The sequence below is a fragment of the Notechis scutatus genome, chromosome 2 (assembly GCF_049901735.1).
Source record: "Notechis scutatus isolate UNSWTSFEM ecotype Mainland chromosome 2, rNotScu1.2, whole genome shotgun sequence".
NCBI lineage: Eukaryota > Metazoa > Chordata > Lepidosauria > Squamata > Elapidae > Notechis > Notechis scutatus.
Window position 1 is genome coordinate 265,192,831 of NC_142010.1, and position 143,485 is coordinate 265,336,315.

Below are 143,485 nucleotides of genomic sequence, written 5' to 3' on the forward strand. Positions count from 1 at the left end.
AATTGAAATCACCCCCCTCCCACTTTCTCAGGCTATATGGCAACGTGGAATATGGCTTCCAAAGCTGACAGACTGTTTCCTAGTATGATTTGATTGCTTATTTGTACCCTAAGACTATATTAAGTGTTGTACCTTATGGTTCTTGATAAATGTATCTTTTCTTTTTATGTACACTGAGATCATATGCACCAAGACAATTTCCTTATGTGTCTAATCACACTTGGCCAATAAAGAATTCATTCATTCATTCATTCATTCATTCATTCATTCAGGAAGCACAACCTATCAGCACCAAAACTCGTTGTGTTTACCAATTTATTTGTAATTGTGGAGACAATTACATGGGCAGAATTGATAGGTGTTTGGCTCACAGAATAAAGGAGCATCTTCCGAAATGGGTCCAAACAGCCTTGAGTAATAGAATAGAATATAATTCTTTATTGGCCAAGTGTGATTGGACACACAAGGAATTTGTCTTTGGTGCATAAGCTCTCAGTGTGCATAAAGAAAAAGTAAAATACATTTATCAAGACTCATGAGAAATAACACTTAGTGATAGTCATAGGTTACTAATAAGCAATCAAACCATACTAGGAAACAAATAAAACAATATAAATTGTGAAGATACAAGCAACATGGTAATAGTCACAAGTGGGAAGAGATAGGTACTAGGAAGGATGAGAAGAATAATAGAAATACAGTCTTACTAAATAGTATGACAGTGTTGAGGGAATTATTTGTTTAGCAGAGTGATGGCATTCGGGGGAAAAACTCTCCTCGTGTCTAGTTGTTCTGGTGTGCAGTGCTGTATAGTGTCATTTTGAGGGTAGGAGTTGAAACAGTTTATGTCCAGGATGTGAGGGGTCTGTAAATATTTTCACAGCCCTCTTTTTGACTTGTGCTGCATACAGATTCCCGAAAGAAGGCAGGTTGGCAGCAATTGTTTTTTCTGCAGTCCTAATTATCCTCTGAAGTCTGTGTCTGTCTTGTTTGGTTGCAGAGCCAAACCAGACAGTTATAGAGGTGCAGATGACAGACTCAATAACTCCTCTGTAGAACTGAATCAGCAGCTCTTTGGGCAGTTTGAGCTTTCTGACTTGGCACAGAAAGAACGTTATATAAACATTATACACAGAACATTCTTTGTTGTGCTTTTTTGATGACATTTTTGGTGTTAGGTGTCCATTTTTTAAGTCATGACATATGATAGAACCTAGAAACTTAAAGGTCTCTACTGTTGATACCGTGTTGTCTAATATAGCAAGAGGTAGTAGTATAGGGGGGTTTCTCCTAAAATCTACTACCATTTTTTTGAGTGTATTTAGTTCAAGATTGTTCTGATTGTAGCACAAGGCTAGTTGTTGAACCTCCTGTCTGTATGCAGATTCATTGTTGCCTCAAATGAGACCAATCACTGCTGTATCATCTGCAAACTTCAGTACTTTAACAGAAGGATCTTTTGAGATGCAGTCATTGGTATCTAGAGAGAAATGGAGAGAGCGCACAGCCCTGGGAGGGGCTCCTGTGCTAATTGTGCAGGTATCTGATGTGATTTTGCCTAGCTTCACCTGCTGCTTCCTGTCTGTTAGGAAGCTTATGAGCCATTTACAAGTGTGGTTGGGTACAGCTAGCTGATTTAGTTTAGTTAGAAGAATATCTGGAATGATGCTATTGAATGCCAAGCTGAAGTCTACAAAGAGGATCTTGCATAGCTCTTCGGAGATTCAAGATGGTGTAGGATGTAGTGCAGAGTCATATTAACAGCATCATCTGTCGATCTATTTGCTTGGTAGGCAAACTGCATGGGATCTAACGGCGGATCCGTGATGATTTTCAAGTGGGCCAGCACAAGCCTTTCAAAGGTCTTCATAACTACAGATGTTAGAGCAACTGGTCTGAAGTCATTCAGTTCCTTGGTGAAAGGTTTCTTCAGCACTGGGATGATAGTAGAGCATTTGAAGCAAGAAAGAACATAGCACATTTCTAGTGATTTATTAAAGATTCGGGTGAAGATAGGGGCCAATTGGTCAGGACAGACTTTTAAGCAAGAAGGAGTTATCTTGTCTGGCCCTGGGGCTTTTCCTGGGTTTGGTCTGTGTAATAAATAGATCTTGCACTTCTTTTTCTGTGATCACCAGAATTAATTGCTCATTTCTCTCCCTGCTTCATCCAGAAAATGATGGCCAGAAAATGGTCTGGAAAACAGCCCAAAAAAAGGCCTGAAAATGACCCAGAAGAAGGCCCAAAAATGGTCTGGAAAATGGCCTGGAAAATAGCCCCCCAAAAGGCCTGAAAATGCCCCAGAAGGCCCAAAATGGTCTGGAAAATGGCCTGGAAAACAGCCCCCCAAAAGTCTTGAAAATGGCCAAGAAGGCCCGAAAATGGTCTGGAAAACAGCCCCCCAAAAGGCCTGAAAATGGCCCAGAAGAAGGCCCGAAAACGGCCTGAAAACAGCCTGAAAAAAGGACTGAAAATTGCCCAGAAAAAGGCCTAAAAATGGTCTGGAAAACATCCTGAACAACAGCCCCCCAAAAGGCCTGAAAATGGCCCAGAAGAAGGCCCGAAAAGGGCCTGAAAACAGCCTGAAAAAAGGACTGAAAATTGCCCAGAAGAAGGCCTAAAAATGGTCTGGAAAACATCCTGAATAACAGCCCCCAAAAGGCCTGAAAATGGCGCAGAAGACCTGGAAATGGCCTGGAAAACAGCCCCCAAAGGCCTGAAAATGGCGCAGAAGAAGGCCCAAAAATGGTCTGAAAACAGCCCCCCAAAAGGCCTGAAAATGGCACAGAAGAAGGCCCAAAAATGGTCTGAGAACAGCCCCCAAAAAGGCCTGAAAATGGCGCAGAAGAAGGCCCAAAAATGGTCTGAAAACAGCCCCCAAAAAGGCCTGAAAATTGCCCAGAAGAAGGCCTAAAAATGGTCTGGAAAACGGCCTGGAAAACAGCCCCCAAAAGGCCTGAAAATGGTGCAGAAGAAGGCCCAAAAATGGTCTGGAAAGAAGCCCCCAAAAGGCCTGAAAATGGTGCAGAAGAAGGCCCAAAAATGGTCTGGAAAACGGCCTGGAAAACAGCCCCCCCAAAGGCCTGAAAATGGTGCAGAAGAAGGCCCAAAAATGGTCTGAAAACAGCCCCCAAAAAGGCCTGAAAATGGCACAGAAGAAGGCCCCAAAATGGTCTGAAAACAGCCCCAAAAAAGGCCTGAAAATGGCACAGAAGAAGGCCCCAAAATGGTCTGAAAACAGCCCCAAAAAGGCCTGAAAATGGCACAGAAGAAGGCCCGAAAATGGCCTGAAAACAGCCCCAAAAAGGCCTGAAAATGGCGCAGAAGAAGGCCCAAAAATGGTCTGGAAACAGCCCCAAAAAGGCCTGAAAATGGTGCAGAAGAAGGCCTGAAAATGGTTTGAAAAACGGCCTGGAAAACAGCCCTCCCAAAAGCCTGAAAATGTCCAGAAGAAGGCCCAAAAATGGCATGGAAAACAGCCTGAAAATGGACCAGAAAAAGATTCAAAAATGGCCTGAAAACAGCCCCCCCAAAAGCCTGAAAAAACGGCCTGTTTTTTGGCTGCTTTTTTGGAGCCGTTTCCCAGCACTCTGGCACCCGCAAAGACCAGCTGGCCGGTGTGCCAGAAACCAGGGAAGCAGCTGGCAGTGGCATGCGTGCCCACTGAGAGGGCTCTGCGTGGCACATCTGGCACGCGTGGCGTAGGTTCTCTCCATCCGGGGTGCAGAGTCTCCTGCTTGAGCAGCAGTTGGACTGGAAGATCACCCGGTTCCTTTTCAACCCTGGGATGCTATGTTCTGTGGGCTTCTCTGTCATGGCCTCTGCTAGACTCAGAGAAGTGCAGTGACCCTGTTTAATGGCTCCTTTCTCTCCCTGCTTCATCCAGACTAAGGTTTTGCGGGGGATTATACAACCTGTCATCAACTGTGACAGCCATCCAGATAAGAGTTTTGCCAACGAAGCTCTGAGGACGCTTCAATTTGTCTTCCAACACCTGGATGTGGAAACGTATGGATACCAGGCCATCTGTCTGAATCCCACACCTAGTGAAGTATTTTCCTGATGTAAGTCAACTAAATCACGACAAACTGCTCTTGTTCTCCCATCAAGATGGCCTGGGTACCACCTGCCGAAGTCTAACTTGGTCAAAAATGCTTAGAAATAGTTCAGCCACAACAGGTTATGGTGATAGAAAACAGTGTGTAGGCTTGCAGATGATCCTTGAGCCCTTCTAGAGACAGCTGGAGAAGTTCCAGATGAGTGGAGGAGAATGAAGGTTGCCACTCTCTTCAGCTTCACCAAACCATGTGCCAGGCTAGAAAATCTAGAACACCAGGCACCCTATCTAGAAAGAAAAACCCCAGTCGCTCTGCACATCTCTAGTGATTTACTAAAGATCTTAGTGAAGATGAGGGCACAAGATTTTAAAGCAAGAGTTGTCTTGTCTGGGCCTGGTGCTTTTCCTGGCTGTTGTCTGCGAAATAGACCTTGCACCTCGTTCTCTGTAATCACCAGATGTGGTGGGCCCAATGGGATTGGGTAAATTGTTGGAGGCTTGGCTGTTGTTCGTGTGTCTGAGATGGGGATTGTGAAGATGGGTGGCAGTAGTTTTCTCTCAAATCTATAGTAAAACACATTCAGGTCATATGCCAGTTGTAGATTTCCTTCAGCATGGGAAGGAGGTTTTGCTGTAACCAGTGATATTTTTAAGAATTTTCCATATGTTCGCTAGTTCATTTGTTCAGAACTGATTCCTTAGCTTTTCAGAGTAGCTTCTTTTTTGCTGCTCTGATCTCCCTTGTTAATATGTTTCTGGCCTGATTGTACAGCATTTTATCACCTTTTCTGTAGGCTTCCTCTTTGGTACGACGTAGCTGCTTAAGTTGAGCTGTGAACCAAGGTTTGTTGTCACTGTATATTCTCAGGTTTCTGGTCGGCACACATAGGTCTTCACAAAAAGTGACATATGATGTTACAGTATCTGTGAGTTCGTCCAAGTCTGCAGAGGTATGTTTGAAAACATTCCAATCAGTGCAGTCAAGGCAAGCCTGTAGCTTTAGCTTTGCCTCCTCAGTCCAAGTCTTCACTGATTTAATTGTTGGTTTCATGTTTTTAAGTCTTTCTCTGTAAGCAGGTACAGCACAAAAAAATTAAGGTGTCGAGTCACCACCAAATCATGGCCATAAAATGCCTTCTTCGGCAAGACACTTACTATCTGTGGGTCACCAGGTGGATCAAACTTCTGCATTTAAAGTTCTACTATGCCAACGGAACTCTGGTTTGCTGAGGCAGTTGGCATTAACCCTTTGAAGCCCACCTTGTGGTTGCAGAAATGGCTTTCTGTCAATCTATGCCATGGGTGTAAGGCTTGCCATTGGTTGCTTTCCTGCATACATTATAGGTTTAATTAATTAGGTACTGATGAGTCAATATCAAATGCTTGCATCTGCCTCTATTTGTCTTTTGACTGTATTGTTTAAATTATTCAAAGGGACTATTTTAAATTTAATATAATATAATTAATGATATGATGTGATGTGATGTGATGTGATGATAAAATAAATTAAAAACAAGACAAGCTCAATAGGAGACCCCTGGCCCCCTCCACATCCTGTCCCCATTATCTTGGGAAGTAAGAGGTCCCTTGGGTCATGACATCAGCTGTCTGTCCCCCAAGGCTCCCAGAATTCCTGAGCTAACATGACTGGAGGAGGAATTCTGGGAGTTGAAGTCCACAAGTCTTAAAGCTGTCAAGTTTGAAGACCCCTGGCATAAACAATTCTGTGATGTCATGGCCCCTGGGGCAGAGATATCAAGACAAAACTGAGGAGAGGAGAGTTGTGGAGAGTTACGTTGAGTGGAGTGGAGTGGAGTAGAGCAGAGCGTAGGAGAGCAGAGGAGAACCGAGTGGAGTGGAGTGGAGTGGAATGGAATGGAGGAGAGTGGAGTAGAACGGAGCAAAATAGAGTGGAATGGAGTAGAAGAGAGGAGAGAGGAGTGGAGAATAGCATAGGAGAATGGAGTAGAGTGGAGTGCAATGGATCAGAGCAGAACGGAGTGGAGTGGAGAAGAGGAGGATCTTTTTTATGAGTATGGAAATCCAACGAGCGAAGAGTAGATGCTTGCAAAGTTTGGAATATTAGAATATCAGGTAAGACTGCACCTTGATTCTGCAGAATGGGATGGGATGGGATGGGATAGAATAGAATAATAAATTAATAATAGAATAGAATAGAATAGAATAGAATAGAATAGAATAGAATAGAATAGAATAGAATAGAATAGAATAGAATAGAATAGCCATGTCCAGTTCCTGCAACTGTTCTTCATACGTTTTAATCTCTAGTCCAATAATCATCCTGGTTGCTCTTCTCTGCATTCTTTCTAGAGTCTCAACGAAAACTGGATGTAGGATTCCAAGTGTGGCCTTACTAAGGTTTTATAGAGTGATAGTAGTATCTCACGTGATCTTGATTGTATCCCTCTGTTAATGCAATCTAAGATTGCATTGGCTGCTGCCGCACACTCCTGGCTCATATTTAAATGACTGTCCACTAAGTCTCCAAGATCCCTCTTCCAGTTATTGCTATTAATCCAGGTTTCACTCAATCTATATGTGTACTTTTGGTTCTTCTTGCCAACGTGTGAGACTTTACTTTTCTCTACATTGAATTTCATTTTGTTAGATAGGGCCCAGTGTTCAAGTCTGTCAAGATCCATCTGGATCTTGAGCCTATATTGGCCAGAATAGCCAACATCTAGGGTGTTGGTTATTTGTGTCACCTTAGTATCATCTGCAAATTTGGTAAGTTCCCCTTCTATTCCCTCATCTAAGACATTTATGAAGAGTACTGGGCCTAAGACAGAACCTTGTGGTACCCCACTGCTTATTCCCCCTTCATGTACACACAGTCCCACTAAGGACTATTCATTGAGTACGGTTTGTCAGCCAGTTACAAATCCATCTGGTGGTGATGCTATTTATCCCAGTTGCTTCTAGCTTACCAAGAAGTAGGTTGTGGTCTACTTTGTCAAATACCTTGCTGAAGTCTAAGTAAACCATGCCCACAGTCACTAGGTTGGAAAATGAAATAAGATTCGTTTGGTCTGATCGGTTTTTAACAAATCCATGCTGGCTTCTAGCTATAACTTTATTGTTTCTAGATGTTGGTAGATCTGGGTTTTTTCCACCCCCCAGTATCTTCCCAGGTATTGATGCTAGGCTGATTGGTCTGTTAGTTTCCTAAGTCTGATTTTTGTTTTCCTTTTTTGGAGATGGGAACCACATCATCTCTTTTCCAATCCTCTCATAGTTTCCCGATGCTCCAAGATTTTTGAAAGATATGGTACAGTGGTTCCGAGATAATATCTGCCAGCTCCTTTAAAACTATGGGATGTAATCTGTCAGGTTCTAATGCTTTATATTCCTCAACATCAGACAGATGTTCATTTATTTATTTTTTTGCTTATTTTAACTTTTATTTCTAGTCTGTCTTTTACAGTTATGTTTTTGCTAGGTTGGGCTATGGTCTCTTTTTGCGTGAAGACCAATGGAAAGGATGAGTTAAGCGGCTCTGCTTTCTCTCTGCCGTCTTGTTACTTCCTTGTCGTCTTCTCTCTTTAGTGTACTTTTAGTTTGGTTGCTGTGCCAAACTAGAAAGTTATAGAGGTACAGATGACAGACTCAATAATTCCTCTGTGGAACTGGATCAGCAGCTCCTTGGGCAGCCTGAGCTTTCTGAGTTGACACAGGAAGAACATGTGTTAAATAGATATGAGATAGATAGATGATAAACCAAGGGTCTTCAAACTTGGAAAGTTTAAGACTTGTGGATTTCAACTCCCAGAATTCCTGAGCTGACATGACTGAAAAAGGAATTCTGGGATTTGAAGTCCACATGTCTTAAAGCTGTCAAGTTTGAAGACCCCTGTGATAGACGATAGATAGATAGATAGATAGATAGATAGATAGATAGATAGACAGACAGACAGACAGACAGACAGACAGACAGACAGACAGACAGACAGGAGCACCAAGAACCCCTTATTTCCACCTGGAGTTACAAACATTCTCCTTTATTGATAGGATCTCCTTCCAGTTCTAGAGGTCCCTCACTCTTCACAGCACAATGAGTAATATGTTGAAAAAGCTGCCATTCCTAAAGAAGAAGGACAGCAATGGACAGTCCAATCCACAGATCAATAGTAATGACCCACGGCGGTCAATCAACCAGGAAGCCCACTTCTCTGGATCCCAGCCATCCAGTTCCTCACCCCCTCAGCGAGCCTCGCAGGTCCTGCCTTCGCTTGTGATTTCCCCAGCTCCGATGGAGGTCAGGAAGAAGGTTCAGCCTCCAGCGCCGGTGCCTCCTGATTTGGCACAGAGAAAATCTTCCAGGACCCCTCCGAGGGCTCCTCAGGTGGAGATCAAGCAAGACTTGAAAGATCCCACTCCCTTGACAAGGGCGCCCGAGAGGGAAAGGGCTCAGACGAGCAACATAGCCCAGGCGAGAAAACGTTCTCCAGACGCCATCCTGCCTTTTTATCCAGGTATACACGCTACAGGGCTGGGCTACCTATGGAACCAGCCTTGTCCTATGACATCAGTCCACCCTGCACTATCAATCAATCAATCAGAACAGAGCCAGAAGGGACCTTGGAGGTCTTCTAGTCCAACCCCCTGCTCAAGCGGGAGACCCTATACCGTATCAGACAATTGGCTGTCCAGTCTCTTCTCGAAAGCCTCCAGTGATGGAGAACCCATGACTTGTGAAGACAAGCTATTCCACTGGTTGATTGTTCTCACTGTTAGGAAGTGGCTCCTTCATCCCAGATTGCTTCTCTCCTTGATTAGTTTCCATGGGTTGCTTCTCTTCCTGCCCTCTGGTGCTTTGGAAAAGAAGTTGACCCCCCCTCCTCTTTGTGGAAGCCCCTCAAATACTGGAAGACTGCTATCAGGTCTCCCCCCACCCCCCACCCCCCCCACACACACATATCCCGTCCTTCTTTTCTCTAGACTAGCCAAACCCAAATCCTGCAGCCATCCTTCATCAGGCAGGGAAGTTACGGTGCAGACCCCATCAGTCGAAGAGTTTTGAGTGGTGGGGTTGGGAAGAGCATCTTCTCCCTTGCCCTCAGAGGTGAGGAAAGACCCCTCTCTCTTAGCCTTTTTTCAAAGGAGGTGTATAAATTGTAAGAATACAACATTGTGAAATTTCAAAGCAATAAAAAAATCCCATTAGAAGATCTTCAATGACCCTTCTAGCTCTATCCTATTCAAAGCCCTTGGCATTTTTTTTACTGCTTTGAAATATCACAATGTTTTAATCTCACCATTTTTTAAAAAAAATTGTTCATCCTAAATTAATCTTAATATTTAATGGCTAATTTTATAGGCTGTTTTATATGTTGATTGCAATGGAGTTCAGAGTTCTTCCTCAAGTTGGTTGTGGAAGAACGTGGGGATCAGGGACTCGAGACTTATGGCACGTTTGACCCCTTCCTCAGGCTCAGCCTGATCGCACACCACTTTTCTCCCTTCACTTTGAGAAGGCTTGTCCCATCGAATTGCCCATCCATCTCCGTCTGTCTCTTCTTCTCAGAACTCTCCGACGAATGCTTCCGAAAATTGTGGGAGAGCAAGAAGCCGCTAAGAGGCAGACCCGTCAAAGAAACCTTGGACTTGATGGGCGAGAGAGAAATATTAGACACCCTCTTGGAACACCTTCGTCCTTTACGGGTAAGCAGGGTGGTTTGTGTCACGGTGGGCCTGGAGGTCCATCGTGGAGAAGTTTCAGAAACAAGGTCTGCCTTGGTGGAGATAATTTATCCCAAAAGTAGACATATGTGCTTATTGAGAATTTGCTGAACTATGGGGCCCTTGGTGGAATGTTCATGGGGCTTCGCTAGCAACGGTGACTCTTCCATCCCAAGGACTGGCTCATAGATTTCCACTGCTCTCCTCTCTTCTGCTTTCTGTGCATCCGCGTGTCAGGCTGAGCTTTTCCTCCTCTTCTTCATCAGCCACCTCCAGACCTGGGGGCTGGCTCCCCCCCCCTCTTCCTCCCTCCCTCCCCCCCCTCTCTCCCCCTCGCAGCTCCAGGTTGACTTGATTAAAACCCTGACTCCCACACCTCCTACTCATCTGATTCGGCTGCTGGAGGGGCCGGTGGCCGATAGGCCACAATAATAGATGGTGAAGAACTACCAACATCTGGAGATGGGTTGTTTACTTGCCGTTCCAGACAGAGGAAGAAAATCTATGCTCTTCTTCTGGACAACCTTTCTCACAATTCGTGGCAGAGATTTTCCAACCGTTCATCTCCAAAGCTATCCCAGCTCCAGCTGATACCATCTCGATGGTCCTTCTTGTGTGCTTCCTGTCTGTCCCAGCTAGAAAAGTCAAACAAATTACAGAAGGGAAACCCACCCTCCCCTTGGAAGCCTCCTAAAAGCTGTTCCTTCCTCTACTCCTCCACTGGGTCACATCTTTTTTGTTCTTGTTGTTGTTGCCAAAGGAGATTCCTGCAGACCACAAACTGCCCAGGAGCAAAATAAGTGGATATGCGTCCACCAGCCATAAGCCTGCAAAACAAGAAAGCACTTCCCAGTCCTTGTCTAAAGAGAAGGTAAATATGCTCAGTTTTACACTTTCAGTTGTCTTAGACACAATGTCAGAAGAGGACAACTTGCCGTGGCCAACTTACCACTGCCCACAAGCTACGACAATCACCATTTGTCTCATATTTCCTGTTCCTGGACAATTGGTGGAGCTCCCTAGGACTCACAGGCTCTTCTTCCAACTTTCAGATTTCCCTTTACAAATACTATGGGATGAAACTGAGGAATTCGAGACAGAAGGATCTGATCAAAGAACAGCTGAAGACGCTTCTAAGTTTTTCATGTGAAGAAGAAACAGACAGAGAGGTGAGTGGGAGTGGGGTGCCTGCAGGGAATGAGCCCTCCATCTTTGTGGGGTCCTCGATGCTCTCTGAGCTTGGTGGTTTTCTTGAGAGATGTTTCAAGACCCAACTAGGTCACATCGTCAGTGCTAGAAGGGAACACGTTTTACAGAGTGGAGGTGAAGGGAGGAGGAGGAGGTGGGAGGAGAGGACGATGGGAAGGAGGACAACTGTGAGGTCTTTGGTTGTTTTCTTGTAGATGGTTCATTACCCAGGTAGGTAACATCAGCAGTGCTAGAACTGTATGGGGGTTACAGAGAGGAGGAGGAGGACTGTGGGGTCCTTGTTGCTCTCTGTGCTTGGTTGTTTTGTTGTAGACATTTCATTACCCAGATAGGTAATTTCATCAGTGCTAGAAGGGCCTGGGGTTTGCAGAGAGGAGGAGGAGGAGGAGGAGGAGGAGGAGGAGGGAGTAAGAGTAAGTTAAAGAAAAAGAAAATGTACCAATGTCCTAATTCACAAGCTTCACTTTGCCTAGGGAATCTCTGAAACCATTGGCATGGTTGCATTTTGCCACCTCCCTGAAATCCTGGTGGTCCTGAGAGATGTTGGTCACTTCATGCACACAAGGAGACCTTCTCTGCTAGAAGCCCCCTTTCAGGTGAGACCAGGGATGGGGTTGCAGAAACTCAGGACAGAAGAAGGCTGGGGGATTCTGGGAAGGAACGTCCATAGTGTTTAGGAGGACCTGTGCTCCAGGCTCTCCGGTCTCCCCTGACTGGTCATAGATCTCAAAGACCCAAGACTGAGATTGTAGGTATTTATTTTTTATTTTATTTATTTATTTTTGTCAATTGCTTACAAGATAATAGGTATAAGTAAAAACATAGTTATGAATACATGGGTACATATAAGAAAAAATAAAAAATAAAATAAAAGAAACAACAGGACAGGGACGGTAGGCACATTTGTGCACTTATGCACGCCCCCTACAGACCTCTTAGGAAAGGGGTGAGGTCAATAGTAGACAGTCTGAGGTTAAAGTTTTTGGGGTTTGGGGAAGAAACCACAGAGTCAGGTAGAGTATTCCAGACGTTGACCACTCTGTTGCTGAAGTCGTATTTCCTGCAATCAAGTTTGGTGCGGTTAACCTTGAGTTTGTATCTATTGTTTGCTCTTGTGTTGTTATGGCTGAAGCTGAAGTATTCATTGACAGGTAGGACATTGCAATGTATGATTTTATATACTATACTTAGATCGGACCGAAGGCGGCGTAATTCTAGGTTTTCTAGGTCTAGAATTTCAGGTAGAAGTGCTGGAAATTCTCCATCTCCATCTCCTGGACAAGCATTTTATAATGCTAGAGAAGATAATGAGTTGCCCCAACAAACATCTCAAGTAGACCAAAAAGGTGCTTTTTCCAGAGGCAACTGGACTTTGTTTTTCCCTGAAGACATTTCACTTCTCACCCAAGAAGCTTCTTCTGTTTGGACCAAAGTCAGACCCGAAGAAGCTTCAGCCAGAACTGAAGAAGCTTCTTTCGGATGAGGAGCGAAACGTCTTCAAGGAAAAGCAACCGTTGGGACAACCATGACCTGGATGGCCAAGAATCTCCCTCAGTTTCCATCCATTGCTTCCTGTCTGGTCTCCTGGTGCTTTGGGAAACAGTTTGACCCTCCTCTCGTCTTTGTACTGACAGGATTCACAGAACCTCTCGGAGAGACAGATTCGCACAGCCTTGATCCTGTGCTATGGCCAAGCGGCCATGGGAGCCCAACCAGAGGAGATGATTCCTTTAATGGAACACATTGTTTCCGAGATTCTGGTCCAGTATTCGACTAGGAATAAGGTAAGCCGGTTTCCACTCTATGCTTCTCTTAATGCTGACTTCCCCTCTTCTCGGAAAGGGAGGAGTCACAGGTCTCCCTTCTGAATTAAAATGAAAAAAAAAATATGATGATTTTTCCAGCATCGCCTTTCGTAATCTCCCTTTTTAATTATGAGAACAATGACAATCCGGAGTCCTTAGCTTGGCTGCTTTCTTGCAGACATTTCACGACTGGTATGTTGTGGGAGAGGAGGAGAGGGGAGAAGGAGCAGGAGGAGGAGGGGCAGGAGGAGGACGGCGGAGCCCTTTACGGTCTCTGAGCTTGGTTATTTTCTTACAGACATTTCATGACCCAACTAGGTAACGTCATCAGTACTACAAGGGAAGTAGATTTACAGAGTGGAAGAGAATAAGAGGAGGAAGGGAGGAGGAAAGAGGAGGGAGGCGGATGTGATGAGGACTGTGGGGTCCTTGGTGCTCTCTGACCTTGATTGTGGCATACATGCATTATACTCTTCCTTCTTTTCCACACAACGACCCTGTGATTTGTGTTGCATTGGGAGAGAAGACCTGGGCCAAGCTCACCCAGCTGCCTCTCATGCCTAAGGCGGAACTAGAACTCACCGTCTCCTGGTGATTGTCCCAAAGTCACCGAGGTGGCTTTCATGCCTAAGGCAGGACTAGAACCCAGAATGTCCAGTGATATAACACTGTATATCAGACATTAATACAATTGAGCGAGTCCAGAAGTATTTCACGAGAAGAGTACTACACTCCTCTGCTCACAGCCGAATACCCTATATCACCAGGCTTGAGATTTTGGGCTTGGACAACCTTGAACTATGCCGCCTATGGTTAGACTTAAGTGTAGCACACAAAATTATCTGCTACAATGTCCTACCAGTCAATGACTACTTCAACTTCAACCACAACAGTACAAGAGTACACACCAGACACAATCTCAATGTAAACCTCTCCAAACTTGATTGCAGAAAGTATGACTTCAGCAACAGAGTGGTCAATGCCTGGAATGCACTACCTGACTCTGTTGTTACATCCTCCAACCCCCCACTCCTTTAACCTCAAACTATCCACTGTTGACTTCACCCCGTTCCTAAGAGGTCTGCAAGGGACATGCATAAGTGCGCCATCGTGCCTCCTGTCCCTGTTCTATTATCCCCATTTATTCGTACCTATTTCCTGTATTCATACTCATGCTTATTCTTATACCTATCATCTTATAAGCAACTGACAAATCAAATCAATAAATAAAATAAAAAAATAAAAGAAGGAAGGAAGAGAGGGAAGGAGGGATGAAGGAAGGAAAGGAAGGCAGACAATACCCATTCCTAAGAGGTCTGTAAGGGGCGTGCATAAGTGCAATATCGTGCCTCCCGTCCCTGTCCTATTGTCCCCATATAATCGTACCTATTTTCTGTATTCTTACTCATGTTTATACTTATACCTATTATTTTGTAAGCAATTGGCAAATCAAATCAAATAAATAAATAAATATTTTGATTGGGAGCCCCCCCGGAGTTCAACCGAAGACGGTCGACTACGTAAAGGTTTAAATAAATAAATACTTCCTCTTCCTTCTGGTTTCTTCTCACCCCACCTGTTCTCCCTTGGGTTTTCCAGGACGAAGTCCTGAAGAAAGCCTTCATGAGGTCCGTGATCATGATCACCAAAGCTGTTGCCCACAGCAGGAGACAAGGCGTCCATTTACCCCATAAACCGGAACTGGTCATAAACATCATTGTAAGTAGGGGGGGAGCAGGTGCTCCTGGGCAATGTTTATTTTTGAACTCAATGGAGCCCAAAATGTTTTTGTTGTTAAGTGGGACATCTGTTAAGTGAATCCTGCCCCATGGTACGACCTGGCTTGCCACCGTTGTTAGCTGAATCATTTTTGTTAAATTATTTGCACAGTTTTTAAGTGAATCTGGCTTCCTCATTTTATGTGTATACATATACATATACACACACACACACACACACACACAGAGAGAGAGAGAGAGAGAGAGATTGATGATGTGTGTGTGTCTGAAGGAGAGATAGACAGACAGACAGACAGACAGACATCCAATTAAAAGCATAATACAACTCACGCATCATCACAAAATCTCCAGAACCATAAAACCTACAAACTTGATATTTAGCACATAGGTTCCCCTTGGCTTCTAGGTGCTCACTAAGAAAGGATTTTTCAAAATTACCATCAGAGCATTTAGAATATTTCCTATATTATTATTATTATTATTAACACGCTCTGATGCTAAGGAGTTCGACTCCCCCTCCCCACCTGAAAAGAAATATCTTCCAAATGCAAAACACGAGCGGAGGAGAGGAGTTTCCATTTCAGTTTTAGTTCCACAGCACCAAGCAGCTTTACTACAGAACAGTTGAGCTAAGGCAAGCCCAGGCTCCTTGCCGACTCATCCTTGCTCACACAGCAAATACTATTTCAGTTTCCAAACAGCCCTCAATTCTCTCACACACTGACAGGATGCTAACCTGATGAATACCAATAGATGCTGGTAGGCAGAGGCAGAATTTTTTCCCCTTATTTTCTTCCCCCAAAACTAAGCCTGACCACATAGTTTCATAGTGAAACATGGGCATCGAGCTAGTTTAATAATAATATATAAAGAAAAATAGATCATGCAGGAGACCCTATACCATTTCAGACAAGCGACTGTCCAGTCTCTTCTTAAAGACCTCCAGTGACTGAGCACCTACAATTTCTGGAGGCAAGTTGTTCCACTGGTTAATTGTTCTCACCATTAGGAAGTTTCTCCTTAATTCTAGGTTGCTTCTCTCCTTGATTAGTTTCCATCCATTGTTTCTTCTCCTGCCCTCCGGTGCTTTGGAAAATATTTGTGTGTTATGTTTAACGGGGCACTCGTCCGACTCAAAAACAGTGAGGTTCCAGTGGGACCACTTAATGCCAGATGCTGTGGCTGCTCCATCACTGGAGGTTTTCAAGACGAAACTACACAGCCAAGGTCCAGAATGGTGTAGAGCAACAATTGTCAAACCTTGGCAACTTTAAGAGCTGTGGATTCAACTCCCAGAATTCTCCAGCCAGCATGGCTGTCTCAGGAATTCTGGGAGTTGAAGTTCACAGGTCATAGACAGACCATAGTTACCCATCCCTGACTTAAAAACCATGTTCACAGGGTTCTGCAAAGTGCCATAAAGGCCGACTGCTTGCCAAATGACCAAAATATGAGCATAGGATCGCTGACGAAGGGACGCCTTTACGGAACTTCAAATCTGGGCCATAAGTAGTCCTGGAGAAATCTGTCACAGACTTTAAACGGTGGCTAAGCCACTAGTTGTAAGTTGAGGGATTCCTGTATCAACCAGAACAAGTGTAGGGGTGGGAATAGTGCCGGCTGGATGGTGGCCATATCTCAGGAGCTTTCTTAGATGTGTTTCCTTCTCCTTTCAGGAAATCATTGAAGATGAGCCCGCGAGTTCCTTGTCTGTTGTAATCCTCCATCAAGCGATCATCACCATCACCTGCATGACGTACGTACCTGCTCCGCCCTCATCTTCTTACCAGCTAGGTGGGAACTTGGAGTTGGACCCAGGGATGGGATTTTCAGGCCAAGTCGCCACGCTCTAGGGGTATCCAACTCAATTTCATTGAGGGATGCATCAGGGCTGTAGTTGATTTAGAGGTGTGTGTGGCTGACTGGGTGTGTGTGGCCAATAGGGTGGGTAGACCAGAATAGCCCCACGGGCCAGACATGACCACACTGCAGGCTGGATTTGGCCCGCGTGCCTTGATTGGACACCCCTGCTGTAGAGCATGCATTGAGTTAGTTAGTAGGTCAGCCCCAGAATTTGGAAGGGGGAAGAATTTTCACGCTGGCCATCTGGGCAGTTCAGATCTGGGAAACTATTTGAGTATGCTTATTTAGATGTGAGGGGTCCTTGGTTTTCTCTCAGCATGGTGATTTTCTTGCAGACGTTTCACGAGCCAACTAGGTAACATCATCAGTGCTAGAAGGAAGTGGGGTTTGCTTTTTTTTTAATACACTATTAGTGCCTAACGTTGTCAGGATAGGTAGGATTGTTTCTGGTGGTCTGGTCTGGTAGATTAGATAGATAGATAGATAGATAGATAGATAGATAGATAGATAGATAGATAGATAGATAGATAGATAGATGGAGATAGATAGATGGAGGGAGAGGAGGAGGGGGAGGGAGGGAGGAGGGAGGGGAGAGAGAGATAGGGATAGCAAGATAGAAATAGATGATAGATAGATAGAGATATAGAGATATAGATGGATGGATGGACAGATGGACGGAGGGAGAGAGGGATAGCAATAGATAGCAATAGATGATAGATAGAAATAGAGATAGAAAGATGATAGATAGATGATAGATAGATAGATAGATAGATAGATAGATAGATAGATAGATAGATAGATAGATAGATAGATAGATAGATAGATAGATAGATAGATAGATAGATAGATAGATAGATAGATAGATAGATAGATAGATAGATAGATAGATAGATAGATAGATAGATAGATAGATAGACAGATAAATAGACAGACAGATAGAGATGATAGATAATAAATAGATAGAAGTGGGTAGGTGGATAGATGGATGGATGAAGAGAGAGAGAAAGAGAAAGGTGGATCGGTGAATGGATGGATGGATGGATGGATGGATGGATGGATGAAGATAGACAGAGAGAGAGAGAGAGGTGGGTAGGTGGATGGATTGACGGACAGGCAGACAGATGATACCTATTAATACATAGACCCTGGAAAGAGGGCAGAGAAGAGCAATAAAGATGATTAGGGGACTGGAGGCAAAAACATGCGAAGAGCAGTGGAAGGAATTGGGTAGGTCTACTTTAATGAAGGAAGGACTAGGGCAGTGGTGGGATTCAAATAATTTTAACAACCGGTTCTCTTCCCTAATGACCAGCTGGGTAGGAATGGCTGGGTAGTCATGTGACTAGGTGGGCGTGGCCAACTCGACGCCAGTCACGTTCGAGGGGCACTTCGCCTCACCCAGCCTCTCGTGATCATGAGGATGCGGCAAAGGTCATAAGTATGAAAAATGGTCATAAGTCACTTTTTTCAGTGCCATTGTAAATTTGGTCACTAAATGAACTATTTTTTAACTCAAAGATCGCCTGTACAGGAATACAAAGAGCTTCTTTGTTTGCAAAAAGCTGCCCTAAATACCAATCGTTAGATTAGAAATGGGGGAATACAGACTGAAGGTCAACGACAGTCACAGCCATCATGGAAACCTAAACCGTTCTGTCTGAATAGCCTCCTTTCCATCAGCAATACCTGCACCCCATAGTTACAAATCAGGCAGGGTGCCGGAGCACCTTGCAGAATTAAAACAGTTAACAACTGGTTCTCCCAACTGCTCAGAATGTTAACAAATGGTTGTACCGAATAAATGTGAACCGGCTAAATCCCACCACAGGACCAGGGGTAGCATGATAGGAGTCTTCCAGTATTTGAGGGGATGTCACAGGGGGTCTAACCTACTCTGCAAAGTATCTGAGAGCAAGATAAGAAGTGTTGTATGGAAGCTAACCTAGGAGAAATTTCCTTACACCGAGAACAATCAATCCGTGGAATGGGTTGCCTACAGAAGTAGGGAGACAACCATATGACTGGGATGGTGTAAGAGCCATCGAGCAAGGGTTGGAGTAGAAGACCTCCAAGATCTTAGCCCTATGAGCCTATGATCTTATCAATGCCCCTTCTCTTTTCTTGTCTTTCATCAGACGCTTGAAGCCCTCACTGAACCCAGAGATGAGGTTTAACGTGGTGGGCAAAAGCATCCAGAAGGTGTTTTCGCTACCAGCTCTTAAGATGACCACACTGAAAGCAGATAGCCCATCCCAATCAACTCAAACTCAGGTGAGCAATCCAGGTAAAGCAAAGAAATGTAAGATCCACCTGGAAACAAGGATGTGGTGAACACGATTAAAGAGCTCCTCAAAAGCTCTTAGATCCATCCGTCGAGCCAAATGGACACCTTGGCCTGTCCCTTCATCTTTGGCCTTGAAAGTATGCTTCCGCTTCTCATTGTACGTTTTTATCTATCTATCTATCTATCTATCTATCTATCTATCTATCTATCTATTTATTTGTCAAGCGATTATAAGATAACAGGTATAAGTATAAACATAGTTATGAGTACATGAAATGGATACATATAAGAAAAAAATAAAAAGAAACAATAGGACAGGGATGATAAGCACGTTGGTGCGCTTATGCACGCCCCCTACAGACCTCTTAGAAAAGGGGTGAGGTCAATAGTAGACAGTCTAAGGTTAAAGTGTTTGGGGAAGAAACCACAGAGTCAGGTAGAGTATTCCAAACATTGACCACTCTGTTGCTGAAGTCGTATTTTCTGCAGTCAAGTTTGGTGTGATTAACCTTGAGTTTGTATCTATTGTTTGCTCTTCTGTTGTTATGGTTGAAGCTGAAGTATTCATTGACAGGTAGGACATTGCAATGTATGATTTTATATACTATACTTAGATAAGACCGTAGTTCTAGGTTTTCTAGGTCTAGAATTTCGAGTCTGGTGGCATAAGGTATTCTGCAATGAGTAGAGGAGTGGAGAACTCTTCTTGTGGAATATTTTTGGACTTTCTCAACTGTGTTAATATCAGATACGTAATGTGGGTTCCAGACTGATGAGCTGTATTCGAGTATTGGTCTAGCAAATGTTTTGTATGCTCTGGTTAGTAGTGTGATATTACCAGAGAAAAAGCTACGTAGGATTAGGTTAACAACTCTTAATGCCTTTTTGGCTATGTAGTCCTGAATAGCTCTGAATAGGACTACCTATTTTTAAGTGTTAAACATATCTATGTGATTTTCCTCACCCTCTTTTCTCTCTTCCTCCACTTCTCTTTTATGTTTATTTTATTTTATTTTATTTTATTTTATTATTTTATTTTATTTTATTTTATTTTATTTTATTTTATTATTTTATTTTATTTTATTTTATTATTTTATTTTATTATTTTATTTTATTTTATTTTATTTTATTTTATTTTATTTTATTTTATTTTATTTTATTATTTTATTTTATTTTATTTTATTTTATTTTATTTTATTTTATTTTATTTTATTTTATTTTATTTTATTTTATTTTATTTTATTTTATTTTATTTTATTTTATTTTATTTTATTTTATTTTATTTTATTTGGTTTGTCAATTGCTTACAAGATAATAGGTATAAGTAAAAACATAGTTATGAATACATAGATGCATATAAGAAAAATAAAAGAAACAATAGGACAGAGACGGTAGGCACGTTGGTGCAGTTATGTTCTCAAGACCAACTACCCAAGTTGGTAGTTGGTAGTTCTGCACCATGGTGCAGAATAACCATGTTCTGCACGCACTAGCTATGATTTCTAGGTAGTCTCAGATAACTCTCAAAATTCAGATGCTTAGTAACTAGTTCAGATTCACAATGGTCGCACCAGCCAATGGGACCAACTTAACATGTTACCAACTTAACAACTGCAGTGATTCACTTAATCACTGTGGCAAGAAAGGTCATAAAACGTGTTGTGGGCCACCAGCAGCTGACAGAACTGGCAGCAGAGTCGGACTGTATTGATGAGGTTGGGGAGGAACCTGGGCCGGGTCTGGAGGCTGAGGAAGATCCTGAGGAGAGCTCTGCATCAAAGGCAGAGATGGGACCAGGGCAGGCTGGCAGGCAGGCAGCTGCCTTAAGGTTCGGACAACAGTGATGCGGGGGAGCTTCTGGAACTGCTTCCCAGCCTGCGCGTGCGCAGAGCTAGTGGACGATGTTAGGAATAACAAGGTTACCTAACGTAGTTTGGGTAAAATAATATATATAAACTATGATAGTAAGTTTAAGTGTGTGTCACTTTAAACTGCAAAGCATGTAATTTTGGGTGCGGTTGTAAAACCGCCATAAGAGGGAGCAAGAGAACCTGCTGGATTTGCTGACTATGCTGGATTGATGGTTTGCTAAATGCGTGTTCCCTGCTGCTGAGTTTTTTGAGCGTCGAAGGAAGAAAGGAGGTTTGACTTCTTTATATCTCTACTGCGAGGAGATATATTACTGGACTGATATTTGTAAGTTTACTAACCTCTTTTTCGACACTGGACTTTGCAACTGAATAATCCCCGAACGGACTGAACTAGTGAATGATATATGGACTGTTTGACTATGAAAAAAGTCTTACTGGAATAAACTATTTAACTAGCACAGTGTATCTGTTTTACTGAGTGTAAGCTACAAAAACGTTTATCTCACATATTTGCCTGCCTGATTGACTGCCGTGCAAATTCTGCTAGGGTGTATCCCTAACACACGACAAGAACAATTGAGAAAGCAGGGTCGACTCAGGAGTAAGGCAACACCTCAGAGATGATTGGTTCCTCCCATAGGACATTAAAGAGGAGCAAACGGGACGTGAGCTTTTGCAGGAAGCAATTAGTTCGTCTAGTCAATTTGAAAAGTTCTGTTTGACTCTATATGTCAAGTTTGGCCTTGCCCTACGTCTGGCAATTAGTTCTCTGGCTGCGTTCCAAGTGTGATAAGGTGGGTGTTTATAAACATTCCCCTTAAAGACTGTTTGTGAAGTCTGGCCAGCTGTGAATGAACATAATTCACAGCTGTGGAAATAAGAGAAGTTTTGCTGAGGTTAAGATTGTGTTCTATGCTTTCTAAGGAAGCCTAGGTCTGAACAAAATAGGGGCAAAATTCACCTCACTAATGTCTCACTTGGCGACAGACATTTCAGACTCAATTGCGGTCATAAGGTGAGGACTGCCTATATTTGAATATCCCAGAATATTAAGGAAGACATCCAACTTCTTAGTCATTCTTTTCTGAACGACAACAGGAAGAAAGTCCTTTTGTTCCTCGTGTTCAGCAGAGAAAAACATTTCTTCCAACTCTGGAGGACAAACCAACTCTGCAAGGTTGGCCACTCTGTTTATTGCAGACTTGTGGACTTCAGCTCCTAGAATTCCACGGATGGCTCAAGGAATTATGGGAGTGACTGTGCACAAGTCCTCCAAGGGCCAACGTTCCCCCGCCCCTGGTTTTCTCCCTCTTTCAGGGCCCGTTCCTTCCTTCACGCCACTTCTCCCTTCTGATATTTTTTTTCTTCTTTTAGGATTTTTACCAGCAGACTGTGACAGCCTGCAACGGCATGCTCACCGGATTGCTCTCTGAGGATCCCAATTTGAATTCCCTGCAGGATATCTTGAGGGTAAAGATTTATTCTTTTCTGGGGTTGGTCGTACTGTCAGCCAGATGTTCAGGCTGGATTTGGCACTTCTGTCCACCTGTCAAGTCCTTCCCAAGGACCTGGGATAGGCAAATGTTGCTGTTTGGTGGGAATGGTATCATCGCAGTGGCCAAATGCGATAACTCGTCACGGCCAACTCCCCACCGGACAACTTGCTGTGGGACGATGGACTGCATTATGACCACATTATTCATTTAAGGACCGCAGGGATTCATTTAATCCCTGGCAGAAAAAAGGTCATGAGGCCAAGTACAAGTCACTTAAAATCCACTTTGCTAAGCTCCACAAATCCTGGTCATAAGTCGAGGACTACCTATACAGTCAGCCTTCAACTTACCGCTGTTTATTTCGTGACAATGATGCTGAGCCTCTTGTTAGAAGGTTGCAAAAGGTGATCCCACGACCCTGGGATACAGCAACCGTCATAAAGATGAGCCATTTGCCAAGTGTTCAAATTCTGATCACGTGAGCATGGGGATGCTACAAATGATCATAAGTGTGAAGAACGGCCATAAGTCCCTTTTTCAGGGCCATTATAACCTTGAACAGTCACTTAGACTTATTATACCGCTTCCCTGTACTTTGCAGTACTCTTTACATGAGGATACAGATTGTTGTCCCCAACTATCTGGTTTTATCCTGATTTTACTTGTAAAGATGGAAGACTGAATGAACCTGGAGCCAGTGAGAATCAAACTGCCAAACTGCAGGCAGGCAGCAGAATTTGCCTGCAATACTGCATTCTAACCACTGTGCCATCACTGCTCTAAATGAACTGTTGAAAGAGTAGCTGTATAGAATAGAATAGAATAGAATAGAATAGAATAGAATAGAATAGAATAGAATACTTTATTGGCCAAGTGTGATTGGACACACAAGGAATTTGTCGGTGTAAATACTCTCAGTATACATAAAGAAAAGGTACATTCGTTAAGAATCAAGTATCATAACATACAACACTTAATGATAGTCATAGGGTGCAATCAACAATCAAATCATACTAGGAAACAATCAATATAAATCGAAAGGATGCAAGCAACAAAGTTACAGTCATACAGTCACAAGTGGGAGGGGATGGGTGATAAGGAGTGATGAGAAGATTAACAGTAATAGTAGTGTACACTTTGTAAATAGTTGGACAGTGTTGAGGGAATTATTTGTTTAGCAGAGTGATGGCTTTTGGGGAAAAACTGTCCTTGTGTCTAGTTGTTCTGGTGTGCAGGGCTCTATAGCATTGTTTTGAGGGAAGGAGTTGAAACAGTTTATGTCTGGGATGTGAGGGGTCTGTAAATATTTTCACAGCCCTCTTTTTGACTCGTGCAGGATACGGGTCCTCGATGGAAGGCAGGTTAGTAGCCATTGTTTTTTCTGCAGTCCTAATTATCCTCTGAAGTCTGTGTCTGTCCTGTTGGGTTGCAGAAACAAGCCAGACAGTTATAGAGGTGCAGATGACAGACTCAATCGTTCCTCTGCAGAACTGGATCAGCAGCTCCTTGGGCAGTTTGAGCTTTCTGAGTTGGCGCAGAAAGAGCATTCTTTGTATTCCACAAATCTTCCATTACTACTCTAGTTTTGATTCTATAATAGACCAAAACTGACAAACGTCACAAATTTCTTTAGTTCTTTAGATATTCTCCCCAGTCCTGGAAAATTCTGTGGCTCTTCAAACTGGGAATCACAAATTCTTCCTTTCCTCCTTCTCCTTTGCTTTTCCTGGCAGGACACAAACCCCTGGATTGAATCCTACAAAACTCACGAGAGAGAGAGGGCCCTTCAGTGCACCAGGCAACTCCTAAAGTTTGCTTCTGAAAACGTAAATTTTGATGTAAGTCACAGTTTGGGATGAGAAATGAAATGTTTTCAAAGGGAAAAAGAAACCCAGAAAGTCCAGTTGCCTTTTGGAAAAAGCACCTTTGGGATGTGACCAGGATGATATAAGGAGTGTTAGGTGTGCGTGTGTTAGATGCTTGAGCATTTGGTGCACTTGCACACGCTCGTGATCACCGAACCAGTAGTGGAAAAGGTAGGATCACACTGGTGCTTGCAGCAACTGTGGTTCTGTGATTCTGAGTTCTATCATTCTGGGATTCTCATGTTCTATGATGCTATAATTCTAAGATTCAATGATTGAAAGATTCTATGATTCAGATTCTATGATTCAAAGATGCAAAGATTCTGTGATTCAAAACTTCTATGCCTCAAAGATTCAAAGATTCTAGGATTCAGAGATTCTATGATTCTAAGATTCTAAGATTATGATTCAAAGATGCTGTGATGCTATGATTCTATGCTTTGAAGAACCGAAGATTCAAAGATTCAAATATTCTGTTCTTCAAGGATTCTATGATTCTATGATCATGATTCTAAGATTCTATTATTCTAAGATGACTATGATGCTATGATTCTGAGATTCTATGATTATGGTTCTATGATTCAAAGATTTTGTTATTCAAAATCCAATGATTCTATTATTCAAAGATTATGATTCAAAGATTATGATTCGGAGATTCTATAATTCAAAGATTCAAATATTCAATAATACTATGATTCTATGATTCCAAAATATATGATTCTAAGATTTTATGGTTCTATGGTACATATTCTCTGATTTCAGCTGGCTGACAAGTTCATGGGCCCCTTCCCAACTTTATTTTATTGTTTTATTTATTTTATTTGGTTTGTCAATTGCTTACAAGATAATAGGCATAAGTAAAAACATAGTTATGAATACATGGATACATATAAGAAAAATGAAAGAAACAATAGGACAGGGATGGTAGGCACGTTGGTGCGCTTATGCACGCCCCCTACAGACCTCTTAGGAAAGGGGTGAGATCAATAGTAGACAGTCTAAGGTTAAAGTTTTTGGAGTTTGGGGAAGAAACCACAGAGTCAGGTAGAGTATTCCAGACATTGACCACTCTGTTGCTGAAGTCGTATTTCCTGCAATCAAGTTTGGTGTGGTTAACCTTGAGTTTGTATCTATTGTGTGCTCTTGTGTTGTTATGGTTGAAGCTGAAGTATTCATTGACAGGTAGGACATTGCAATGTATGATTTTATATACTATATTTAGATCGGACCGAAGGCAGCGTAGTTCTAGGTTTTCTAGATCTGGTGGCATAAGGTATTCTGCAATGAGTAGAGGAGTGGAGAACTCTTCTTGTGAAATATTTCTGGACTTTCTCAACTGTGTTAATATCAGATACATAATGTGGGTTCCAGACTGATGAGCTGTATTCGAGTATTGGTCCAGCAAATGTTTTGTATGCTCTAGTTAGTATTGTGATATTATCAGAGAAAAAGCTACGTAGGATTAGGTTAACAACTCTTAATGCCTTTTTGGCTATGTAGTTATGGTGGGCTCTAGCACTTATCTTTCTCCTTTTATTATCCTTTTTTTAAAAATCTTTCTCCTCCTTTTTTCCTCCTTTCATTAGACCACAGCTGACTTTTTTTTGCTGGGACAGCTGGTGGCTTTGCTGGCCCTGCACATTGGCGACAGCAGCAAAGAAGTTGCCCAGATGTCTGCAGAGGCCGCCTACCACCTCCACCACCTCATCATGAGCAAAATGGGTGAGAAATTGGGACTCCAAGGGAAGACATGCTACAAGGAGCCCAGGGATGTGCACTGCCCAGGAGAGCATTTGGTGGCACAGCCTGTGTGGTGTGGCCAAGACACTGGTTATTGAGCTGGGCAGAAATGCCTGGAATTTGCAGTTGATATTGGCACCTTTCAGGGCCATGGGTCACTTCTCATGTTAAGTGGGTCAGTTAGACTAAGCATCTGCAATCATCCAGTCTTGGCACATTGATTGTTTCTTAGCGTGTTTTGCAAAGCCACATTGTAGTCATTGGATAGCTGGGTGTATTGCGGGAAGTGACAAAATGGCTTAACATAGTTACTGGTGGTCTGAGCAGTGTTAAGGGAAGAGCTAAAGAGTGCTTATCATAAATTATATGTTTGTTTTATAGTTTGTTAGATTTTGCAGCAGAAATTCAAATCCAGAAAGCACACACAAATGACTGATTCGGCAGGATCCATTAACTTCTTTATATACATAATAACATTTGAAGTAAAGTTTACAATACCAATAGTAGATTCTTCCAACGTAACACAAGCAAAACACAAGGAGCAGCTTCAGAGTTCAGAGCAGAGAGTAGAGATAAGCCACGGCCAGACACTCTCTTTAAGTTTCAGTTTCTTATTCAGCTCCCATTGGCTGACCTTGTTAACCATGTCTCTGCCAGTTCATGAATATTCTGACATAGTTTCAACCCCATTTTGTGTGTCCTCTAATTTTTAATTGGGAGCCGTCTACAATCGGTTGAAAGATGGGCAGTTATATAAATGCTTCACATAAAGTCAAGCATAGGATAAATTTGGCTAGTTGAAAGCTTTACCCAGTGGCAACTTTAAGACATGTGGATTTCAACTCCCAGTATTCCCCAGGCAGCATGAAATCAATTCCGAATCCAGTGCTTCATTTGCACATCAGGCAAATGTAGTCTGGTTTAAATCTGGTTAGATTCATTCATTCATTCATTCATTCATTCATTCATGTAATTTGTTTCTTATGTAACCCTATTTTTTTCCTCTATTTAATGTCCAACCTATTGTGTTAACCAAGAAAAGGGATTATGATAATCTTTGTCTTACAACAATTCATTTAGTGACTGTTCAATGTTACAACAGCATGGAAAAAAGTGATTTAAGATTGTTTTACACACTTACAAACATTGCAGCATCCCCGTGGTCATGTGATCACCATTTGGGTGTTTAGCAACTGACTCATATTTATGACAGTCGCAATGAACAACCGTGTTGCTAACTTAACAACTGCGATGAATTACTTAACCACAGAGGCAATAAAAAAAATTGTGACGTGGGGCTAAAGTCACTTAACAAGTGTCTCACTTAGCAACATGAATTTTGAGCTTGATTGTGGTCGTAATTCGAGGACTACCAGTAATTGGGCCACTAAAGTAGTCATTGTTACTGTTTCGTTCCTGATCAGTTAGAGAAGGGAAAGGAATAGCAGTGGATGATCAAAAAAATTATGTTGGCGGTAGTGATGGAGCCATTGAAGCTCTGCCTGATTTTTTTGATATTCATCACACTGTGGTAGCCACCAAACAGAAGCATACTTTGTGGGCATACCTAAATGTAAGTGCCCTGATGCCTTGTAAAGTGTTGTGTGTGTGTGTGGGAGAGAGAGAGGGAGTGAAGAAAGAGAGAAAGAAAGAGATGGGGGGAGGGAGAGAGAGAAAGAGAGATATAATGAGAAAGAGACAGGGGGGAATGAAGGGAGAGAGAGAGAGAAAGAGAGGGAGGGAGAGAAAGAGAGAAAGAGAATGAGAGAGAGAGAGAGGAAAGAGGGAAAGAGAGAGAAAGAAAGAGAAAAAAGAGAGAGAGGGAGGGGGAGGGAGGGAGAGAAAGAAACCATGCCAGGTTTAGCATTTCTTTTCTAGCAAGAGTTTTTGTCACTCTTCACAGCAAGGCTGAGTCCAGCCTGCCATTTTTTCCTTTGCAAATGTTCCTTTAGCAAAGCCATCAGATCAACATGGTATGTCCATGAACCATTCGCGCACGCGCGCACACACACCACTGGGTCTTATGATGGTGCCAGGTAATGGGAGGTGGGTGAGGTTCTTAGTGCTCTCTGAGCTTGGCTGATTGCTTGCAGATGTTTCATTACCCAGCTAGGTATCTGTACCTGTCAATAGTGGTGTCCCCCAAGGCGGTGTTCTAGGACCAACTCTTTTCATACTCTACATAAATGACCTCTGTGATCATATTAAGAGCAATTGCGTTCTTTTCGCTGATGATGTAAAGCTGTTCAATACCACAGACAATACTGCTACCCTTCAAAAAGATCTTGACTATGTATCAGAATGGTCAAACAAATGGCAACTTCAAATCTCAACAAATAAATGCTCCGTCTTACATATTGGCAAAAAAAATCAGAAAATAAAATACAAGCTGAATAGTCAAGATCTTGTTGATGATCCAAGCTCTGTAAAGGACCTTGGAATACTCATCTCTAATGATCTAAGTGCTAGAGCCCACTGTAACTACATAGCCAAAAAGGCATTAAGAGTTGTTAACCTAATCCTACATAGCTTTTTCTCTGGTAATATCACACTACTAACTAGAGCATACAAAACATTTGCTAGACCAATACTTGAATACAGCTCATCAATCTGGAACCCACATTACGTATCTGATATTAACACAGTTGAGAAAGTCCAGAAATATTTCACAAGAAGAGTTCTCCACTCCTCTACTCATTGTAGAATACCTTATGCCACCAGACTTGAAATTCTAGACCTAGAAAACCTTGAATTACGCCGTCTTCGGTCCGATCTAAGTATAGTATATAAAATCATCCATTGCAATGTCCTACCTGTCAATGAATACTTCAGCTTCAACCATAACAATACAAGAGCAAACAGTAGATACAAACTCAAGGTTAACTGCACCGACTTCAGCAACAGAGTAGTCAATGTCTGGAATACTCTACCTGACTGTGGTTTCTTCCCCAAACCCCCAAAACTTTAACCTTAGACTCTCTACTATTGACCTCACCCCTTTCCTAAGAGGTCTGTAGTGGGCGTGCATAAGTGCACCAATCGTGCCTTCCGTCCCTGTCCTATTGTTTCTTTTTCTTTTTCTTATATGTACCCATTTCATGTATTCATAGCTATGTATATACTTATACCTATTATCTTGTAAGCGATTGACAAATCAAATAAATAAATAAAAAATAAATAAAATAAATAGGTAACATCAGTGCTAGAAGGGCATGGGGTTTATAGATAGGAGGAGCAGAAGGAGTAGGAGGATAGAGAGGGGGAGAGAGAAAGAGGGAGGAAGTGGAGGTGGGCCGATGGGAGAGAAAGAGGGAGAGAAGGAGGAGGAGGAGGACTGTGGAGTCCTTGTTGCTCTCTGAGCTTTGTTGTTTTCTTGAGGACTTTTCATGACCCAACTAGATAACATCATCAGCACTAGAAGGGAGGGAGCTTTTCTCTCTCTTTCTATACAAGGGTTTTTGCCCTGTCAGTATTGATGGTCATTATCACTGATGATGTTACCTAGTTGGGCAATGAAACCTTTGCACGAAAACCACCAAGCTCAGAGAGCACCAAGGACCCCCTCCGGTCAACCCTGAGCTACAAATCTTCTATTCTATTGGAACTACTAAACCAGCAGGTGGAGGAAGGATGTTCAGAAGTTCAGAATGCCAAAATCCGACCTTGTGTTCTTTTCCTCCCTACAAAGCTAAAGAAATGGACATGAAGAGAAAAAACAAGAAGGGAAACATCGTGAAGTGGCTGAGGGAGGACTTCATTTCGGGACCAGCAATATTTTATGACATCTCCAAAATGGCGAAGGTATGTTTAGTTCAGCCTTTTGCCTCGCTTCTTGTTGACCTTCCTTTCAGTCCTCCTCATGGCCTGGAGATACTCAAAAAAGTCAACGTAACAGTGAGGACGGCATGCTCCAAAGGCTGCAGTTTGGATGTCCATCCCCCACAATCTCCAGGAGCAGGCATGTGCAGCTGCCATGTTGGCTTCTTTGACCCACCTCCTAATTTCACATGATGGATGACATGAAATAAGGCCCTCTACAGGGTGGGCTATCCCCAAACCTGGGTCAAAGCCTCTGGCTTGTCAAGAGAAAGGAGTCAAAACCCTGATGCATCTCTGCATGGTCTTCTTTCCTTCTTTCCGACAGGCCTTTGGTGAGCATCTCACCCCCTCCCAGTTAACGGATGTGATCCTGAAAGCCCTCGAGGCTGTCAAAAGTATCAACAAGAATCTTTCACAAGCTGCCGGGTTGCTCTTGAATTCCTTGATGGAGGAATGTGGAATGGAGATGGAGGAAGTAAGAAAATTGCAGGGTTTGGACTGAAAGGGATGTAGGAGATTTTGTGGTAAACAAGGAGGAGAATGGGCGAGACCTTGTGTTTCGAGTCCCACTTGGTGACACAACTTTGGCTGGTTTTAAGAAGGCTAGGGGTAGATGGCAGACCACCAAGTGACCTCAGGGCTGTCAATAAAGTTGGGTAAACCTTCCAAAAGAAGGTTAGCAAGAGGCATTTTGGGTTCAATGGTGGTCATAAGTTGAGGACTACCTAAATACGTTGGATAGTGTGTTTTGGGGGCCGGCAGTCACAATTTGGTGATGATATTTGGCCCCATTTATAGAGAGTGTCTGCCCATCTATCATGGCCGGTGCAAATTCGGTTCAGTGCTGTCCATATCACACGAGGCTGGACAAATCAGGTGTTTTTTCAAAAATGTCAGGCAAACTTTGACATTGTGGGAGCCAATTTTTCCCCAATGGGTGGGAATTATCACCTCTACTGCAACTCCAGTGGACACCAATGATGGATCTCATCCTTCTAATCTCTGTTTTGCTGTAGCTACCGATGATCCTAAGGGAAATGTACATGTGTCTCCCAAATATTTTGGACTCTGCCGCCAAGGAAGATGTCATAAAAGCAGTGTGCCACCTGGCTTCGAAAAGGCCAAACCGAGTGGTGGATACCATCCTGGAGGTCTCGGTGGAGTGTGATGGGTGAGAAGAACCTCAAGGAGAGGTGCCTCCTGTTCTCTGTACTCTACGGAGGTTCTCAATCCTTTGTGATTGGGGAAAATACCTGTAGCTCGGGTGGAGGATGAGGGTGGAGGTTGGTTAACAGATTTAACAGATAATCAGAGTTGTAAGGGACCTTGTAGGACATCTAGTCCAACCCCCCGCCCAAGCGGGAGACCCTATACCATTTCTGACAAATGGCAGTCCAATCTCTTCTTGAAAGTCTCAAGTGATGGCGCTTCCACAACTTCCGAGGGCAACTTCTGTTCCATCGGTTGATTGTTCTCCTTGTCAGAAAGTTTCTCCTTATTTCCAGGTTAAATCTCTCCTTGATCAGTTTCCATCCATTATTCCTTGTCTGGCCTACAGGAGCTTTAGAAAATAGCTTGACCCCTTCCTCCTCTCTGGGGCAGCCCCTCAAATATTGGAAGACTGTTATCCTGTCTCCCCTGGTCCTTCTCTTTACTAGACTAGCCAAGCCCAGTTCCTGCAACCGTTTGTTGTATGTTTTAGCCTCCAGTCCCCTAATCATCCTGGTTCCTCTTCTCTGTACTTTTTCTAGAGTCTCAGCATAGAGTACTGGATGCAGTACTCTAGGTGTGGTCTTACTAAGGCTTTAGAGTGGTATTAGTACTTCCCTTGATCTTGATTGTATCCCTCTGTTAATACAATTTAGGACTGCATCAGCTTTTTTCACTGCTGCTGCACACTGCTGGCTCATATTTAGCTGGTTGTCCACTAAGACTCCAAGATCCCTCTCACAGTTCCTACTATTGAGCCTGGTTTCACCAAGTCTATATGTGTACTTTTGGGTTTTCTTGCCTAAGTGTAGGACTTTACTTTTCTCTACATTGAATTTCATTTTGTTAGATACGGCCCAGTGTTCTAGTCTGTCAAGATCCATGTGGATCTTGAGCCTATCTTCTTGGGTGTTAGCTATTCCTGCCAGCTTAGTATCATCTGCAAATTTGCTAAGTTCCCCTTCTATTCCCTCATCTAAGTTGTTAATGAAGATATTGAAGAGTCCTGGGCTTAAGACGGAACCTTGTGGCACCCCACTGCTTACTTCCCTCCATGTAGACTTAGACCCATTAAGGATTACTCCTTGAGTACAGTTTGCCAGCCAGTTGCGAGTCCATCTAGTGGTGGTGCTATCTATTCCACTTTTTTCTAGTTTACTAAGAAGTAGGTTGTGGTCTACTTTGTCCAATGCCTTGCTGAAATCTAAATATATTATGTCCACAGTATTTTGCTGGTCTACTAATTTAGTCACTGTGTTGAAGAATGAAATAAGATTGATTTGGCATGATCTGTTCTTACCAAACCCGCGCTGACTGCTCGTTATTACTTTACTTGTTTCTAGACATTGGCAGATCTGTTTTTTTATTATCTTTTCCAGTATCTTCCCGGGTATTGATGTTAGGCTGATTGGTCTATAGTTTCCTGGGTCTGTTTTTTTTTTCTTTTTTGAAGATGGGAACCACATCAGCTCTTTTCCAGTCCTCCGGTAGTTCCCCGGTGCTCCAGGATTTTTGAAAGATATGGTGCAGTGGTTCTGAGATGACCTCTGCCAGCTCCTTTAAAACTCTGGGATGTAATCCATCAGGCCCCAGTGATTTGTTTTCATCAAGATCAGACAGGTGTTCTCTTACTATTATTTTTTTTTGCTTATTTTAACTTTTATTTCTGGTCTGTCTTTTACAGTTATGTTTTTCCTGGGTTGAGCTATAGTTACTTTTTGCGTGAAGACGGATGCAAAGAATGAGTTAAGCAGTTCTGGTTTCTCTCTATTGCCTGTTGCTTCCTTGCCATCTTCTCTCTTTAGTGGACCGACTGTTTCCTTGATTTTTTTTCTTGTTGTTTATATGTTGGAAGAAACTTTTTTTTTATTATCTTTGACTTTTGTTGCAAGTCTTTGTTCGTTCTGAGCCTTTGCTATCCTGGCTTCGTCTTTGCAGATTCTAGCTATCTGCTGATATTCTGCCTTAGTTGTATGTCCTTATTTCCATTTTTTGTACTTGTCCTTTTTTTCTTTCAATTTGCCAGAGAGATCTTTGTGCAGCCATGCTGGTTTCTTCTTGGATTTCTTGTTTTTCTTTCTCAGTGGTATTGTGCTAGTCTGGGCTTCTATGATCATACTTTTTAGAGTTTCCCAAGATTCTTGAGTTGTTTTCCCCTTTAGGATTTTCATCCATGGAATCTTTCCCAAGTTCTCTCTGAGTTTATTGAAATCAGCTCTTTTAAAGTCCAAGACTCTGGTGTCATTATGTTCTGTTGCTTGTGTTTGTATTATATTGAATTCTAGTATGACATGGTCACTCTCACCCAAGGTTCCTGCAGTTTCAACTCCCTCTATCACTTCTTCTCTGTTTGTAAGAATTAAGTCCAGTATGGCTGTCCCTCTAGTTTCACCTTCTACCTTTTGGACAACAAAGTTGTCAGCTAGGTTGGTTAGGAACTTATTTGATTTCTCACTTGGTGCAGAATTAGTTTTCCAATTGATATCAGGATAATTGAAGTCTCCCATTACTATTGTTGTGTGTTTCCTGCATATGTTTGTTACTTGGCTGGCAAGTAATTGATTGGGTGGCCTATAAAATACACCTATGGCCATGTCATTCTTTTTTTTCTTTTATATTGACCCATATGCATTCTAGGAGGTTTTCATTTTATTTATTCATTTATTTATTTGATTTGTCAATCACTTACAAAATAATAGGTATAAGTATATACATAGTTATGAGTACATGAAATGGGTACATATGAGAAAAATAAAAGAAACAATAGGACAGGGACGGTAGGCACATTGGTGCGCTTATGGACACCCCCTACAGACCTGTTAGGAAAGGGGTGAGGTCAATAGTAGACAGTCTAAGGTTAAAGTTTTTGGGGTTTTGGGAAGAAACCACAGAGTCAGGTAGAGTATTACAGACATTGACCACTCTGTTGCTGAAGTCGTATTTCCTGCAATCAAGTTTGGTGCGGTTAACCTTGAGTTTGTATCTATTGTTTGCTCTTGTGTTGTTATGGTTGAAGCTGAAGTATTTATTGACAGGTAGGACATTGTAATGTATGATTTTATATACCATACTTAGATCAGACCGAAGACGGTGTAGTTCTAGGTTTTCTAGTTCTAGAATTTCAAGTCTGGTGGCATAAGGTATTCTACAACAAGTAGAGGAGTGGAGAACTCTTCTTGTGAAATATTTCTGGACTTTCTCAACTGTGTTAATATCAGATATGTAATGTGGGTTCCAGACTGATGAGCTGTATTCGAGTATTGGTCCAGCAAATGTTTTGTATGCTCTAGTTAGTAGTGTGATATTACCAGAGAAAAAGCTACGTAGGATTAGGTTAACAACTCTTAATGCCTTTTTGGCTATGTAGTTACAGTGGGCTCTAGCACTTAGGTCATTAGAGATGAGTACTCCAAGGTCCTTTACAGAGTTTGGATCATCAACAAGGTCTTGACTATTCAGCTTGTATTTTATTGCCAATATGTAAGACAGAGCATTTATTTGTTGTGATTTGAAGTTGCCATTTGTTTGACCATTCTGATATATAGTAAAGATCTTTTTGAAGGGTAGCAGTATTGTCTGTGGTATTGAACAGCTTTACATCATCAGCGAAAAGAACAGTTGCTCTTAATATGATCACAGAGGTCATTTATGTAGAGTATGAAGAGAGTTGGTCCTAGAACACTGCCTTGGGGGACACCACTATTGACAGGTACAGAATTTGATAGGACACTCCCAATTTTGACCATTTGTTGTCTGTTTGACAGGAATGCTTCTATCCAGTTATTCAGTTATCCAGAGATACCATAGGATTTTATTTTTAGGAGTAGTTTGTCGTGTACCACTGAATCAAAGGCTTTACAGAAGTCTATGTAGATTGCGTCTATTGCTTTGCCCTGATCGAGTTTTGCAGTCCATATGTTTTTGCAGTGTAAGAGTTGCAGATTACAGGATAGTTTTTTTCTGAAACCAAATTGTTTATTGGAGAGTAGGTTGTTTGTCTCTAAGTGGAGGATGATGGATTGATTAATAATTGATTCCATGACTTTACAGGTGACGCAGCATAAGGAGATTGGTCTGTAATTTTCAACTAGGCTTGGGTCTCCCTTTTTGAAGATGGGGATGACTGTGGCTTGTGACCATAGGTTAGGCAAGGAGCTGGTCCTGAAAGATTTTTCAAAGATTATGCTTAGAGGTTCGGCTATGGCAGTGGGTAGCTTTTTTAAGAAGTAGGCACATATTCCATCCGGTCCAATAGATAGAGATGGTTTTAGATTGCGTAGTGCTTTTTCAACATTGTCTTCGGTAAAATCGATATGTATTAGATCATTGTAGTTGTCTGTGGTTCGGCTAGGAAATACTGGGCAAGATCCATTGCTGTTTACAAATACTGAGCCGAAGAATGTGTTAAAGATGTTGGCTTTAATGGTGTCGTTGTTGCAGTCTTTACCATTAGGTCCTATCAGGGGCGGGATGGACCTTGAGTCTTTTAGTTTGTTGTTTACAAAATTGTAAAAAGCGCGGGTGGAATTGGGGCATAGAAGGTTTTCCTCTTGTTTAATGTGATAATTGGTGCATTCAGTCTTTATCTGGTGGCATAAATTTTTGTATCGGCTTTTGAAATTGGCAACGTGACCAGATTTGTTTTTCCGCCAGAGTGATCTCTTCTTGGATTGAAGTTTCCTTATTGTTATGGGTAATCTGTTTTTTTGTTTTTGTTTTGGGAGTTGTTGTTGGTACATATAGTTTGATGGCTCTTTTGACTTCAAGTAAAAATATGTTGTAATGGTCTTCAACAATATTGCATCCAGTGAATAGAGATTGCCAATCAAGGGATGATAGATCGTTGATTATAAGATCATAGTTGCCTTTTTTGAAGTTATAACTGGGGATTATGTCATTGTGATGATTTTTGTGTGGACGTATGTTGAGACAAAAGTCAATCATAGTGTGGTCACTGCTGGAAAAGGGTTCTTTATTTTGTCTTCCGTAAATTAAATTCAAACTATTGCAGAAGATGAGATCGAGGCAGTTGTTTAGTCTAGTGTTGTTGGTTACTAGTTGTTCCAGTCCCAGATTTGTAACAGCATTGTAGAAGGTTGCATGTGTGGGTTCAGTTGTACATTCGTTTAGGGTCCAGTTAATATGAGGTAGATTGAAGTCACCAAAAAAGATAAAAGCGTGTGGGCAGGATGCTGCCCATGTTAGTAGTGTATTTAGCTTGTTTACATGTTCGATGTCATAATCAGATGCTCTGTAACATAGTAAGAATCGAAATGTGATATTTAAGGATAGTTCACAGATGATGGTCTCAGGAAGAGCAAGCTCCTGGGTAACTTGGATGTTTTTTAGATGTAAGGACTTTTTATAGACGATAGCAACACCACCTCCTTTATGAATTTCACGATCTGATCGGTAAACATGATAGTCTCTTACTGTGGTAATGGAGTCAGGGAGAGATGCGTTGAGCCATGTTTCACACACAAATATGATGTCGAATTTAGCCATATTTAGTAAGAGGAGAAATTCAGAAATTATTCACAAGGCTTCTTGCATTGAGTAGCTTGCATTTAAGGCCAGCAGTAGTTGGAATTGAAGTAGTTAGGGGCGTGCGTGCCTAGTCTTGGGTGATGGTGGATTGGTTGAGGTAGGGTTGTGGTTGAAGGTTAAAGCTGAGTTGTGGGTTGTGGGACTTACTTTTGATACAGTCAGCATGGTAGTCAATGTACATGTCAGTTGGTGCTCCATTCAAAATCCAAGAAAGAAATACTTAGACTCCTTTAATCAGATTTATCTTTTACTGGAAATCAAGTGGTAGCAACAAAAGAATTCTGAATCTGAGAAAATGGGCACGTAAATCACTTATACAAAGTAATGGCAATGTTCCCACCCCCAATAGTTCAATTGGCTCATCCAATTAAAAGTTGTGTATATCATCATGTGGGCATCTCCAGGTGGTGATGAGGCTTCTGTCCGTTGACCTTGATATAGTTTGATAAAGGGTTGCAGCTTGCGCATAGCATAGGATAGAAACCTAAGCAAGAATGTACCCCTCCCCAGTTTATACAGTTCTGGTTTGTAACACCTCCAGCTCACTTCCCATAACCATTCCCCCCTTTTACTTATGACAGCCGAAAGATGCAAAGCAAAGGGAGAAAATCTTGAAGGCTGACAGTACAGGTCCTTCTCTCCATTGTCTAGACATTTTTTGAGTTCAGCGCGGAGTACACAGGAGCGGGCACGTTGCTGTATGGTTAGGTCAGGGCGACAACGGAGGTTCTTATGGTTGGTGTTGGTTTTGGCGAGTGAATTTATAGTGTAAATGAATTTATGTTTGCTTGATTCATTTTTGCAAATGACCCTGCAGAAGCGTGGGGCCACAGAGCCGTCTCTGTTTTTGAGCTCTCTGCCAATGCAGGAAATGTCAAGTATTTCATCAGGGGAGATGGTTGATGCTTGATAATCACTGATGATGTTTCGGACAGTTGTGATGTCATCATTATCATTGATGTCCTCTAAACCAAATAAGATGGTGTTTGGACGTTTCCGTTCACGCTCAACAGCTTCTCTGATAAGGATTGGGATATCATTATTTGTCTGGCTTATGTTTTGTTGTGGATTGGGTTGTGGATTGGGTTGTGGTTGTTGGGTAGAGATGTGGTTTGTAGCTATTGGATGTGCAGGTTTTTGCGTTGTGTCTTTTTTTTCAAGGTTGGATAATCTTTCTTTTAAGGTGTCCAGGGATGCTACTATGGTGTTAAGGGATGTTATCAATGGTTTCAATGGTATCAACTCTTTTAGACAGATCCAGTTTGGGTCTGCATGATTTGCAGAGATATGGAAACTCATTGGATGATTCTAGGTATTGAATCATTTGCAGTCATGATGAGCGTATTTGTTACATAGAGAATATTTGATGGAGTTTTCATTATCCTTTAGAGTTTTGTAGCATTTAAGGCATGTGCAGGAGTCTTGTGGTTCATTGATGGGGATTACTTTCTCTTTAGGTTGTGGTTTGGCACTGGATTTTTTTTCTTGGCATGGTAGGTTTGTTAAGATGGTACGTTGATTAAATTAATTAGTGGAACAATTTTGGGTAATCAATATAGCCAATATCACACCAATCAATCAATTGCAGTAATCTCTCTAGTCAAATAATTTTCCTAAGCAACAATCAGCCTAATCAATTAATTACACTAATCATTAATCACACTGTTCAATTAAATTGAATTCATCTTTGGTTTCATGCATTTCTGTAGCAATATAGTGGTCCTTTACATACAGTGCAACTCCACCTCCTCTTTTATGGGGTCTGGGTTTTTTTTTTTTTTTTTGAATAGTTTGTATCCTTCTACCAGTATGTTCCAGTCATGGGTTTCATCCCACCAAGTTTCTGTTATTCTAACTATATAATGTTTACCTTCATGTATTCGTAGTTTGAGTTCACCCTGTTTGTTCCCCAGACTTTGTGCATTTGTATATAGGCACTTGAGATCTTTATGTCTGACACTGTGTTTACTGTCTACATAACCTGTGTTGTGCCTGCCTGCCCCTACTTTCTTGCCACCTGTTTGATTAGTGCACATGGTATGGCACTCACTATTAAATGCTTGGTTTTGGTTGGCATCAAGGATGATAATCTTACCTGCACAAACCTCTATTTTGCATGCACTGGTATCCTTATTAGTTTTAGGTTGCTGGGGACAGAAATGTTCTGAATCCATTAATTCTCTGTCCCCGCTGTTCAGTTTAAATGTTTATCCAGGAAGTCTGTGAATTTAATGCCAAGTAACTCAGTCCCTTTCTTTCATGGATGCAAACCATCTCTTTTGTACAGTTTTTCATTGGACCAGCTGCAGACATCATGACTAATAAAACCAAAGCCTTCCCTTTTACACCACTCCTTTAGCCACACATTAAACTCTGCTACACGCTGCCCTTTCCCTTTTTGTTCCTTGTGTACTGGTAGAACCTCTGAAAAGATAAGCCTACAGCCCATATTACTAAGTTCATACCCCAAGCTCTGGAAGTCTTTCTGAACAGAAAGTACATCCTTCTGGGATAGATCATTTGTACCAAGATGTATAATAGCATCAACATCACAATCCTTGCTGGCATTCTTGACTATCTTAAGAATACGCTTCTTGTCTCTGCTGACAGTAGCACCTGGTGGACACCTGACCTCTTTCAAAACCTCCGTATCCTTTCCTAAATTTACATCCCTTACAATTGAGTCCCCAACCAGAAGGTGGCTTCTCTTTTTGGATGTCTTGCTCTTCTTGTGTGACTGGTGTGTAATACCTGATTCACACTTTCTCCTTTCCAAAGTAACTTCTTCTTCTAGGACCATGATCCCCAGCTTACTTCAGTTATCATTATCACAACTACCTTGACCTGTCACTTTAGTGTCCCAATTAAGGTCAGCAAGGGCACTCTATCTGTTATGCTGGGACGCAGCAAAAGCTTTGTGTTTATGGTCCACAGCTCTCACCCTGCCAGATCCCATGGTTGTCCATACTGCCCTTTTCCTGTAGGATCTTTGTGATCTTTGTGGTAGTGGGGCTGGTAGCACAGCAGCTCAATAGATGGCTGGATTGGACACCTAATTTCTGCTTGGAGAGCACAGATTAGAGATTCTAGATAGATAATCTGTCCATGTAGACTGGTAATTTTTTTACAAAGAGGACAGTATCCAAGTTTGAAAAGAGTACTGCGAAAGACACCGGTAAAACAAGTATTACACTGAACTAAGCCGGTCATTTTGAAATAAAATAAAATCACAATCTCAAGCGCATTTACCCTAAATGTCTTATTGGTATTCTTGGTTTATAGTTATATGATTCGCGCATTGTTAGGCGCACTGGCAGCTATATTTCTCCTTTCTACTCACCCTCTGCTTCTTTCACAAGCAGCCAGCAGCTCCTCCCACAACCTCTGGGAATCTGAAATGCAATGGAAGCAATTCAAACTGCCTCTCTCTTTTCTACTCACCCTCTGCTTCCTTCACAAGCAGCCAGCACCTCCTCCCACAACCTCTGGGATTCTCAAAACTTGTTGGTTAGTTTCCAAATGTTTCATTACCAGGCTAGGTGACATCTTCAGTAGCGTTTAGGAAAGGCCAATGTTGGTGTTCTTCGGCTTGTAAGGGCTTTGTGTGGCCAGTAGGTCTTGTGATGGAGAGGTCACACCACTTTTTTCAGTGCCGTTGTCACTTTGAGTGGTTACGAGGCAAACTGTTGTAAGCCAAGAACTACCTGTATAGTGTACGTCTGTGTAGTGTTCGTCCAGACGAACACTGTATAGAGTTCGTCCAGACGAACACCATACAGAAGCCTGATGATGGCAGATGAGATTCGGCCGAAAAGTTGCTACAACTTTAAAAGCACAGCTATAACGATGTGGGAAAATACCCGAACAAAGCTGAATACCATATATATACATATACATATGTATATGTGTATGTTGAACACTTCAACAACAGAATAATCAGAGAAGCCATAGAGATAGAAAAACGCCCACACAGCATGAATAAATGAGATGACACCTCCCGCCTACCAGCCATTTGGAAACCCGCCCTCACGAACAGACGAGTACCTAACATGAAGAATGACACCAGACCCACACCCACGAGGGCCACACAAGATGCTACCACTTCCACGTAGAAAGCAGACTTACACCCACACAGAAGATGAGACACGACCACGGACCAGAAGCCGCACTGCAGCTGCATCACTACCCACTTCAAACCCCTCCGAGCCATACATGAAGCGAACTGACCCCCACCATGAAGATGTGGCACGACCACGAACTCGAAGCCAAACAGCAAGATCACAGCTCACCAGCTCAAATCCCCAGCAACTAAGACTAACCTGAGCACAACCAAGCCCCCACCTGAACAGAACACACCTCCAGCCAATCAGAACACGGCCAACCCCAACCAATCAGAACACAGCCCCCCAACCAATGAGAACACACCCCCACCCAATCAGAACACAGCCAAGCCCCCACCCAATCAAGTCACACCCCCACTAGCAGTTAAAAGGAAGAAGCAGCTGCAAGCTCACATTACTCTGAGAAGCACAGAGCTGAAGACAGAAGCCTGAAGATGATGAATGAGACTTCATCGAAACGTTACCTAGATACTTCCAATCTTACGCGGGAGAAAACCCGAATAACCAAAGATCCACCATACAAATACCCGCGAGAACCTCAGAAAATATATATATATATATATTTGTTTTCTTAAGTTTTCGCGGTACTTACATGTACGGATATTTTCCCACGTCATTGTAGTTCTTTTAAAGTTGTAGCAACGTTTCAGCAGAATCTCATCTGCCATCATCAGGCTTCTGTATTGTTCCGTCATATGTATAATGTATATATGTATATATGTATATATGTATATATGTATATATGTATATATGTATATATGTATGTATGTATGTATGTATGTATGTATGTATGTATGTATGTTGTGACTCCGGGATTTGAATCTGTTCCGTTGGCAGATGTGAGCTCAAGTGAAGAGGATCTGGCAGTGAGATTTGAGCCTGCATTGCTGAGTGATTTTGAGGGTAGCCAGGATGAAGAAGTGGACTTGGCTATGAGAGACGAACCTAATTTATTGGAGCTGTCAGAGTCTTCTACCTCCCCCGAGTCTCCATCTCTGATTACGCAGCAGCTGGTGGCAGATAATCAGGAAAACGTGCGAGAGGTTTCAGGAGAGGAGGAGAACTTTGATGTGAGAAATAGACGGAGATTGAGACGTCAATCTCAATTGGGAAAGAGGCGTTGAGCCAATGATTAATTAATGAGACTAACACGCCCCCTTAGGGGATAAAAGGAAACGGATTGGCTTGAGAAATTTGCCAGAAGCAAAGTGTCTTGTTAGAGCGAAAGTCCTGTGAAGATTCTCTGAAGGATTGTGATTTATAAGCACTTCAGTTTTGCTAAACAGATATCGGAATTACTGCTGAGGACTGGAAAAACTTCAGCAGTTATCTTGGTTGGGGTTTGTTTTTGGTTGCTTATATTTTTGGAACTTCAGAATTGTGATTGCTCACCTGTGGATACAGGTGAGGCATAATACACACACACACACACACACACACACACACACATGCCATCGGTTTTCTAATTCTTTCTTCCATTGTGGGGGCAGTTAATATATCTGGACTTTTCCAAAATGGGGAAAGAGGCTGATTTTTTCCCCCCAATCTATTTTTCCGCCTCCACAGAACCGCAAGAGAGCTATGGAGGGCTCTGGTGGCAGATCCATACGCCAACCTGAGGGTCATGAAACCCCTCCTCAAAAGGCTCCAGGATGAAGACCCCACCACAGAAATGAGCGGAAGGAGAAATAGCAAATCCATCATGCCCATTGCGGTAAGCCATCGACCAGCGGCTCTGTTTTCATTTTATCTAGATGTGGGGCAGGCCTTGAGGGAAGCGGGAAGGGGCTGAAGAGGAGAGTCACCTCTCAGGGGCCTCCCTATTAAGATCAGGTGGGAGGGAGGGAGTGGGCAAAGAGGTGGGGGCCTGAAATTGGAGCAAAGTTTTCTCCTGGTTGGCCCACATCAAAGGAGTTCCACTTTTGGTACTCTGTAAGCTAAGTAATCTGGTTCCCCTCACAATCAGGAGGCTGTGTGTTGGATTCTAAAGAGAGGCAGATACTTTTCTCTCTGGGCACTCTATTCTCTCTCTCTCTATGGTAATGTATCTGCTGAACAAAACTCTGCATTGGTGACAGGAAGGGCATCTGGCCAGTAAACATCCAACTCCATTCAGTTGCTCAGACTCCACCCCTCAAGGGATTATGGGGTCATTTAAAGAAGATGATGATGATGATGAATCTAAATTACCTGGTGACTCTCCTTTCATCCCGTTTCTAGGCCACCAATGCCCTGTCTTTCATCCTCTCGTTACCTGATGCAACGGACGCTATCCAAAACAAATTCCCTCAGCTGCTCATCGCGCTGGTGACGCAGATTTATTTTCTCCTTGGAGCCGGCAAACGAGGGTCAAGACGACCAAGCCAAATAATGGATAATTCCCAACAAGTCAACTTCTTGGAGTAAGGAATCTCCTCGGCCCAATCGGGATACTTTAATAACAGATAACAGTTCATCAAGGTTGGAAGGGACCTTGTAGGTCATCTAGTCCAACCCCCTGCCCAAGCATGAGACCCTACACCATTTCTAACAGATGGCAGTCCAATCTCTTCTTGAAAGCTTCCAGGGATGAAGCTCCCACAACTTCTGAAGGCAACTTCTGTTCTGTTGGTTGATTGTTCTCACTGTCAGAAAGTTTCTCCTTATTTCCAGGTTGAAAAATCTCTCCTTGTTCAGTTTCCATCCATTATTCCTTGTCTGGCCTTCGGGTGCTTTAGAAAATAGCTTGACCCTCTCCTCTCTGTGGCAGCATCTCAAACATTGGAAGACTCCTATCCTGTCTCCCCTGGTCCTTCTCTTCCCTAGACTAGCCAGGCCCAGTTCCTGTAATCGTTCATCGTATGTTTTAGCCTCCAGTCCCCTCATCATCCTGGTTGCTCTTCTCTGTACTTTTTCTAGAGCCTCAACATCTTTTTTTGTAATGTGGTGAACAAAACTGGATGCAGGACTCTAGGTGTGGTCTTACTAAGGCTTTACAGAGTGGTATTAGTACCTCCCTTGATCTTTCTCCACAATTGTGTTGGTTAAGCTAGTCCCATGGTTGTTAAATGAATCCGGCTTCCCCAGCGACTTGGCTTGTCAGAAGGTTGCAAAAGGGGATAGTGTGACTCCTAAAGCGTGACTCATGAACCGTCATAAATATGAGCCAGTTGCCGATGGTCTGGATTCTGATCACATGGCCATAGGGATGCTACAACGGTCGTAAGGGGTGAAAAACGGTCATAAGTCACATTTTTCTGGGGTGTTGTGACTTTGTACGGTCACTAAACGAACTGCTGTAAGTCATCGTAATTAAGTTCAGGCACCATCCACCCCTGGTTGGCCCATAGACACTGCCAACCATCATGGCTTGGTTCAATCATGGCTATCAGGAGGCAGATTGGCATCCGGGGCTTTGCTGGGGGGCGAGGAGGTCGTCTGAATGGTTGGCACTGACTCTTGTTCCTGTGTTTGTTTAGCACTGCCGTGCAAGCGGTCCAGAACTTGATTGTGCGTGCTGGATACACGGAGGAATACAACACTTTGGGGATGCTGGGATGCTGGGAAATGCTATTGACCCCAGACAGTGTTTTTGAAGCGATTTTCCACCTGGTCCGGTGAGAAGTTAAAAGTCAAAAGAGCTTGGCTACAAGTTGCAGTGGTTGAGAGAGAGAGAGAGACGGGAGGGGAGAGGAAAAAGAGAGAGAGAAAGAGAGGCAGAGGGAGGGTGAAAGGGAGAGGAGTAAGAGTGAGGGAAGGGGAGAGGCAGACAGAGAGAGAGAAAGGGAGGGAGAGGGAGGGAAGAGGGAGGGAAGGGGAGAGGCAGAGAGAGGGGGGAGAGAGAAGAGGGAGAGGGAGAGGAAGAAGAAGGGAGAGGAAGAAGAAGAAGAGGGAGAGGAAGAAGAGGCAGAGTGGCAGAGGGAGGGTGAATGGGGGAGTGGGAAGAGGGAGGGAAGGGGAGAGGCAGAGAGGGAGAGAGGGAGAGGGAGAGGGAGGGAAGAGGGAGGGAAGGGGAGAGGCAGAGAGAGAGGGGGAGAGGGAGAGGGGAGAGGGAGAAGAGGGAGAGGAAGAAGAAGAGGAGAGGAAGAAGAAGAGGGAGAAGGAGAGGAGAGGAGAGGAAGAAGAGGCAGAGAGTCAGAGAGGAGGGGAATGGGAAGTGGGAAGAGGGGAGGGAAGGGAGAGGCAGAGAGAGGAGGGAGAGGGAGGGGGAGGGAGAGGAGAAGAGGAGGAGAGGAAGAAGAAAGGGAGAGGAAGAAGAAGAAGGGAGAGGAAGAAGAGGCGAGAGAGAGAAAGAGAGGCAGAGGGAGGGTGAAAGGGAGAGTGGGAAGAGGGGGAAGGGGAGAGGAAAAAGAGAGAGAGAAAGAGAGGCAGAGGGAGGGGGAAAGGGAGAGGAGGAAGAGGGAGGGAAGGGGAGAGGCAGAGAGACAGAGAGAGAAAAGAGGGGGAGAGGGAGGAGGGAAGAGGGAAGGAAGGGGAGGGGCAGAGGGAGGGGGAGAGGGAGGGGAGAGGGAGAAGAAGAAGGAAGAAGAAGAAGGGAGAGGAAGAAGAAGAAGGGAGGAGGAAGAAGAGGCAGAGAGGCAGAGGGAGGGTGAATGGGGGAGGGAAGAGGGAGGGAAGGGGAGAGGAGAGAGAGAGGGGGAGAGGGAGGGGGAGAGGGAGAAGAGGGAGAGGAAGAAGAAGGAAGAAGAAGAAGGAGAGGAAGAAGAAGAGGGAGAGGAAGAAGAGGCAGAGAGAGAAAGAGAGGCAGAGGGAGGGTGAAAGGGAGAGGAGTAAGAGTGAGGGAAGGGGAGAGGCAGAGAGAGAGAGAGAGGGAGAGGGAGAGGGAGGGAAGAGGGAAGGAAGGAGGAGGGGCAGAGAGAGGAGGGAGAGGAGAGGGAGAGGGAGAAGAGGGAGAGGAAGAGGAAGAAGAAGGGAGAGGAAGAAGAAGAAGAGGCAGAGGAGAGAAGAGGCAGAGAGGCAGAGGGAGGGTGAATGGGGAGGGGAAGAGGGAGGGAAGGGGAGAGGCAGAGAGAGAGAGAGAGGGAGAGGGAGAGGGAGGGAAGAGGGAGGGAAGGGAGAGGCAGAGAGAGGGGAGAGGGAGGGAGAGAGAGGGAGAGGGAGAGGAAGAAGAAGAGGGAGAGGAAGAAGAGGCAGAGAGAGAAAGAGAGGCAGAGGGAGGGTGAATGGGGGGAGTGGGGAAGAGGGAGGGAAGGGAGAGAGGCAGAGAGGGAGAGGAGGGAGAGGGAGAGGGAGGGAAGAAGGAGGGAATGGGAGAGGCAGAGAGGGGGAGAGGGAGAGGGAGGGAAGAAGGAGGGGAATGGGAGAGGCAGAGAGGGAGAGAGGGAGAGGGAGAGGGAGGGAAGAAAGGAGGGAAGGGGAGAGGCAGAGAGAGGGGAGAGGGAGGAGGGAGAGGGAGAAGAGGGAGAGGAAGAAGAAGAGGGAGAGGAAGAAGAGGCAGAGAGAGAGAAAGAGAGGCAGAGGGAGAGTGAAAGGGAGAGTGGGAAGAGGGAGGGAAGGGGAGAGGCAGAGGGAAGAGGGAGGGAAGGGGAGAGGCAGAGAGAGGGGGAGAGGGAGAAGGGGGAGAGGGAGAAGAGGGAGAGGAAAGAAGAGAGGAGAGGAAGAAGAAGAGGGAGAGGAAGAAGAGGCAGAGAGAGAAAGAGAGGCAGAGGGAGAGTGAAAGGGAGAGTGGGAAGAGGGAGGGAAGGGGAGAGGCAGAGAGGGAGAGAGGGAGAGGGAGAGGGAAGAAGGAGGAGGGAGGGGAGAGGCAGAGAGAGGGGGAGAGGGAGGGGGAGAGGGAGAAGAGGAAGAAGAGGCAGAGAGAGAAAGAGAGGCAGAGGGAGAGTGAAAGGGAGAGTGGGAAGAGGGAGGGAAGGGGAGAGGCAGAGACAGAGAGAAAGAGAGGGTGGGGGAGGGTGAGAGGGAGAGGGAGGGAAGAGGGAGGGAAGAGGAGAGGCAGAAAGGGAGAGAGAAAGAAAGGGACAGGGGGGGAGAGGGAGAAGAGGGAGGGAAGGGGAGAGGGAGAGAGAAACGGGAACAGGGAGGGAGGAAGAGGAAAGGAAGAGGAAAGATAAAGGGGGAGAGAGTAAGAGAGGCAGGGAGGGAAACAGAGGGGGAAAGAAAGAGAGAGGGAAGGTGAGATAGTGAGGAGGAGAGGGATAGAAAGAAAGAGGGTGGGTGAGAGAGAGGAAGGAGAGGAACAGAAGGGGGAGAGGGAGAGACAGACAGAGAGAAAAGGGAGAGAGGGGGAGGGAGGGAGGGAGAGAAACGTAGGGAGGGAGGGAAACAGAGTGGGAAAGAGAGAAAGGAAGGTGAGATAGAGGGGAGGACAGGGAGGGAAGGGTAAAGAGATAAGAGAGAGAGGGAGGGAGAGGAAAAGCAGATGGAGAGGGAGAGATAAAGGGAGAGAGGGTAAAAGTGTGAGAGAGGGAGGGGAGATAAAGGGGAGGAGAGGGAGGGAGGGGGAGAGAGAGGGAGAAGAACAGGAGGGGAGCGGGAGAGAGAGAAAGAGAGGGAGGGGGAGAAATTCTGTAAATGGAGTATTTCATTCCATCTCTTTGTTGACCGTTCAGATCATGATATCTGTAGCTTGGTTGTTCTGACCTTTCCACATCGGATCTTTTAGGAACTTGTTCTCATTCTCTAAAGTGGAGCTCAAGGCGATGTTCAGACAGGCCAACATATACCTGCGCCATCCAGACATAAGGGAGAAGACCATCGGGATGGTTTTCTTCTCGGAGGTGAGAAGACATTGGGATGCACCCCAACATCCTGGAGGTCGAGGGAAAGCTTGCCCTGGGTTCACAAGAACTTTCTGGTTAGAAACTTAGAAAGTTGTGGGCGCTCCATCCCTGGAGGCCTCGAAGGAGAGGCAGGGGCGGGAGTCCAAAATCCCAGGAACCGGTTGACTTCCTGGTTGCTGGCTGGGTGTGGCCATGGTGGGCGTGGCCTACTAGAACTCCTGGGAGGGGCTTCTTTCGCCTTCCCCAGAGTCCGGAGGCTTCCCTTGCGCCTCTGGGAGGGCGAAAACAGCCTCCCCCGGGGTCCACAGGTCCTCCGGAAGCCGGAAACAGGCCCATTTCCAGAACTTCTGGTTTGGTCCATTTCCCCCCCCCTCCCCGAGCCTCCACGTGGACCCTGCGCTTACCTGCATCCAAAAGGGGCCATGTGGAGACTCCTGGGAGGGGGGGGCAGGGCGGGGCCAGCCAATCGGTTCAAGTACTGGTTTGGCGAATTAGATGTCAATTTAACAACCGGTTCTCTCAAACCGGTCCGAAACCGGCTGAATCCCACCCCGGGTAGCGGGTCTCCTGCTTGAGCCGGGGTTGAGCTAGAAGACCTCCAAGGTCTTCTGTTATTCTGTTAATTGGTGGAATGGCTTGCCTCCAGACGTTGTGGGAGGGAGGGAGAGAAGGAAAGAGAGATGAAAGCAGGGAGGAGGGGAGGAAGGGGGAGGAAGGGAACAAAGGGGGGAGAGAGGGAGGAAGAAAGGAAGGAGAGGGAAGGTTCAGAGGGAAGGAAGGGAGGGAGGGAGGGGGAGGGAGGGAGGGAGGAAGGAAGGAAGGAAGGAAGGAAGGAAGGAAGGAAGGAAGGAAGGAAGGAAGGAAGGAAGGAAGGAAGGAAGGAGAGGGAAGGATCAGAGGGAAGGAAGGAAGGAAGGAAGGAAGGAAGGAAGGAAGGAAGGAAGGAAGGAAGGAAGGAGAGGGAAGGATCAGAAGGAAGGAAGGAAGGAAGGAAGGAAGGAAGGAAGGAAGGAAGGAAGGAAGGAAGGAAGGAAGGAAGGAAGGAGAGGGAAGGTTCAGAGGGGAAGGAAGGGAGGGAGGAGGAGGAGGGAGGAAGGAGAAGGAGGGAAGGAAGGAAGGAAGGAAGGAAGGAAGGAAGGAGGGAGGAAGGGAGGGAGGGAGGGAGAGACACGTTGCTCATCAGAAAATCACAAAAGGGGATCCTATGACACTGGGACATTGTGACTGTCATAAATATTAATCTGCAAGTACCCAAATTTTGGTCGCATGACGGTGTGGATGGTACAATGCTCATAAGTCTGAAAAATGGGCGTGTCCCTTTTGTCAGTGCCGTTGCAACATTCAGTGGTCACTAAATGAGGACTATTTTCTATTTCCTTCCTCTTAATGGACGAATGTGGCATCTCCTAGTAGAGGCTCTTAGGAAATTTCCCTTCCTTTGCTTTGCTAATGCTCAGTATCTCAACTCTTCCTCCTCAGCTGCTGTACCACCCGGAGGTTGGGCAATATTTTATGATGCAGGACATTCTGGATGTTCTTCACAAATGGATGAGCCAATCGTATCTTCTCCTACAAATATTTAGTGTTCGTGGACTGGGATACCTACTTCAGCACCCCTTGGAGGTAAGAGAGGAGGTGCAGGAAGCGACTGATTTTCCAGGGAGTAGCAGGTGTGACCTCACTTTCTGGGAAGTCCACAAGGCTGGGAGGGATAGAAGAAGGAGAAGGAGACAACCGCCAGAAAGAGGAAGGACTCAGCTAGAGTGGTGTCTCTTCTACAAAGATGGGGGCATCCCTGGAAGATCTGAAGGATAAACTTGAGGACAGATCCTCTTGGAGAGCGTCAGAAAGCAGAACGAGTAGCAAGGGATGGGAACTAACCAAGGAGAGAACCAACCTGTGATGACCCAGAGTGTTAACACAAACGTCACAAAATCCAAAACGTAAATAAATGTCCTTTAACGCCTCCAACTTGGCCCCACTGTTCAATAATATTCAGTTGGAGATAAAACGTACTCAAAAATAGTCTTCAAAAGAAAGCAAAACAGTCCGAACTTAATGACCAGACAGAGGTGAAATTTAAAAAAAACCCAAACAAATGATGACATTTCCACAACGGAACAGGAGAAGTATTTACCAAATTCAAGGAGATAACAAGGCACAGTCTGTTGGAAAGACGCCAACCAACATAACTTCAGACCAAAATAAAACAGCTTTTGCCAGTACGCAGGTCCAAACTCTTATTCAGTTATCACAGCTGTAGCCCATGAAGAGGATCAAGGCCCTCCCTTATCCTCTCCTCCCTGCGTGCCCTAGGATGGAGAAGGGATGGGCCTGGGTCCTCCTCTGACTGCCCAGCCGGCCTCTGCCCTTCCCCAGCCTCCTCCACAACCTCCGGAGCCACACTTCCACTCCCTGTCGGATGTTCCTCCTCTCCCTCAGAGTCAGTCTCCACCAGGGTCATAATACGACCCAGATCTAAGGAGAAATTTCCTGACACTGGGAATGATTAATCATTGGAACGACTTCCTCCAGAAGAGACTAGACGGCCATTTGTCCAGAGTGATATAGGATCTCCTGCTTGACCAGCAGGTTGGACTAGAACATCACCCAGTTCCTTTGCAACCCTGTGATTCTATGTTCTGTGGGCTTCTATGCAGTGGTGGGATTCAAATTTTTTTACTACCAGTTCTGTGGGTGTGGCTCGGTGGACGTGGCTTGGTGGGGTGTGGCAGGGGAAGGATACTGCAAAATCCCCATTCCCTCCCCACCCCACTAACCTGCTTTCCAGCTCCATTTTCCTGTTAAGGACAACCAAAGAAGACCCAGCGGGAGTCAGAGGAGAGATGACAGCAAGGCCAATCAGAGGTGGTATTTTCCGGTTCTCTGAGCTACTCAAAATTTCCACTTCCGGTTCTCCAGAACTGGTCAGAACCTGCTGAACACCACCTCTGCTTCTTTGTGTTTGTCATGACCTCTGCTAGCCTTAGAAAATTCCAGGGACCCTGTTTAATTGCTCATTTCTCTCCCTGCTTCATCCAGAACAAGATTTTGCAGCCGCTTCTACTACCTGTCATCAACTGTGTCAGCCATCCAGATAAGAGCTTAGCCAACGAAGCTCTAAGGACGCTTCAATATGTCTTCCGACACTTGGATGTGGAAACGTATGGATACGAGGCTGTCTGTCTGATCCCACACCTAGTGAAGTATTTTGCTAATGTAAGTCAGACAAATCAACTATTCTCTCTCTTTCGCTCTTTTTCTCCCATCAAGATGGCCTGGGTACCACCTGCACAAGTGTAACTTGATTGAAAATGCTTAGAAATAGTTCAGCCACAACAGGTTATGGTGATATAAAACAGTGTGTAGGCTTGCAGATGATCCTTGAGCCCCGCTAGAGACAGCTGGAGAAGTTTATTTATTTATTTATTATTTATTTATTTGTTTGTTTTTGACAATTGTTTACAAGGTATAAGTAAAAACATAGTTATTAATACATGCATACATATAAGAAAAATAAAACAAAATATAAAGGAAACAATAGGACAGGGACGGTAGGCACGTTGGTGCGCTTATGCACGCCCCCTACAGACCTCTTAGGAAAGGGTTGAGGTCAATAGTAGACAGTCTGAGGTTAAAGTTTTTGGGGTTTGGGGAAGAAACTACAGAGTCGGGTAGAGTATTCCAGACATTGACCACTCTATTGCTGAAGTCGTATTTCCTGCAATCAAGTTTGGTGCGGTTAACCTTGAGTTTGTATCTATTGTTTGCTCTTGTATTGTTATGGTTGAAGCTGGTATTCATTGACAGGTAGAACATTGCAATGTATGATTTTATATACTATACTTAGATCAGACCGAAGGTGGCGTAGTTCTAGGTTTTCTAGGTCTAGAATTTTGAGTCTGGTGGCATAAGGTATTCTACAACGAGTAGAGGAGTGGAGAACTCTTCTTGTGAAATATTTCTGGACTTTCTCAACTGTGCTAATATCAGATACATAATGTGGGTTCCAGACTGATGAGCTATATTCGAGTATTGGTCTAGCAAATGTTTTGTATGCTCTAGTTAGTAGTGTGATATTACCAGAGAAAAAGCTATGTAGGATTAGGTTAACAACTCTTAATGCCTTTTTGGCTATGTAGTTACAGTGGGCTCTAGCACTTAGATCATTAGAAATGAGTATGCCAAGATCCTTGACAGAGTTTGGATCATCAACAAGGTCTTGACTATTCAGCTTGTATTTTATTTTCTGATTATTATTTTTTTGCCAATATGTAGGACAGAGCATTTATTTGTTGAGATTTGAAGTTGCCATCGGTTTGACCATTCTGATACATAGTCGAGGTCTTTTGGAAGGGTAGCAGTATTGTCTGTAGTGTTGAATAGCTTTACATCGTCAGCAAAGAGAACGCAGTTGCTCTTAATATGATCACAGAGGTCATTTATGTAGAGTATGAAGAGAGTTGGTCCTAAAACACTGCCTTGGGGAACACCACTGTTGACAGGTACAGAATTTGATAGGACGCTCCCAATTTTGACCATTTGTTGTCTGTTTGAATGCTTCTATCCAGTTATGCAGGTGTCCAGAGATACCATAAGATTTTAGTTTTAGGAGTAGTTTGTCGTGTACCACTGAATCAAAGGCTTTACAGAAGCCTATGTAGATTGCATCTATTGCTTTGCCCTGATTGAGTTGTGTAGTCCATATGTTTTTACAGTGTAAGAGTTGCAGATTGCAGGATAGTTTTTTTTCTGAAACCAAATTGTTTATTTAGAGAGTAGTTGTGACAAATGACAACTGATAAATGACATTAAACTGGCAGGAATAACCCCAGAAGATGAGCTCAGGATCCAAAGAGATCTTGACAGACTTGGACAATGGGCCCTCTCCAACATCATGAAATTTCATGTGGAGAAGAGCAAGGTTTTAAGCTAGGTAGGGCTCAAAACCAGTAACTGGGAGAGGGACCCTGGAATCCTAGTGGACGATCACTCAAACATGAGCCAGCCCAGTGTGGCAGCAGCCAAAAAAGCCAATATATTCCTTGATTGTATAAACAGGCAACGAATCAAAATCAGATATTAATATTAGTGTTAGTGTCAGTGTTGGTATTAGTACCGCTTTGTAAAACCTTAAGTACTGCCACACCTGGAATACTGAATCCAATTTTGGTCCCCACATTACAAATAAGCGATTAGGACTTTGGAAAAAATGCAAAGAAGAGCAACTAAGATGATTAAAGGCCTGGAGACTCAATCATAATAAAAATGGTTGCAGGATTTGGGCTTGGCTTGTCTAGAGAAAAGAAGGACTAGGGGGGACATGATAGCAGCATTCCAGGATTTGACGGACTGCCAGGATACCAAGAGGGAGAAAGTCAAAACCTCTTGGGTCCTTGGTATGCTCTGAACTTGTGTGTTCTTCTCTTGCAAACTTAAAGGTCCTTCTGCATGGCCGCCACTAACCACACCAAGAACCCAACAGTTGAGCACTGAGCTACATCGATTTTCAGCTATTTATTTATTTATTTATTTATTTATTTGATTTGCCAATTGTTTACAAGATAATAAGTATAAGTGTATACATAGTTGTGAATACATGAAATGGGTACATATAAGAAAAATAAAAGAAGAATAAGAGAAACAATAGGACAGGGACGGTAGGCACATTGGTGCGCTTATGCACGCCCCCTACAGACCTCTTAGGAAAGGGGTGAGGTCAATAGTAGATAGTCTAAGGTTAAAGTTTTTGGGGTTTGGGGAAGAAACTACAGAGTCAGGTAGAGTATTCCAGACATTGACCACTCTATTGCTGAACTCATATTTCCTGCAATCAAGTTTGGTGCGGTTAACTTTGAGTTTGTATCTATTGTTTGCTCTTGTGTTGTTATGGTTGAAGCTGAAATATTCATTGACAGGTAGGACATTGCAATGTATGATTTTATATACCATGCTTAAATCAGACCGAAGACGGCGTAATTCAAGGTTTTCAAGTTCTAGAATTTCAAGTCTGGTGGCATAAGGTATTCTACAGCGAGTAGAGGAGTGGAGAACTCTTCTTGTGAAATATTTCTGGACTTTCTCAATTGTGCTAATATCAGATGCGTAATGTGGGTTCCAGACTGATGAACTGTATTCGAGTATTGGTCTAGCAAATGTTTTGTATGCTCTGGTTAGTAGTGTGATATTACCAGAGAAAAAGCTACGTAGGATTAGGTTAACAACTCTTAATGCCTTTTTGGCTATGTAGTTGCAGTGGGCTCTAGCACTTAGATCATTAGAAATGAGTATTCCAAGGTCCTTTACAGAGCTTGGGTCATCAACAAGATCTTGACTATTCAGCTATTGGAGGGACTCACCTGTTTCTCTTCCTTCGTAGGAAGACACCGAGCTGCGGGTTAATTCCATCTCTCTTTTCGGCATGCTCTTGAAAGGGGTGAAGGAGATCCAGGACAGAAATGTGACAGAAAATATTATGCAGAGCCTTGTACCATTATTGATCCAACTTTCAGATGGTCGGACCAAAGAAGTGAGTTGAAAAGCTGGGTAGAACTGTGGGGGTCTCTAAGCTTGGTTATTTTTCTTATAGACCTTTCTTTACCCAACTGGGAAACATCATCAATGGTAGCATGGAGTGGGGTTTGTGGAGGGAGGAGGAGGAGGAGGAGGAGGGAGAAGAGGAGGACTGTGGGATCCTTGGTGCTCTCTGGGCTTGGTTATTTTCTTGCAGACATTTTATGACCCAACTAGGTAACATCAGCAGTTCTAGAAGAAATGGCTGGCCATTTCAGTGTTGGTGGGAGTGTTGTTTTCTGCCTGTTAGTTATTTCCCTTAGTAGGCACTTATGTATAAACAGGCTCACGTGAGCCCCGTTTGCGACCTTCTGACAACCAAAACCCCAGGGGAGCCAGATTCCCTTACCAACCCTGCTACTAGCTTAACCCCTGCGGAGATTCCCTCAACAATGGTGGGAAGAAAGATCGTAAAACGGGGCAAAACTCACTTAATGACTGCCTCGCTTAATAATAGACATTTGGGGCTCCGCTGTAACTGTAAGTCGAGGACTACCTGTAGAGAGATGGGGCACCTGGTTAGCTTGTCCATCACCCTGTTGGAGATTGTTGGGAGGGGTCTCCTTTCAGGACGGAGTCGCTTTGGTCATCCCTGCCCCTTTTGCCCGGCCATCTCTGAGCCCTGGGAAAGTCCTTCTCCACTTTCCCATCTCCCGAGCAAGGAGAAGGCTGGGATTTTCTCTGCAGAACACGGACAAAATCAGAAGCGGGTTACCTGACGCCATTTTCCCCCCTTGGCCCAGGTCTCCAGGAACGCTCTCAGTGCCTGCGTCACGTTCATGGACTGGAAGGAGGTTCCCAGTGACTTGTTCAACTATGAAATGTACAGCAGTCCCCATAGCATGTACAAGGACATCTGCGCCATCGTCGTAAGTCTGAGCCAAGCTGGCTTGTTTTGTTCCAGATGGTTGTATGCTGACCGTTTAATTTTATTTTATTTTCGTCCCACCTTTGTTTATAAATAAGTCGAGATGGTGGACATCCCTAATACTTTTTTCTTCTCCTCCGATTTCCTTCACAACAACCCTGTGAGGTGGGTTGCGCTGAAAGAGAGGGACCGCAACCAAAGTCACCCAGCTGGCTGTGATGACTAAGGAGGGACTAGAGCTCTCCATCTCCTGGTGATTGACCCAAAATCACCCATCCAGCTTTCATACCTAAGGGGGGACTAGAACTCCCAAATCACCCAGCTGGCTATGAAGACTGAGGCAAGACTAGAACTCTCCATTTCCTAGTGCAGGGGTGTCAAACTCAATTTCATTGCAGGCTGCATCAGGGCTGTGGTTGACCTCAGGAATGGCCGACTGGGTGGGCGTGGCCAGCTCAACTCCACTCCCCAAACTGCATGCATGTTTCATCTTTGCATTGGGTAGACCGAGTCAGTGCCTGGCTGGCCCTCTTTCCTGTTATCCTTGGGTAGATCGGGCTGGAAGGTAGGCTGCCCTGATCCAGGGGTGTGAAATATAAGGGCCAAGGGCCAAATGGGACCCACGGGATGCTCAGATCCATCCTGCGGGGCCCTCCTGGTCTCCCCAATGCGAAGAGGAAAGAGATTGGCCTACAACCTATTTATTATTGTCTTTAATAACATAAATGTATTTGTACATATACCATACTATATAATGTAATAATGTTACATTGTATTGCATTGCATTGTATTGTACTGTAGAATAGGATAGTACATTCCATTATAGTAAAATAATATCATGTAGTATAATAAAATATAGTATAGTATAATAATATTCTAGTTTAGGATCGTACAGTATGAGGCAATACAATATAATGCAACATAATATGTCATTGAAGACTTTGTTATTGAGGGCATGAGGACTAGAAACCTGACCAAGAAAGAGGCCCCTTTGTGGAAAAAAAGGAAGCTATAGAGTTCATTGGCTTCTTTCTTGCCTTCTTTTCCCCAGATGAATAAATGCAAGCAAAACATCTCCCAAATGTTGGACCAAATGCTGGATTTCCTGCGGAACAGAAAGCCTCTTTATCGAGAGGCAGCTGCCCAATTAATTGGTAAGCACAAATGCAAAACTTGGAAGAAGGGGATGGAAAAGCAAGACAGACAGGCAGCTTAAATCCATGCACGCTGATCACTATCTCACACACACACACACACACACACACACACACAGACCCTGCAGAATTAAGGACTATTGCACCAGGCTGGAAGTTGCTGTTACACCGTGTGGCTTCTCCGTAACTGTTACAATTTTTTGAGTTTCAGAAGCCTTCTTCCTTGCTATGATTTCCACTCCCTGTCTCCTTCCCAGCCCCCATTGGCCCAATTTATCAAAAAGGGATAAATTGTTAAGAGGTCTTCTAGTCCAACCTTCTCTTCAAGCACGAGCCCCTATACCACTCCAGACAAGTGGCTGGCCAATCTCTTCTTAAAAGCCTCCAGTGGGGAACACCCAAAAGTTAGACCTAGAGAGACTTTGAATAACTTTATTGTCCCTTTAAATGTACACTAATCGGCATACATTAAAATGAAATTTCATTGCATGCAGCCCTCAAAAACCACTAGAAGGAAGCCGTTGCCCTGATTAATTATCCTCACTTGTTAGAAAATTTCTCCTTCATTCCAGGTTGCTTTTTTTCCTTAATCAGTTTCCATCCATGGATTCTTGCCCTGCCTTCTGGTGCTTTGGAAAATAGGTTGAACACACACACCCCTTCCTTGCGGCTGCCCCCTCAAATACAAATTACAAAGCTAATACAATCACTGCTTGTAGAAACAGAGGCATAGAATCAAAATCAGGTGATGTATTACTACCGCTTCATAACGCCTTAGTAAGGCCACACCTGGAATGCTGCATCCAGTTTTGGTCAACACATTACAAAAAAAGATGTGGAGACTTTGGAAAAAGGCTAAAGAAGGCCAAATAGGATAATGAAAGGCCTAAACCACATGAAGAATGGTTGGAGGACGTCTCTGTTGAGTGAACAGCGTGATTACAGGTTTCACATACACATACAAATATGACCATGATTACATATTCAATTTTTATATCCAATTCCTTATCTTAACAGTGCTTTTATATACATTTTCTATTTTATTGTATTATTCCAAATATTTATCTCATTATTTAATTCACTTATGATAACTTCATAATCTTTATGCTTTAGTACTATTAACTGTCACATTTGTCTATTTCATCTTAAATTCTAATTTAAAAAAAAAAAAGACACTTCTTCTATAAATTGGTTTCCCCCCTGAAATCTCAATATAAGTGCGCCACCTCTAAGTTATAAATTCATTTATTTTCGCCCCTTTTAAATCTCGTTAAAACATTTAACGTTATTACTTCAAACGTTAAACTTAATAATCCCTTTAAAACTACATCGCATATATAAATCAGATCAGTGCATGATTTTTCTCCTTTTAAATTTCATTAAATTTCCCCCCCCCCAAAAAAAAAGAGAAATGTTAAAATATGGAAAACTGAATAAAACTTCTTTAAAAACAAAAAAAGAATGGTTGGGGGAATTGGGTATGGCCAGTCTAGAGAAAATAAGGACCGGACATGATAGCAGTCTTCCAGTAGTTGAGGGGTTGCCCTGAAGAAGAGGGGGTCAACCTATTTTCCAAAGCATCAGAAGGCAAGACAAGAAACAAGGGATGGAAACTAACCAAGGAGAGAAGCAATTGGAATTAAGAACAATTCACCAGTGGACCAGTTTGCCTCCAGAAGTTATGGCTACTCCATCACTGGAGGCTTTTAAGAAGAGACTTGGACAGCTCCTTGTCTGAAATGCTAGTATAGCATCTTCTGCTTGAGGAAGGGGTTAGACTAGAAGACCTCCATGGTCCCTTCCAGTTCTATTCGGATTGGTTGGTTGGTTGAAATATTGAAAGACTGCTATCATGTCACCCCAGTCCTTCTTTTCATTAGACCACTAGACATACCCAATTCCTGTAACCATCCCATAAGGTTCCCAAAGCGACTGTCCCAAGTAGAAACAGATGAATGGTGATTTTTTTTTTTCCTTTAATCAAAGCAGTCGATTTAGCCATCTCTGCCAACTCCATCAACGTTTTCTATTTATGTGTCTAGCCTGCTGCGCACCGTATTTAACACAGGATGTGGTTCCCTCCAGTCAACTAGAAGCAGTTTACCTCGGTGAGTTTAAAAGTTCCCTAGCTTGAAGCAGTAACTTTTTCTCCAGAAGCCCTGTCGCTGATAAGGGTTGGTCCTCCAGGTTGTTCCGGGAAATAATTTGCTTTTTGGATTCGTTTCAGCTCTCCGGGATCTGGAAGGCGATTGTGAACCCTCAGTGGCTCAGGTGGCAGCTGCATCATTAGAAGAACTATTTCGACAATGTGGCCACCGAGTAAACCCCGATCTAGTTAGTAGCCAGCTCCTCGCCAAAGTCATTGGAAGCATCTCCATACAGCCCCCTAAGACCCCGCAATAAATCATTTAAAGAATTTAATGGTTTACTTTATTGTCATTGCACCTCATACGACGAAATTAAATGCCATCTTCAGTGTGTATATCTATATCTATATCTATATCTATATCTATATCTATATCTATATCTATATCTATATCTATATCTATATCTATATCTATATCTATCCATTCGTCTGTGTGTGCGCGCGTGTGTGTGTTTTCTTTTCGCGGGTATTTATATGTACCGTATATACTCGAGTATAAGTCGACCCGAATATAAGCCGAGGCACCTAATTTTACACAAAAAAACTGGGAAAACTTATTGACTCGAGTATAAGCCGAGGGTGGGAAATGCAGCAGCTACTGGTAAATTTCAAAAATAAAAATAATTAATTTGGGAAACGATCTCACTATCATGAAAGGTTTAATTGATTCACTAACCCAAAAGAAGAAGATGATGATGACAGCGGGAGGCAGGAGTCACTCTCTTCCCCTCCCTCGGAGGCCCCCTGAGTCAGGAGTCACTACCGCCGGCGCGCCCCAGTCCCGCCGCCTCGAGAAGGGAAAGGCAAAGCGCTTTTGCCTTTCCCTTCCCGGCTGGGGCTGTTGGGAGTCGCTGCCGCCGGAGGCCGCGACTCCACACCATTTTTTTTCAGAGGGAATCTGACTCGAGTATAAGCCGAGGGGGATTTTTTCAGCACAAAAAATGGGCTGAAAAACTAGGCTTATACTCGAGTATATACAGTATGTGTCATGCTTCTGGTGGATTCTGACTCTGAGGAAGAGGAGGAACAGCCGACAGGGAGTGGGAGTGTGGCTCCAGAGGTGGTGGAGGAGGCTGGGGAAGGGCAGAGGCCGTCTGAGCAATCAGAGGAGGATCCAGGCCTATCCCCTATCCATCCTAGGTCACGCAGGGAGGAGAGGATCAGGGAAAAGCGAGGTCTACTCAGGAGGAGATTACCATGATCCTCCTCGTGGCTTGCAGGTGGGAGCTATGTATATAAGTTTGCAACTGCACAGTTAGAATTGCTGAAGTCAATTAGTGTTCATTTTGAAAGAGGCTTATCTTTGCTGGCATTCTTCCCATGGACTTTTCTCGGTTATTTTCCTGGAGTTTATAATTAGTTATCTTGGCTTGCTTTGGAACTCTCATCACTGTGGTTTGTTTTGGTTTTCTGTTTGCCTCATTATTTACTTTTGTGACTTTAAACTGTGCCTAATAAAACAGTGAAGTTAAGTTGAAGGCTTTACTGGACTTTAATATATGTTTTGGGTTTTGGGTTATTTTGAGAGACTACGGGTCATCACAGTATGGTTTTCAGCTCTGTTTGGGTATTTTCCCACGTCATTGTAGTTGTGCTTTTAAAGTTGTAGCGACGTTTCGGCAGAATCTCATCTGCCATCATCAGGCTTGTGTATTGTGTTCATCTGTGAGTCAGGCTTTCACAGCCGTTTCTGATTTAAATTTGGTGCTAGCCTACTGCTGTGTTAGAATGGTTTTTTTCTTCATCCTGATTGGTTGGGAGTCTTGGTCTGTGTTTACAAACGCCAAGACTAATAAACATAGACCAAGACTCCCAACCAATCAGGATGAAGAAAAAACCATTCTAACACAGCACAGTCGCTACAACTTTAAAAACACAACTATAATGACGTGGGAAAATACCCGAACAAAGCTGAATACCATACGTACATACATAAACATAGATACATAAATACATACATACATGTGTGTTATGTCTCACCTGTGCCAACGAAGTGAGAAGTCCAAGTTTCCAAAGGAATATACACAAGCAGACAAGACCAGTAATGACAGGGTTAAATTCCTTTGGCCAGGCAAGTCCTTGGCAGTCTCACACAAGCTGTCTGCCAAGTCCGATAATAAAGCAAGAACATAAATCACAGGCTATCGCCATACACACAGAATCCCTCGGAGCTGCTAACACGTCCCGAACAAATTCTCAGAGCGAACACACCCACTTTTATTCTCTGTGGGGCGTGTCAGTCCCTCATCTCAGTCTCTAATTCGTCCTTTCCTTTTACGTTGCAACTTACACTTTTGCCTGCGCCGTTGCCTCGCATCAAGCCAGCATTCCTCGGCTTGATCCTCAGTCAGAGGCTCTGATACGTTCTCCTGATTATCTGCCGACACCTGAGGCACAATCAGGGGGAAGATCCTGCCGAGGAGGAAAGCCCTGGGGCGGAAGGCAATTCCAAATCCTCTAACAAAGCAGGCTCAAACCTCAGAGCCAATTCCTCCTCTTCCTCATTTACCAAGTCCTCGACCTCTGACAAAGCAGGCTCAAACCTCCGAGCCACAACACGTGTGTGTGGGTGTGTGTGGGTGTGTGTGTGTGTGTGTTCCAGCATAACTCTGGAATGCCTGGGCCGCTGAAATGTAAAGGAATGAATTATATCTATAGTGTCAAATCACAGTACCTTTGACAGTGAGAGTGTGCATTTTGGATTCAAGTTCTGTTAAGGTACAGCCTGTTGCGCCTTAAAATGGGTTCTACTATACAGGACTGTGGAGTTGCCATGGTAACGGCTTCACGGTACTCCACAAGGGGGCTCCCTCTGGTAAGGGGGATTAGTTTTTTCAAAAACCAAGGGGGCTCCCTCTGGTAAGGGGCCCTCAACTTCAAGCACAGAGGGCAAGTCGTCAGGGGAGGTGCCTGCTAATGCAAACAATCACCTCAAAGCAGTGGTGGGATTTCGAAGTGGTTTAGCACTGGTTCGGTGGGCGTGGCTTGGTGGGCACGCTTTGCATGTGCCAAACTCGTGCTTTGCGCACGCGCAGAAGTTTTCCTACTCACCTGCAATCCTGCACTCTCCCTGTGTCTTGAACAGCTGTTGCACAGCAATATGTTGTGCCGCGCAAAGCAGCTGCGCTCCAAAAGCAGGAAATAGCGGTTAGTATGGGAGCCCAGCCGGGCGGGTGGGCCCAACATTTTTTGTATAAAAATACAAGAGCAAACAATAGATACAAACTCAAGGTTAATCGTACCAAACTTGATGGCAGAAAATACGACTTCAGCAACAGAGTGGTCAATGTCTGGAATCCTCTACCTGACTCTGTGGTTTCTTCCCCAAACCCAAAAAACTTTAACCTTAGACTGTCTACTATTGACCTCACTCACCCCTTTCCTAAGAGGTCTGTAGGGGGCGTGCATAAGCGCACCAACATGCCTACCGTCCCTGTCCTATTGTTTCTTTTTATTTTACTTATATGTACCCATTTCATGTATTCATAGCTATGTTTATACTTTTACCTGTTATCTTATAATCGCTTGACAAAAAGAAATAAATAAATAAAAATGCCATCTTCGGTGTACATTATAGATAAACAAACCTATAAAAATAAAACAAAGACACTTATGAACACTCCCCTTATGGACCTCTTAAATAGGAAGTGAGGTCCACAGAAGTGAATTTGTCACTAAAACTGTGAACATTTGTAGCTGAGACAACTGAATCAGATAGAGCGTTCCAAACTTTGACCACTCTATTACAACAATTGTATTTTTTACAATGCTGAGACATTGCAACTGTCATAAGTACATGTGTTCTGACCAAGGCTTCGGAGACCGTAATTACGCACATGCTTATTTTAAAAACAAGTCTTGTTTTATTGCAACGCTGGGAATTGTTTTCATTCCTAGCCGGTAATGAATCTCAAACAGTCCCTCGAGATAAGCACCCACCTTTCTTTCCTGTGAAGTGCTACCAATAACAGAAGTGTCAAATGAACTAGGAAAAAAAAACAACAACCGAAGTACAAAGAATCTGAACCAATCAAACTACTTTGCTTCCTGCAAAGGTTTCTTCACCTTTGCCTGTCCTTTATCCCTTATGGGAGGGGCAATCACCTCCCAGCCTTACTCCCAAGTCGCCCCTTTTGTTTCAGCTGTTCTCGCCTTCTAGCAGCTCTACGCACACGTGCACTGGGAACAGGCTCCCCCTGGTCCTCTTCCTCGCTGCTGCCAGATTCCGGAGACTCCGGAGTCAGCAATAACTCCCAGATGGTCCTGGCCCCATCTCTGCATCAGATGCAGGACCCTCGTCCGAGTCATCTCCAGACTCCTGGACTGGTCCCCCTTTCTTCCCCACTGTCCGATTCTGCTGCCGGCAAATCACAACAACATGCCAGTTGCCAAGCCTCTGAGTTTTGATTGCCTGACCATGGGAATATTTCAACGGTCATAAGTGTGAAAAAAGGTCTTAAGGTACTGTTTTCACTGTTTTAACCTCAAAGCATCACTAAATGAATGGTTGTAAGTCAAGAACTACCTGATATTTAATCCAGGTAGTCCTCCACTTACGACCATAATGGAGCCCAACATTTCTGCAACTGACACATTTGTTAAGTGAATTTTGCCTCATTTTACGACCTTTCCAGCCATAGTCGTTAAATGAATTGGGACACTGCAACCATCATAAATATGAATCAGTTGCCAGGCATCCAAATTTTGATTATGTGACCATGGGAATGCTGCAACGGTTGTAAGTGTGAAAAACAGTTATATAAGTCATAAGTTAGTTGTTAAATTAGTCACACGGTCATTAAGCAAATCCAGCTGCCCCATTGACTTGGCTTGTCAGAAAGTCACAAAAGTTGATTGCAGGACCTCGGGACACTACGATCGTCGTAAATGTGAATCTGTAGCCAAACCTTTGAATTTTGATCACGTGACCCTGAGAATGCTGTAAAAATCGGTCCTAAGTCCCTTTTTTCAGTGCCATTGTAAGTTTGAACGGTCACTCAATGAAATGGTGTAAGTCAATGACTACCTTATTACATGCTGGCCTGAGTTTTCTTTTCTTTTCGTTCTTCGCTTTCTGTCAAGTCTTTCCAAATTCTTCCAGCAGATGGTAGCAGCACTCAAACTTACGAGTTTTCCTTCAGACAAAGTTCTGTAAATATATATGTATGTATGTATGTATGTATGTATGTATGTATGTATGTATGTATGAATGTATGTATGTATGTATGTATGTATGTATGTATGTATGTATGGTATTCAGCTTTGTTCGGGTATTTTCCCACGTCATAGTAGTGGTGCTTTTAAAGTTGTAGCAACGTTTCAGCAGAATCTCATCTGCCATCATCAGGCTTCTGTATTGTGTTCGTCTGTGAGTCAGGCTTTTATAGTGGTTTCAGATTTGAATTTGGGGCAGCCTATTGCTGTGGCAGAATGGTTTTTTCTTCATCCTGATTGGTTGAGAGTCTTGGTCTGTGTTTATTGGTCTTGGAGTTTGCTGTGTTCTGCTTCTAATATCTTCTGTCTGTTTTTTTGGCTCTTTTTGTATCTTGATTGGCTGGCAACATTGTGTTACTTTATTGGAGGCCTTTAGTGCAACTTGGCTTCGGGTAAATGGACGGCTATCATTAGTTAGGAAGCTGGGTTTCATCTGAGTGCCTGGTTGGGGTGTGTTTGAGCTGGAGGTATCAAGGGAGATCTGTTTGTGCCCAGGTGTTTGGCTGGCTTGTGGTTTGGAGATTTTTTTGTTTGTAAGTGCAGATATATATATATATATATCTCAGAATTTGATTTTGCAATTGTGGAATTTCCAGATGCATACGGTATTCCTTCCGAGGTGGGTAAAATGAGGACCCAGATTGTTGGGAGCAAGAGGCTGACTATAAAACTAGCAGTACCTGAACACACTTGTAAGTGGATCATAAGCTTCCTAACAGACAGGAAGCAGCAGGTGACGCTAGGCGGAATCACATCAGATACCTGTACAATCAGCACAGGGGGGCCCCAAGGCTGTGTGCTTTCTCTACTTCTCTTCTCCCTATATACCAATGACTGCATCTCAAACGATCCATCTGTTAAAATACTGAAGTTTGCTGATGACACAACAGTGATTGGTCTCATTCGAGACAACGACGAATCCGCATACAGACAGGAGGTTATAAAACTTGCCTCGTGGTGTAACCGGAACAATCTGGAACTGAACACACTCAAAACTGTAGAAATGGTTGTAGACTTTAGAAGACACCCTCCCATACTACCACCTCTTACAATGCTAGACAACACAGTACAAGCAGTAGAGACCTTTAAATTTCTAGGTTCTACTATACCACATGACCTAAAATGGACACCTAACATCAAAAACGTCATCAAAAAAGCACAACAAAGAATGTTCTTTCTGCGCCAACTCAGGAAGCTCAAACTGCCCAAGGAGCTGCTGATCCAGTTCTACAGAGGAATGATTGAGTCTGTCATCTGCACCTCTATAACTGTCTGGTTTAGTTCTGCAACCCAACAGGACAGACACAGAATTCAAAGCATAATTAGGACTGCAGAAAAAACAATGGCTACCAACCTGCCTTCAATCGAGGACCTGTAAACTGCACGAGTCAAAAAGAGGGCTGTGAAAATGTTTACAGACCCCTCACATCCTGGACATAAACTGTTTCAACTCCTTCCCTCAAAATGACGCTATAGAGCCCTGCACACCAGGACAACTAGATACAAGGATAGTTTTTCCCCAAACACCATCACTCTGCTAAACAAATAATTCCCTCAACACTGTTCAGCTATTTACAAAGTGTACACTACTATTACTGTTAATCTTCTCATCACTCCTTATCACCCATCCCCTCCCACTTGTGATTGTAGGACTGTAACTTTGTTGCTTGCATCCTTTCGATTTATATCGACTGTTTCCTAGTATGATTTGATTGTTGATTGTACCCTATGACTATCATTAAGTGTTGTACCTTATGATTCTTGATTCTTAACAAATGTATCTTTTCTTTATGTATACTGAGAGTCTTTACACCAAGACAAATTCCTTGTGTGTCCAATCACACTTGGCCAATAAAGTATTCTATTCTATTTTAAATTGCTTTCTGACAGTGAGAACAATCAACCCATGAAACATCTTGCCCTCAGAAGTTGTGGGAGTGCCATCACTTGAGACTTTCAAGAAGAGATTGGACTGCCATCTGTCAGAAATGGTGTAGGGTCTCCCGCTTGGGCGGGGGGTTGGACTAGATGACCTACAAGGTCCCTTCCAACTCTGATTATCTGTTATCTGTTATCTGCTTAGAGAGGGCTGGAAAGCACTGTGAAGTTGTATTTAAGTCTAAGTGCTCTCTCTGTCTATCATCCATCCACCACCACCCCCATCATCCATCTATCTATCTCTTTGTCTGTCTATCCATCCAGCTATCTAACTAATCTATCTATCTATCTATCTATCATCTACCCACCCACCCATCCATCCAGCTAGCTAATCTATCTATTTCTATCCATCCAGCTATCTATCCATCCAGCTATCTAGCTAATCTAGCTACCTATATGGTGCTAATCTAGCTAATCTAGCTACTTGACGGTGAGAACAATCAACCAACAGCTTGCTCTCGGAAGTTGTGGGAGCGCCATCACTTGAGACTTTCAAGAAGAGATTGGACTGCCATTTGTCAGAAATGGTGTAGGGTCTCCCTCTTGGGTGGGGGAGTTGGACTAGATGACCTACAAGGTCCCTTCCAACTCTGATTATCTGTTATCTGTTAAATCTATACACATCATCCATCTCTCTAGTCCTGTCTTTCTCTTTATATACAGTATCTATCTCTATCTATCTTAGCTATATCTGTCTTCTATCTATTCATCCAGCTATCTAACTAAACTAGCTATCTATACATATCATCTATCTACCTACCTATCTACCTACCTATCTATCATCTATCCATTCATCCATCCAGCTATCTATCTAATCTATCTATTTCTTTCCATCCATCCAGCTATCTATTGTCAGAAAGTTTCTCCTTATTTCCAGGTTAAATCTCTCCTTGTTCAGTTTCCATCCATTATTGCTTGTCTGGCCTTCAAGTGCTTTGGAAAATAGCTTGAACCTCCTCCTCTCTGGGGCAGCCCCTCAAATATTGGAAGACCGCTATCATGTCTCCCCTGGTCCTTCTCTTCCCTAGACTAGCCAAGCCCAGTTCCTGCAACCGTTCATTGTATGTTTTAGTCTCCAGTCCCCTCATCATCCTGGTTGCTCTTCTCTGCACTCTTTCTAGAGTCTCAACATCTTTTTTATAGTGTGGTGACCAAAACTGGATGCAGTATTTCAAGTGTGGTCTCACCAAGGCTTTATAGAGTGGTATTAGTACTTCCCTTGATCTTGATTGCAGGTTAGTGAATGCAGATTGCATCTCTGTGAATGCAGCTTAGGATTGGATTGGCTTTTTTGGCTGCCGCTGCACACTGCTGGCTGTGAACGTAGCCATGTGAATGTGTGTGAATGCAGCCACAAGTCCTCGTGTTCTGTCCCATTCCCCCCCACCGCTGTGTGTGCGATCGTCCCGATGCAATGGCTACACCCTTTTGCCAAAGAAGTTGTAATGTTTTGTCCCAGCATCTCTGCAAGATGCAACTCGTCCAGCAACAGCTGCAGGGCGCATTCCAGAATTCACTGGTTGATGAGTTATTTATGGGTTCCTCTAGGGAAACAACCAGATGAAACCAAATCTTCTTTTTTGACTTTTTTTTTTGTTTTTTTTTGCACTTGCCTTCTTGCCTGCAATTTTTTTTTTTTTTTTTTTTTGCTGGAGGGGATTCTTTGGAAGTGCCTCTCCCCACGTCATGAAAATCAAAAGTCCCATTTCCAATGCCTCATCTGAAACACGCCTATGTTGGGTGCTGTTGGCTTCTACCCTTTGGTTTAGTTTAGTTTAGTTTAGTTTAGTTTAGTTTAGTTTATTGTCATTGCACCTCGTACAATGAAATCAAAGACCATCTTCAGTGCACATCATGACCATTAAAATAAACACAAACACACATCCTTCACACTCCAGACATTGAACCGGGAAACCCCCGACACCACACCAACACTGCACTATACAGCAGAATTCAAAAGAGCTCCTGCCCTGGGATAGAAGCTGTTTTTCAGCCTATTTGTCCTTGTTTTTATTATCCTGTACTGTCTGCCAGATGGTAATAGTTCAAAAAAGGGTTCCCAAGATGAGATGGATCTTTGAGAATATTTTGAACTTTCTTAAGGCAGCCGGAGCTATAAAGCTCTTCCAAAGAGGGGAGAGAGCAACCAATGATCTTCTGGGCAATGACGTTAACCCTCTGGAGTGCTTTCCTATCTGCCACTGTGCAATTGGCAAACCCTACAGAGGTGCAGTAAATTAAAATACTCTCTATGGTGTGGCGGTAGAAGGTCACCAGCAGTTTTTCATTTAGTTGTTGTTTTCTGAGAAGCCTCAGGTAGTATAATCTCTGCTGGGCCCTTCTGACCAGGGCTGCAATGTGAGCACCCCAGGTCAGGTCCTCTTTTAGGGTAACACCCAGAAACTTAAAACTGGCCACTTGCTCCACTTGGTCTCCCTTGATAAGCAGGGGCTGGATGTCTGATCTGTTCCTTCTATAGTCCATATAAGCTCCTTGGTCTTATTGGTGTTGAGGACCAAGTTATTGTCTCCACACTTCCATGGAGAGAAGGGGCTGTCACAGAAAGGAAGCTATTTTCCAAGGCATCTGAAGGCCAGACAAGGAATAATGGATGGAAACTGATCAAGGAGAGATTCAATTTAAAAATAAGGAGGAATTTCCTGACAGTGAGAGCTATCAACCCATGGAACAGAAGTTTCCTTCAGAAGTTGTGGGAGCTGCATCACTGAAGGCTTTCAAGAAGAAACTGGACTGCTATCTGTCAGCAATGGATTGTGGTCTCCTGCTTGGGCTTGGGGTTGGACTAGATGACCTATAAGGTCCCTTCCAACTCTGTTAATCTGTTAAAGGCTAAGACCTTGTGATGAGTCAATTCTCTCCCGATGGAGACAGCGCCAAAAATCTAGTTGACCTTTCCAAGCTGCGTATCATTTGGCAATCCAAGAGACATTGCTTGGACCTCTTCCTGCTCCTGTCCCAAGTCGGAAATGGCTGGAAGCAAGTTGAGATGAGAGGCTGCTGAAGGACCCAGAAGTTGGGTGGGGAGGATTTACAGAAGGAAATTCCAGGTGCCCCAGCATGGTCAAGCTGGGTCACCACCAGTCATTTAATAGAACAACAGAGTTGGAAGGGACCTTGGAGGTCTTCTAGTCCACTCCCTGCTCAGGCAGGAAACCCTGTACTATTTCAGACAAATGTTGCGCAATCTTTTCTTGAGAACCTCCAGTGATGAAGCACCCACAACTTCTGGTGGCAAGCTGTTCCACTGGTTAATTGTCCTCACTCTTAGGAAGCTTCGCTCCAGGTTGCTTCTCTCCTTGATTAGTTTTCATCCATTGCTTCTTGTCCTTCTGGTGCTTTGGAGAATAGCTTGACCCCCTCTTCTTTGTAGCAGTCCTTCAAATATTGGAAGACTGCTACCATATCACCCCTGGTCCTTCTTTTCATTGGACTAGACATACCCAATTCCTGCAGCCATACTATATATGTTTTAGCCTCCAGGCTCCTAAGAAATAGTTCTTGAGGACTGGTGTGCATTTCTGTGTGTTTCAGAGGTGGTATTCAGCACGTTCTGACCAGTTCTGGAGAACCGGTAGCGGTAATTTTGACTAGTTCGGAGAACCGGCAAATCCCACCTCTGACTGGCCCCACCCCATCTCTTCTCTGCCTCCCATTGAGTCCCATCTGATCATCTGGGTCTTCTTTGGTTGCCCTGCCCAGGAGAACGGAGCTGGAAAGCAGGTTAGTGGGGCGGAGAGGGAATGGGGATTTTGCAGTATCTTGTGCAGTGACAACGTTTTTGTGACTTGAAGGAGGTTAATGCAATCACAATTGAAGAAATACTACAGTAGTAGGGCAGGGGGGACGTGATTTAGAATGGAAAGATGGACACCCACCACCGTCCTTAAGGGTTTGAAGTCATTTTTGGAATTGTCATCATGTCAGTCTTCCAGCAACCCTCCATTCCACCCAATAACTCCGAGACAGACATCTTCTCAACGGTTCCTTTTTATTTGGATAGTAACTGGCACAACGAGGGAATCCTGAATATAAAAGTCCTGGGCTTCCTTACAATAAGTAAAAACTACAAAATCCGTCCCCTACACCCATCATCATGTCACATGACCCAATCCCCATCTATCCCAAGTTAAGACTTCCTCTCACTTAGGTGCAAAACAACCTGACCTTGAATCAGAAAAAGAATGTTATTGTGTCTAACTAGCTATACTCCAAAAAATTTCCTCCTCCCATTTTCCCAGGCTCAAATGTGGCAGTGTGGAAGCATCTGATCTCAATGTGGCTTTCAAAGCTGACATATTGGATGCTTTAAGTCTGTAGAGCAGGGGGTCAAACTCAGGGATGGGATTCTACCAGTTCAGCCTGGTTCGAGGGAACCGGTAGCTCCGAAGATCGGCTGGGAGTGAACCAGTTCGCTCTGAAGATCAAGGTATTTCCTTTTCCCCCCCAACGATCAGCTGTTTCCGAAGGTAAGCTGTGCTGCACGATTTAGATTAGCTAGAAAACAGGAAATTGTCGGATTTCTTGCTTTCTAACTAATCTAAATCGCACGGCACAGCTGATCCCTCCCTCCCTCCCTGTTGTACTGCTTTGCCCAGGAGGCTTCCCTGAGGCCCAGGAGACAGAAGAAAGATACAGATACAGGTAAAGATAATCAGAGTTGGAAGGGACCTTGTAGGTCATCTAGTCCAACCACTCACCCAAGTGGGAGACCCTACACCATTTCTGACAAATGGCAGTCCAATCTCTTCTTGAAAGTCTCCAGTGATGAAGCTCCAACAACTTCTGAAGGCAACTTCTGTTCCATGGGTTGATTGTTCTCACTGTCAGAAAGTTTCTCCTTATTTCCAGGTTGAATCTCTCCTTGCTCAGTTTCCATCCATTACACCTTGTCTGGACTTCAGGTGCTTTAGAAAATAGCTTGACCCACCCCTTCCTCTCTGTGGCAGCCCCTCAAATATTGGAAGACCTCTATCATGTCTCCCCTGGTCCTTCTCTTCCCTAGACTAGCCAAGCCCAGTTCCTGCAACCGTTCTTCATAAGTTTTAGCCTCCAGTCCTCTAATCCTCCTGGTTGTTCTTCTCTGTACTTTTTCTAGAGTCTCAACATCTTTTTTATAATGTGGTGACCAAAGCTGGATGCAGTACTCTAGGTGTGGTCTAAAAAATGGGGTATGGGAGAGGTCGCTGCGTGACCCCACCTCCAGGCCCCGTTTTTGCTCCCTGGAGGCTTCCCTGAGGCCCATTAGGCAAACAAAAAACAAAAAACCACCCCCACCCAGTCACATGCCCACCTGGACAGGCCCACCTAGCCACACCCACAGAATGGGTTGTCAGGATTCCGGCAGTTCCCTCCATTTAAATCACGAGCCTCGAGCCAAACTTCCAAAACTTCAAAAGGATTTATTGGGAGTTAACATGCCGGCACTGCCTGGGTGTAGCCGACTCTGAGACACATAATTCATTGTCACCCTTGACCCGGGTTTTCCCTCCAGCCCCCTGGGTGTATCGTAATTCATATTCTCCAATGGGACACATCCATAGCCAAGAGTCAGTGTTAGGGATATACACCCTAGCAGAATGTGCAACGGTAGTCAGGCAGGCAGGCAGATATGTGAGATAAACGTTGTGTAGCTTACACTCAGTAAAACAGATACACTGTGCCAGTTAAATAGTTTTTATTCCAGTCAGAGTTATAGCATAGTCAAACAGTCCATATATCATACACTAGTTCAGTCCATCCGGGATTAATCAGTTGCAAAGTCCAGTGTCGAAAAAGAGGTCAGTAAACTTACAAATAATCAGTCCAGTAATTTTGCAGTTAGAGATATGAAGAAAATCAAACCTCTTTTCTTCTCTCAGCAATAGCAGGGAAAACACGCAGTTATCACCATCAATCCATCATTGTCAGCAATCCAGTAAAAGCCAGCATTGGGCTCTCCAGTTAGATATTTGCAGAGCAGAAACTTCAGTCTCCTAGTTACTATCTTTGAAAACTATTTATGGAATGCATTTTCGGTTTATAACCTGCCACACTGCTCCCCCCTCTCTTTCTTTCTTTCTTTTTTTTTTTTGAAAACAATTTTATTAGTTTTTAAAGACAAACAAAACAAACAAAACATAAAAACATCCAGCTTTCTTTCATAAATATACAAACAGTGTGTCGGTTGGTTTACCAGTTTTTGTGCATTCATTTCGTAGTCTCAATTACAGTTACATTACATAATAACTCATATTATCAATCAAAAATTATATACCCTAGTATCACTATTAAACAATCATTTGACTATGATTTTATTCATTCATACTTTGCGAGATAACTATAATTTACTTAATTTATTTTATAACAAATCATATAATCATACCAAATCTATCCTGAAGACATTTTATAAATGTGATATCAAATAAAAAAGAAAAAAAAATCTCTTTATATATTCATTATTATCTAAAATTCTAAATATTCTATTATTGTATTTGTATTATTGTATTTGTATTTGTATTGTATCCCCCCTCTCTTTCTGTTGGCAACCGGTAGTTAAAAAAATTGCATCCCATCCCTGGTCAAACTTGATTTAATCGAGGGCCGCATCAGGGTTGTGTTTGACCTTGGGGACCAAGGTGCGCAGGGCCAGGGTGCGCAGGGCCAGGGTGCGCAGGGCCAGCTCGACATCATTCATGTGGGAGGTGCTTGTGGTGGCCCTAGTGCTCCGCCAGTGAAAACGGGCTCCGGGGCTTTGTTTTCAGCTCCGACAGCTTCCTGCAACCGTCTATCAGCGGAAACAGAGCTTGGCAGGGCTGCCCGCGGCCTTCCTGAACGCCATTTTCTGCTGCGATGTCCTCCTGCAACCCTCTGCCAATGAAAATTGAGTTCCACTTTTGCTGGCAGACGCCCTGAAGAAAAATTCTTTGCTGTTTCCAGGGATGCCCTGCAGGCCAGATCTAAGCACCCCGTGGCTGGATTCGGCCCCCAGGCCTTGAGTTTGACACCCCTGCGGTAGAGATTCTCTGTCCTCCAGGTCATGGTTGTCCCAAAGGTGCTTGTTCTGGAGGCAAGTGGACTTGCCCAACATTTCTGTTACTAAGCAAGACAGTTGTTAAGTGGGTGTCAGAGTTACCCATCAGTAACTCTGAGACAAACATATCTCAAAAGTACCTTTATTATGGTAGAATCTGAAAGTTTCCGGCCTTCCTACAATTTCCCAAACTACAAATCCATCCCGCCTTGGCCGTCATCGCATCACGTGGCCCAATCACCATCCGTCCAAAAGTAAGATCCTTATTTCATCCTGCGCCACACTCAATGGCCTTGAACTGAGAAAAGAATTTTATTTTGTCTACTTAGAGCTACTCAATTGAAATCGCCCCCCTTCCACTCTCCCAGGCTATGTGGCAGCGTGGAACATGGCCTCCAAAGCTGACAGTGGGGTTTGCCCTATTTGACGACGTTTCTTACTACAGTTAAGTCAATCACTGCAGTTGTTAAGTTGATCACACCGTTGTTAAGTGTGATGACCCAGGGTGGGATACAAAATAAACACAAAAAAGCAGGTGAAGCCCCTTTTATTCCTTCACTTTGCTTCCAAGCTCCGAATATCCTTGACTGGAGACAAAAAAAGACTCCCCCACAAGCAGTTACAAGAAGGAGGAAATGCCGTTTAAATTATAAAGAGTAAAAAACAACACAAACCAGGCAAGATAAGGGCTGAAAGACGTCCACAGATATCAGAACCCCCTCTGGAAATGATGCCAAACTCTGAGAGGAACAATAAACTAGAGATATTCCCATGCTTTGTTTCCAGCATTGACCCGTACACATGTCTGTCCCTCTTATTCAGTTGTCACAGCTGCAGCTCATGAAGGGGACCAAGGCCCTCTCCTCCCCAATAGACCTTGTCTCTCCCTTATCCTCTCCTCCCTGTATGCCCTAGGATGAAGAGGGGATGGGCCTGGGTACTCCACTGACTGCCCAGCCAGCCTCTGCCCTTCCCCAGCCTCCTCCACAACCTCCGGAGCCACACTTCCACTCCCTGTCGGCTGTTCCTCCTCTCCCTCTCCACCAGGGGCATGACATTAAGTGAATCTGGTTTCCCTGTTGAGTTTGCTTGTCGGAAGGTTGCTAAAGGGGATCACGTAACCCCAGGACACTGCGACCGTCATAAGTATGAGTCAGTGGCCAGGTGTCCGAATTTTGATCACGTGACCATGGGGAGGAGGCAACAGCCGTAAGTGCGAAAAACACTCAGAAGCCACTCTTTTCAGTGCCGTTGTAACTTTGAATGGTCACTAAATGAACTCGATAGATAATCCTCGGCTTACGGGTGTAATCCGTTACAATGTCCGTCATAAGTCGGAGGCAGAACAGATGGGGGGGGGAAGTGTGAGAAATGCTGCCAAAACGAGGCTGAGGAGCCAGTCCCTGGGATGGAAGGAGGCAAAGAAGACTTCCTCCATCTTGGAAGCCTTTCAGAACCAGGAATGCTCCTCCTTCTGGGCTGAGCTACTATGCCCATCATCCCCAGCCAGTATAGACCTCAGAGAAGGTTGCTGGGGCAACCATGTCCTTTTCTCGGTTTTGTTTGCTGTGGGATTTTAATGTGTTTTCCCAGAAGGGCAGCTCCCTGGCAACATGGGCACGCCTGCCAATTTATGAGTTTGCCTGGTGGCCTTAAGCAGCCAGGGGGTGGGCCAGAGGGCGAGGGAGGGGTGGGAGGCCAAGGAGGGGCAGGAGAGGCATTTCTACTGGGGAGGGAGGGGTCTCCTGTATAACCCCCACCCCCTCCCTTAGGGCTTCAAGGGGTCTGTCAGGGCGAGTTTTGCTTTTTAAGAATTCCTTGCCCTTGGAAAACTGGTTGGTTGAGGAGAAATCTAGCCCAACTTTCTGTCTTTTCTGCAGTGGGAAACTCAGTTGCACGACTCCTGTCCAGGAACCTTCCCTTTGCAGCTAGGATGGGGGGTTTATTGGAGGGAGGGAGGAGATGGGAATGAGAGAAGGAAGAAAGGGAGGGAGGGAGGGAGGAAAGATATGAGAATGAGAAAAGAAAGGAAAGAGATGAGGATGACAGGAGGGAGGGAGGGAGGGGAGGAGATGGGAATGAGAGAAGGAAGAAAGGGAGGGAGGGAGGGAAGGAGGAAAGAAAGAGATGGGAATGAGAGAAGGAAGGAAGGAGGTGAGGATGAGAGAAGGAGGAAAGGGAGGGAGGGAAGGAGGAAGGAAAGAGATGAGGATGACAGAAGGGAGGGAGGGAGGAGATGGGAATGAGAGAAGGAAGGAAAGAGATGAGGATGAAAGAAGGAGGAAAGGGAGGGAGGGAAGGAGGGAAGGAGGAAGGTAAGAGGTGGGAATGAGAGAAGGAAGGGAGGAGATGGGAATGAGAGAAGGAAGAAAGGGAGGGAGGAAGGAAAGAGATGAGAATGAGAAAAGGAAGGAAGGAAAGAGACGAGGATGAGAGAAGGAAGGGAGGGAGGGAGGAGATGGGAATGAGAGAAGGAAGAAAAGAGATGAGGATGAGAGAAGGAGGAAAGGGAGGGAGGGAAGGAGGAAGGAAAGAGATGGGAATGAGAGAAGGAAGGAAAGAGATGAGGATGAGAGAAGGAGGAAAAAGGAGGGAGGGAAGGAGGGAAGGAGGAAGGTAAGAGATGGGAATGAGAGAAGGAAGAAAGGGAGGGAGGAAGAAAAGAGATGAGGATGAGAGAAGGAGGAAAGGGAGGGAGGGAAGGAGGAAGGAAAGAGATGGGAATGAGAGAAGGAAGGAAGGAGATGAGGATGAGAGAAGGAAAAAGGAGGGAGGGAGGAGGGGAAGGAAGGAAAGATATGAGAATGAGAAAAGGAAGAAAAGAGATGAGGTTGAGAGAAGGGAGGGAGGGAGGGAGGATATGGGAATGAGAGAAGGAAGGAAAGAGGTGGGAATGAGAGAAGGAAGAAGGAGGGAGGGAGGAAGAAAGAAAGGAAGAGAGGAAGGAATGGGCATGACAGAAGGGAGGAAGGAGATAGGGAGGGAGGGAGGGAGGGAGGGAGGAGGAAGGAGATGGAAATGACCTTTTTATGATATTTTACAACTTTTCTTATCACGTTTGCTAAGTGAATCCCTGCAATTGTCATCTTAGTAACATGGTCACTTCAACCGTCATAAATAGGAACCACTTGTCAAGCATCTGAACATAAATCAGGCAACCCCGGGGATTCTGCGAGGGTCGTAAGTGTGAAAAACGGTCATCTGTCCCTTTTGTCAGTGCCGCTGTACCTTACTGTCGTACGTTGAGGACTCCCTGTGTTCAGTGGATGGCGTGGCAATCCTAGGCCAGGGCTTGGGAGGGCCGGAGGGAGTAACAGCACGTTGTCGAGACTGACAAGTGTTCTTGGAAGGAATGGACACGCCACTCATAGGCTGGACTGGAGGGCTTGCGATGGTGTAAGACAGAGAACGCCTCTGTTTATGTCCAGAGGGAAAACACAGGCAGAGGTTGGGTGAACATCTGGCCAGGGGTGCACTGAGGACAACTTGACATGCTTTTGCCTTCCAGGGGCTGGTGCTTGTTACAGCTCTACCCTCTGACACAACTGTTCTGGGGAAAAAAGTTGTGTATCTTTAAGAAAGGACTACACACTGCCAAGAATCCATGGAAGGCTTCCAGGAGAGTCAAGTTGAACAAGTTCATTTGAATTACTTTTATACGGTTTCATGTCCTATCTAGAATATATGTTTACTGGATTGCACAATGCACAGAGAGAGAGGAGTTTCTTTTACAGGCTGGTATAAAAGTATAGCAAACACATCACTTGCTTTTTCAATCTGCTGAAATTCTTAAAACGCAAATCTGTTGTTGGCGAATGACATGGATTTTTTTTCAAAGTTACACGGGATAGAGGTTCAGAGATGCAACAAGGAGCAAGGGGTCGAGGAAATTGCCTACAGGGCAGAGAACTGTCAAAAAAGTTAAGATGGCAACTACAGATGTGGTCCTGTCACCCCGGCAAAAGGGTGAGAGTTGTGATAATGAGGTTACTGCTACAATCTTGACTCTGGTGTAGAAATTAATTTATCAATAGCTCTGCATAAATGTACAGTTTTCCTCAACCTTGGGCAGTTGAAGTCCTCTGGTCTTCAATTCCCAAAATTTGGGGAGTCCCCAAATTTGGGAATTTGGGGAGTCGAGGTCCATGGATGCTGGCTGGGGAATTCTGGGAGCTGAACTCCCCAGATGTTGGCTGGAGAATTCTGGGAGTCCATGGATGCTGGCTGGGGAACTCTGTGTTGGCAAAGCTTTTCGCCACTGAGTGCCAAAACGGGAAAGGGTGAGCAGGCGGGGGACAGCACTAGAAACCGGAAAAGTAGCTCCCCAGCGCATGGCAGCACCAGAAACTGGAAGAGCGGGGGGGCTGGCCACATGCATGCGCTGGGAAGCTGAGCTTCCTGTTTCCGGCATGCACTCCAGCCACCTGGTCTTCCGGTTTCTGGCTCAGCTTCCTGGCACGCGCTTGCACACCGGGGGGGAGCTGTTCTTCCAGTTTTTGGTGCTCCCGCGTGTGTGAAGATGGGCTGCCAGAAACCGGAAAACCAGGTGACCAGCGCTGATTTCTGGCATTCCCGCATGCACAGAGGCACACCAGTCACCTGGTTTTCCACTTTCTGGTGTGCATGCACAAAGAGCAGCTGGCTGGCACACATGTGCACACCGGAAACTGGAAGCTCAGTATTAACAAGCTCCTGGAAGAACAACAGGCGATGGCTGGCATGCCCGGAGAGATGAGTCTGCGCGCCACTTCCGGCACGCATGCCATAGGTTTGCCATCACGGGACTAGACAGTCTCTTGTCTGAAATAACATAGGGCAGTGGTGGCTAGCCTTTTTGGGCTCCTGTGCCAAAAATTGTGCACGCATGCATGCACATGCACTCTGCAAGGCTTTTCAGGACAAATAATAGGCCCATTTTCCCAGTATTATAGGAAGTGATGAAACAGGCCTATTATTCATCCTGAAAAGCCTTGCAGAGGCTTTTTTCAAGCCTCTGGGAGGCCAAAAAAGGCCTCAAACCAGCCAAAAAATCAGCTGTGAGGCACGCACATGCGCAGTGAGGTAAGTTTACCTGTGGCTCGTGTGTCAGCACAGATGGCCCTGCATGCCACTTGTGGCACATGTGCCATAGGTTCACCATCATGGGCATAGGGTCTCCTGTTATTGAGCAGGGGGCTGGACTAGAAGACCTCCAAGGTCCCTTCCAGCTTATTCTATTCTGATTCTAATTCTTTCCACAGGCATTTCCCATTTCACTGCAACCGCAGAAAATCTCTTAGAATCAGAGAGTCCTAGAGCTGGAAGGGACCTTGGAGGTCTTCTAGTCCAACCCCTTGCCCAAGCGGGAAACTCCATACCAAGGGCCCCCAAACTTGGCAACTTTAAGACTTGTGGACTTCAACTTCCAGTCGAAGTCCACAAGTCTTAAAATTGCCAAGTTTGGAGACCTCTGGTCCATCCCACCCCAAACAAACGGTTGTCCAGACTTGGAGGCAAGGTGGTCCACGGATTAATTAACTAGTCTAACCTCAAGCAGGAGAATCTATATATACCATTTTGGACAGGTGGTCTCTTCTTGAAAACCTCCAGCGATGGAGCACCCACAACCTATAGAGACAAGTCATTGCTCTGATTAATTGTTTTCCCTTTCAGAACACTTTTCCTTAGTTCTATGCTGGGTCTTTCTTTAACGGTTCTACTTTCTGCTTCTAATTGAGGGCCTGGTCAGTAGCCTTCCAAATCCACAGCGAGATCATTTAACAGATTAACAGAGTTGGAAAGGACCTTGTAGGTCATCTAATCAAACCCCACCACCAACCCATCCAAGCAGGAGACCCTACACCAGGGGTGTCCAACCTTGGCAACTTTAAGACTTGTGGACTTCAACTCCCAGAATTCCTCAGCCAGCAAAGCTGGCTGAGGAATTCTAGGAGTTTAAGTCCACAAGTCTTAAAGTTGCCAAGGCTGGACACCCTGCCCTACACCATTTCTGACAAACAACCATCCAGTTGTGTATTTGCATGTAGCAAATACTTCATTTTATTATGTTACATTTTTCTGTTTATCTACAAAAAGTATCTTGACTCACGGAAGCACCCAAACCTCACCTGGCTGTCCCAAGGCAAAAAACCAAAAAACCTACCTTCCTTCGACCATAGGGCTGAGCCCAGGGGCTGTCTTGTCCCAACATCAACAGGCATAGAGAGATAAAGAACATCTACATGCCATTCAAAAGAGATAATCAAAAAGGCAAAAGGGGATTTTTTTAAAGAAAGACCAAAACAGCTCCTTGCCAGCAGCAAGTGAGCAGATGAGCAGCCCAATACATAAATAAATAAACCAGAGGTGGTCTTCAGCAGGTTCTGACTGGTTCTGGAGAACCGGTAGAGGAAATTTTGAGTAGTTCGGAGAACTGGCAAATCCCACCTCTGACTGGACCCACCAACCCCATCTCTTCTCCGCCTCCCATCGAGTCCCAGCTGATCGGCTGGGTCTCCTTTGGTTGCCCTGCATGGGAGAACGGAGCTGGAAAGCAGGTTAGTGGGGTGGGGAGGGAATGGGATTTTGCAGTATCTTCCCCTCCCACACCTACCAAGCCACGCCCACAGAACTGGTAGTTAAAAAAAAAAAAATTGAACCCCACCACTGAAATAAACCCTAATTTGCAGAGATAAAACACCAAGTTTGATACTGGACCAACCATCGAGAAGTAAATAATTCTTTCTTTTCTGCGGTGCGAAACTCAATTGCACAACTCCTGTCCAGAAACCGTCCCTTTGGCAGCTAAGATTCATAGTTTAATGGAGGGAGGGATTGATGGAGGGATCAGTCAAAGAACTACCAACTCAGACAGACAAACAAACGGTCAGCAACAGCTGAATCAAAGAACTACTAAGAAGAAAACCACACTCCCACCAATACTAACAGGGCAAGTCACTACAATGTAAATTGAGTGCAAACCCCACTCCCTTGTAGTGCTGATGATGTTACCTAGTTGGGTCATGAAATGTCTGCAAGGAAACAACCAAGCTCAGAGAGCACCCAGGACCCCACTGTCCTCCTCCTCCTCTTCTTTCTCCTCCTCTTCTTTCTCCTCCTCCTCCTCTGCAAATCCCACTCCCTTGTAGCGCTGCTGATGTTTCCTTTTGGGTATTGACCAATCTTCAAACTCAGAGAGCACCAAGGATCCCACAGTCCTTCACTATCACCTCCTCCTCCTCCTCCATTCAACACACCCCACTCCCTTCTAACACTGAGGATGTTACCTAGTTGGGTCATGAAATGTCTGCAAGAAAATAATCAAGATCAGAGAGCACCAAGGACCCCACAAATCTGAAAGCATACCTTATCTATCTATCTATCTATCTATCTATCTATCTATCTATCTATCTATCTATCTATCTATCTATCTATCTATCTATCTATCTATCTATCTACCGTGTTTCTCATATAATAAGGCTGGGTCTTATTTTTTTTTGAGCCCTGAAAAAATGGCTAGGCCGTCTTTTCGGGGGTGACTTAATTCCCCCCACTTGCATCTTTGGTGGGCGGGCGGCGACGGCTTGGATGTTGACCTCGGTGTTGGTGGGGCACTTCGTATCGGGGTCAACGCAGGCAGCACCATATCCGGGTGTGCAACAAAAGTACTTCCTAATGGCAAGCCCCCCCCCACCATTTCCCCCCCATTTCGCATGTTTTAATACAGGCCTTAATTTGGGGGGGAGGGACTTAATTTCATTTCATGCCTATAAAACATGCTGGGACTTCCTATTGGGGGAGGCCGTATTGTTGGAGAAACAGGGTATCTATCTATCTATTCTCTCTCTCTCTCTCTCCCCCCACAGAGAGAGAGAGGAGAGAGAGAAAGAGCGAGAGATGGAGAGAAACCATTAGCAATTAATGTAGCCATTAATATAATTGGTGAGCTCCATTTTTGCATGCACTGTTGATTTTGGATAAAGCTAAGCAAGATTGAAACTACCTAGAACTTGGGTTGAGAGATAACCAGGATCTCCCAGGCTTGTTGTCCTAGCAGAGACGCATAAAAATATTCAGGAAGAAGGAACAAAATTGTGTTGTAACACTGCCAAGAATCCATGGAAGGCTTCCAGGAGAGTCAAGCTGAACAAGTTCATTTGAATTACTTTTATACGGTTTCATGTCGTACCTAGAATATATGTTTACTGGATTGCACAATGCACACAGAGAGAGGAGTTCCTTTTACAGGCTGGTATAAAAGTATAGCAAACACATCACTTGCTTTTTCAATCTGCTGAAATTCTTAAAACACAAATCTGTTGTTGGCGAATGACATGGATTTTTTTTTCAAAGTTACACGGCATAGAGGTTCGGAGGTGCAAGGAGGAGCAAGGGGTCGAGGAAATTGCCTACAGGGCAGAGAACGGTCAAAAAAGTCAAGATGGCAACTACAGATGTGGTCCTGTCACCCCTGCAAAAGGGTGAGAGTTGTGATAAGGAGGTTACTGCTACAATCTTGACTCTGGTGTAGAAATTAATTTATCAATAGCTCTGCATAAATGTACGGTTTTCCTCAACCTTGGGAAGTTGATGTCCTCTGGTCTTCAATTCCCAAAATTTGGGGAGTCCCCAAATTTGGGAATTTGGGGAGTCAAAGTCCACGGAAGCTGGCTGGGGAATTCTGGGAGTTGGTCCATAGATGCTGGCTGGGGAATTCTGAAGTCCATGGATGCTGGCTGGGAATTCTGGGAGTCAAAGTCCATGGATGCTGGCTGGGAATTCTGGGAGTCAAAGTCCATGGATGCTGGCTTGGGAATTCTGGGAGTTAGTCCATAGATGCTGGCTGGGGAATTCTGGGAGCTGAATTCCACAGATGTTGGCTGGGGACTTCTGGGAGTCCTTGGATGCTGGCTATGGAAATCTGGAGTCGAAGTGCATGGATGCTGGCTGGGAATTCTGGGAGTCAAAGTTCATGAATGCTGGCTTGGGAATTCTGGGAGTTGGTCCATAGATGTTGGCTGGGGACTTCTGGGAGTCCATGGAAGCTGGCTAGGGAAATCTGGAGTCGAAGTCCATGGATGCTGGCTGGGAATTCTGGGAGTTGAAGTCCACCGGTCCACACACATAAGGCTGAGAAACAGTGCTCTAGTACCTCAAACATAAATCAACCCTTCTACAGTCTGTTCTGGTCCAAGACCATAATTAGGCTGACATTGGTATCTTAAAAGGTGTCAACATGTCCTCTCCTAGCCCTCCGCCCCTCTTGACAGCCTGTATATATTTATTTTACATATTAATCAAATGGATAGAGCCGCCCGAGTCACGGTACATGCCTCTGGGCAGTGTCCAGTGATTACTGGTCTCAAAACATCCATCACATTCAGTTTGCCCTATTTCCAAACCGATTCCAAGCAAGCCTGATCTTGCAAAACACCTCCTGAGAGTGTGAGAGATGACCATGAAGGAGCTGTTCCACCACATGAATGTTCATGCTGTCCGGTTGCTCTCGAGGTCAGGCCAATTGGACAAGGGAGGAGCAGAAGGAGGCACTTGGATAGTCTAGGGAAGGGAAGGACCAGGGGAGACGGAGGAGCAGTCTTCCAGTATTTGAGGGGCTGCCACAGAGAGGAAGAGGAAGGGGTCAAGCTATTCTCCAAGACAGCTGATGGCCAGACAAGGAATAATGGGTGGAAACTGATCAAGGTGAGATTCAACCTGGAAATAAGGAGAAACTTTCTGACAGGGAGAACAATCCACCAATGGAACAGAAGTTGCCCTCGGAAGTTGTGGGAGCTTCATCCCTGGAGGTTTTCAAGAAGAGATTGGACTGCCATCTGTCAGAAATGGTGTAGGGTCTCCTGCTTGGGCAGGGGGTTGGACTAGATGACCTACAAGGTCCCTCCCAACTCTGTTATTCTGTTATTCACTTTCCCAGTATTGGAAGAATTGTGTTGGTCCAACGCAAAAGATGTTCAGATACTAACTACTGGTAACAGTAGTACATCTTAGATAGCCATCATTAAGCTGACTTCTTGGGCTATATGAACAGGCCGTTATCTCCTGTGGGCCGGGATATTAATACAGGTAGTCCTCATCTTACAATCATTCATTTAGTGACCATTCAAAATTACAATGGATTTGAAAAAAAATGACATTTTTCATATTTACAACTGTTGCATATGTATGGATCCAACCCCCACAACTTGGTGTCTTCCTCCAGATGGATAAACTTTCTCCATCCCGAGCCATCACTGCCATTAATAGACCCTGAAAATTGTAATCCAACATTGTTAGTAGGAAGTTTCCAGTTCAGGAACACTCAAGAGGGAGAAAGGGAGGGAGGGAGGAAAGGAGAGAAGGAAGGAAGGAAGGAAGGAAGGAGGAAAGGAAGGAAGGAAGGAAGGAAGGAAGGAAGGAAGGAAGGAAGGAAGGAAGGAAGGAAGGAAGGAAAGGAGAGTCGAAGGGAGGGAGATGAGAAGGAGGGAGGGGGAAAGGAGGGAGAAAGATAAGAGGGAGGGAGAAGAGGAGGAAGGAAGGAGGGATAGGGAGGAAGGAAGAAGGAAGGAAGGAGGGAGGGAAGGAAGGAGGGAGATAGAATAAAATAGAATAGGAATAGACCACCTCCAATATACACTACATGAATATGATAAGAAAGAAAGAAAGAAAGAAAGAAAGAAAGAAAGAAAGAAAGAAAGAAAGAAAGAAAGAAAGAAAGAAAGAAAGAAAGAAAGAAAGAAAGAAAGAAAGAAAGAAAGAAAGAATATATATATACCCACATATATTATACGACACAGGGAAACCACCCAGTCTAGGATCTCTTTGTGGTGTGGCTTCTACTTCCTTTCCTCCTTCCTTCTTGCCCCCTCCTGTTCTGGTCACTCCTTCCCTCCAGCCCATGGCTGAAGGTGTGAGGCAAGAGGGAGCCAGAGAGGGAGAGAGAGACCTGTTGAGCTTGAAGGCCCCTCGCTCATTTCTTTGCTCATGGTTGAGGACATCTGATCTCCACCACACAGCAGCACAATAGCTGGACATTCCCTTCCCATAAGAGTCCAGGATCAAAGGAAGCTGTAGAATTGACCTCTGCTAGCAAAAATAATCTTGTCCTGACCCGAAGAGGATCAGTTCATCCCCGTTGGCTATGAAAACTATGGAAGGGTGAGCCCGTTCCAGATGGCTGGTTTCTTTTCTGCCTTTTGATTTATATCATTATAGGAACTCAATGAGTTGTTTACAGCACACTCCTTCTCCAGCATTTTCCCACAAGGGCAAGCCCTCTACGGTGGAAGAACTGAGTTAGTCCGGGGTCAGAACGGGTCAGCTCTTGCCATCGTCAACTCACCACTGGTCAACTTGCTGCAGGGCAATTGAACAATTGATTTTTTTAACAGATAACAGATAATCAGAGTTGGAAGGGACCTTGTAGGTCATCTAGTCCAAGCCCCTGCCCAAGCAGGAGACCCTACACCATTTCTGTCCAGTCTCTTCTTGAAAGCTTCCAGTGATGAAGCTCCCACAACTTCTGAAGGCAACTTCTGTTCCAGGGGTTGATTGTTCTCACTGTCAAAAAATTCCTCCTTATTTCCAGGTTGAATCTCTCCTGGATGAGTTTCCATCCATTATTCCTTGTCTGGCCTTCATGCGCTTTAGAAAATAGATTGACCCCCTTCTCCTCTCTGTGGAAGCCCCTCAAATACTGGAAGACTGCTTTCCTGTCTCCCCTGGTCCTTCTCTTCACTAGACTAGCCAGGCCCAGTTCCTGCAACCGTTCTTCGTCTGTTTTAGTCTCCAGTCCCCTAATCCTCCTGGTTGCTCTTCTCTGTACTTTTTCTAGAGTCTCAACATCTTTTTTATAGTGTGGTGACCAAAGGTGGCATCCAACAGGTTCTGACAAGTTCTGGAGAAGCGGTAGTGGAAATTTTAAGTAGTTCGGAGAACAGGCAAATACCACCTCCGACTGGAGATTTTACAGTATCCTCCCCCTGCCACACCCACCAAGCCAAGTAAATTTTTTTGAATCCCACTACTTGTGGTGACCAAAACTGAATGCAGTACTCTAGGTGTGGTGGTACTAAGGCTTTATAGAGAGGTATTAGTAGCTCCCTTGATCTTGATTGTATCCCTCTATTAATGCAATTTAGGATTGCATTAGCTTTTCTTGACTGCTGCTGCACACTGCTGGCTCCTATTTAGCTGGTTGTCCACTAAGACTCCAAGATCCCTCTCCCAGTTCCTGCTATTGAGCCTGGTTTCACCCAGTCTATATGTGTATTTTGGGTTTTTCTTGCCTAAGTGTAGGACTTTACTTTTCTCTACATTGAATTTCATTTTGTTAGATACGGCCCAGTGTTCTAGTCTGTCAAGATCCATGTGGATCTTGAGCCTATCTTCTTGGGTATTAGCTATTCCTGCCAGCTATGCCATTAATGAAGGTATTGAAAAGTCATTTTCCAAAGTCTCAACCTCTTTTTTTGTAACACAGTGACCAAAAGTGGGTGCGGAATTCCAGATGAGGCCTTACTAAGGCTTTATCCAGCGGTACTAATACTTGATGTGATTTTGATTCCATGCCTCTCATGGGCTGCCACAAAAGAGGAGACAGTCAAGCTATTCTCCAAAGCACCTGAGAAAAGGACAAGAAGCAACAGATGGAAACTAACCAAGGGGAAGAGCAACTTAAAACTAAGGAGAAATTTCCTAACAGTGAGGACAATTAATCAGCAGAACAACTTGCCTCCAAAAGTTGTGAATGCTCCAACACTGGAAGTTTTTAAAAATAGAATAGAATTCTTTATTGGCCACGTATTATTGGACACACAAGGAATTTGTCTTTGGTGCATATGCTCTCAGTGTACATAAAAGAAAAGATACATACGTCAAGAGTCAAGAATCATCAGGGACAACACTTAATAATAGTCATAGGGTGTATATTGGATAACCATTTGTTTGAAGTGGTGTAGGGTTTCCTGCCTAAGAAGGGGATTGGACTAGAAGACCTCCAAGGTCCCTTCCAACTCTATTCTATTCCTCTGCTTATACAACTTCTTCTTTTTGTGCCATATCCGTCATCAGACGATGATCATAGCATCATGTTGGCGATGCTATTTTGTTTGACAGCCACACGAAAAAGGATTGCTGAGTTTTGTCCAAACCAGTCCCTTAGATTTTGAAGCCATGATGTTTATTTTATTTTATTTTAGTTTATTGTCATTGCACCTTGTGCAATGAAATTAAATGCCATCTTCAGTGTACATTATAACTATAAAAATAAAACTCAAACCCACGTCCTTCACGTTCTGTACAACTGAATTGAAAACCCCTGATATTGCATGAATATTGCACTCTACAGTAGAATTCAAAAGAGCTACTGCCCTGGGATAGAAGCTGTTTTTCAGTCTACTTGTCCTTGTTTTTATTATCCTGTACCGTCTGTCAGATGGTCATAGTTTTTAAAAAAAGGGTTCCCAGGAAGAGATGGATCTTTTGAGAATGTTTTGAACTTTCTTAAGGCAGCGGGAGCTATGAAGCTCTTCCAAAGAGGGGAGAGGGCAACCCATGATCCTCTGGGCAATGATGTTCTTCTTCTGCCTAGGACCTCACTTGCCTTCAATCTTTCCCTGGAGGATTCAGTGAAGGATGCCGTATTTTTCTGGGTGTCGCATCCCATGTCTGAAATATTCTAACATCCGCCTTTGAATGGTTTTGATGATTTCCCTCAGCTTTCCCAGGCAGCTTATCACCTCCTCGTTTCTGATTATATCAACCCAACTCATACATAATAGCTGTCTGTAAATCCACAATTCAAATGCTTCTATAGTCTCTTCAAGTGTCTTTTTTGTCAGAGACCAACTCTCCACTCCATAGAGCAGGAGAGAAAAGAGTGCAGGATTGTGGGAGAAGGCTAGAAGCAAGCCCTCTGTGCATGCATGCCCACAGAACCAGTGGTAAAAAAAATTTGAAACCCACCACTGCTTCGAATCCTCCTCCAGGGGGAAGGAACAGAAACACACCATGAAATGGGTATGTGTAGTCTCTAACAAGGCTTAGAGTTCTAAGCACATAGTACTTATAAGCAGCCTGAATAGCAGGAAGCAAGCTTCCTATAAACTTCTCCACTGTCCTCACCACTCTCTGTAGGGACTTTCTATCTGAGGCACTGCCGCCACCAAAAAGTGATGCTGTTTGTTAAAACGGTCTTGATCGGGCCTCTGTAAAAAGTGGCCAAGACAGAAGGATTAAAATGTGCTCTCCTCATTGTAGGATGGGGCAAAAGTCACATAAGAATTGTTTCACTTAGCAATGGGAATTTTGGACTCCATGGGGCGTCATAAGTTGAGAACTACCTGTATGTGTGAAAGCTTTGCTTGATCAAATTCGGAATGGGCAGGGTGGAGATCAGTACCAATGACCTCATTTGGTGATATTTCATAGCAAATTAAAAACTGCAACTTGGAATTTAAGAGGTGTAAAGGGTGAAGGGTGTGAAGGAAGGCATGGAAGAAAAAACAAAGAAAAGTAGATAAGAAAAAAAGGAAAGTAGTGACAGGTGTAAAAGAATGTAATAAATCATTAAATGGGGTGGCCTGATCTCGTGGAGCAGAGCTCATGAATACCTGAAGGGAGGTAGAGCTGTAGATACAGTTTGGAATGACAGAGCTAAAATGCATGTTGGGAAATAAGAATTGTTACCTTCAAGGTAGCTTTCGGTATGAATGAACGAAGGAACTATGGGGTCCTTGGTGCTCTCTGAGCTGGGTTGTTTCCTTGCAGACATTTCGTGACCCAAGTAGTTAACATCTTCAGTGGTAGAAAGGAGTGAGGTTTCCAGAGTGGAGAAGATGGGGGGAGGAAGAGGAGGAGGAAGAGGAGGAGGACTGTGTAATCCTTGTGTAGACATTTCACGACCCAATTGGATAACATCTTCAGTACAAGAAGGAAGTAGGATTTGAAGAGCTTATTTTCTTGCAGACGTTTCGTTACCCAACTAGGCAATTTCATCAATGCTAGAAAGGAGAGAGGTTTCTGGGATGGAGGAGGAAAAAGAGGAGGAGGAGGAGGAGGAGGAGGAGGAGGAGGAGGAGGAGGAGGAGGAGGAGGAGGAGGAGGAGGAGGAGGAGGAGGAGGAGGAGGAAGAAGAAGAAGACTGTGAGTGCTCTCCAAACTTGGTCATTTTCTTGCAGGTGTTTCATGACCCAACCATGTAATGCTATCAGTGCTGGAAGGAAGTGAGGTTTGCATCTGCTTATATAGAAATGGCTTGCCTTCTCATTGTTGGTGAGAATGGTCTTGGTAGTTCTTTGAATGGGATGTTATTTATTTATTTCTGGATTGTTTGTCTCTAGAACGAATCTTGGTGTTCATCGGTGCTTATCTGGGTGCTATTTGATGGTGAGGACGTGTTTAGATCTTTTAGCTTTTTGGATGGGCTTTTTCGAATGGCATGTAGACGTTGCATATCTCAATTTGCCTGTCAATAGCCAATCTGTCAGAGTGCCAGGCTTCCAGGAATCCTCTGGCATGTTTGGACTTGGCTGGGTCTAGGATGCTCTCAGTTTCCCAGTTGAAACTATGGTGAAGTCTGTCCTTGTGTTGTGAAATTGAAGAGGTTTCATCATGGCTTCTGGCTGCTAGCTGATGTTCGTGGGTGGGTGTTTTGTTTCCACCCAGAGAAAAGGTCAATTCCCTTAGCAGGTCAAGTATATTGTGGAAAAACAGCCAGCATTGTTGACTCAGAAGTAGGGAAAAGCAAAGCCAGCCACCCGTCTGTTGAGTTGCAAAGTTGTGCTTAATAAATGGGGTCCTTGTTGCTCACTGAGCTTGGTGGTTTTCCTGCAGACCTTTTCTTATTAAACTGGATAGCTGGATTAGTGCACTGATAAAGTTACCTGGTGGGGTAATGAAATGTCTGTAGGAAAAAAACACAAAGGGCCCCATAGTCGTCCTCCTCCTCTATCTCCTCCCCTTCCTCCTCCCTCCTTCCACCTTCCTTGTCTCTCCTCCTCCTTCTCTTCTTCTTCCCCTTCCCCTTCTCCTTCTTCATCTTCTTCACAAGCCCCTCCCTTCTATCACTGATGATATTACCTAGCTGGTTGATGAAATGTTTGCAAGAAATCCCCCAAGCTTGGAAAGCACCAAGGACCCCACAGTCCTCCTCCTCCTCATAATAGCCCTTCTTCTTCTTCTTCTTCTTCTTCTTCTTCTTCTTCTTCTTCTTCTTCTTCTTCTTCTTCTTCTTCTTCTTCTTCTTCTTCTTCTTCTTCTTCTTCTTCTTCTTCTTCTTCTTCTTCTTCTTCTTCTCCTCCTCCTCCTCCTCCTCCTCCTCCTCCTCCTCCGCTTCCTCTCCTCCTCCTCCCTCCTCTTCCCTTCTCTTCCCTTCCCTTTCCCCTTCTCTTCCCCTCCCCCTTCTTCTCCCCCACAAACCCCACTTCCTTGTAGCATTGATGATATTACCTAGCTTTTTCATGAAATGTTTGCAAGGAAACCACCAAGCTTGGAGAGCACCAAGGACCCCACAGTTCTCCTTCTCTTCCTAATAACCCCTCTTCTTCTTCTTCTCCTTCTCCTTTTCCATCTCCTTCTTCTCCTCCTCCTTCTCCTCCTCCTCCTTCTTCTCTTCTCTTCCCTTCCCCCTTCTCTTCTTCTTCCTCTTCCCCTTCTCTTCTTCTCCTTCTTCTCCACAAACCCCACTTCCTTTTAACACTGATGATATTACCTAGCTTGGTCACAAAATGTTTGCAAGAAACACCCCCCCAGGCTCAAGGCCACAAAGGACTCCACAAAAATAGAAATACAAAGGATTCCATTTAATTCATTCGTATCAAACAGTGGCATTTGCAATGCCAGCCTTATTTATTACAGCCCTGTTTACAAATACTGCCAAACAATGACAGCAATTATACAAGAGGTGTATTAATTTCATTTTTTTAAAAAAAACAAATACCTGGAAATACAGTACAGATGTTAAACTTTACAGATCGTTTGGGAAATCCATAATTTAAGGAAGCTTGTATCCCACTGGCAATATAAAATTTTCTCCGTGTGTCTGTGTGTGTCTTACATGGCTTCAGTGGAAGTGCTTTTTTTTTTTTTTGAAAGGATGGATCCAGATAAATTTTTATTGATTTCATTTGTATTCTGCCTGTATTATATTAACAAATAATTCCAGTTAGCGAATATATCTAATACTCCTTCCTCCTCCTCCTCCTCCTCCTCCTCCTCCTCCTCCTCCTCCTCCTCCTCCTCCTCCTCCTCCTCCTCCTCCTCCTCCTTTCCCCACAACAACCAACCTGTGAATGACTGGCCCAAGGTCATTCAACCAGCTTTTGTGCCTAAAGTAGAAACTAGAACTCACAGCCCCCTGGTGATTGGCCCAGAGTCACCCAGCTGGCTTTCATAGCTAAGGCAGAACTAAAATTCATCATCTCCTGGTTTTTAGCCTGTTGCCTTAACCACTAGAATAAACTGGCTCTCAAATAACTGGAGGTATTGCATGATGTTACTAATCTGTGCGTGGTTTTCTTCCCAGCTCTGATTGCACTATCCATTTGGAATTAAAAATAGCCCTATGTAAAAGACCTGGGCCAAAATTCAACACTCAATCTTGCCCCACCATAGTCTGCTTATGACCTCAGTCTCTTGGGTGTGAACGACACAGGGTAGCAGTCATTATGTGAAGATCTTTTCATAAATGCACGTTTAAAACAATGAACAAAAACAAGTTGAAGCAAGAATTAAATGTACACGGTTTCTCAGAAAGCAAAAGACTAAACAATTGGGATGAAGGTTATTTGTCTGGAATAATCAAGACAAATTTCTAGTTGTCTAGAAAGACATACAGTAATGATCCAACCCAACCCAACCCAAGGTCCCTTCCAACTGTCTTATTCTGTATCGTTGACTTTCACCCAAAACGTCTTGCAGAAAATCCAGCCCTTATAAATGAGTGGATTGAGACTATCTAGCTGTTCACAGCAGCTGTAATAGCTTTCTCCCCCCCCATCCTTCTCTCAAACCGCAGCCCCAAATGTATTTACAAAGATGAACCCATACCTTCCAAACCCATCTCATGCCAAAAGAAGCAGAAGCAACAGAGAAGACCAAAAGAGCAAACTTGTTAGGAATGACATAGTAAAAGAGGAGCCCCCAAGTAGCCAAAATATCCCACCTGGAAGCAGAACTATTGGTCAGGTGGGTCCTTCAAAACAAGCCAAGATAGATCATAATCCCCCAACAAGATACATGCATATTCACAGGCAGTTTCCTCCACCTGGTGATCTCCAGGTCTGCTGGGATTGCAATTCTCATTCTTCCCAGCCAACATGGTCAGCTCCAAGAGAAACCTGGGAAATTCTAGTTCTGAAACATCTGAAGGGAACTTGATGGGAGAAAGCTACCTTAATAGAAACATCAACATTCACAGGCAAACTCCAGATAACCTCCAAATCTGCAATTCCCATTTTCCAACATGATCAAAAAGGAACTGGGAATTCTAGTTCCAGAAAGAACTTGAGTGGGAGAAAGCTGCCTTAACAAAGGTAGACATGGACATTCCCCTGCAGTTCCCTCCACCTGGTGACCTCCAGATTGGATGGGCCTCCAATCCCCATCCTTCCCAGCTAGCATGTTGAAAGAGGAACCTGGGAATTCTAGTTCCAAAACACCTGAAGGTAACCTGATGGGAGAAAGCTGCCTTAACAACAACAACAAAAAAAAAACACACATCAAGGGTAGACAAAGAAGTAAGCATGAAGAAGACTCCAAAATCCTATTGGGTGAACATTTGACTTTCTTCTTTGGTTCTTTTCAGTTTTTTTTAAATTTTTATCATATATTTTTTTAAAAAAAAATTGTCCAGGGAGCAAGCGCGTAGCTTCAGACGTTGTCCCTCTGCTTCACATTGGACAGCTTGACGCTCTCCTCATCGTTGGATTCGGGAGGGGGTTCATCATGGCAACCTATCATCAGCTGGTAGACCAAAACACCTGCGATGGCACCCAGGAAGGGAGCAACAATAGGGATCCACCACCAGTGTCCAGAAGTCCTGTAAGAGATACAAGCAGAAGAAACGGTGAGAGGACATGCAGTTGGCTGGGTCAAGAGGAGACAATAGGGCTGAACTGTAAGGTCCTGGGTACTCTCTGAGCTGGATGGCCTTTCTGCAGATGTTTCATGACCCAACTAGGTAACATCATCAGGGCTAGAAGGGAGTGGAGTTTGTGGAGAGGAGGAGGGAGGAATTGTGGGGTCCTTGGTGCTCTCTGAGCTTGGTTGCTTCTTTGCAGATATTTCATGACCCAACTAGGTAACAGCATCAGTGCTGGAAGGGAGTGGGGTTTGTGGGAAGGAGGAGGAGAGGGAGGGAGGGAGGGAGGGAGGGAGGGGAGAAGAAGGAGGACTGTGAGGTCCTTAGTGCTCTCCAAACTTGGTTGTTTTCTTGCAGACATTTCATGACCCAACTAGGTACCATCATCAGTGCTAGAAGGGAGTGGAGTTTGTGGAAAGGAGGAGGAGAGGGAGGGAGAGGAAGGGAGGGGAGGAGGAGGAGGACTGTGAGATCCTTGGTGCTCTCCGAGTTTGGTTGTTTTCTTGCAGACATTTCATGACCCAACTAGGTCACATCATCAGTGCTACCAGTATCAGTAGTACCACTATCAGTAGCACTGAAGACGTGACCTAGTTGGGTCATGAAACCTCTGCCAACAAACAACCAAGCTCAGAGAGCACCGAGGACCCCACAGTTTCCCTCCTCTTCCTCCTCCTCCTTCCATAACCACGAAGGTCAGAGAGTACCAAGGAATTCACATTTGTATCTCCTCTCTACGCACCTCCCTCAATGACTTATTTCTCTTCATGCTTTTTAAAGTCATAGGAGGTCAGTTTTCCTCCCCCCCCCCGGCCCCCGACTTTGAACTATCTCCTCTTTCCACCAAATTGTACAACCAAACGTGAATTTTAGGATCCCTGCCTATCCACTTTTGGCCAGGATCCAGCAAAATGGTAGCATCTATGATTCGTTGGGCAATCATTAACAATGGAATTGTTCCTCGATTCCACACCCTGTCTCCATCGACTGTGCCTTCTAGAGATTTTCCTTGACACCGAACTTTGATCAATTGACATCCATCAATCAGAATAGAACTGGAAGGAACCTTGGAGGTCTTCTAGTCCAGCCCCCTGCTCAAGCAGAATACCTTATACCTTTTTTGGGCCTAACCTTTTTTTGGTCTCCTGTGCGCGCGTTTTCACGCTTGCGCTGCGTGCCAGCGCCCAGAAGGCAATGCGTGCCCCCTACACCCCCTACGCATGCGTGCTCACCCACCTACCCTTACCTGCACTGTGCCTCACCGCTGATTTTGGGCTGGTTTGAGGCCTTTTTCGGCTTCCCAGAGGCTTGAGGAAGGCTTCTGCAGGCTTTGCAGACCGAAAACTAAGCCCATTTAGTCACTTCCGGTATTTTTGGAGAAACAGGAAGTGATGAAACAGGGCTAGTTTTCAGCCTGCGAAGCCTGCAGAAGCCTTCCTCAAGCCTCTGGGAGGCCTAAAAGGCCTCAAACCCGCTGAAAATCAGCTGTGAGGCGCGCACATGCGCAGTAAGGTAAGTTTGCCTGCAGCTCACGTGCTGGCACAAATGGCTCTGCATGCCGCCTGTGGCACGTGTGCCATAGGTTTGCTATCACGGCCCTACACCATTTCAGACAAATGGCTGTCCAGTTTCTTCTTAAAAACTTCCAGTGATGAAGCACCCACAACTTCTGGATGACAAGTTGTCCCACTAATTAATTGTTGATTGTCAGGAAGTTCCTCCTTAGTTCTAGATGGCTTCTCTCCTTGGTTAGTTTCCACCCATTGTTTTTTCTCCTGCCTTCTGGTGCTTTGGAGAATAGTTTGACTCCCTCTTCTTTGTGGCAGCCCCTCAAATACTGGAACCCTGCTCTTATGTCCCCCCTATTCATTAGGTTCGCCAAACCCAACTCCTGCAACGGTTCTTCATATCTTTTAATGAAAGGACAGAAGGATAGAAGAGTTGAAAATGGACCTTGGAGGTCTTCTAGTCCAACCTCCTTCTCAAAGTTCAGTCCAGCCGCAAAAGCCACTTACGTGAAAACTTCGGTACCCCAGCCAGCAATGGCGGTGAAGAGACGGGGGCCAAAGTCTCGGGCCGGGTTGACGGCATAACCGGAATTGAAACCCATGGAGGTCCCAATGACCAGGATGACGAAGCCAACTGTGAAGGCCTCCAGACCTCTAGGCACAGGGTTGTTGAACGGGTCCACAATGGCCAGGACGCAAACGATCAACGCCGCAGTGCCAATGAACTGAGAAGAAAGAAGATTAAAAAGTGGGTGCCTCAAGGAAATAGGAATTCTTCTGTCTTCACAACTCCTGTGAGTGCCTTGACAATGACACCAAAGCAGTTTGCCATTCCCATACCTGTCTATCCTGCAGCCCTGGAATTTCCCCTCAAAATTTGCTGAAAAGACCTGACCGAGTTTAACTTCACATCCCAGGAAGCTACTGATGAGACATGGAATCATAGGGTTGGAAGGGACCAGGGGTGGTATTCTACCGGTTCAGACCGGTTTGGGAGAACTGGTTGTTACATTTGCATCTGGTTCACTAAATCGGTATTTGAACTGACCGGCTGGTCCCGCCCACCCCACCCCACCTCTCCCAGGAGTCTCCACATGGCCTATTTTCAATGCAGGTAAGTCAGAGTTCACGTGAAGGTTCTAGAAGCAGGGAAAACAGGCTTTCCAGAAGTACCAGAAGTCAGGAAGCCTCCAGACTCTGAGGAAGGTGAAAAACGGCCCTCCAAGAAGTTCTGGTAGGCCATACCCACCATAGCCACGTCCACCCAACAACCGGGCAGTGAACCATTTGCTGGGATTTTTGAATCTCACCCCTGGAAGGAACCTTGAAGGTCTTCTAGTCCAACCTACTATCCAAGGCAGAAGACCTTATACCACACACTTAGACCTTCTCCAGAAGGATCTGCCCCCAACCTGCCTTTTCAGGTGTCCCATCTATCGCCATCTATCCACCATGATGCTGTGTGTCTTCTTCTACTCTTACTTTCTACCTGTCCCAACATTACGGTCATCTCAGGAGGCTTAACAGAATGACAGAGTTGGAAGGGACCTTGGAGGTCTTCTAGTCCAATCCCCTGCTCAGGCAGGAAATCTTATACCCATGAGGGTGGTTCATTCTCCGAGCTTGTGGGTTGGTTTTTGAATGCTTCATTTCCAAGTTGGGAACATCTTCAGCGAAGTTTAGGGGAGTTTAAGTTTCTCCTAAACTCTGATGAAGATATTACCTAGCTTCAGGGGTGGGATTCTACAGGTTCGCACCTATTCGCTAGAACCGGTTGTTAACATTCTAAGCAGTTCGGAGAACCGGTTGTTAGAGGAAATTACTGGCCTAATCCTGTAAGGAAGGCAGGAAGGAAACATTCTGGTGTTGCTTACAGAAACTGCCTCTCCGTTAACCCTTATTACATTCTTGGCAGGACTAGACTTCCTGTCTCAGGAACTTCTCTGGAGTTATTTTTCCCTCCTTTGCTGGTCCTTTGCTTGTGTGGAGTGACCATTCAAAGTTACAATGGCACTGAAAAAAGTGACTTATGACCATTTTTCACACTTGCGACTGTTTCAGCATCCCCACAGTCATGAGAAGCCAGGCGAGGAGATGCATGCCTCGATGTGAGTGATATTGAGTTGGCCACGCCCAGCCAATAACATGGCCACCAAGCCACGTCCACCACCTAAGCCACACCCACCACCTAAGCCACGCCCACAGAACCGGTTGTTAAAAAATTTGAATCCCACCCCTGCCTAGCCTGGTAATGAAAATTTTGGAAACCAACCCACAAGCTCAGAGAACAAACCTTTACCCTCATCCTACACCCGAGCTACACCATTGCACACTTGTACCCTTTAGACAAAGGGTGTCCAATCTGAAAAACAACCTGTCAACTCATGAAATCCTGACACATCCAGTGTTGGAGCACCTACAACTTCTGAAGGAAAGCCAGAAACCCTCTACCATTCCAGGCAAATGGTTGCCCAACCTCATCTTAAAGACCTCCAGTGATGGGTTAATTGTTCCCACCAACAGGAAATTTCTCCTTAATTCTAGGTTGCTTCTCTCCTTGATTAGTTACCACCTGTTGCTTCTTGTCCTGCCTTCAGGGGCTTTGGAGAATAGCTTGACTCCCTCTTCTTTGGGGCAGCCCCGTAGATGTTGGAACACCCCTATCATGTCACCCCCCTAGTTCTTCTTTTCATTAAACTAGGCTTTGCTTAATGGGCCCTAAATATGACATTTGTGCCTTACCTGGTCAAAAAACCCATTGACGGAATTCAAGTGTTCCGAAGGATAGGTGGCAAAGATGCCCGCTGTCCCGTTGGGGCCCACTACGAAGAGTTGGTTTTCACCGAATGCCCAGATGGCATCTGGAAAAAGGGATCAAAATAGAGAATTGAACCACCCAGAATTCCTTCACCCATCACTGCAAAAGAAGCTTCCTTTTTATGACCTTTTGAGAGCTATATGCGATGAACTTCCAGTTTAATATACGCACATTTTAAAGTGACAATAAAGTTATTCTAAGTCTTTTTACGTGTGTGCAACCCAGGTAAAAATGAGACAGCTCTTGGATACGCGCAGACGTAATCCTCATGTTTTTTGACTATCAGACACGCCTGGGCAGAGAATACCCATGAAGATAATTCAGCCTTTTTTTGACTCTTCCTATCACAATGAGAAGTTTTGAACCTTGCCCTGCTAAACAAAGGTGTCTTGTCATGTCCACAAGGATCAATAAAACTGATAGGGCCACGAGAGTTGACACAAGCAGCTTAGATGCTTTGCAGTCCAATATGAATTCAACATTTCTTTCGCCTAGCCCACGCAGGTAAGATAGGGACTTTGCAAATCAAAAATGTTCTTGTTTCAATGGAAAGAAACGTTTGTAGCTCAGGGTTAAACTGTGGAGTCCTTGGTGCTCCCTGAGGTTGGTTGTTTTCTTGCAGACATTTTATGACTCAACTAGGGAACATCATCAGTGCTAGAAGGGAGTGGGGTTTATGGAGAGGAGGTGGAGGAGGTGGAAGAGGAGGAGGAGGAGGAGGATTGTGGGGTCTTTAATGCGCTCTAATCTTTGTTGTTTTCTTGCAGACATTTCATGGCCCAACTAAGTAACATCATCAGTGCTAGAAGGGAGTGGAATTTGTTCTCTGTTTATGTATTTGTTTATTTGAATTTTTTCAGCTCATCTGGATCTGATGCTCATTTGTCAGTAGATCCCACCAGCAGGAGAAAGGGACTGAAACCAGGAATCAATTCAGGATTATTGCAGACATGCTGCAGAATGCTAGCTCTCCATTTCTATGCATGGGGAGATGTATCTCATTAAGATAGACCTCCTAGCCTTTGGATGATGACATGAACTACCTAGATAGTTTTCAGGAATTTGGAGGCAAGTTCCTCAGGGTTCCTCTGTGATTTCAGGGTTACCTGAGTACTACAAATGGTTTCCGTACTCTGAAATCTTTCTGGAAATCGGTTCTGGAAATGACTACAGAAACCATTTGCACCACTCAGGTAACCCTGAGGACACAGATAAACCTCCAAGTGGCCTCAACAACCCTCTAAAAAGGATGCAAATGACCAGCTGTCTGCAAGGAGTATAAAATCCTTCCCTTCCCCACCATCCAGTCAGAGCTGAAGAAGCTTCTGGGATGAGAAGTGAAATGTCTTTAGAGAAAAACCAGAAAGTCCAGTTGCCTCTTGGGAAAAAAGCACCTTTGGGACAACCATGACTTGAGAATCTTTATAGACCTTTGGAAGAAAGGAAATTGGGGCCACCTTGCAGAAGATGGAGGCCGAAGGAGAAGGATGCCGGCCCATGAACCGACAAAGAAAGAAGTCCTTGAATTGACTCACCAAAATATAAGCCGAACACGATGCCCGCTCCGAGAAATGCTCCAATGGTTTGCGCGAGGGCGTAAACCGGAAGTTTGATCCAAGGTTCCCGAGCCATGAAGCACATCGCAAAAGTGACCGCCGGGTTCAAATGACCACCTATGAAAAATATCCCACGGTTATGTCAAAAAGTAAAACATACGTGGTTTTAGATCTAAAACCAGAAATGTTTTTTTGTTAGGTATAGCACCAGAAAATTATAACAAAGGGAATACATATTTAATAGTGTTGACAGCGGCGAGAATTGTATTTGCACAATATTGAAAGAATGAGGATACTCCTACACATGAGAACATAATCAAAAAGAGATTAGACTGTGCAGGGATGGATAGATTGATGCTAAAAATAAAGGACAAGGAAGACACAGAATATTTCTCAACATGGGATTTGTTTGATCAGTGGTTAGAAAATAGAAGTAGAAATTAGAAGATAAAACATTTTTATTATTATATATGTACCGGTAAACAATATATTATTATTGCTATTATTATCTTTATCATTATTAATATTAATATTAGCTTCCACTTAGCAATGGAAATTGTGGCCTCCATTGTGGCCATAAATCAAGTACTAACTGTAAAACCACGGGCAGCACCCACAGTCACATAATCCTTTTTTTTTTTTAATACAGTGTATCGTCAGGGCATCTCATTTACAGAAAAGCAAAGAAAGAACAAAAAGGAATATTAACATATAGTAATAGTGTAACAGAATAGTTTTAACTAGATTTCTCTTTATCTTAGCTTATTTGTAGTTCTGCTGGTTATATTGGCATACTAGCTCGATACCCGTGCTTTGCCACGAAACTATGTGGTCGGGCTTAGTTTTGGCGGGAGGAAAATAAGGGGGAGAAAATTCTGCCTCTGTCTACCAGCATCCATTGGTATTCACCTGGCTAGTGTCCTGTCAGTGTGTGAGAGAGTTGAGGGCTGTTTGGAAAGTGAAACAGTATTTGCTGTGTGAGCATGAAGGAGACAGTAAGGAGCCTGGACATGGCTTAGCTCAACTGTTCTGGACTAAAGCTGCTTGGTGCTGTAAAAACAAAACTGAAACTGAGACTCCTCTCCTCTGCTTGTGTTTTGCATTTGGAAGAGATTTCTTTTCAGGTGGGGAGGGGGGAGTAGAACTCCTTAGCATCAGAGCGTGTTAATAATAATATAGGAAATACTCTAAATGCTCTGATGGTCATTTAGAAAAATCCTTTCTTAGGGAGCCCCTAGAAGCCAAGAGGAACATAACGTGCCAAATTTCAAGTTTGTAGGCTTTACAGTTCTGGAGATTTTGTGATGATGCGTGAGGGACATTTCACTTTTATATATATAGATTTATAATTATAAACCTTCTTTATATTTAGTTCATACATAGCAATCACCTTTCTTCATCTAATTTTCTCCTCTTATCTCTAACCACTCATAAAATCTATTCCGTGTTAAGTAATATTCTGTATCTTCTTTGTCCTTTGTTTTTAATGTCAATCTATCCATCTCGGCACAGTCCAATATTTTCCGAACTACATCCTCCTCTGATGGAGTGCCACAATCACATAATCCTGACTGACAACATTTTTGCCGAAAACGACATTGACTTCTGGTTTTAAAATGCTCCGTACCAACCACGGACTGTGATGTTCAGTGAACAAGTACAGCATGCATTCTATGACATCCGTGTTTGCTGAATGGCTGTTGCCCTTAAAGGATCATAAAATCAAGTCGATCACGTGGTAAAGCCACTTTGCAATTGTCATGACTTACAACCGTAATGGGCAAAGACTCCGTTAAGGTCATAATTTGAGGACTACTGAACTCAGGTGAGACTCTGGGATACAAGGGTGTAACGCGGGCCTTTGCATAATCCTTGCCTGCGTGTTTTGTGGTTCAGGCTGGTTTGCCGTGAATGCCAAGATACGGCCCAATTGAGCCGTCCAAGCAAAACAGGCAACAAGGAACTTTATTTTATCTTGAACTGGATTAGTGAATGAACCCATTGTCTGGATGCTCTCAAGCCTCCCCTTTGCCAACCCCGCGCTTTCTCTGCCTGCTAAAAGGAGAAGTTTGTCTGAACCCTCCCCTTGCAAACCAGGCTAAGAATGGGGTTCAAAAGGATTAGGCATGGACGAGCAGTTAATACATCGCTCGTTTTTAATCGTTGCATTTTAAACCAGGCGCCATTTCTGCATTGCCTGTGGAAGAAGAGGGAACAAGAAATGATGGAAGGAAAGAAGAGAGGGAGGGAAAGGATGGAGAGGGGAGGAGAGGGGAGGAGAAGAGAAGGGTATGGTAAGGAAAGGAAAGGAAAGGAAAGGAAAGGAAAGGAAAGGAAAGGAAAGGAAAGGAAAGGAAAGGAAAGGAAGGAGGAAAGGAGAGGGGGAAGGGAAGGGAGGGAAGGGAAGAGAAGAAGGAATGGAGAGGAGGGAAGGAAGGGAAGGGGAAGGGAAGGGAAGGGAAGGGAAGGGAAGGAAGGGAAGGAAGGAAGGAAGGAAGGAAGGAAGGAAGGAAGGAAGGAAGGAAGGAAGGAAGGAAGGGAGGGAGGGAGGAAGGGAGGAAGGAAGGAAGGAAGGAAGGAAGGAAGGAAGGAAGGAAGGAAGGAAGGAAGGAAGGAAGGAAGGAAGGAAGGAAGGAAGGAAGGAAGGAAGGAAGGAAAGGAAAGGAAAGGAAGGGAAGGGAAGGAAGGAAAGGGAAGGAAAAGAAGGGAAGAAGGAAAGGAGAGGAGGGAAGGGAAGGGAGGGAAGGGAAGAGAAGAGGGAATGGAGAGGAGGGAAGGGAAGGGAAGGAAGAAAGGAAAGGAAAGGAAAGGAAGATAGAAGGAAAAAGGGAAGGGAAGAGATGGGAAGGAAAGGAAGATAGAAGGAAGAAGGGGAGAGAAGGGAAGGGAAGAGAAGGGGATGACAGGGAAGAGAAGGGAAGGGAAAGAAAAGAAAGAAAGATAGAAGGAAGAAGGGGAGAGAAGGGAAGGGAAGAGAAGGGGATGGGAGGGAAGAGAAGGAAAGGAAGATCGAAAGAAGAAGGGAAGGAAACAGAAGGGAAGGGAAGGGAAAAAGGAAAATCTGCACTGCTGAGGATGGGAGCTGCCAGTCTTGTGGTACATAAAGTGGCTGACCATAGGTGTCTGTGAGATCCATCAGGGCGTCATACCTGAGATTTGTCCAGCAATCAGAATTCCAAGCGTCACGGCAAACCCGAAGGCCAAGTTGACTGTCAGGAAGCGGGCGTGACTCCCTTTGCTGAGCACGAGTTGGGCCACCGAACCACAGCCGAACATCTGAAAAGAAGGAAGAAACTCGGTGATGTCCAGATTTGAAGCCTCAGGAAAGCAAGGGCTAGACTAGAAGACCTCCAAGGTCCCAGCTCTATGCAATCCTAACTATGTAATTTATGTAATTTTTGTGCAAGTTCTTATTGCAAAAGGTGACACCTAGGTTCCTACAGGTGGTCCTTGGGTTACGACCAATTCCCCCAGCGACCATTCAAACTTACAATGGACCCTCCCCTCCAACAGTACTTATGATCCGAAGTTATGACAGCTGCCTTCCCCGTGGTCATGTGACCAAATTACCACTGAATTAGAACTGTTTGCAGAGTCCTGTTGTCACAGGACCTCAAGTTACAACGTTTTCCCCCCTGAAAACTGGCCAAAACTCCCCATGGTAAACAATGGGGCTCATTTAACGACTGCCAATTCACTTAAGGACTGTGGTGATTCACTTAATGACCGGTGTAAAAAAAAAGGTTGTAAAATCAGAGGTCAGTAGAATGGGTGACCTGCTTCACGATGGTCGTGACTTACAACCGTATGAAGCAGGCTCCCTTATGGTCATAAGTCGAGGATTACCTGAGGTTGAAACACAAGGCAATAACAGCTGAATTTTTGTCCCCAGATCAGAGCATTGTATATTGCTTGCTCTAGCATATTCTTACATAGTGCAAATATTATATATATAAAAGCAAAATACCCCTCACGCATCATCACAAAATCTCCAGAACCATAAAGCCTACAAACTTGAAATTTGGCCCGTAGGTTCCTCTTGGCTTCTAGGGGCTCCCTAAGAAAGGATTTTTCCAAATGACCATCAGAGCATTAGTATTTCCTATATTATTATCAACACGCTCTGATGCTAAGGAGTTCTACTCCCCCTCCCCACCTGAAAATAAATCTCTTCCAAAGGCAAAACACAAGCAGAGGAGAGGAGGTTCAGTTTCACTTTCACAGCAGCACCAAGCAGCTTTAGTACAGAACAGTTGAGCTAAGCCACGCCCAGGCTCCTTGCTGTCTCCTTGCTCACACAGCAAATACTCTTTCAGTTTCCAAACAGCCCTCAACTCTCTCACACACTGACAGGATGCTAGCCAAATAAATACCAATGGATGCTGGTAGGCAGAGGCACCCCTTTATTTTCCTTCCCAAAAACTAAGTCCGACCACTTGGTTTCGTAGCGAAGCACGGATATCGAGCTAGAATCTGATATTTTTTTTAAAGCAAGCAATAGAATGTATGTAGATAGTCCTTGACTTACAACACTTAATTTAGTGACCATTCAAAAATACAATGGCTGCCAGGATTCCAGCAGTTACCCCCATTTAAATCCTGAGTCTCGAGCCAAACGTCCAAAGGATTTATTGGGAGTTAACATGTCCAGCACTGCCTGGGTGTAGCCGACTCTGAGACACATTATGCATTTGTCACCCTTGACCCTGGTTTTCCCTCCAGCCCTCTGGGTATATCGTAATTCATATTCTCCAATGGGACACGTCCATAGCCCAGAGTCATCAATCATGCTCTCCAGTTAGAATTTTTCGGGGCAGAAACTTCAGTCACCTAGTTACTTTGAAAACATTTATGGAATGCACTTTTGATTTCCAAGCTGCCGCACTGCTCCCCCCTCCCTTTCTGTTGGCAAGTCTTAAAAAAACCATAGAAATATTTTATGAGTTGACATTGGCACTGAAAAAGTGACTCATGACCGGGTTTTTTTGCCCTTATGCTATTTCCAGCATCCCCATGGTGACGTGATCAACATTTCTGATACTTGGCAACTGACTCATGTTTATGACGGTCACGGGATCCCCCTTTTACGACCGTCTGAGGAGCCAAGTTCAATGCGTACGACGGATTCATGTAACAACTGTGTGGTTCATTGAACAGCTGCATTGATTCACTAAACAACGGTGACCAGGAAGGGTCATACAATGGAGCCAAATTCACTGACCCAGCATCTCAGTTAGCCACAGAACTATATTGTGCTCCATTGTAGTCAAAAGGTCTACCCACAAAGGATTTACGGAGAGTTTTTAACCAAGAAAGCGGGGGGGGGGGGGAGTTTCCATTTTATTTCAGGTTCTTATGCAATCAAAGTCTTGTTTCCTCTCAGGTTACTTTCTTCCTCCTCCTTCTGACCAGGAGATTAAATTTCACTCCTTGTAGCAGAGGATTTTAAAAAATAGCTGTTTGTCCTTGAGCTTTAAACAAAAAAAAAAAAAAGGACTTTGAATCATATTCTTTTTGCCATTTATTATGTCAGACGATAATCTTATTTGAAAGAAAATAAGATTATCGTCTGACATAATACATAGCAAAAAGAATGTGATAAAGGACTTTCTTGTACAAGGTGTGGACAGGATAAGATTTCCCGTGGGCGCCCTTCCATACGTTTGACTTTGGTACAACAGCGATGACAACAAGGCCCAGTTGGGCTGGACGGAAAGCTGCCAAAGAAGTTGAGTTAATCAAAGCTGTCATGTTTCAGGCTGTCAAAAAACAATGGCTGTGCAATCTGAGAAAGGCTAAAGAAGAATGGCGTGCACAATTGAGCAATAAATCAAAGGTGGGTGCAAACTTGAAATCTGGAAGAGGGCCGAGTGAAATCGTACAGAGCTGAATAACGAGAGCTGGAAGGGACCTTGGAGGTCTTCTAGTCCAACCCAATGCTCAGGCAGGAAACCCTATACCCGTGAGGGTGAACCTAGGTGGCACGCAGAGCCATTTGTGTGGGCACGTGAGCTCCAGCCAAACTTAACTGCACATCACATGCATGCGCTTCTCAGCTGATTTTCGGCCCGCTTGAGGCCGTTTTTGTCCTCCCGGAGGCTCGAGGGAAGCCTCTGCAGCCTCAGGAGGCCGAAAAACGGGCCTTCTGGAAATACTGGAAGTGTCAAAACGGGGCCGTTTTTCGGCCTCCTGAGGCTGCAGAGGCTTCCTTTGAGTCTCAGGGAGGCCAAAAAAGGCCTCAAACAGGCCCAAGATCAGCTGGGAGGCATGCGCAGTGCAGGTAAGAGGGTGTGGAGGGGGTATTGCGCGTGCATGCGCAGGGGGGGGGGCAGGACACATTGCATTGTGGGTGCCGGCATGCGCACACATGCTATCACGCGCACAGACACTTTCGGCACGCCGCAACAAAAAGATTCGCCATCGCTGGCCTATATCATTTCAGACAAAGGGCTGTCCAATCTGTTCTTTAAAATCTGTACTGTTGAACAGTAGCGGGATTCCAAATGGCGCACTACCAGTTCTGCACTCAAAGATCGCCTTCCGTGAGGGGAGCTGTTTTTTTTAGCTCCGCTGAGGCAAATCAACTCAGCTAAAAATCAATAGAATATAGGATGAGAAAGGGAGGCTGCGGGGCCAGTCAGAGGTGGGTTTTGCTGGTTCTCCAAACTGGTCCAAATTTCTGCTACCAGTATGTCAGAACCAGTCCGAACCAGCTGAATATCACCTCTGGTGTTGAAGCACCCACAACTTCTGGTGGCAAGCAGTTCCACTGGTTGATTATCCTCACTGTCACAGCTCTAGGTTGCTTCTCTCTCCTTGATTAGTTTCCATTTGTTGTCTTCTTGTCCTGCCTTCAGGCGCTTTGGATAATAGGTTGACCCCCTCTTCTTTGGGGCAGCCCTCAAATATCGGCAAACTGCTATCATGTCACCCCTAATCTTTCTCTTTGTTAGGCTAGTCAGATCGTGCAACCGTTCTTCATATATTTTAGCCTTCAGCCCCCTAATCATCTCAGTTGCTCTTTTCTGCACTTTCCCCCCCCCCCTCCGAAGTCTTAACTTCTTTTTTATAATATGGTAACCAAAACTGGATGCAGTTTTCCAGGTGTGGCCTTACTATCTATCTTCTATCTAGGTTCTATCTTGGCCTATAATTCATTCCTCCCTGTCCTAATGAATTCACTGCCTTCCTCTTGATCTACTGCTTTACAAAATGCATATCAATGCACCAAGTCCTGCATTGCGAGTAGGTTTTGCCCAAGCGCATGGGAAGTTAGTCTCTTCCCTTTTTCTGTGCCATCTTCACTTGGAAATCTTTTCAGGACCTTTTTACAACATAAGAAAGAGAATCTCCTTGGGAAGCCATTGCTACGTTCAACGCTCTGATTTTGCATTGTTAAATGGGCCAAAGCAGAGGTGGTATTCAGCAGGTTCTGACCAGTTCTGGAGAACAGGTAGCGGAAATTTTGAGTAGTTCGGAGAACCGGCAAATCCCACCTCTGACTGGCCCCGCCTCATCTATTCACCACCTCCCGAGTCCCAGTTGATTGGCTGGGTCTTTGGTTGCCCTGAACAGGAGAATGGAGCTGGAAAGCAGGTTAGTGGAGAGGGAATGGGATTTTGCAGTAACCTTCCCCTACCACGCCCACCAAGCCACGCCCTGGTAGTAAACAATTTTGAATCCCACCACTGGGCCAAAGGTTTTTGTTTTTTTTAAATAGTTGGCCTGTGGCAGGAAAATTAAAATCTGTCCTGCTTCTTCAGGTCACAACTCCGTGTTAGTTTTATGCTCAGGTAGTCTTTAGAGACCAATTAAAAGAACGTGTCGATCCTGGGTTCAAACAAAGTTATACTATATCCATTTACCCAGCTCCCTGGAAAAGGCTAGGAAAGAATGTCATTTCTGCACTCCTCAGCGGCTCGTGCCTTTTTTGACTCCAATTTCTTCGTCTCCCAGGATGCAAACTTTCATAGTATCCACCATCTGAGACAGCCAGGGGTGGGATTCTACAGGTTTGCACCTATTCGCTAGAACCGGTTGTTAACATTCTAAGCAGTTTGGAGAACCAGTTGTTAGAAGAAATTACTGGTCTAATCCTGTAAGGAAGGCAGGAAGGAAACATTCTGGTGTTGCTTACAGAAACTGCCTCTCCGTTAACCCTTATTACGTTCTTGGCAGGACTAGACTTCCTGTCTCAGGAATGTCTCTGGAGTTGTTTTTCCCCTCCTTTGCTGGTACTTTGCTTGTGTGGAGAGACCATTCAAAGTTACAATGGCACTGAAAAAAGTGACTTATGACCATTTTTCACACTTATGACTATTGCAGCATCCCCACAGTCACGAGAGGCCAGGCGAGGAGATGCGTGCCACGATGTGAGTGATATTGAGTTGGCCACGCCCAGCAATAACATGACCACCAAGCCATGCCCACCAACTAAGCCACGCCCACAGAACCGGTTGTTAAAAAATTTGGATCCCACCCCTGGAGACAGCCATCTTTGTTTGGGAGACTTCCTCTCAACCCACCTACCCCAAAGACCTTGATTTTTTGTAGTGTACCACACTGGTTCAACATCTCCAAGATTGGCCATGCTGTGTGGGGCATTATTATTGTGGACAACACCTGTGTGACTTTTCACACAGAGCTGCCCTGTTTGAAAGCTGACAAAATCCACTGCACTGGACACAACCACTTCATGGTTTAAGCTAGTGATTCTCAACTTCAACAACAAGATATGTGGACCAACTGTGTGGAATTATCCAACCAGCATGCTGGCTTCATGTCCTTCAAACACTCCTATTCCAAACTGTTTTGCTTCTGAACTTCACTAAGCAGTCCATGACCCTGGGATCTTCTGAAGACAGAAGTCCTGATCAACTCAAACTTCCTTGGTTTCTTAAGATGAGCTAGCTTTGGAGTTCTAGTTGCAAGTTCCTGAAGTTATCCTTCGGTCCTTCATCTCAAGAAGGCATCTAGTTTAACCTTCCAACTTTCCACCTCAAGGGACGTACCCTCAATATGTTATAATGTATGCAAAACAGTTCTAGAAAAGGGAGATTCAAAGTCAAGATCGCAGCAGATACCTCTGTAGAAAGTCAGCACCCATCCCACGCCTAGAAGAATAAATTATTTTGAGAAATATTAAAAAGGCAGAATATTATATTTCCCTGGATGAGAAATGGAGAAACATGCTCTTGGAAAGCAGCCCCTACCTTCCTTAATAGCCCACAGCAGATGTCAGCACTGAAGAGATAAAGAGATAGATAGCTCTATTCATAAGTAAATACCCTCACCCAAAGGTAGGATTAGCCCTCAGCCACAATAGGAATTCCCCAACAAGCCCCTTCGTTGCATCAGCCAAACTTTAACCAAATTTATCTCAGACAAACTCCTAGGATTTGTACAAGGCCCCATGGGAGCCTGACAACAGCCAATAGAATACATGTTCTTGCACAGGAACAGGAAGCTCAAGTGCAAAGCCCAAGAGAAGGTATAAAAAACCCAGCCACTCTCAACTCTATGTGGTCAGCTGCCCAGAATCACCCATGTGCTTCTGCTTCATCATTAAACCATCTTTCCAATCAGAGCCTCCATTTTGTCTCCATTTTGTCTTCCAGCCTCCATTTTGTCTCCGGGGCTTTTGTCCCTATTTGGAACTGAACCAGATGGATATTTCTTCCAACAGCTTCAAGGTTTTAGCTCAGGGGTGTCCAACCTTGGCAACTTTTAAAAGACTGGTGGGTTTCAACTCCAGATGTCAACCTGGGGAGTTGAAAGTCCAGAGGTCTTTAAAAAGTTGCCAAGGTTGTCCAACCTTGCCGTAGTCCAGCCCAATTCTGGGATTCTCCAGTATGTTCTCCACCCATTAGGTATCTCACCGCTGTTGTTCTGTTAAGCGCCCAAAACGAACCAAAATCAAGACACCCAAGAGTTTGCTAAGCCAGTCACAAAGCAAACGTTGGGTCCCACCCCTCGTCTTGATCCAGGTTGAACTCCTCCTGGGTGACACCGCCCTTCCCAAAAATAAGAATAATAAGAGGCAAGGAAAGAGGGGAGCATGTACCCACACGAACCCTGGGAGCTCTGCTTGCAACACCGCCATTAAATCATCTTTATCCCCGCCCCTCCATCTCCCCTTTCAACAGCTGCCCCACCTTGCCTAGAGGGGTGCAGTGGGGAACACAGACAAAAACACCTGCAGAATTCAGTTTGTGTAACCCTGCCTTGGGATAGATCGTAAAATGCCAAAGAAGCCAGGTGGGTTCCTTCCAAAATTAATCTTCCCGTATTCCAGTTCTCCCAAATTCATTAAAAGCTGTTAATAGATTTTATCTCCAAGAGGTGGAGCGGTTCTTTTCTAAGTCTAGCATCAGGCGCACCCTGAAAAAAAAAATTCTGCTTTTTTTCTTTTCTTTTTTCCTTTCCCCCTCCAAGCCTTCAAGAGTTCCTTTTGTTCTTCTGGGGACGCGATAGGGATCTTCCCGTATATGCAGCTTCGTTAATTAAACTTGGCACCAGGGAAATCTTTCTAGAGACAGGATAATTGTGCCAGGGTTGGGCAAGGAAGCAGGCGTTCACCGGGAGTTTCACGGTGTTGTGTTTTCCAACACAACACCGTGCCTAGAGGCTCTGAACCTAGAAGATTGGTTTATGTCAAATAAGCACAATGAGGCCTTGAAATCTGATTTTGCAAAAATATTATAATAATAATTGTGCAAACTTACAGCAACGTTAAGTCCGAACTGAGTATTTCTCAACCTTAGCAGTTTTAAGCTGCGTGGACTTCGACTCCCAGAATTCCCCAGCTGGCTTGCTGGCTGGGGAATTCTGGGAGTCAAGTACACACAACTTAAAAGAGCTTCAGCGTAGTTTGCTTCTAAGTAGACTCAGAAGCAATTTTAGACTGCAATCCTTTTGGAACTCTTTTTCCAAACAGATATATTCATACTAGCTTGATACCTGTGCTTCGCTACGAAACTATGTGATCGGACTTAGTTTTTGGGAGAGGAAAATAAGGAGGAAAAATTTCTGCCTCTGCCTACCAGCCTCCATCAGCATTCATCTGGCTAATGTCCTGTCAGTGTGTGAGAGAGTTGAGGATTGTTTGGAAACTGAAAGAGTATTTGCTGTGTGAGCAAGGAGACAGCAAGGAGCCTGGGCATGGCTTAGCTCAACTGTTCTGTACTAAAGCTGCTTGGTGCTGCTGTGAAAATAAAACTGAAACTCCTCTCCTCTGCTTGTGTTTTGCATTTGGAGCAGATTTCTTTTCAGGGAGGGGGAGTAGAACTCCTTAGCATCAGAGCGTGTTAATAATAATAATATAGGAAATACTCTAAATGTTCTGATGGTCATTTCTTAGTGAGCACCTAAAAGCCAAGAAGAGCATAGGTGCCAAATTTCAAGTTCGTAGGCTTTACGGTTCTGGAGATTTTGTGATGATGCATGAGTCGTATTTTGCTTTTATATATAGATATAGATAGATTATTATCCATCCAATTAATATTTGTACTGTCTGTGTCACAAACACAAACAGGTTGCCCCAACTCATTGCAAAATATTTTCAATTAAATTGTGTTTTTATTGATCAGTAGATTCAATCAACCAGTTGATTAAAATCTCAAACCTAATCCCCTCCCAATTGATTAACTCTTTTAAAACTTTCTTGGGCTCAAACCAACATTGTTGCTGTTGGCAGAAACAGCAAAAAGGCCTGTTGAAATTTCTGCTGAGTCTCCTTTACTTTTGGCATTTTAATTTCCCTGTCCTTCCTTGCCGCAGTTCGCACTTCTTGTTCTTTTATACCTAGAGGGAATCCTTGACTTACGACCACAATTGAGCCCAGAATTTATGTCGGCAAGTGAGAAATTTGTGAAGTGATTCCGCCCCATTTTACGACTTTTCTTGTTACATTTGTTAAGTCAGTCACGGCAGTGGTTAAATTAGTACTTTTTTCAGTGTCGTAATTTTTAAAGGTCACCAAATGAACTGTTGTAAGTTCAATTTGTGGGGGTGGGGGGATCCTGCCCATTACAATTGAGAGATTGATTTTTTTTTTAGGCTATTTTAAAATGCATGGACTTCAATTCCCAGAATTCCCCAGCTAATTCTAATAATAAAAATGCATATATCTTACAGTGGCTGAAATTGAAAAACTCTAATGATCCCCTATTCTTCCTTTCAACTATTCAGACTTGGACAAATATAAACTCTTGGCTCTTCCAACATCTATTTTTTTATTTTTTTAAAAATCTATTTACCCTTCCTTCTTTTTCTTCCTTGAAATATCTTCTTGCAATCCAACAACCCCAATTGAATACCAAACTCTATGGAACTTATCGTGTTTTCCTCTCCTACCCTCAAAATTCTCCTGCAAAGTTCTCAACATTTTTTTTTTTAAAAAAAGGCAAGTTAGAACATAGAATCATAGGGGTGGAAGAGACCTTAAAAGGTCTTCTAGTCCAACCCACTAACCAAAGAATTCCATCCTGGTCCAATCTTTTCTTGAAAACCTCCAGTGATGGAGCACCCACAACTCCAGAAGGAAACTGTTCCATAGTTTGCTGGTCGTATAACAGAATAACAGAACTGAATAACAAGAGTTGGAAGGGGCCTTGGAGGTCTTCTAGTCCAACCCTCTGCTCAGGCAGGAAACCCTTATACCACTCCAAACAAATGGTTGTCTAATCTTTCTTCAAAACTTCCAGTGTTGGAGCATCCACAACGTCTGGAGAGAACTGTTCTACTGGTTAATTGTCCTCACTGTTAGAAAATTTATCCTAGTTCTAGGTTAATTCTCTCCTTGATTAGTTTCCACTCATTGCTTCTTCTCCTGCCTTCTGGTGCTTTGGAGAATAGCTTGATCCCCCCTTTTTTTGTGGCAACCTCTCAGATATTGGAAGATGCTATCATGTCATCCCAAGACCTTTTCTTTGTTAAACTAGTTACTAAACATTCCCAATTCCAACAACCGTTCTTCGTATGTTTTAGCCTCCAGTCCTCTAATGGGCATTTTAACCTTTAAAGATCTACAGAGGTCGGTAAAGACCGCAGAACTGACTTAACTCAGGACCAAAAGGGGTTCAAAAAATATTTAGGACAGGAAATAGAATACAAACTGGAACTATTTTTACTAGGAATTATGACAGAGAGATATAGCAAAGAGGAGACCTCTCTAATAGTACATATTTTCACGGCAGCAAGAATGGGTTTTGCTCAACAATGGAAAGATAGAGAAATTCCAATAAAGAAAATACTGATTGATAGATTGACTCTGGAATTGAAAAACAAAAACAAGACAGAATATTACAAGATATGGAATAAATTTTATCCATGGTGGGAACAGAAAGGAAGGACCCAGGATAAAAAATGAGTAGGATTTGTAGAATGGGTAAATGAAGCTACATAAATAAGTAGGGTGGAATATGATGGATAAGATCATGGATATAAGTTAACTACAAAATATAGAAATGTATGTAAGACCTGCACCATAAATTATAGTATGCATGGCAAAAAGGAACGTCAGGAAGATCACACCATGGCCAATGTTTTAATAATTTAATCAATAAAATATTTTTTTAAAAAAATGTTTAGGGCAAACCCAGAAGCAAAGAAAGTTTGTTGAGGGCTTCAGCAAGAGAACATGGTATCAAACTGCTGTTTGCAGAGAAGTAAGAAATTACTTAAGCAGTTTGGCTGTAGCCCATGGAACAATCCTTATTGCTCTTTAGGAATTTGGCCTTCAGGGAAGATAGGAGATAATTTTATTACCAAAGATAGGAGATAATTTTATTACCGCCCCGTTGCTAGCGAAATATTTCTTTCTTTGTCAGATTGCCAGTTAATTATCTGGGGTGAAAGCTGAGGACAGCTATGGTTATCCATCAAATCAACTGAAGCATGATGCCAGAAGCATATATCCAAAGGGCTGGGCCTTCTTTCTGCCCTGAATTTCCCACAATATGTTCCTCAGAGCTGGGTGAGAATTTTTCCAGGCCATGTGCAGAGTGTCTCAATCTGCAGAGCAGTGTCTCCCACAAACAACACCCATACTCCAAAAAGCCCCACAACCCTCTAAAACTTACACTTTGGTTTTTGAACTTTCTTTCTTTCCTTCTTTCCTTCCTTTCTCTTTCTTTTTCTTTCTTTCTTACTTCCTTTCTTTCTTTTCCTTCCTTCCTTTCCTTTCTTCTTTCCTTCCTTTCTCTTTCTTTCTTTTTCTTCCTTCCTTCCTTTCTCTTTCTTTCTTTCTCCTTCTTCCTTCCTTCCTCTTTCTTTTCCTTCCTTCCTTCCTTTTTTCCTTCCTTCCTTCCTTCCTTCCTTCCTTCCTTTCTCTTCTTTCTTTTGCTTCCTTCCTTCTTTTCTTCTTTTCTTCCTTCCTTCCTTCCTTTCTTCCTTCCTTCTTTCTTTTCAACTTTCATTCCCCTGGCATTGCTTGAAACAGTTTAAAATTGGATTTAAAAATCCAGAAATGGAAAATGTGGCGGTTTTTTTGGAGCTCGCTTTGTAATAATGCTTCACCCAGTTTTATGCACACTTTTAGCCTTGTTGAAGCTCACACTTAAGAGAAAGGCAGTTATCAGGCATGTATGTGCCTTCAGTTCTACCAAGAGAAATGCAGCTGTCTGCGAAAATCATAGGCAGTAGCATTTTCTACTTTGGGACAAGATTTTATGCTGACAATTCCCATTTCGGGTCTTAGGAATAAGTGGGATTCAAATTTATTTATTGCTTTATTTGTGGAGCGCTTGGTACTTTCTGTGTGCAGTTATTTCCTTGCAGATGTTTTATGAGCCAATTATACTATACTATATTGTACTTTACAACTATATTTATTATACAATAATACTTATTAATGATTATTTATTATGTCATAATTATGCAATATTTGAGGGGCCTTTCCAACTCTCTTATTTTATATTCTAACTAAGCAATGCCCTCAGTGATAAAAAAGGGATTGGGGTTTGCTCTTTGTTCTGAGTTGGCTACCAATCAAGAAATTACCAAGAACATTCACACCAACTCCAGTATATAAACAGAGAGCATCCACTCACCTATGATGTTCCTGTAATGACCCAGAGTATCTCAGAATTATAACAAAACCCAAAACGTAACTAAAAGTCCTTTAATACCTTCAGCTTGGCTTCACTGTTGAATTGTTCACAGTGGAGGAGTAAACTATTTTCAAAATAACATTTCAAAGGAAAGAAACACTGTTCACAGTCAAAGAGCTGATGATGAAGCAAAGAATAAAAACAAACCGCACTGGATAAAGTTCCACGACAGACCAGGATAGATAATTGCCAACTTCAGGAAGATAACCAGGGACAGTCCGTTGGAAGAACACCAACCAAGATAAACCTTCTTTAGGAATAAAACACTAATTTGTCTCCAGCGTCTGTTAGCACGCAGGTCCACACTCTTATGCAAATCTCCCACCTGGAACCCACGAAGGGGATCATGGCCCTCTCCTCCCGAGTAGACCACGTTTTATCCTGATCCTCTCCTCCCTGCGTGCCCTAGGATGGAGCATCTAGAATCTTACAGTCCTCCTCCTCCTCCTCCTCCCCTTCGCAAACCCCACTCCTTTCTATCCCTGATGATTTTCCCCCACTGGGCCACGAAACGTCTGCAAGCCAACCACCCCATTCAAATCTTCACGTAGATTTATTTACAAGATTCAAAACAGAAAACCTTGAATTACGCTGTCTTCGGTCTGATTTAAGCATGGTATATAAAATCATACCTTGGAATGTCCTACCTGTCAATGAATACTTCAGCTTCAACCATAACAACACAAGAGCACACAATAGATACAAACTCAAGGTTAATCGCACCAAACTTGATTGCAGGAAATACGACTTCAGCAATAGAGTGGTCAATGTCTGGAATACTCTACCCGACTCTGTAGTCTCTTCCCAAACCCCAAAAACTTTAACCTTAGACTGTCTACTATTGACCTCACCCCTTTCCTAAGAGGCCTGTAGGAGGCGTGCATAAGCGCACCAACGTGCCTACCGTCCCTGTCCTATTGTTTCTCTTATTCTTCTTTTATTTTTCTTATATGTACCCATTTCATGTATTCACAACTATGTATACATTTATACTTATTATCTTGTAAACAATTGGCAAATCAAATAAATAAAATAAATAAATAAATAAAAACAGATTCCCATCTTATCCCAGAATCTGGGCGGCACCCAATAGGATCGCGATAATGGGCTTCGGCTCCATTGATTTCCAGGAATGGCTCTGCATAAGGGAGCAGGAGGAGGAGGGTAAAAGAAACAATGCGTCAACAGTGGGGTGCATCGGTGCACACGGGCATGGCTGAGATCGCGACGCCCTGACGCCCTGCTATTTCTTCAGCGTGGTTGGTTTTCAGCTTTTGCAAACATCTCAGCTATTCCTTGAATAGATCTCCCCCCTCCCCACCTTCTTCTTCCAACGGAGCGAGGAAGCTCAGACCCCAAACCCTGGGGGGGAAAAAAAGCAACTCAGACTCAAATTTGGTCTGCAAATATCGTTCACTTCTCTCCGAGGTTCTCAGAAAAGTTTACTTAAAACAGGAAAACAAAGAATCACCCTTCCTTCAGAATAGAATAGAACAGAACAGAACAGAACAGAACAGAACAGAACAGAAAAAAGAATAGAATAGAATGAATAGAATAGAATAGAATAGAATAGAATAGAATAGAATAGAATAGAATATGGAATAGAATAGTAGAGTAGAGGAATAGAGAATAGGAATAGGAATAGGAATAGGAATAGGAATAGGAATAGGAGAGTGAGGAATAGGAATAGGGTGGAAGAGTAGAGTAGAATAGAATAGAAAAGGAATTAGGAATTAGGAATTAGGAATTAATTAGGAATTTAGAATGGAATGGAATAGAGTAGAGTAGAGTAGAGTAGAAAAGGAATAGGAATAGGAATAGGAATAGAGTTGAGTAGAGTAGAGTAGAGTAGAGTAGAGTAGAGTAGAGTAGAATAAAATAGCAAAGGAATTAGGAATTAATTAGGAATTTAGAATGGAATGGAGTAGAATAGAGTAGAGCAGAATAGGAATAGGAATAGGAATAGGAATAGGAATAGGAATAGGAATAGGAATAGGGTAGGGTAGGGTAGAGTAGAGTAGAGTAGTAGAGTAGAGTAGATAATATGGAATGGAATGGAATGGAATGGAATAGAATAACAGAATTGAAAGGGACCTTGGAGGTCTTCTAGTCCACCCCCCTGCCTAAGCAGGAAACCCTATACCCCTTCAGATTTCATCACCCACTCATGTTACAGGGCGGGATTAAAATACTCAAAGGTTCCCAGATCCTTTGCTAGAGACAATGGATTGAGTTTGGCCAATGAGTTTGGCCAATGAGACTCAAAGCCCACAGGTAGTCCTCGATAAATAGGTGCAAAACCTCGCAAAGTTGCCAACCGGTGACAAATGGGATGTTTGGGGAATGTGTGGGGGTACTAAGGTGATCGCTCTCAAACAAAACTTAAACAGGAGGAGACCCAACTTATTCATAGGAATTAGCTTGCGAAGTTAGCAGTTTTTCTCTCCTTCTTCCCTTCCGTCCCTTTTTCTTTCCTTTCTTCTCTTTCTTTATCTTACCTTCCTTCTGCTCCCTGCCTCTCTCTCTCTCTCTCTCCTTCCTCTCTCTCTCTTTCCTCCCTTCCCTTCCCTTTCTCTCTCTCTTTTTCTTTCCCTTCCCTTTCTCTCTCTCTCTCCTCATTTCCCTTCCTTTCTCTCCTCTTCCTTCCCTTGCTCTCTCTCTCCTTCTTTCCCTTTCCTTTCTCTCTCTTTCTTCCCTTCTTTTCTCTCTCTCTCCTTCTTTCCCCTTCTCTCCTCTTCCTTCCCTTGCGCTCTCTCCTTCTTTCCCTTTCCTTTCTCTCTCTCTTTTCCCTTTCTCTCTCCTCCTTTTTCTTCCTTTCTCTCCCCTTCCTTCCCTTCTCTCTCTCTTTCTTTCCATTGTCTCTCTCTCTCTGGTGGCGACCGCTGATCTATACGAAGTAATCTGAATTCTGGAAGAAGCTGGAAGAGCCCTTTCAAGAAATTCAAACTTTTTGACACCCAATGTGCAAACTTTCTTATTAGACAGAACCTTTCAACAGTGCTTAACTGATCTCTGTGAAACCCCAAGGCTAGCCTGTTCGAAAGAGTCGATTTTTGAAAGGATTTTCAATTCTTCATCACTGCTGGAAGCAAATTCACAATGGGCACAACTAGCGGTGATTTTCAGTTGCTGGCTGCATTCACACAACAGTCTGAGCCTGCTTCTTAAGCAAGCCCATTTCCTAGGTTAGAACAGTACCTCCCACCCAAAATTAACCAAACAGGTTGGATGTCAATAGAGTAGATATTCAGCCAGAGTAAAAACAGACCAAGATTAACACTAACCAAGAATCTTGCCTTGTGTGAACAGAGCAGGAGATCTTTAGTGAATTATTCCAGGTTATTCCTGCCATACTCCATCAGGGCATTTCATTGTGCCACAGAGAGTAAAACCTCCAATACACCCATTATTTCTCCCCTTCTCTTTCTCCTCCTCCTCCTCCTTCTCCTCCTTTCTCTCTCATTTTTCTCCTTCTCTTTCTTCTCCTCCTTCTCCCTTTCCTCTCCTTCTTCTCCTCTTTTTCCCTTTCTCCTCTTCATGGTTCTTCTCCTCCTCACCTGCCACCACTGCCCTCATTTCTCTTTCTCCCTCTCCTTTCCCTCCCATTATTCTCCTCTTTCTCCTTTCCCCTCCTCCTCCTCCTCCTCCTCTTCATCCTCCACCACAAACCCTCATTTCTCCTTCTCTCTTCACCTTCTCCTTTCCTTCTTTCTTCTCCTTCTCTTCTCCCCTCCCTCTTGATCCTCCTCCTCCTTCTCATTCTCCATTACTATCATAATTTCTCCTCCTTCTCCTTTTCTCTTCTTTTTCTCCTTCTTGTTCTCCTCCTCCTCCTCTCTTCTGTTTCTCCTCCTCCTCCCTTTCTCTTCTTTTTCTCCTTCTTGTTCTCCTCCTCCTCCTCCCTTTCTCTTCTTTTTCTCCTTCTTGTTCTCTCCCCTCCCTTTCTCTTCTTTTCTCCTCTCCTTCTCTTCCTCCTTCTTCCCACCTTCTTCCCCACCCAGCCCCCATCCATTTACGTACCACCAAGATCAGGGTGCCCAGGCATTCAGCCAGGGCCTGCCGGAGCAACTTATTTCTGATCCGCAGCCTCGATCCAATGACTGACAGCACTTCCTTCTGCCTCCCCATGGCTCCTGGAGTTCGCAGGTGCTTGGTTCTGAACTTCTCAGCCACAGCTCTCTGGGGCTCATGTTCAGAATCCAGACCTTCCCCAGCTTATAAGCAGGTGGAGATGTCCTGGATCCACCCTCCCCCGTGTGCTCCTTTGCCCTGTGGCTGCCGCTTGTGCACACCCACGCCCTGACACACCCACTGCACAGCCTTGTACGGAGTGGTGTGCGGTTTTCTCTCTCTTCCTTTTTCTCCTCTTCTTGTCAGCAACGTCTCACGCACGCACACTCACTCACACTGAAGTCACTGCCTGGGTCAAGCAGGTCGTTTGGACTGTTGCCAAATTTAATTCCCAACCTTCCTAAGCTGGTTGAAGGTCACAGAATAACCAAGTTGGAAGGGACCTTGGAGTTCATCTAGTCCAACCCCCTGCTTCTACCTAGGATCGAACTCACAGCCTCCTGATTGTGAAGGGAGAGCTCCACCTGGACTCAGACCCAGGATAACCTAGGATAGCCTAGGATAAAAGTCAACCCACATTAACAGAGGGACAGAATGAAGAATCAACCAGCAATATATATATATTTTTGTTGGGTATTTTACCAGGAAAAAATACAATAAAGGGAATACATGTTTAATTTTACACAGGTTAACAGCAGCTAGAACTGTGTTTGCACACCAGTGGGAAAACGAAGAGATTCCTACAGATGAAAATGTAATTAAAAAAAAAAAAAATATTAGAATGGGCAGAAATGGATAGATTAACACTTGAAATCAAGGAGAAGGAAGAAACTGAACACTTTTTAACCTGGGATTTGTTTTATCAATGGCTAACAGAAACAGAAGTTAGAAATTTGAAAGCATAAAAGAATGACTAATTATGTAAGGCAGGTTTACTAAAGTGGATAAGCAAACACCATTCTTACGATGTGATCATTATTAATGTTATGAATAGTATTGTTTTTATCATTATTACTATTTCTCAAAGTTAATTGTATCCAGACAGCAGACTGTTTATGGAGACATTGATTTTTTAATAATAATAATAATAATATATTTTTTAAAGATCACATGAAGTGTTAATGCATACTACACTAGCTCCATCTATGGAGAGATAGCTGCCTGTGAAGTTTTTCTCACTCAGGCAATTTCTCCAGATCGAAACAACAAATATTTCTGGAAGCAATTCAGAGTTTAATAGTGCAATTCACTCTCACTGGAGGCTGACAATGCGATTCTAGGCTGCATGGACAGAGGGATAGAATCAAGATCATATGAAATGTTGTAATGAAATGTTATAATGCCTTAGTATGACCATACTTGGAATACTGCATCCAGTTTTGGTGGCCACAATGTCAAAAAAGATGTTGAAACTCTAGAAAGAGTGCAGAGAAGAGCAACCAAGAGGATTAGGGGGACTGGAGGCTAAAACCACGTGAAGAACGGTTGCTGGAATTGTGAAGGTCTAGTTTGATGAAAAGAAGGACATGGGGTGACATGATAGCAATATTTGAGGTGCTGCCACAAAGAAGAGAGTGTGTGTCAACTTATTCTCCAAAGCACAGATATATTTAAAGAATTTTTTTTTAAAAAAAGTACATTTGGGGCCCATTCATCCAGCTAGAATTTTTCATTTCTTCCATAACTGTAAAATGCATCCAAGGACTTTGGTGAAGGGTGTAGTCAAAAGCTTTTAGAAATTAAAGACCTTCTCCTGGAAAGTTCTCTCTAATGATAGATTTGGTGATGCTTTTAAATAACTCCAGCAAATTAGCAAGACAACACTTCCCAGAAATGGAACATTGTTTCTCAGCAAGATATGTGCCTCTTATCTGCTTGGCAATTTGTGGTTGATAACAACCATTTGCTCAGGAGAAAATAATTTTCTTTAATGTTCTGGTTGTCCTACGTTACACCTTTTTTTTTAAAAAAAGGATTCCTTAGCACAACCTGTCCGTAAAATTCCAGATAGTGGCTATGACAATCACAATCAACACACCAGAGAAACCTTTTTTGGACAGATATCCTTGCCATAATGCCGTGATGGCGAACCTATGGCACGCGTGCCACAGGGGTCACACAGAGCCGTTTGTGTTGGCACACGAGCCCCAGCCAAACTTAACTGCACTGCGCATGTGTGCGCCTCTCCGCTGATTTTCGGCCCATTTGAGGCCGTTTTCGCCCTCTCAGAGGCTCAAGGGGAGCCTCTGCAGCCTCGGGCGGCCGAAAAATGGGCCTTCTGGAAATATCGGAAGTGCTGAAACGAGCCTGTTTTTCGGCCTCCCAAGGCTGCAGAGGCTTCCCTCGAGCCTTTGAGGGGGGTGTGAACACAGCTTCCACTGGGCTCCAAAGGTCTTCCAGAGGCTGAAAACGGACACTTTTCCAGTATTTCCAGAAGGCCCATTTTTCAGCCTCCCGAGGCCGCAGAGGCTTCCCGGAAGGGTTAAAATTGCCTCAAACGGGCCGAAAATCAGCTGGGAGGCATGCACATGCGCAGTGCAGGCGGGCACTGTGGGTGCTGGCAAGCTCACGCTTTCAGCACACCACAACAAAAAGGTTCACCATCACTGCTATAATGGTTCATCGGTCATCTGCCACAGAAAATATTTCTACAGGTGAGGAATATTTTTGCTAGATGACTGTTGCTGTTCTTAGTTGCGAAGTTGTGTCTCACCCATCGCAACCCCCATGGGCAACGTTCCTTCAGGCCTTCCTGTCCTCTACCATCCCCCGGAGCAGGAGTGGGATTCAGCTGGTTTGGACCGGTTCAGGCGAACTGGTAATTCCAGCGATTAGTTGGCCCCGTTCACCCACCCCTGCCCTAGTCTGTCCTATATTTTCATGTTTTGCAGCGCATTGCCGTGCCTCAGCTGTTTTACTCACTCGCTGCAGAAGGCAAGTTTTAGAGCTGAAAATAGGGGGGGTTTGAAACGCTGTGCGTACGCGCTCGCCGGATCGTTTTTTACACCGATTGAATCCCACAGCCCCAGAGTCCATTTAAGCTCCCGCGACTGCTTCAGTGACTCAATTCAGCCACCTCTTCCTCTGTCGTCCCCTTCTTCTTCTTTTGCTCTCAATCATGCTAGATCAGGGGTCGCCAACTTTTTGAACCTCAGGGACGACCAAACTCATCATTTTAAATCCCGCGGACCAGAGAGCCTGCAAAAATCCCCCAAAAAAGTCTTCAGGAAAATTCCCCACCCCGTTTTCCTACCAATCAATCGTTCTTTATTTGGGATCGCAGGATACCGTCTCCAGCTCCATTCTCAGGGGGAGAGAGAGAGAGAGAGACTTTTGGCTTTGTGCAAGGAAAGCAGCAGAAGCAGCAGAAGTCTTTCTTTCTCTCCCCCAAACTCCGTCAGAAATGAGTCTTTGTGATGCCGGCACAGCCTCTTGGAGCAGGAGGCCTTGCAGGGTCCCAAAGACCCCTTTCTGATGGAGTTTGGGGGAGAGAAAGAAAGATTTTGGCTGCTTTCCTTGCATGCAGCCAAAAGCAGAAGAAGGAAGAAGCGGAAAGAAGCAGCCCGGTGGCCAGGCCAGGCACGTGGGTCAAGTGGGTCAAGTTCCCCCCTCCGCCCTTTCCCCCCTCCCCTCACTACCTCGTGTTGTTCGCAATGCAAGCGATGCAAGCCTTGTGTTCCCGCAGGCCATGTGGGTGGGGCAGCCTTGTGTTCCCAGGCAGCCTGGATTAATTGTTTTGGGGGTGACATTTCTCTGCCGACCAGCAACATTTTCTCGCAGACCACCAGTGGTCCCCAGCCCACTGGTTGGCGACCACTGTGCTAGATGATAGTGAAGAAATTATAAAGGGGAATTATGTTCCTTTTGAATTTCTAGCAAGCTAGAATCTCACCTTAAATGGAGCTAGGCTGTTATTTACGATTAAGGCCAGAAACTAATAGTCCTTGACTTACAACCCTTAATTAAGTAACCATTTGAAGTTACCAAAAGTGACTGATGACAGTTTTCACATGAGAGTTGCCACATCCCTCCCCCAGTCATGTAATCAAAATTCAGATGCTTGGCAACTGGCTTTACGACGGTTGCAGTGTCCCGAGGCCACGCTGATCCCTTTTCACAACCTTCTGACAAGCAAAGTCAATGGGGAAGCCGGCTTTGCTTAACGACCGTGTGACTGACTTACCAATTGCAGTGATTCACTTCGCAGCTGTGTCAAGGAAGGTCATAAAATGGGGGGGGGAAATTCACTTAACGTCTCGCTTAGCAATGGGCTCCGTTGTAGTTGGAAGCCGGGGACGACTTGTATGTATTGTAGAATCATTTCCAGATTCGACAGAATTGCTGGACCCAAGAAGTGTTAGTACTGCTTTATAAAGCCTCAGTCAGGCCACACCTGAAATACAGCATCCCGTTGTGGTCACCACATCACAAAAAGAATGTTGAGGCTTTCGAAGAAGTGCAAAGAAGAGCAGCTAAGATGATCAAAGGCCTGGAGATTAAAACATATGAAGAACGGTTGCAGGATCTGGGTTTGGCTAGTCTAGAGAAAAGAAGGACTAGGGGGAAAATGATAGCAGCATCCCAGTATTTGAGGGGTTGCCCCAAAGAAGAGGAGGGGGGTCAACTTATTTTTCCAAAGCACCAGAGGGCAAGACAAAAAACAAGGGATGGAAACTAATTAAGGAGATAAACAGCCTAGAATTAAGGAGACACTTCCTAACAATGAGAAAAATTAACCAGTGGAAGAGCTTGCCTTCAGAAGCTGTGGGTGCTCCAACACTGGAGGTTTTTAAGAAGAGACTGGAAAGCCACTTGTCTGAAAGGTAAAGGATCTCCTGGATTGAACAGTGGGGGTGGACTAGAACACCTCCAAGGTCCCTTCCAACTCTGTCATTCTGGAAATTAATCAGAGGAATGGCTTGCCACCAGAAGTCGTGGGTGCTCCAACACTGGAAGTTTTTAAGAAGAGATTGGATAACCATTTGTCTGAAATGATATTAGGGTCTCCTGCTTGAGCAGGGGGGTGGACTAGAAGACCTCCAAGGTCCCTTCCCGCTCTATTCTGATTCTGATTCTGTCCTGTGATCCAATAAGGGGGAGGGGAGTGGAATTCCACTGGAATTTTTGGTGTCCTACTTTGTTGTTGTCCTTCTTTCCCGGATCTCCTCCGGAAAGCGTCACTTTCTGGAAAACTTTCAGAAGGTGAGTTATGCTGAGAAGATAAGATCACTCTTTAAGGTGTCATGCTTAATCATAGTCCAGTAGGTGGAGGAAGGAAGTTATTTCCCCAAGACCAGGAGCTCCTGAGTTTCAGATTTCCCAATTCTGAACAAAAACCAAAAAAAAAGCTTGAAGGTACTGGAAGAGCTTATCTCGAATCCTTCTTATCTTCTCCACCTTCCTTGCTTATTCACAGCGTCATTCCTGCCTTTAACCTCATCCCTGGAACGAGATCCCAAGAGGATCATCTGGGAGATGTTTCTTCATAATGAAGCTAAGAAAGGAAATCGAGGATCTCAGGATATTTTCGCTGTCTGGGTAGACTTGTCCAGTTTTGAGGTCATGAATGCTTTGCAAATACAGGTTGTCCTCGACTAAGGACCAGAATGGAGCCCAAAGGTCCTATTGCTAAGCCAGACCATGGTGGAATGAGTTTGGCCCACATGGTACCACCTTTCTTGCCACAGGATGTTAAGGGAATCACTCAGGGGTGAGGTTCAGCCGGTTTGGCCTGGTTCGTGTGAACCGGATGTTAAATTTACATCTGGTTCGGTGAACCGCTAGTTGAACCGACCAGCCGGCCCCATCCACCTCACCCCGCCCCTCCCAGGAATCTCCACAGGGCCCATTTGGGATGCAGGTAAGTGCAGAGTCCACGCGGAGGCTCTGGGAGGGCAAAAAAACAGGCTGAACCGGAAGTTCCGGAAGTCTGCAAACGGGCCTGTTTCCGGCTCCTGGAGGGCCTCCGGAGCCCGTGGGAGGCCGTTTTTGTCCTCCCAGAGGCCCAAGGGAAGCTTCCAGACTCTGGAGGAGGCGAAAAATGGCCCTCCCTAAAGTTCTGGAAGTCCAGAAATGGGCTTGTTTGTCACCCATCTATTTTTCGTGCCTATAGCAGGACTAGAATTCACCCTTTCCTAGTGATTGGCCCAAAGTCACTCAGCTGGCTTTAATGCCTAAATTGGGGCTAGAATTCACTGTCTCCTGGCTTCCAGCTTAATGCCTTCATCACTAGGTAGTCCAAACTGGCTCTCATTGCTGGGGGTCTACATACACCCAGACCCTTGGTAATAAGAAGATATATTGTTGACACCAACCCAAAGCAAAATGGCGGAAGTAATCCAGCACCAAGAGACTGCATTGTCCTGCACATTGCTAAAATTCCTTTACGGAAAAAGAGGCAACTCACAATTCTTGGAAGTTAATCAGAGTTAGCTGTCGGGATTAGTGGCCCAGAGCTGAGGGGTGGGGGGGTCTCTTTTGAGTGCCGTTTCCCACGCCCATCACCAATGCTCAAAAGCTCATGTCCTACAAGTTCAGCCCGGCTTTTGGTTTTGCAAAGTGGCTGATAACCATCTCGTTCCAAAATCAGTTTATCAGCTTCCCAGCCAGTCTCAGCTTTCTTTCAGGTAACCGAATAACAGAGTTGGAAAGGGAACTTGGAAGTCTTCTAGTCCAACCCCCTCCTCAAGCAGGAGACCCTCTATGACAAGGGTCGCCAACCTTTTGGACCTCAGGGACCACCAAACTCATCATTTCAAATCCCGAGGACCAGAGACCCTGCGAAAATCCCCCAAAAAGTCTGCAAGAAAATTCCGCACCCCGTTATCCTACCGATCAATCGTTCTTTATTTGGGACGGTAGGATACCGTCTCCAGCTCTGTTCTCAGGGGGAGAGGGAGAGAGAGAGACTTTTGGCTTCATGCAAGGAAAGCAGCAGAAGCTGCAGAAGTCTTTCTTTCTCTCCTCCAAACTCCGCCAGAAACGAGTCTTTGCCGGCACAGCCTCTTGGAGCAGGAGGCCTTGCAGGGTCCCAAAGACTTCTGGCAGAGTTTGGGGGAGAGAAAGAAAGACTTTGGCTGCTTTCCTTGCATGCAGCAAAAGCAGAAGAAGAAAGAAGCGGAAAGAAGCAGCCCGGTGGCCAGGCGAGGCATGTGGGGCAAGTTCCCCCCTCCACCCTTTCCCCCTTCCCCTCACTACCTCGTGTTGTTCGCAATGCAAGCAACGCAAGCCTTGTGCTCCCGCAGGCCATGTGGATGGCACAGCCTTGTGTTCCCGCACAGCCTGGATTAGTTAGTTAGTTTACTTTATTGTCATTGCACCTCATACAATGAAATCAAACACCATCTTCAGTGCACATCATGACCATGAAAATAAACACAAACACACATCCTTCACACTCCACATTAATTGCTTGGGGGTGCTTTGGGGCTGAAATTTCTCTGCGGACCACCAAAATTTTCTCACGGACCAGACAAATGGTTGTCCAATCTCTTCTTACAAGCCTCCTGTGATGGAACACCCACAACTTTTAGCAGATTAACAGAGTTGGAAGGGACCTTATAGGTCATTTAGTGACTAGTCCAACTCCTGAAAGCAAAACCTTCCACTGATTCACTGTTCTCACAATCAGGAAATGTCTCCTTAATTCCAGGTTGCTTCTCTCCTTGGTTAGTTTCCATCCATTGCTTCTTGTCCTGCCTTTAGGCACTTTGGAGAATAGCTTGACCCCATCCTCTTCTTTGTGGCAGCGCCTCAAATACTGGAATACTGCTCTCATGTCGCCCCATGTTCATTAAAGTAGACATACCCAATTTCTGCAACCTTTTTTTTTATAGGTTTTAGCCTCCAGCCCTCTGATCACCTTTGTTGAACTCTTTCTAAAGTCTCAACATCTTTTTTATAGAATAGAATTCTTTATTGGCCAAGTGTGATCAGACACACAAGGAATTTGTCTTCGATGCATAAGCTCTCAGTGTACATAAAAAATACATTCATCAAGAATCCTAAGATGCAACACTTAGTGATAGTCATAGGATACGAAATAAGCGATCAAAACCATACTAGGAAACTAAATAAAACAAGATAAATCGTAAAGACACAAGCAACAAGGTTATAGTCATATTCTGTAGTCATATAACATATTCGGTGTTACATTGGGTTGTTTTGTTATATTGTGTTATATTGCAGTGACCCAAACTGGATGCAATATTCCACGTATGGCCTTACCAAGGCATTATAAAGTGGTATTAACATTTCATATGTTCTTGATTCTATCCCTCTGTCCATGCAACCTTGGATTGCATTGTCAGCCTCCAGTGAGAATGGATTTCGCGCAGTGGTGGGATTCAAATAATTTTAACAACCGGTTTTCTGCCCTAAAGGTTTCTACCAACAACCAGTTCGCCAAACTGCTCGGAAAGTTAACAACCGGTTCTACCGAAGTCGTGCGAACTGGCTGAATCCACTGATTCTACGGTTGAACTCTGAACTGCATGGAAAATTATTTTTCATTTCGATCCTGAGACACTGCCTGAACGTGAATGACATTCTACTGCAGAGTGCAATGTTGATGCACTATCGGGTTTTCCATTCAATTGTATAGAATGTGAAGCAGAGGTGGTACTCAGCCGGTTCTGACCAGTTCTGGAGAATCGGTAGCGGAAATTTTGAGTAGTTTGGAGAACCAGCAAATACCACCTCTGACTAGAGTTTTACAGTATCCTTCGCCTGCCACGCCCACCAAGCCACACCCACAGAACTGGTAGGAAAAAAAATTGAATCCCACCACTGATGTGAAGGATGTACGTTTGTGTTTTATTTTTATAGTTATAATGTACGCTGTGTCAACTCATAAAACATTCCTATGCTTGCTTTAGTAGTTTCCATTAAAAAAAGGGGGGAGGAAGGAAATCTGGAAGAGCAGATGCAGCAGTTTGAAAGCGAAAGTACATTCCAACTCTTATCTTTAAAAGATTGTAACTAAACTACCAGAGTTTTTTTTGCCTGGGAATATATTTAATTGGAGAACGTGATTGATGACACCCAGCCTGTGAATGTGCTCAATTGGAGAATCTGATTGATGACACGCCCAGTGGGGGGGAAACAGGGTCACAGGGGACTGTAAATGACGTAGGCCAGAGTTGGCTGCATACAGGGCAGTGCCAGTATATCGCCTCTAATAAATCCTTTGAAGTTTCTTGAAGTTTGACTCGAGAATCATGATTTAATTAGAGCGATTGCTGGAATCCTGATGGCAAATCAAGTGGAAGGGCTACCAATTATCAGAGGCATCTTGGATAAAGAGTAGGAACATCCAGGCCGATCGCCTTATAGCAAGATTCCATGCAGAAAATCCAACCAAGCCTAAGGGGGGTGTTCGCAACCCTAAATTCTATATCTGCACTCAATTTGTTTTTGCTTAATACAGGTCACCTTCAAGAAGTGAGAGGAGCCGAATGTCAACTCATGAACCATTCCTATGCCTGTTTTAGTAGTTGCCATTTTAAAAAAGGGAGGGGAGGAAGGAAATCTGGAAGAGCAGATGCAGTAGTTTGAAAGTGGAAGTACATTCCAACTCTTATCTTCAAAAGATTGTAACTAAACTACCAGAGCTTTTGCCTGGGAATATATTTAATTGGAGAACGTGAATGAGGACACCCAGCCCGTGAATGGGCTCAATTGGAGAATCAGGTTTATGACACACCCAGGGGGGAAACAGGGTCACAGGGGACTGTAAATGACGTAGGCCACAGTTGGCTTCCTACAGGGCAGTGCCAGTAGGTCGCCTCTAATGAACCCTTTGAAGTTTTTTGAAGTTTGGTTTGAGAATCATGATTTAATTAGGGCAATTGCTGGAATCCTGACACACTGAAGATGGAGTTTTATTTCGTTGTACGAGGGGCAATGACAATAAATGAAACTTCCCAGCCGGCTTCCGATGAGCAAAGTCCCCAGATTCAATTAATAACTGTCTGATTCACTTAACAACCATGGTAATAATGGTCATAAAATCGGCTCCATTCACGTGTGATGACTCGTGTTAGGATCAGGCTGACTCAGGATAGAAATTTTTGTGCTAGTTGAGTCATAAATCAAGGACTGCCTGCCGTTTTTTTTCCTTGCTCTGATCTAAACAGGGATTAAGCTAAGAATGTAGGTTATTCCTGTCTGTTGCAATAGGGAAGCAGATGTCCTTAATACGGCTCCTTCTGTTGATAATTATAAGGCATAGTTTATAAATCTCACACCCATTATTTCTCAGATCCAGGGCATAACTTCTCCTAAGCCCAGCATTTTTTAGCTTTCCAAGCCACATAATGAATACAACTTCAGCCATTATTAATGTAACGTCACAACAAATGTGTGAGTGACAGCCTGAAGCAAAGGGAAACAACCACCACCTCAGGGGGGATGAGTTTGAAACCACAAAAATTGGAATACTACATCCAGTTTTGGTCGCCACGATGTAAAAGATGTTGAGACTCTAGAAAGAGGGCAGAGAAGAGCAACCAGGATGATGAGGGGACTGGAGGCTAAAACATATGATGGACGGTTGCAGGAACTGGGCCTGGCTGGTCTAGGGAAGAGAAGGACCAGGGGAGACAGGAGAGCAGCCTTCCAATATCTGAGGGGCTGCCACAGAGAGGAGGAGGAAGGGGTCAAGCTATTCTGCAAAGCACCAGAGAGCAGGACAAGAATCAAGTGGAAACTGATCAAAGAGAGAAGCAACTTAGAACTAAGCAGAAATTTCCTGACAGTTAATAGGATAGGATAGGATAGAATATGAATATGAATATGAATTAGGAATAGGATAGGATAGGATAGGATATCAATTAGGAATAGAATAGAATATGAATATGAATTAAGAATAGAATAGAATATGAATATGAATTAGGAATAGAATAGAATATGAATATGAATTAGGAATAGGATAGGATAGGATAGGATATGAATTAGGAATAGAATAGAATATGAATATGAATTAGGAATAGGATAGGATAGGATGTGAATTAGGAATAGAATAGAATATGAATATGAATTATGAATAGGATAGGATAGGATATGAATTAGTAATAGAATAGAATATGAATATGAATTAGGAATAGGATAGGATAGGATATGAATTAGGAATAGAATAGAATATGAATATGAATTAGGAACAGAATAGAATATGAATATGAATTAGGAATAGAATAGAATATGAATATGAATTAGGAATAGAATAGAATATGAATATGAATTAGGAATAGAATAGAATATGAATATGAATATGAATTAGGAATAGGATAGGATAGGATAGGATATGAATTAGGAATAGAATAGAATATGAATATGAATTAGGAATAGGATAGGATAGGATGTGAATTAGGAATAGAATAGAATATGAATATGAATTATGAATAGGATAGGATAGGATATGAATTAGTAATAGAATAGAATATGAATATGAATTATGAATAGGATAGGATAGGATATGAATTAGGAATAGAATAGAATATGAATATGAATTAGGAAAAGAATAGAATATGAATATGAATTAGGAATAGAATAGAATATGAATATGAATTAGGAATAGAATAGAATATGAATATGAATTAGGAATAGAATAGAATATGAACATGAATTAGGAATAGAATAGGATAGGATAGGATATGAATTAGGAATAGAATAGAATATGAATATGAATTAGGAATAGAATAGGATATGAATATGAATTAGGAATAGAATAGAATATGAATTAGGAATAGGATAGGATAGGATATGAATTGGGAATAGAATAGAATATGAATATGAATTATGAATAGGATAGGATAGGATATGAATTAGGAATAGAATAGAATATGAATATGAATTAGGAATAGAATATGAATATGAATTAGGAATAGAATAGAATATGAATATGAATTAGGAATAGAATAGAATATGAATTAGGAATAGAATAGGATAGGATAGGATAGGATAGGATATGAATTAGGAATAGAATAGAATAGAACAGAATAGAAGACAGATATAGATCAATCTTGGGAGACCTGCAAAATTGACAGCTCTTGTGGCTTCTGTTCCAAGGCAAACGGGGAATTGTTTGTGTGGTGAGTTGCACAATTAAACCAAAACAATTGACAAACTGAAACCCCATTGCTCAATTTAGCCTCACTGGCATTCATAGATAGCAGAGCACTTGTTGCATCACTCAAGGAAAGATGCAGAATGTAGTGGTGCCTGCGTGCAGATAGAACAACGCTATCCTAGTAGGATTACAGGAACACACACACACACACACACACACACACACACACACACACACAGAGGCATAAATACAAACACACACAAAGTGGGAGGGGGGGAGCGAGAGAGATGAGAGACAGAGATAGAGAGGGAGGGAGGGAAAGAGGGAGAGGGGAGAGGGAGGATGGAAGAAAAGAAAAAACGAAAAAACGCAAGGAGGAGGAAAGAAGGAGGAAAGAAGAGAAAGAAAGAAAGAAAGAAAGAAAGAAAGAAAGAGGGAGAGAAGGAAAGAAGGCAGGGGTTGGATTCAATCAGTGTTACTACCGGTTCGGTGAGAGTGTGTTTTGCAGAACTGGGCTGAACTGGTAACATCCCATCCCTGAAGAAAGGAAAGAAGGAGGAAGGAAGGAAGAAAAAGAAAGAAAGAGGGAGGGAGGGAGAAAAAGAAAGAAAAAGAAAGAGAGAGAGAGAAGGGAGGGAGGAAAGAAGGAAGAAAGAAGAGAAAGAAAGAGGGAGAGAAGGAAGGAAGAAAAAAAGGAAAGAAAGAAAGAAGGTGGGAAGGAGGGAGGGAGGGAGAAAAAGAAAGGAGAGAGAGAGAGAGAAGGGAGGGAGGGAGGAAAGAAGGAAAGAAAAGGGGAAAACGACTTAAAGTACATTATCTCAGTGACGATTCCCAAAATGAATTAATTGCTGAATGTTCCTCACTTGTAAAGCAATGCAGATTGGAGGACACGAAAACTGCAAAGTACTTTGCTGTTGTTGATTCCACGCCAGGTTCATCCCATGTTGAACAAACAACATTTCTTTTGCGTTATGTAATACCAAGGCCTCTTTCCAAATCTATGTGGCTGCCTCCATATTCGGTTAACAATTCCTGCCACTGCAGCAAACTAAAGCTGATTTTTAAAAAATTATCTAAGATCGACTGTTGTCACCAGGAGCGACTGTTAGATTTGGCATTGATCTTGCAAAAACGATGGATTTTGATGATGTGATCTGCAAAAGAAAAAAAAAAGGCTAGGAAAGCATCTTTGTTTAGCAGAATATCAATGCCATGACATCTCAACTCTAATAACTTGTTCTGAAGTTGCAATCAATCTATGCATTAAATCCATTGCTTAGGTATATAGTGTTTCATTGTTGTTTATGTACTAATGCATATTATTGTTTTTTATTATCTTTTACAGGAGGACCTGTCCTCTTTTTAATATATTTGTGCAAGTAATGTAATTGGATGTAATTAATAAATGTACAATTATGACATTATTGATTTAGGTGTCCATGTGTAGATGGGGGCGGGGGCCATATTAGTCTTGTTCCAGCACTTAATAATCCTCTCGGCGGCCGTGCTTTTGAAGGCAACTTCTGTTCCATGGGTTGATTTGTTCTCACTGCCAGAAAATTTCTCCTTGTTTCCAGGTTGAATCTCTCCTTGGTCAGTTTCCATCCATTATTCCTTGTCTGGCCTTCAGGTGCTTTGGAAAATGGCTTGACCCCCTCCTCCTCTCTGTGGCAGCCCCTCCAATATTGGAAGATGCTCTCCTGTCTCCCCTGGTCCTTCTCTTCCCTAGACTAGCCAGGCCCAGTTCCTGCAACTGTTCGTTGTATGTTTTAGCCTCCAGTCCCCTAATCATCCTGGTTGCTCTTCTCTGCACTCTTTCCAGAGTCTCAACATCTTTTTAAAAGTGTGGTAACCAAAGCTGGATGCAGTACTCTAGGTGTGGCCTTACTAAGGCTTTATAGAGTGGTATTAGTACCTCACTTGATCTTGATTATATCCCTCTGTTAATACAACTTAGGATTGCATTAGCTTTTTTGGTGGATGCTGCACACTGCTGGCTCCTATTTAGCTGGTTGTCCACTAAGACTCCAAGATCCCTCTCACAGTTCCTGCTATTGAGCCTGGTTTCATCACAGTCTATATGTGTCCTTTTGGTTTTTCTTGCCTAAGTGTAGGACTTTACTTTTCTGTACATTGAATTTCATTTTGTTAGATACGGCCCAGTGTTCCAGTTTGTTAGACTAGAAGACCTCCAAGGTCCCTTCCAACTCTATTATTCTGTGTTGTCTTGCAACCTTTGCACCCTACAAGGTCAATCCACACAATGCACAATGACACAAGGAGATAACCTTCTCGGCAACCATCTTCGCTGCTGGGTTTGGTACTCAACTGATCTACTCCGTCAACACCCCGAAGGACGCAGAGAGATAGCCCATTCCATAAAGTCAAGATAACAATCCCACACAACTAAGGTTGTTGATGTCACAACTGCACTCGGCAGACGTCTTTCCAACTTCCGCTAGATAAGGGCTGAGTCCACAGACAATTCCCTTCTTAGTATTTTTTGCAACCCTCTTGTCTGTTCTTAAATGGCCAAACGAGCTGTTTGAAGAGATCCAAGGGATAATAAAGATAAAAGTTTAATGGTTGAGATGGTAACTTTCCTTTTTCACAGGTTTGTTTTAATGAGTTCACACTTTTCTTGGCTTTTAAGATATATGTTCAGCAACATCTGGAATAATTAGAGTAATTATTTTTCAAAAAGTTAAGCGGTGCCATGTCTCTCTCTCTCTCTTTTTCTTTCTTTCCTTCTTTCTTTCTTTCCTTTTCTCTCTCTTTCTCTCTCTCTTTCTTTCCTTCTTTCTTTCCTTCCTTAATTCCTTCTTTTTTCTCTTTATTTCATTCTCTCTCTTTCTTTCTCTTTCCTTTCTTCCTTCCTTCTTCCTTCCTTTTTTCTTTCCTTTCTTCTTTCCTTCCTTCCTTCCTTCTTTCTTTTTCACTTTCTTTCTTTCTCTTTTTTTCTTTCTTTTTCTTTCTTTTTCCTTATATTTATCCCACCTTTATGATATGCTTTATAGGGAACTCAAGGTAGCAAACACACCAACAACACACCTTCCTCCTCCTATTTTACCCACAACAACAATTCTGTGAGGTAGATTGGGTTGAGAGAGGATGACTGGTCCAAAGTTATCCAGCCAGCTTTCATGCCTAAAGACAGGACTAGAACTCACCATCTCCTGGCGGCCGGCTCAAAAATCACCCAGCAATTTTTATGCCTAAGGTGGAGCCAGAACTCACAGTCTCCTTGGGATTGGCCCAAAGTCATCCAGTCAGCTTTCAAAGGTAAGATTTGTGGAGTGGAGGAGGAGGATTGTTGGGTCCTTGGTGCTCTCTGAGTTGGGTTGTATTCTTGCCGACATTTCATGACCCAACCGGTGGTGAGATTCAAAAACGTTTACTACCGGTTCTGTGGTCGTGGCAGGGGAAGGAGACTGTAAAATCTCCAGTCAGAGGTGGGATTTGCCGGTTCTCTGAAGTACTAAAGATTTCCGCTACCGGTTCTCCAGAACTGGTCAGAACCTGCTGAATACCACCTCTGGACCCAACTAGGTAACACCATCAGTTTTAGAATGGAGTGACGTTTGTGGAGAAGAGGAGGGGGAGGGGGAGAAAGAGAAGGAGGGGGAGGGAGAGGAGGAGGAGGGAGGAGGGGGTGGGAAGGAGAGAGATGGGAAGGAGAGGGAGAGGGAGGAGAGGGAGGGGAGGGGAGAAGGAGGAGGGGAGGAGGAGGGGAGGAGGCGGAGGATGGGAGAAGGAGGAGGGAAGGGGGAGGAGGAGGAGCAGAGGAGGAAGGGGAGAAGGGAAGGGGGAGGAGAGGGGAGAGGGAGGGGAGGAGGAGGGAGGAGGGGGAAGGTGAGGGGAGGAGCAGAAGAGGAGAGAAGAGGGGAAGGGGCAGGGGAGGGATAAGAGGAGAGGGGGAGGAGGAGGAACAGAGAAGGAGGAGTGGGGTGAGGGAGAAGGGGAAGGGGAGGGGAGGGGAGGAGGTGGAGGATGGGAGAAGGAGGAGGGAAGGGGGAGGAGGAGGGAGGAGGGAAGGAGGGGGAGGGGAGGAGGACGAGGAGGACGAGCGGAGGAGGAAGGGGAGAAGGAAGGGAAGGGGGAGGAGGAGAGGGGAGAGGGAGGGGAGGAGGAGGGAGGAGGGGGAAGGTGAGGGGGAGGAGCAGAAGAGGAGAGAAGAGGGGGAGGGGGAGGGGAGGGATAAGAGGAGAGAGGGGAGGAGGAGGAGCAGAGAAGGAGGAGTGGGGCGAGGGAGAAGGGGAGGGGGAGGGGGAGGAGAGAACCAACCTGCAATTAAGGAGAAAATCCCTTAATCTCTGTGAAGTGTCTCAGTTTTCCAGATCATGGTTGTGCTATGACTACCATTAAGTGTTGTACCTGATGATTCTTGACTCTTGACGAACGTATCTTTCCTTTTATGCACACTGAGAGCATTTGCACCAAGACAAATTCCTCGTGTGTCCAATCACACTTGGCCAATAAAGAATTTTCTATTCTATTTTAAAGTCACTTTTTCCTGTCACATGTAACTTCAAACGGTCACTAAAGACCTAAGCTGTAAATCAGGGACCAGCTGTCGTTTCATCCCAGTTCTTACATTGGACCTTCCTGGATCTGCCTCTCTTTGGGTAGCTCCGTCATCAGGTTTTCCAATCAGTTGCGCAACATTGTAATGTCTGCGGGGTGTTTTCCTTCTCAGAATGGCACCTGGCACGAAGCCAATCTCTTTGGCCCACATCCTTTACCCAGGCAGGGATCCCAGGATAATTTACCTGTCAACAGAAAAGAGCCAGGGCTAATTAAAACCTGTAATTTTTCTTATGCACAAAACGGGTGGCTCCGTTTACCCTCTCTGGAGCCCACAGGTTGACTTAGCAAGACAGATAACAGATAATCAGAGTTGGAAGGGACCTTGTCCAACCCCCCACCCAAGCAGAAGACCCTACAGCATTTCTGACAGGTGGGAGTCCAATCTCTTCTTGAAAGTCTCAACTGATGGCGCTCCCACAACTTCCGAGGGCAACTTCTGTTCCATGGGTTGTTTGTTCTCACTGTCAGAAAGTTTCTCCTTATTTCCAGGTTGAATCTCTCCTGGATGAGTTTCCATCCATTATACCTTGTCTGGCCTTTGGGTGCTTGAGAAAATAGCTTGACCCCTTCCTCCCTGTGGCAGCCCCTCAAATATTAGAAGTCTGCTATCTTGTCTCCCCTGGTCCTTCTCTTCACTAGACTAGCCAGGCCCAGTTCCTGCAACCATTCTTCATATGTTTTAGCCTCCAGTCCCCTAATCATCCTGGTTGCTCTTCTCTGTACTTTTTCTAGAGTCTCAACATCTTTTTTATAATGTGGCGACCAAAACTGGATGCAGTACTCTAGGTGTGGTCTTACAAAGGCTTTACTAAGTGGTGTTAGTACCTCACTTGATCTTGATTGTATCCCTCTGTTAATGCAATTTAGGATTGCACTGGCTTTTTTGGCTGCTGCTGCACACGGCTGGCTCCTATTTAGCTGGTAGTCCACAGCCTGTCTCCACCAAGATGCCTCATTTGTTTGCATTTGAGCACTGTCTGCTTTTTTTCAGACAACAAACAAACCAGGAACCAAATTCAGAGCTGATTTTTTCCTCTCCTCAAAATTAAGGAGACTTCCTTTGGCAGAATCCCATGCTGTTACTCAAGTACTGTTACTACTCTATAAAGCCTTATTAAGGCCACACCTAGAATCCGGCATCCACTTTTGGTCACCACACTTTTAAAAAGAGGTTGAGACTCTAGAAAAAGTGCAGAGAAGAGTAACTAAGAGGATTAAAGGCTTGGAGACTAAAACATACATTGTAGGGTTACAGGAACTGGGCCTGGCTAGTGTAGTGAAGAGAAGGACCAGGGGAGACATGATAGCAGTCTTCCAATATTTGAGGGGCTGCCCCGGAGAGGAGGAAGGGGTCAAGCTATTCTCCAAAGCACCCTTGAAGGCCAGACAAGGAATAATGGATGGAAACTGATCAAAGAGAGATTCAACCTGGAAATAAGGAGGAATTTCTTGACAGTGAGGACAGTCAACCGATGGAACAGAAGTTGCCCTCGGAAGTTGTGGGAGCTTCATCCCTGGAGGCTTTCAGGAAGAGACTGGACTGCCATCTGTCAAAAATGGTGTAGGGCCTCCTGCTTAGGTGGGGGGTTGGACTAGATGACCTACCAGGTCCTTTCTGAGTCTATTAATCTCTATCTGTTCTTTCCCTAAAGGAACAAAGAAGAGGGAATCCAGCTATTCTCCAAAGCAGCTGAAGGCAGGACAAGAAGCAAGAGATGGAAACTGAAAGAAGCAACCTGGATCTAAGGAGGAGGAAGAAGAGGATGGTGGGGTCCTTGGTGCTTTCTCAGTCTGGCTGTTTTCTTGCAGATGTTTCATTACCCAACTAGGTAACTTCAGCATTGATGATGTTCCCTAGTTTGGTAATGAAACATCTGCAAGAAAAGTACCAAGCTCAGAGAGCACCAAGGACCCCACAGTTTCTTCTTTCTTCTTCTTCTTCTTCTTTCTCTTCTTCTTCTTCTTCTTCTTCTTCTTCTTCTTCTTCTTCTTCTTCTTCTTCTTCTTCTTCTTCTTCTTCTTCTTCTTCTTCTCTTCTTCTTCTTCTTCTTCTTCTTCTTCTTCTTCTTCTTCTTCTTCTTCTTCTTCTGCTCCTTCTCTTATTTCTTCTTCTCTATCCTCCTCCACCTCCTCCTTCCCCACTCTGCAAACCCCAGGCCCTGCTAGCACTGATAACATTACATGCTTTGCTAATAAAATGTCTGCAAGTAAACTACCAAGCTCAGAGAGCACCAAGGACCCCACAGTTCTCTCCTCCCCCACCCTTCAAGCACTGATGAAGTTATCCAACATCTGCAAGAAAGCCACCAAGCCCAGAGAGCAGCCAGGAGCCCCACAGTTCAACCCTGAGCTAGAAACTTCCTCTTCCATCAATCTGCAGGAGGTGCGCAATTTGTGTGTGCACTTCCTGCTCCTTGGGGGAAACACCTTGCAGATTTTTTTTTGTCCCTGCCCTTCTCTCTCTCTTCCCAATCCCTCTCCAAAAAGCTTCAGAACTGGAGAAGCTGGCTTCTCTTGGCTGCCTTCCCAACCCTTCAACATCCTCCAACTTTCCCCTGCCTTGCAATTTCTGGCAGGTTGTTTACCATTTGACCCAAAGGGTGGAGGCAGAGGGGATGAAAAGGGCTGGCTTCCCAATGGCCAGCTGGGTTTTTGGAGGGCAGTGCAACAGGACGGAAAGGCTGTCTGGAGATAGGCCTGGTCATGCCGGATGGGGTGGGAGGGAGTTGGGAATCCATGAATCATGATTGAATTGACAGGGGCAGCTCCAGATCAAACCTGCTTTGCCAGTGCCGGGCAACTGAGAGACAGAGTGATGAGTAAACATATTGTTTAGGTCTACTTTGAAGTGCTTTCCCATGGTCTGGAGAAGAATGGGATGGAATGGGATAGGATAGGACAGGACAGGACAGAACAGAACAGAACAGAACATTATTATACATTATATAATATTATATAATACTGTAGTTGAGAAAATCCAGAAATATTTCACAAGAAGAGTTCTCCACTCCTCTACTCGTTGCAGAAGACCTTATGCCACCAGACTCGAAATTCTAGACCAAGAAAACCTAGAACTACGCCGCCTTCGGTCCGATCTAAGTATAGTATATAAAATCATACATTGCAATGTCCTACCTGTCAATGAATACTTCAGCTTCAACCATAACAACACAAGAGCAAACAATAGACACAAACTCAAGGTAAACCGCACCAAACTTGATTGCAGGAAATACGACTTCAGCAACAGAGTGGTCAATGTCTGGAATACTCTACCTGACTCTGTGGTTTCTTCCCCAAACCCCAAAAACTTTAACCTTGGACTGTCTACTATTGACCTCACCCCTTTCCTAAGAGGTCTGTAGGGGGCGTGCATAAGCGCACCAACATGCCTACTATCCCTGTCCTATTGTTTCTTTTATATATTTTATTCTTTTTCTTATATGTATCCATGTATTCATAACTATGTTTTTACTTATACCTACTGTCTTGTAAGTCCAACTCCCCCCAACACTTAGGCAGGAAACCCTAGACCATTCCAGACAAATGACTTTTCAGTTCCTTCTTGAAAGCCTCCAGTGTTGGAGCACCCACAATTTCTGGAGGCAAGTTGTTCCACTGGTTAATTGTTCTAAGTGTCAGGAAATGACTCCTTAGTTTTAGGTTGGATTTCCTTCTGAGGAGTTTCCATATATTAAGTAACAGAATAACAGCATTGGAAGGGACCTTGGAGGTCTTCCAGTCCAGCCCCCTGCTCCAGCAGGAGAACCTATACCATTCCAGACAAATGCCTGTCCAGTCTCTTCTTCAAAACCTCCAGTGATGGAGCATCCACAACTTCTGAAGGCAAGCAGTTCCACTGGTTAATTGTTGCCACTGTCAGGAAATTCCTTCTTAGTTCTAGGTTGCTTCTCCCCTTGTTGAGTTTCCATCCGTCGCTTCTTCTCCTGCCTTCAGGTGCTTTGGAGAATAGGTTGACCTCCTGTTCTTTGTGGCAGCTCCTGGGATATTGGCAATTGTTGTAAGGGTGAGGACCAGCTGGAAATCACTGTTTCCAATCCCATGGAAGTTCGAACAGTCACTAAACGAATGGTTGCAATTGAAGGACTACCATATGGTAGTGGGTAAGGCCACACTTGGAATACTGCATTCAGTTTTGGTCGCCACGATGTAAACAAGAAGTTGAGACTCAAGAAAGAGTGCAGAGAAGAGGAAGAAAGAGGATTAGGGGACTGGAGGCTCAAACATATGAAGAACGGTTGCTGGAACTGGGCCTGGCTAGTCTGATGAAAAGAAGGACTAGGGGAGACACAATAGGACTGTTCCAATATCTCAGGAACTGCTCCAAAGAAGAGGCAGTCAAGCTATTCTCCAAAGCACCTGAAGGCAGGGCAAGAAGCAGCGGGTGGAAACGGATCAAGGAGAGAAGCAACCTAGAACTAAGGAGGAATTTCTCGACAGTGAGAACAATTAATCAGTGGAACAGCTTGCCTCCAGAAGTTGTAAACGCTCCAACACTGGGAGTTTTTAAAAATATATTGGATAACCATTTGTCTGAAGTGGTATAGGGTTTCCTGTGGTATAGGCAGGGGGTTGGACTAGAAGACGTCCCTTCCAAAGTCCCTTCCAACTGTTATTCTATTCTATATCATAAAAAAGGATTGATGGATACATAATTTTGCAATGCAGTGTGAGCTCAGGAAATGTTTCCAATTCTTTGCTGGAGTACAGTCATCCAGCCAGCTTGCTACCCCTGCACCAAGTATTACAAAATATGCCAGAAAAATGTCCTGATGTGAACCACGGATAGGTTACAACCCTCCCTGTGGGTTTTTGCTGTACCTATGAGAACTAACAGCCTTTGGACCGGTCCTGCAAATACCCAGGAGTTATGTAGGATTAAAAGGCGATTCAAAAGTCTTGCGTTCTGAACACCCCACCCTGAGGCTGTTTGCAAGTTTCTCCTGCTTTTCTCCCCCCCTCCCCCGGTTGTGGGTTTGACAAGCTCCAGCATCCTGGGAGCAGGTGAGTACAGGTGTGCAGGAAATGAAATTCTGCAGCTTTTACCTGGAGGCGTGATTTACCTGGCCCAGGCAGCATTAACCCGTTGCAGGAGCGCAAAGGAAATATTTCCACCCTTACGGTTTGGGTGCCGCTTGATGCCGGATCGAATCCTGCTCTTTGGCAAGAGTGCCACTGAGCATGTACAAAATGCAGACTGCTGAATCAAGGGTGAGAGTCAGGGGAGGCTCTATGCCATGAAGATTGTTAGATCTGGATATATTTTTTCCCCATAATTACAGACATGCAACTTCACAGGTATATCTGTCTCTCTACTCCAGGGAACTCCAAATTTAGCCACTTTTACAGATTAGAGATTAACAGAGTTGGAAGGGACCTTGTAGGTCATCTAGTCAGGGGTCACCAACCTTTTGGATCTCAGGGACCACCAAATGCATCATTTCAAATCCCGCGGACCAGAGACCCTGGGAAAATCCCCCCAAAAGGCTGCAGGAAAATTCCTCACTCCATTTTCCTACCGATTGATCATTCTTTATTTGGGATCGCAGGATACCGTCTCCAGCTCCGTTCTTAGGAGGAGAGAGAGAGAGACTTTTGGCTTCATGCAAGGAAAGCAGCAGAAGCAGCAGAAGTCTTTCTTTCTCTCCCCCAAACTCTGCCAGAAATGAGTCTTTGTGAGACTTGTCACGCTGGAGCAGCCTCTTGGAGCACGAGGCCTTGCAGGGTCCCAAAGACTCATTTCTGGCAGAGTTTGGGGGAGAGAAAGAAAGACTTTGGCTGCTTTCCTTGCGTGCAGCCAAAAGCAGAAGAAGAAAGAAGTGGAAAGAAGCAGCCCAGTGGCCAGGCGAGGCACATGGGTTGAGTTCCCACTCTGCCCTTTCCCCCTTCCCCTCACTACCTCGTGTTGTTGCCAATGCAAGCGACACAAGTCTTGTGTTCCCACGAGCCATGTGGGCGGCACAGCCTTGTGTTCCCGCGCAGCCTGGATTAATTGCTTTGAGGGTGACATTTCTCTGCTGACCACCAACATTTTCTCGCAGACCACCAGTGGTCACCCGATCCACTGGTTGGTGACCACTGTTCTAGCTAATCTAAATCTCCCGGCACAGCAGAACAACTGATGGTTGGGAAGAAGAAAAAAAAAGGAAAAATAGCAATGTAGCAGGCAAATTTTGCCAGGTGAGTGGGCGGGGAGGGTTCCCGCGGGCCATGTGGCCGGCTCAGCCTTGTGTTCCCGCACAGCCTGGATTGCTTCGGGAGGTGCTCTGGGGGTGATATTTCTCTGCGGACCACCAAAATTTTCTCGCGGACTACTGGTTGGCAACCACTGTTCTAGGGGTCTCCTGCTTGAGCATGGGGTTGGACTAGAAGACCTCCAAGGTCCCTTTCCAAACTTTTTGTTTTTCTGCTAATGTGGAAAATCTTGCTTTCAGAAGATGTGGGTGCTCCATCAATGGACGTTTTCAAGAAAGAGATTGGACAGGCATTTGTCTGAAATGGTACAGGCCTCCTTTGTTATTTTCCACTCTGCATTCTGTATTAACTCAGCCAAGGAGATGGGATCTCCATCTCAAATGGCAAGAAGAATAAAGGGAGGGTCAACCAACTTTTCTGGGAGTTGATGTCCATGCATCTTCAAGTCGTTGAGGTTGAGAAATGCTGGTCTAGAGAATTGCACACTGTTCATGCTTATTGTGCAGATGTGTCATACCAGCTCAGAAAATGGGTTCAGGAAGCAATCATTATTACAATTATATTTGCATAAGCACTTATGCAAATACAACCTCAGACAGTTAAGTCAGCAGTCAAGCAGACGTTCCTGGTCTTAAGATTTCCAGCTTCTCCACCCAAAGCATCTTAAGAGAAGATGTCCCTCAGATGGAGTAGATGCCCTGGATCGGAAGAACCAAACTTCTAACCTAACAATCAAGATGTTTCCCAGATCCAGATTTGTTCTCCCACCTAGACCTCCAGCCAAAGTGGTCTCTTGCTGCATTCTTTTGACTCCCTCGATCTCAACATCTTGACTACTTACTGCCGGTGACTCATCTTGGCCCTTGAATACTGTAGAGCTGTTCAGCAAATACACATAAGAACAGCCTTTCTGGTCATTGCGTAATTGAGATTGTTCAATCAAGCGTGGAAAGCGCAGGGCAGAGCCCGCGGCTGGAGCAGGTTGGGGGAGGAGAGCATTATGTAAAGCTTATGGAAGACTCACTCTGGAAGATAGCTGAACCCGGTCTGAGGGCCAAAAAGGGAGGCAGGAATGAATAGCAGTGCAGAGTCTACGTGAATGCTGGAATAGAGTCTACAACAGCCATTTGTCAGGGTTCCGGCGATTGCCCTAATTAAATAATGAGCCTCGAGCCAAGCTTCAAAAAAAATTCAAGATTTATTAGGAGCAACACGCAGGCATTAACCTAAATGAAACCAACTGTGGCATACGTAATTTACAGTCACCTGGGACCCTGTTTCCCCCTCCCCCCTGAATGTGTCATAAATCAGATTCTCCAATGAAGCATGTTTGGGCTGGGTGTCATCAATCATGTTCTCCAATGAAGGATTTTCTTGGGCAGAAGATCTGGTAGCCTAGCTACAATCTTTGTAGGTAAGGGTGGAATGTACTTCTGGTTTTAAAACTGCTGTAATGCTCCTTCATATTTCTCCCCGCCCCCCTCCCCCATTGTTTATGGCAACTCGAAAACAGGCATAAGAATGTTTTATGAGTTGACACAATGTTTCTCAACTTTAGTTGTGTGGACTTCAACTCCCAGAAATGAACCTGTGTGGACCGACTTCCATTTGTGTAGACTTCAACTTGCAGAGTTGTGGTGGACTTTTAACTCCCAGAAGCTGTGTGGACTTTCAACACACAGAACTGAAGTTGTGTGAACTTTCAACTCCCAGAATTGAACCTATGTGGATTTCAACTCCCAGAGTTGTGGTGAACCAACTCCCAGAAGCTATGTAGACTTCAATACACTGAAGATGTGAGGACTAACTCCCAGAATTGAACCTGTGTGAACTTCCAGAAGCTGTGTGGACTTCAACACCCAGAATTAAAGCTGTGTGGACCAATGTGGAGTTATGTGGACTTCAACTCCCACAGGAGTTTTGGTGGACTTCAGCTCCTAGAATTGAAGCTGTCTGGGGAATTCCGGGATTTGAAGTCCTGAGGTTGAGAAACAATGGCCTCCAGTGTTGCAGTTGGGAGACCTGGCTACGGAGACTTCTCCAACAAACACACCTGAAAGACTGTGATGTTGAGCTCAGATCCGTGGGTATCCTATTTATTAATTACTACTACCCATGACCCCTTGGGTCATTGTTCAGAGGTATTTCTTTAACAGATTTGCTATGGGTCCATTTTGTCAAAACCTGGAAAAGTGGGTTTACAGAAAAACCAGCATAAAAAAAAAATGGTCACGGAACTGTAAGACATTGCAAATGGCCATAAATGCCGGCTGACAGGAGATTCCTGTTCTGGAGGGAATCGTGGCCTCAGCCCTCACCAGATTTAACCCAAGCCTTTGCTTCTTAAATGTCTTAAATCTCTTCTATTCTGATCATATTTTCCTTCCAGGTAGGGAGAGGAATAGGGGTGGGCTTCAAAAATTTTAGTAACAGGTTCTCTGCCCAGCTGCTGGGTGGGCGTGGCCTAGTCAGCCTCCTGCACCAAGGCGGGAAGGGCATTTTTGCCCTCCCCAGACTCTGGAGGCTGCCCTCGGGCCTCTGTTAGGGCGAAAATGGAGTCCCCCGGGCTCCGGACGCTTCCCTCGGGCCTCTTGGGAGGGCGAAATGGACTCCCGGGCTCCGGAGGCTTCCCTCAAGTCTCTGGGAGGGCGAAAATGGATTCCCCGGGCTCCGGAGGCTTCCCTCAAGTCTCTGGGAGGGCGAAAATGGACTCCCGGGCCCGGAGGCTTCCCTCGGGCCTCTGGGAGGGCGAAATGGATTCCCGGCCCGGAGGCTTCCCTCAAGTCTCTGGGAGGGCGAAAATGGACTCCCGGGCTCCGGAGGCTTCCCTCAAGCCTCTGGGAGGGCGAAAATGGATTCCCCGGGCTCCGGAGGCTTCCCTCAAGTCTCTGGGAGGGCGAAAATGGACTCCCCGGGCTCCGGAGGCTTCCCTCGGGCCTCTTGAGAGGACGAAATGGACTCCCCCGGGCCCGGAGGCTTCCCTCGGGCCTCTGGGACAGCAAAAACGGACTACCCCAGGCTCTGGAGGCCCTCCGGAAACCAGAAACAGACCCATTTCCGGACTTCCGGAAGGCTCGTTTTTCACCCTCCCAGAGCCTCCACACGGACTCTGCACTTACCTGCATCCAAAATGGCCTGCACGGGGACTCTAGGGAGGGGAGAGGAGGGGTAGGTGGGGCCAGCCAGAGGTGAGATTTCCGGTTTGCCGAACCGGCCATAAACAATGATAAAATTAGCTAAGGGTTCGCCCGAGAAGCGAAGTGATGCTTGATTTGAATAGAATAGAATAACAGAGTTGGAAGGGACCTGGGAGGCCTCCTAGTCCGTTTGATTTCAACTCAGGGAACGAAGAGACATTTTCCAGTGTTTCTTTGACCAGAAGGCGAAGAGGTTGAGTAAAGTCCTTTATTGGAGGCACCAGGCTCACCTGAATGCACCTCGGGAAGGAGACTAGGATGCAAAGAGCTTTCAATCACAATGTAACAAAAATCTAGACAAAAAAAAATCTAAAGGAAAAAAAAAAGTTATGGGGGTGAGAAGAACCCACCGTCCACAATTTCCAAATCCAAGGGTGATTCTAGATGGACCATTTCTCTGTCCGAGCGTCCAAAGCTTTGACCAGGCCTTCCCCCAAGATCTTGAAGTCTTCCAAAATAGCCTCCACGTTGGGAACTACCGTTGGCTGAGAACTTACTTTGGATATCATCCTTCCCTTAATGTTTGTTACCTGGTGGAATGAAGAGAAGGACATTCAATGACTGCCAATAATCGAACAAGTTACACACGGGGTCCTGGGTGCCCGATTGTTTCAACATCGGCATAGTTCATGGCATTTTGGTTACAAAAACTAAGGACCTGCTTATCCACAGGTTTATCCCCATATACAGAGAGCCCTTGACTTACAATAGTCCATTTAGGGACTGTTCAAAGTTACAACGGCAGTGAAAAAAGGTGAGCTATGACCAGGGGAGGGGTTCAAAAATCCCAGCAACCGGTTCGCTGCCCGGTTGCTGGGTGGGCGTGGCCATGGTGGGCGTGAACTTCCTGTTTCCAACTTCTGGAGGGCCTCCAGAGCCCAGGGGAGGCCGTTTTCACCCTCCGCAGGGTTCAGAGGCTTCCCCCGGGACTCTGGGAGGGCGAAAACAGCCTCCCCTGGGCTCTGGAGGCCCCCGGAAGCTGAAAACGGGCCCGTTTCTGGACTTCCGGAAGGCCCATTTTTCCCCCTGCTGGAGCCTCCACACGGCATGCGTGTGCCAGAAACCAGAAGAGCAACAGGCGACGGCTGGCATTCCCGAAGAGATGGCTCTGCGTGCCACTTTATTTATTTATTTTGATTTGTCAATTGCTTACAAGATAATAGGTATAAGTATATATATAGTTATGAATACATGAAACGGATACATATAAGAAAAATAAAAAGAAACAATAGGACAGGGACGGTAGGCACGTTGGTGCGCTTATGCACGCCCCCTACAGACCTCTTAGGAAAGGGGTGAGGTCAATAGTAGACAGTCTAAGGTTAAAGTTTTTGGGGTTTGGGGAAGAAACCACA

At 44.4% G+C, this 143,485-nt stretch overlaps 3 protein-coding genes and 1 long non-coding RNA gene across 6 annotated transcripts in view; 1 reads left to right on the plus strand and 3 right to left on the minus strand.

Annotated features, from left to right (window-relative positions):
* The first annotated feature begins 14,379 nt into the window (after window positions 1-14,379).
* Window positions 14,380-58,021, plus strand: LOC148132624 (maestro heat-like repeat-containing protein family member 7). Its single transcript, XM_087954240.1, has 20 exons — window positions 14,380-14,490; window positions 16,187-16,266; window positions 18,509-18,644; window positions 21,903-21,998; window positions 23,758-23,862; window positions 25,476-25,611; window positions 29,318-29,430; window positions 29,774-29,923; window positions 30,465-30,619; window positions 41,892-42,039; window positions 42,546-42,727; window positions 43,784-43,921; window positions 46,906-47,020; window positions 48,503-48,646; window positions 50,066-50,242; window positions 53,403-53,552; window positions 54,340-54,465; window positions 55,516-55,618; window positions 57,661-57,726; window positions 57,846-58,021. The coding sequence occupies exons 1-20, from the start codon at window positions 14,395-14,397 to the stop codon at window positions 58,019-58,021; spliced, it is 2,592 nt and encodes an 863-aa protein (XP_087810366.1). The 5' UTR covers window positions 14,380-14,394.
* A 16,523-nt stretch (window positions 58,022-74,544) lies between these two features.
* On the minus strand, window positions 74,545-80,017 carry LOC148132625 (uncharacterized). 2 transcript variants are annotated; one of them, XR_015748286.1, is made up of 4 exons: window positions 79,928-80,017; window positions 78,089-78,163; window positions 77,499-77,553; window positions 74,545-75,855 (listed from the first exon to the last, which is right to left on the minus strand). It is a non-coding gene; the product is annotated as an uncharacterized LOC148132625 (long non-coding RNA). The 2 variants fall into 2 exon arrangements; XR_015748287.1 differs by lacking the exon at window positions 77,499-77,553.
* Window positions 80,018-88,703: 8,686 nt separating this feature from the next.
* LOC113426353 (aquaporin-3) lies at window positions 88,704-116,376 on the minus strand. 2 transcript variants are annotated; one of them, XM_087958710.1, is made up of 7 exons: window positions 116,016-116,376; window positions 100,035-100,161; window positions 96,865-97,002; window positions 95,254-95,372; window positions 93,019-93,236; window positions 89,514-90,961; window positions 88,704-89,151 (listed from the first exon to the last, which is right to left on the minus strand). In XM_087958710.1, exons 1-6 carry the CDS (start codon window positions 116,121-116,123, stop codon window positions 90,793-90,795), a joined length of 879 nt encoding a protein of 292 aa, XP_087814836.1. In that variant the 5' UTR covers window positions 116,124-116,376; the 3' UTR covers window positions 88,704-89,151; window positions 89,514-90,792. The 2 variants fall into 2 exon arrangements, with proteins under 2 accessions (XP_087814836.1, XP_087814837.1); XM_087958711.1 differs by having other exon boundaries at window positions 88,704-89,157.
* A 25,948-nt stretch (window positions 116,377-142,324) lies between these two features.
* NOL6 (nucleolar protein 6) overlaps window positions 142,325-143,485 on the minus strand; it is an 83,304-nt gene continuing 82,143 nt past the window's right edge. Inside the window, exon 26 of the mRNA XM_087958730.1 lies at window positions 142,325-142,660. Coding sequence (XP_087814856.1) covers window positions 142,511-142,660 — 150 coding nt within the window. The 3' untranslated portion in view covers window positions 142,325-142,510. The remainder of the gene's footprint in view (window positions 142,661-143,485) is intronic.

Coding starts and splice junctions, on each gene's coding strand:
- LOC113426353 (XM_087958710.1), bottom strand. CDS start 116,123: ATGGGGAGGCAGAAGGAAGTGCTGTCAGTCATTGGATCGAGGCTGCGG. Junction 100,162..116,015: donor TGGGCACCCTGATCTTGGTG/GTACGTAAATGG, acceptor CCTTCTTTTCAG/ATGTTCGGCTGTGGTTCGGT. Junction 90,962..93,018: donor TGGGGTACCGAAGTTTTCAC/GTAAGTGGCTTT, acceptor TATCTCTTACAG/GACTTCTGGACACTGGTGGT.
- LOC148132624 (XM_087954240.1), top strand. CDS start 14,395: ATGAGGTCCGTGATCATGATCACCAAAGCTGTTGCCCACAGCAGGAGA. Junction 16,267..18,508: donor ATCACCATCACCTGCATGAC/GTACGTACCTGC, acceptor GTCTTTCATCAG/ACGCTTGAAGCCCTCACTGA. Junction 54,466..55,515: donor AGGACATCTGCGCCATCGTC/GTAAGTCTGAGC, acceptor TCTTTTCCCCAG/ATGAATAAATGCAAGCAAAA.